Source organism: Clupea harengus, chromosome 17, assembly GCF_900700415.2.
Source record: "Clupea harengus chromosome 17, Ch_v2.0.2, whole genome shotgun sequence".
Lineage (NCBI taxonomy): Eukaryota > Metazoa > Chordata > Actinopteri > Clupeiformes > Clupeidae > Clupea > Clupea harengus.
In genome coordinates this window covers 25,295,042-25,439,220 of record NC_045168.1, presented here as the reverse complement: position 1 = coordinate 25,439,220, position 144,179 = coordinate 25,295,042, and the positions used below count along the sequence as shown (strand labels likewise).

Sequence of the window (144,179 nt, the reverse complement as noted above, 5' to 3'; positions counted from 1 at the left end):
AGGCATTACCTTTTATTGCTCTGCCAATGACACTCAACTTCACCTATCCATGAAACCTAACAAAATTGTACCTAATAATAAGTACATGTTAAAGCATGGATAACTAACATCTTCCTGCACCTTAATTCAGATTCAACTTGCTTCATGATTGCTTCATCCGTATTAACACTTTACTTTTTCTTTTCCTTCCCAGCTCACAGATTGTGTGTGCATGTTCCAGTCGGTTTACTGTTTAAGAACCCTTCATCTCACTCTCATCTCACCCTGCTGTAACAGTTTTATCCCTCCATAGCCATTTTCTACACTTTCCATTGCTATGTTTTTTCCTTACTTTGCTTTTATTTTAGTTCTTATTTTATTTAAGTCCCGTTTCTCTGGTTCTCTGGCTATCAAAATGTTTGGCCCTGGCACATCATGCCAAACTCCAATAAGACTTTTCTTAATTGAGAATAATTTATTTAGATTTTATATTCTGCCCGTTTCCCTCACCATACCACCTTTTCAGTCAGCCTTTGGAAATATATCCTTTCTCACAGGAGATGCCACATTCGTTCATTTATTCATTCAACCTTTATTTTATTTATTTTACCTACCAGCCTACTTACCTACCTTAGGTAACCAACTTTTCAATGATGCCAAGATTACAAATACATATATAAAACATAAACAAATAACACCTGAAAACATAGTAAACAAACATCACAATAAAACATAGTAAACAAACAACACAATGAAACATAGTAAACAAACAAAAATACCATCACAACAGATAACGTTTCCAGCAAAAATCTGTTAAAACTGTTACAAATTGAGGCGGGGAGGTTTCTGATCATATATTTGAATTGTTGCTTAGAAAGCAGGGAATTGTTTTTTTAAGAGTGTGTTGAAGATCATTTCAGGAAGTTGGGGTATTAAAACAAAAGGCTGACTTTCCCAGTTCAGAGCGTGCAGGAGGGACCCTAAGCATGAGCCAGTCATTTGAGCGGGTTTAATAGGGTCCAGAATTCCAGTCCTGCATCACTGAGATATAAGGTGGTTGCTTTCCGGCAATGGCCTTATAGATAAACAGAAACCAATGTTTAATTCGCCTCTCTGGCAGAGATTACCAACCCACTTCATCATAAAGGACACAATGGTGAGAATCACAGCTATCATAAGTAATACATCTGAGGGCATAATGATAGACCGTGTCCAGGAGTTTAAAGTAACACTATGCAACAATTTGACACTTTTTGAGATATGGTTTTATAGGCAAATAGTTTAGGTACCATCCTCAAATTAATTTTGATAACATATGGTTATGTAAAGGACAGATACACACATGAGTCTTCCCCACTAGCCATCCAGGATATGCCCTATGTAGTTCTGTGTTACGGGCTGGTACACCCTGCAAAAAGGAAGAAAAGCTTTCACACGCATGACAATTCCAGCTAAACTGCCAAAAGACACCAGTTAGTGTGTTGGCAAGCTTCCATCAGTGTCAGCTGGGCTGTTGGTGGTGTTTGCAAGGTTTTTGCATGCCTTTTGGGTAGTTAGCTTACTAGTTTTGAAACAGAACTCCGTATTGCTGCTTTAAGGGAGGAAAGAGTTTTCAAAACAGTTCTTCATTCCTGGTCCACCCCTCACCGGACGCCCTTGCCTGCTTCCTCCTGTACTCATTGGCTCGGATCCACTCACCTCATTTTAGACTGCTTCTCTGATGTTCAAGTTATTTTGGAGAATTGTCTCTTCTCTGTTTTGACAGATTTGTATCCCTGCAGTGGATTTGTTCCTGTTCTGCTCCCTTGAGCTCACAGTGCCTGTTCTTTTTGCACTCAACTTCTAGCTAGCTTCTACTTTAGTCCATCCCTCTCCTCTCTTAGCAGTGACCTTAACCTAAGTGGCTCATACGCGAGCAGTAACTCAGGCGTCCTCGACCCTAACGGTATGCTCTTCTTCTGCTTTGTGTTTGGCAGGGAACAGAGCATCCAACACCTTAGGCATGAGACATCGTTCCACCAAAGGCTCACTTATTCACTAAGTAACTCTTGTTCTTGAGAAACTTGACTTTGGGTTTACCCCTCTTAATCAGGCTCTCAGATACAGCCAACCACCCAATGTCGTGTTGCTGCCTTTTCCTTCCCTCCAATTTGGCATGGGTCGAGAATAGGCTTGGGTTGAAGACGGAATCCAGAAGTAGCTTTCCAACAAGGCTCAGGAAAAATGACGCGATAATCTGGCACTGAATGTCAGTCCTGGTGTGCTCTTAAAGCCGTGGCAAATGAGGAGAGTGGAGTCAGGTGTGGTGGAGCATGCACCAGTGATTGGGTGCCTTGCTTGTCAGTCAGGAGACAGGGCAGAGGGAAAACCTGGCACGGAGCATACAGAACTTCTGAGAGCAAATTGCCATTGCTCACAAGCTCACTTCTTTTCAATGGCAAGGGTAGACTCTATTTTCTTCACCACAGCCTTAACGTTTCTTTTCGATTTCTGAGTTTGTGTATGCATATTGCATCCCTGGTTTCCAGATCACCGTACCAGGCCGGGCTGTGACAGTAGCTAGCTTTCACCTAACAGTGGCTGCATATCCTGATATTTAGGTAGGCTGCCTGACGACTGAGTTTTTTTTCTTTTCACAAAATGATTAATTGAAATGTTTACCTGCCACTATGGCTGGTAGGATGATGAAATTCACCCGCCACTTCACAAATTCAACCGCATTTGGCCAGTGGGACATGCTTATTTCCAATTTTCCGCATTAGTTTTGCGTTTCCTCACAATAGTTTTGCAATCTCTCGCAATCGAATGCAGATGTTCCCACAGACCTCTTTGCTAACTTATTCTGAGACAGCAGCAACTGAGTTGGGTTACCAAATTACTAATTGATATGTTCAATTAAAAAATGCTTCGTCTCTGTGTCTTAGTCTCCCCCTGAAGAGGCTCAACAATTGTACAATTTTCTCACTTGGTGCCGCTCTATCAAGTCCCCAGGCGGCTGAAGAGCAAGTTTCCTCAGCCGAGTCTGCTGTGAGGACCAGTAAAGTGTCTGGTTAGTCTGGGGTGCCATGAACTGTCGTTGAATTCCATCTAACATCCATCTTACAGAAAACCACAGCACACAGCAAAGGATATTTATTTCACTTGCAAGAGAATATTTAGTTGACCCAACTCTACAGCTTTTATTCTATTCAGTGATTTTTCAGTGGCCAGTTGAAGGCTGTTTGTAATATAAAGTCCTGTGAAGCAAAGTTGGTCAAGGACATAAATGACGTAGTTCGTTTTCTAAACCCCAAATGGAGTAGGTTTTTGACACGGATGAGAGGAATTGGGAGTAAAATACCTAGGATTTAATGGTGAGAGTGCTGAATCCTAATCACCTTCTCATCTGCGGAATGTTTCAGTGTGGAAAAACACACTTTCTAACTTTAACTTTCCATCACAAAAGTATACTGTGATATATTAGATTGTCATATTTTTATACTGTGATATATTAGATTGTCATATTTTTTTTATCTTAAAAGTCCATAAACTTCTGAGAGCAAATTGCCATTGCTCACAAGCTCACCTCTTTTCTTCAATGGCAAGGGTAGACTCTATTTTCTTCACCACCGCCTTAACGTTTCTTTTCGATTTCTGAATTTGTGTATGCATATTGCATCCCTGGTTGCAAAATGGCTGATGCGGCCTATGCTGGCTACTTGGTAGTTCTGTATTTGATTGACATTAATTCCCCCACAAGAGGTACATGTAAAATGCAAAGTTTGACTGCTAGGCCGTACCTAACCCAGTATGCCACCCAGCTGCTGGTGCAAACCTTGGTGAGTTCCCGCCTTGACTACTGCAACGCCCTCCTAACGGGCCTGCCGGCTTGCGTGGTGAAACCACTACAGATGATCCAGAACGCGGCGGTGCGTCTGGTGTTCAACCAACCGAAAAGGGCACACGTCACCCCGCTACTCATTGAGCTCCACTGGCTGCCAGTAGCTGCTCGCATTAAGTTCAAGTCACTTATGCTTGCCTACAGAGTGCTTGCTGGTTCTGCTCCCACCTACCTAAATGCTCTTGTAAGGGCAAATGTTACACCCAGGACGCTGCGCTCGTCTAGTGAGCGTCGTTTGGCACTGCCGTCTGTGCAAGCACGGCAATCCAGACTATTCTCATTTGTAGTTCCACGTTGGTGGAACGAACTGCCTAGTACTACCAGAGCAGGGGCGTCCCTCTCTACCTTCAAGAAGCTTTTGAAGACCCAACTCTTCAGAGAGCACCTCCCCTCCTAACTGGCACCTGACTAGCGCTTAACTTGCACTTCAGCAGTTACATTCCTGCACTTCTTTTTCATTTTTTCTAGGTCGTTGTTTTCTAATTCTCATGTAAAGTAGTATTTATTGTTACACCATGCTTTTTATTGCTCTTAGCTTGACTGTTCTCTCCCTTGTACGTCACTTTGGACAAAAGCGTCTGCTAAATGACTAAATGTAAAATGTAAATGTAAATGTAAAATCCTTATTAGATATATTGTTCAAATGTGAACTCTTTCAAATAAATAATTTAACCAATTAAAATGGAAGACAAAAACCCGGTGTGGCCTACAAAATCCCATAGTGGGGTCAACGTTAGCATTCGCCCAAAGCTGGGCTAATAAGCAGAGTAAACCATAGCTAATGCTAATTTTCAACATCAGTTAGCGTTATGCTAGTGGCTTGGCAACTCTGTCACCTACTTTGTGACTGTTTATGGGCTGTCTGTTGATTCCCATTCAAAATGATAGTCACAGATATGTTTAAGTTCATAACTGACCTGTGTTGCTGTGTGTAATAGGCAGTGTATGAGCAGATATGTGGACACAAACATGACATTGTGTAGTGTTGCGTCTCCTGCTTAATTGATCATATTTAATTGGTTTGTTTGATCAGCAGTTGAGTCTATTGTTTACAATAAGACACTGAAATATGTTTTTTTTTTTTTGCTTTCAGGAAAAAATACACCATGGTCATAGAATTGAATGCACAACAATGTTGGGTTGGACGGTCATCAACATATAGCTAAAAGGGTGTTTTTGGTAGGATCATATTTAGGCGATTATTATGGCACTCTGAGATTCTTTTGAATGAAGAGTGCATTACAAATAAAATACATTTTTATTATTATTATTATATTCAAACTTTCCCTTCATATGTCCCTTCGGGACCTTTTGTCTTTCATTCAGAACATATTGAGGACACAATATCCGTTGGGTTTGGTTCAGGGACAGAACACAAGTGTGTGTAGAACCAACACACACACCACTGTTTGTTGTCATTGCACCCATCGGCAGGAAAGGCAAGCTCTTCCCCTGATAGGACATTTAAAAAAAAAAAAATGTAAGATTTGTTTTTGGGCTTTTGGCTTTTAATCGATAGGACAGTGAAGGTTTGGACAGGAAATTAAATGGAGAAAAGTGGGGAGTGGGATCGGGAAATGACAACGGGTCGGATTCGAACCTGTGTCCCCGTGGGCGTTCATGCCCGTATATGGTCGGGGGGCTACTGCTTGCGCCACAGTGCCCCCCTGATAGGAACATTTCTATAGCCATCCATAGAAACTTTAAATGGTCCGCTTTGAAAAATAAAGTGACAAACAGATATATTTTGCAGAGCTACCTGAGGTGTGTAAAACCAGCAACATGCACATTTTCGTATCCCCCGATGCACAAAACAGCCACACACCCAGAGACAGTTGAACAACATCACTATGGCTGGTTGTGAGTTCGCTAAGGATGAAAGTGATGTGAAACTGCCCAATGTGGATCACACACAAGACATTGGGCCGTTTTACAATGAACAAAAAGATGAACACTTTGGTTAAACCCTGATACAAATTCAGGAAACCTTTTCACTGAAGAGCGTGACTGTGGGCATCCCACACACAGAGCTCATGTTCCAATATATTTTTGGCAGCCCAAATAGGGCCTTTTTCCAAACCACTTTGGCTGCCTTCATGGGATCGAAGGTGTGTGGCTCTTGATGTTCCCGCAGTCAAACCCAGTTGGATCCAATTTGGTCCGATATTTCATTCCCTTGCCTGTATGGGACCCAATTTTGAGTTTCTGCTGGACCCATGCTGGGCCAGGGCAGGTGTGTTTGGACCCATGCTGGGCCAGGGCAGGTGTGTTTGCTTGGGAGTATTTCTGTTGGCAAATTCAAGATGACTCCCTGAGTTTTAATCCAGGTTAAAGCAATATTCTGACAAAACCTTCCTTAACTCAGGAAGGAAATACTATAGCTATCACTGATGTACAGTCAGTCAAATATAAAAAAAAAACTTAATTGAATCAGTCTCTACTAAATGGACACAAAGAGTATGAATTTTGACCATCCTGCCTGCCTTCTTGGTTTTTAAGTCTTTTGGATTTTTGTACTTTTAGATGATGTCATGCAAATGTTAATTATCAAATAAAGGCTTTTTCTGCAAAGCTTTATTATTTGTTATTAGTGTTTGTTATTATATTTTTAGATCACTACTGAAAGAGTTATTAGCTGCCTGGCGAAGGCCTGTATGCACTGGTCTCTAGTGGCCCTTCTCTGTTAGTTTTGCAAATTTAGGGCAGGTATTTTTAGAAACTGGTGCATCGCAGTCCTTTTAAAGATTTGCATGCCTTAAAGCATCTGAGGACGTCTGGTTACAGATCCTGACGCAAATGAATGAAGATGTTTCAACCCTGACACAAATGAATGAAGATGTTTCAACCCTGACGCAAATGAATGAGGATGTTTCAACCCTGACGCAAATGAATGAAGATGTTTCAACCCTGACGCAAATGAATGAAGATGTTTCAACCCTGACGCAAATGAATGAAGATGTTTCAACCCTGACGCAAATGAATGAAGATGTTTCAACCCTGACACAAGTGCTTGATCAGATAAGGAAAACTTCCTGCACTTTTTCACTGTAAAAACTGTGTAATTGAGACTGAAAGACAGAGAGAGAGAGCAAAAGCTGACACTTAACATACTGTGATGTCATTTTTGACAGGCATTTTATCAGTAAAAGCTAAGATCTAACAAATACATCCAATAAATAGAACATTGCCCATGACATTGCAAAGTACGGGTGTGATCAGTCCACCTCAAATTCCTTTCCTAACCAGTGCTTATTTGGTGCTTGCATCTCAATCCATTCATATTTTTTTAAAGCTTGTATGCACACTCTTGCGCAATCACAAAACAGAACATGCACACTCTTGCGCAATCACAAAACAGAACATGCACACTCTCACGCAATCACAAAACAGAACATGCACACTCTCACGCAATCACAAAACAGAACATGCACACTCTCACGCAATCACAAAACAGAACATGCACATCCAAACAGATTGACCAAGTTGTCCCCGTGTCTTAACTTGCATGTATTTTTTCCTCACAGTTTCCCCCTCTTTTAAATGATGCTGAATGAAAATGCCAGGATCTTGGGCCAGCGAGAGTAATTCAGCTTTCCACTGCAGTGTGAAGCACCATGCAGAGTATTAACTGTAGTGTGTTCAAGGCAATGAAGATTCAGAAGCCCCACATGATGCCTTTATCGACTTGAAGTGAGGTTATTGTTTCCATCAGTTAATATTCATTATTCTTGCCATTTAGGGGGTAACTAGTCACTTTGTATTATTAAACAAATAAGAACATTTAATTATCTGTAAATGTAAATGCTTTTTTTTATTATTTCATATCGAAAACTGAACACAACACCTTCAGCGACCATAAAAGTAACCAACCAAAACAATTCTAAATAAATATGGCAAATCATCCCGACAGTAGAAATAATCACGGCAGATTAAATATGACAGATCATCCCGACAGTAAAAATATTCACGGCAGATTAAATATGACAGATCATCCCGACACTATAAATAATCACGGCAGTCTAAATACGACACTATAAATAATCATGGCAGACTAAATCTAAGTCAAAGACCTGTGGTCTGCCAGTGTAATTGGGAGCCACACTTCTGGCACAACATAAATAGTCTCTCCTGGGGTGGCCTACATGCAGCACGGGCCATTTGCTGTGTCTCACACATTGAATCCAAGTCTTCTTTGGCTGGCTGTTTGTGTGTGTGTGTGTGTGTGTGTGTGTGTGTGTGTGTGTGTGTATATAGAGTTAGAGTTAGAGTGTGTGTGTGTGTGTGTGTGTGTGTGTGTGCGTGCGTGCGTGTGTGTGTGTGTGTGTATATAGAGTTAGAGTGTGTGTGTGTGTGTGTGTGTGTGTGTGTGTGTGTGTGTGTGTGTGTGTGTGTGTGTGTGTGCGTGCGCGTAACCAAGTCTTCTTTGGCTGGCTGTTTGAAAAGCAGTTCCACACACACAGACATGGCAGAAACACTGGTTCCCATCTGATGAGGAGTCCTTTGCCATGTAACGTTTCATGTAATACTCCATTCTTCTTTTGCTTTTCCAAACTCACCTTGGAGACTTTCTTCCCTTTCTGCACTGGCATTTCCTTCCTCTGCCCACATAGGAGGGATTTTTTTCAAACGCTGCACCACTTTGCAGTGAACCAAAGTAAATGTGTGTGCTGACCCAGTGATGTACCCTACCAGTTGCATCTCCGATTCAGGGGAGAAAACCTGCCAGGGCTTTGAATAGTCAGCAAAACACATGGGACAAATCTCTAGTTCAACCTAAGCCACACTACACTACCAACACCTCGAAATGTAAAAAAAAATATAAGTACCCATTGTCAAAAAGGTTTTATTACATGAAATGTTGTATGCCATAGTTTTACTTGAAGAACTGTGCTCCCTTCAGTTTAGGGTGACCTTGATTAAAGGTAAACAAGATATTGTGTGTCACACAGTATATCTACTTCAGTTTTGATATATACGTGGTGTCCCTAGTTGTCACACAGTATAGCTACTTCGGTTTTGATATACGTAGTGTCCCTAGTTTTTTGGGGGGGAAAAAGTTAATAACTTGGTAACACAATGGCAATGCAAAAGCGATTTCAGAACTATGGACAGCACAGCAGAAAAGGACAGTGGTGACATGCAAATGGCTCAGTGCTGAATGGAATGGCGGATGGGTAATAGCTGTGTTGCTAATGGAATGGTGGATGGGTAATAGCTGTGTTGCTAATGCAATGGCGGATGGGTAATAGCTGTGTTGCTAATAAAATGGCGGATGGGTAATAGCTGTGTTGCTAATGGAATGGCGGATGGGTAATAGCTGTGTTGCTAATGGTATGGCGGATGGGTAATAGCTGTGTTGCTAATAAAATGGCGGATGGGTAATAGCTGTGTTGCTAATAAAATGGCGGATGGGTAATAGCTGTGTTGCTAATGGAATGGCGGATGGGTAATAGCAGAAGGGGCGGGCCATTTGAAGCACGACTTTTGCCTTGACTGCCTGGCTGTTACCTGATTGGACTATGACATTCAAAGCCAGATCAGACGGTCTAGTGGTAGAATCCGAGAGAAAAAAAATATAACATTTTCATTTAGTCATTTAGCAGACACTTTTATCTAAAGCGACTTACAAGGAAATTGCATTTATACATCAGGATTTTTTTTTTTTTTTTCCCTTCCCTTTTCCCGTAGGCAGTGCGTCGCCCCAATCGCCCTTATGGACAAGCCGCACCTGCTCTTACTTGATGAGTCAAGGTTTTCCATCCCAGAGGGAACATGAAAACTGTGGATGGCAGGCATCACTGCGGCTAAACAATTAGGGGTCCAGAGATGGCTTCCACCCTATGATCTTTCAATGAAATGCTGGTTATAAACCGTATTTGACATTCTGCATTTAGAATCATCCTCAATGCAAAAGAACCATAATAAGTCGTTAAGAATGGATAAATGTAATTGATGAGGTAAAAGAGTAACTGTCCATATAGAGGTGTTTATTTGATTATTTAATTATCTATTATTATTGTCTATGTCTTATCATTGTCGATATATTTCTTAAAAATGTAGCTGATCGTCCATGTGTTGGTAAGGGTGGGATGGGCTGTGGTGGGGTAGAGGGGGTTTATGTAGGGAACCGTGATTGCTGTATTTCAGGAGTAATCTTGTGTATGTTTCCCTTTGTTTATATATATATAATAATAATAATAATAAAACTTTATTTATATAGCACCTTTCATGCAAAAGAATGCAGCTCAAAGTGCTTATATATATATATTCAATAAACATGACATTTACAAAAAGTAAAATGCAAAATGTTCAAATTGTATCTGGTATTTCTCGGGTGAGGTGAACATCTACCCATCAGTCTCTGACAATCATATCAGTGCAGATCACCTGCTTGCTTCTTCACCATAATGACCTTCCTCCACCCCACCGCTCCATGTGAAATGTGATGACGAGGCAGCTACTCTATTAAAAGGTGTACTTGTGACAATAATTTGATTGATATATTCAATTATTTTTCTGAAGGCAGAACTTAATAAAGTCATTAGCATACTCCCCAGGCAACGAGCTGTTAGTTGTGCTTTGGAGCTGAGAGAACTCTCCCTCTCTCTCTCTCTCTCCCTCTCTCTCCCTCTCTCTGTCTCTCCTTCTCTCTCTCTCCCTCTCTCCCTCTCTCTCTCTCTTTCTATGCACCAAAGTCAGGATGACAGGTAATTAATTGCAGTTATATCTTCTCTAATGTTTGTTTTCCAAGAAAGCTTGTAAGTTTACAAATACAACCTCCAACACATTTACCAAGGCTACTGTACATGCATAGTTCATTGGTGGAATGATTGATTAAAGAAAACAAATCTAATGTTTTTCACAGTCTGAAGAACTAAAAAAGCTGTTTATTTTAATTAATGTATTCCCCAGAGTGATGCAGCATCTGCTCAAAATGTCAATGTTGCTGTAACCACCAAAATGGGGTACATTTGATGTTGTTGAGTTTCCCTCTTGGTCTTTATTGCCTCACAAACTTTACACAGGCTTAATTCAAACTCAACACAGGCCCCATTCACACAGGCCCCATTCAAACTCAACACAGGCCCCATTCACACAGGCCCCATTCAAACTCAACACAGGCCCCATTCAAACTCAACACAGGCCCCATTCACACAGGCCCCATTCAAACTCAACACACGCCCCATTCAAACTCAACACAGGCCCCATTCACACTCAACACAGGCCCCATTCACACAGGCCCCATTCACACTCAACACAGGCCCCATTCAAACTCAACACAGGCCCCATTCAAACTCAACACAGGCCCCATTCACTTAACATAAGCCCCATTCTAACTCAACACAGGCCCCATTCAAACTCAACACAGGCCCCATTCAAACTCAAAACACGCCCCATTCAAACTCAACACAGGCCCCATTCAAACTCAACACAGGCCTCATTCAAACTTTACACACCCCCCATTCAAACTCAACACAGGCCCCATTCAAACTCAACACAGGCTTAATTCAAACTCAACACAGGCTCCATTCAAACTCAACACAGGCCCCATTCAAACTCAACACAGGCCCCATTCACACAGGCCCCATTCAAACTGTACACACGCCCCATTCAAACTCAACACAGGCCCCATTCAAACTCAACACAGGCCCCATTCAAACTCAACACAGGCCCCATTCTAACTCAACACAGGCCCCATTCAAACTCAACACACGCCCCATTCACACTCAACATAAGCCCCATTCAAACTCAACACAGGCCCCATTCAAACTCAACACAGGCTTAATTCAAACGTTACACAGGCCCCATTCAAACTCAACACCACCCTTGCCGAGTCCACTATTGAGTTAGTTGTCTTTGTAACAACAGCAGTTACTGTTGCTTCTGACAGCTATTCCTGTTCTCAAAGTACATCACCTCATTCCAATATGGACTAAATGATTCATTAATCTAATAAATCTACTTAAAACATCTCAATAGTCTATAGTACGATGCAATCTACAATTCAATCTAAAGTTTGTTGATATTTGTGCTCAACAGCCAATCAAATGACACCCCCTCCCCTTCCACATCCAACAATATGTCGCCAGTTTGTGGTTTCTCCCTCCTTGAACCACTGTCAGTAGGAACCGAAGGAACCGGCATTTGAGATTTATAGTTAATAAGGATATGCCATATTCAATCATTCAATGTATCTTATACCTAGTTGTAATTGTTACTTTTATTTGGACTTAAGTTAGAATGTAATCATTTCTGGTTAGAGAAGAGTTTATCCTGAGGAAGTGTATTGAAAGTGTCAGCAAATGGCTCAGAGACTTGTGTCTCCAAGACCTCATGAATACTGAGGGTGACGCCCCTGGTTCTCAGAGAGCATTTAATAAGCAAGCCTTCAATCAGATCAGATGAGTCTGAGGTGAAGCTATGAGTGGAACTTCAGGCTTTGTCTCCCTTGGAATGGCCACCATTGTACACGATTAAACCTGAATCCTGACTGATCAAATCTAAGACTGGATCTCCAATATATGGTATAAAATTAAATACTATTAGAACTCCCTACTGCTGTCTGGAAGCACCTCACAAGCCTTGCCATGTTTACAAACCAGTCACCTGGCTATAAAGATCTGGCCTTTGTCAAAATTGCTCAGGTCCTTTCCTTCCACATTCAGCTAAATTAAACGTAATTAATGTAAAGCAATATATCCCAGGCCTTGTCAAGCACTATTGTTTCGAGCTTATCAATGTTATTATTTCATCTGTGTTTTGGCTCGTCAGTATAGAGTGTTTCTATGCTCTAAGCTGTCAGCATATATGTGAGGCCCTGATCCAATGCAAAACTGTATTTCTTCAGAAAGATTCCTTAATTTAAATGACACATATATTTGGTAAAACACAGTTTTCAACCACGATGAGTGAGAAACCATCAAAGTCTAGCGAAAGTTGTGTCAGGGTCTAAAAATATGCAATAATTGGGGGGTAAAACCAAGATATGGTTGCATTACATAATGTGCATAGTTATTTCATTTAATCCGCAAGACTAGAATTTCAGTCCTACCAACCATGCACAGCAATAATCGATTCCTGAAACACCGACTCAATATTCAGCCTTGCACGTTGTGCTCTTACTGAGGGAACTGAAGTAATCATTTGGGAAACACTTGAGAAACACCTTCTCCAAATTAGATTTTAGCCTTTGTAGAATGCTCAGGTATGTCTGAACTTGGAAAAAATAACCTTGGATTTTGATGTAAGCGAGCATGTATTGACCCAGAATCAATTTATTCATGAACAGTTGCTGCTGACAAGGCAAAAGTGAAACATCCAGTGAAACATTTTCTGTGTGAATTCAGGCCAATGGGTTATATTCTTGCTGGTTTGTGTTTGTAGGCTTGTTTTCCTAATATACTAATTCCTAACATTTCATAATGTCATATGTTTCATAATCTGTTTAGGCCTAAATTTAGGCCTTTATTAATATTATTAATTTTCTGTGGGGTTGATACTAACTGTAACTTTCACTATTTTTATTATTTCAGAAGGGTTTTATTACTTTTATTCCTTTTATACCTTTTATCATGATTTTAGTAATTCAAGAAGCCTATCGGAACATCAGGTTCTGATACAATATTAATCATTATTTAACTCCATGTATTGCTCTTGCTGCTTGCTTTTATTGATTTTATGTAAAGCACTTTGAACTGCAATTCTTGTACGAAATGTGCTATATAAACAAAGTCTTACTTACTTACTTACATAGGAGCTCACCAGGGGCGTGACCTTGCTATATCATGGTGTGAAAGAAATAATTGTGAAACACTGTTACAATCACAGAACGTATTAATAAATGACTCTGTATTAATTAATACTTTGTACGAATGATATGCCTTTGTGTACTGGAACATGGCTGCTATGTTTCACGCGGTGTAGTAAGTTCCACTGATCCACTCAGTCAGCCCAGATAAGCGAGTCTGCTATGTTTCACGCGGTGTAGTAAGTTCTGCTGATACACTCAGTCAGCCCAGATAAGCGAATCTGCTATGTTTCACGCGGTGTAGTAAGTTCTGCTGATACACGTACCTTTACAGCCCTAGCACGAACCATCGTCCCAAAACCATACTTAAACCAAACGTTGTAAAGTTGTGTAGTTCAAACTACAGGCTAGTTCCGGATAGTTCATGTCTAAGACGTCATTGATGTCAGTTATCATTGTAAATGTATTCCCGTTTCTGGTTGATTGACGTTATTAACCGCCATTAAACAATAGATGATTGAAAGGCCCACTAACAAAACGTGAATCCGAGGTGAACTCACACACCTTGATGCTGCACCTCCTGCAGTAGATAATATGTAGCTTATTAATATTCTCATGTTGTAGGGGAAGGACTATGCTGTGTATTTTACATACGCCTATAGTAACAGAGGAATAGAATGATAAATATGCACACTAAAGAGTTCATTCAGCCTGGATTACCAAAGTGCAACCTCAAGGCATGAGACCGCATGCCCGGGTCACAACCTCTTCGAGGTCCCTCCCTCCGGCAGGAAGCTGCGGTCCATCAGGACCAAAACCTCACGCCACAAAACCAGCTTCTTCCCGGCTGCCGTTGGCCTTAGTAACAAGGCCACCTGACGTGGACTCTCATCCCGCCCCCACACCTCAAGCCTGTGTTATGTTAACACACACTACATTGCACACTGCACATTGCACATCCACTTTTGCACTCCTGCCCTGCTTTTTGTATTGAATTGTAGTACTTATTGTGTTTGTGTAGTACTTACTGTGTTTTTATGTTTTATGTTACGTGTAGTACTTACTGTGTTTGTATGTTTTTATGTTTACTGTATGCACCTATACATCAGAACAAATTCCAGGTAGGTGTAAACCTACTTGGCAATAAATACTATTCTGATTCTGATTCTGATCTCAGCCTAGAAAGCCACTGAGCTGATTAATTTCTTAATACCACAATAGATAACCCTTTAACCAGTAGCACAGCCAGAAATATTAATGTAGGTGGACCAGTGGGATCTAATGTGCGCAAGAACCAGAATAAAAGTGACCATAACAGGTTTTTACACTCATTAAATCATTATTCAGAGTATTTGCCTGCTATCAGTTTTCTACATTGTATCGATAGCAGGCTACTGGTTTTGTTCACTGTTGCTTAGCAACATGTGATAGTTTCCAGAAGTAAGGTGGCAGGGGTAAGCAGCGACATCATTTCTTAATTTAATGCTGCAAACCAGAAGTTGTGGCGACTGCAATGGTGTACTCACTGAACATCTGCAGCATTGAACATGCAACGACATCAAATCAGATTTTCTAAAAGCAAGGGTAACCACACAACTATAGGCCCTTTTTTTTAAGGCTAAGCCTATAAGCTATTTGCAAAATGCCACTATGTGGCAAAAACAAACTGACTGTGTTTCATTTACTGACATAAACTAAGTAAGCATCACGTAACCATCATTACACAATCCGTTAGCCAAGAACACAACAGGCTGCACCAGTAGGTCCCATTTTAAACATGACTGCTACCATCAAAAAGCACATTAGTATGACTTACATGTGTGTCAGCCAAATACTAAGGAGTAACGTAAGCTACATCCCACACTATCACAGGTTGCCCTGATCTGGCACTGACTCACCGAATAGCATGAAGGCAATGCCTGCACCAATACCACCCCACACTCGTTTCAACTTTGACCTTTCATCACAAGTGACAGGAGGTCTCTCTGTCCATTAATCTAGTTTTCCTTTTCATTTTAAAAGTCTTAAGAAATAATATTAAGATTTCTTTTAAATTTGCAGCTATGTCAAACACTTGTATGACCATGCTGGGTGTGCTCATCCGGGCACACCCATGGCATGTGTTAACGGCCTTTACAGGTTAATTGAATACGGACAGTCATTTTACAATGCAAGCCTATATAAACTAATGAATATGCTAGGACTTGGGGGAACTTGAGCGAGTTTGAATGTGCATGTATTTGTCTTTGTCTTTGTCTTGTGTCTTGAGGACCCCCTCGAAAACGAGATGCTGCATCTCAAGGGGTTATCCTCCAAACAATACATTTCAAACTTTGGGGGAAAGACATGATTCAGGGATGAAATTGGGGTATCCCAAGTCTCAGTGATCTGCCCCTCTTTAATACGGCTGGTGTGCCAGTCCATGTGCTTCAATACATCATTAACCGAGTTAAGAACTACCATGGTTCAAACTTACTTACTTACTAGCGCAATGGGGAAACTGTCACACTTCATATGGTAGTTCTAACATGAGACCTCAATTTCATCCATGAGTATTTTTCCCCAAAATTCCTAGGTCATCTAACATATTAATTTGTTCATATAGGCTTAGCTCGTAAAATTGCTGTCTGCATTCAAATAACGTTTATGGGCCTTCACGTACACTGAATAGCTAGCAGTTCTGTTCCTTAGTAGGATGACACGCATGCTGTCTCACACCTAGGAAGTTGCACCTTGGTAGTAATAGGTTCAAATCCTGCCTGAGGTAGACTAATTGTTTAGTGAGCATAATTATCATTCTAACACATACACAAGAATATAATAAGTAAGGGATCATGTATAGTTCGGCGGTCATTAAATAAATCCAGAAGGGATGAACAGGACCCCGACGCGCAGCGGATTATCCCGCTTATTATTCAGTTACTTGCCAAAACGATAGAAGACATTCCTCCAAAACACCTCTTTTTAATGATTTTGTTGCCGTTTTGTGATTTCCACTAAGAAAAAATTGTTCTTCACCCAAATAGAACTTTAAAGTTTCAGGTGTTGCATAGCAACCCATTACTTGCTGACTGCAAGTTACAATGACTTTCCGCTACGTTAAATGACTTGTCTACTTGCGGAATTATATGAAAGATGTGAATTAGAAGCACAAAACCCGTTGCCAATGACAGCGGTCATTATCTTTTCGCAGCGGTGAATATCAAGAAATTACAGACCTGAGAACGTTGGGGTGGCCCATTCAAATCAACTGAACTTTTTGGGACATTCTGAAGAGCCGTATAATAAGTAAGGGATAATGTATAGTCCGGCGGTCATTATCGAAAAATATATCCAGACGGGACGAACAGGGTGTTGTTTTGTCCTGAAGCGATGTATTTTACGATAATGACCGCCGGACTATATATTATCCCGCTTATTATACGGTTACTTGACAAGACAAAAGAAGACATTCCTCCAAAATACCTCGTTTTAATGTTTTTCTTGCCGTTTCGTGATTTCCAATAAGAAAAAATTGTTCTTAACGCAAATAGAACTTTAAAGTTTCAGGTGTTGCGTAGCAACCCATTACTTGCTGACTTCAAGTAACAATGATTTTCCGTTACGTTAAATGACCAGACTACTTGCGAAATGATATGAAAGATTGGAAGCAAAACACCCGTTGCCAATGACAGCAGTCATAAATTTTTCGCAGCGGTCAATAAAAAGAAATATCAGACTTACGAACGTTGGGGTGGCCTATTCAACATTCCGTGGAGCCGTATAATAAGTAAGGGATAATGTATAGTCCGGCGGTCATTATCGAAAAATGTCCCAATGGGACAGTCCTTTTTGGAACATTCCGAAGAGCTGTATAATAATAATCATTAATAGGCTACATATATTCAACTGTCTGCAGATGTGTGAATTCACCTCACACCCTCATTTCTGCAAGTGGGCCTTTCGCTTTGTGTATTTTTTGCTTAAGGCAATTATAAGTGGGGTCTTAGTAGGGTACAAGTAGGTTATAAGTAATGTCGAATATCAACCAAAAACGGGAAAACATTTATAATGATTCATTTGGACACCAATAACTGATCAGTGACGTCTTAGACAAGGTATCTGGAACTAATCTTCTTACCACAGGTCAAGAGCTGTAGTTCGAACTACACAACTTAACAATAGTGTTTGTAAACGCTCGGATGAACTATGGTTTTGGGGGGGAAAAATTCAGGCAACTCAGGTGTGAGATTGCAACTTTATTCACTGCAGCAGGGAAAGTTACAAGCAACACAAGGTTCAAGTAACAAATCCAAAGCTCTGTGGGGCTATGCCCCTTCTTATTACAAGCTCATCATCACGTATCACACAAACAGTCCCATTGTTTCCGTGAAATACACGTTGATACAGGCATATGACCGAAACCTAGTTTGGGCTGATTTCTATCAAGACTCGAAAAAAGTGGTGACTTAAGTGATGCTTCACAAAATAATAAAACCAAGCGCATCCTTCCGTCTTCCTGTTGTTGTCGTGTATCTCAAGCTACAATCTGTGGCGTCTTCCTGTTATTGTCCTGTGTCTCAAGCTACAATCTGTGGCGTCTTTTTGTTATTGTCCTGTATCTCATGCTACAATCTGTGGCGTCTTCCTGTTATTGTCCTGTATCTCATGCTACAATCTGTGGCGCCAATTATTTGTGCCAGCACCCAATCCTGCTCAGTCCTGATTATGTATTCCTCGTGTTACTTATTGGAAAGAGTCCTCATGATATATTCCTTGCATTCACAAGAACAACAAAAAAAGAAAATCTCAACAAAGCACCTTAAATTGAATTGTAAAACACAAAATGATCCCACACACCTGTGTCGCTTACTGGTGATCCGTACCGACATAGTCACCTTGATAGTTTGAACTATGGCTTTAGGAAACGTGAGCAGAAGAGAGAATGAAAAAAACTCTTACATCTTGTATATTTGAACATGTTAATTCTTACAATACTGGAACATTAGCCGCATTAGGAATGCATGCATACCAGGCAAGAAATGTCCAAGTTTAGCTATGGTTAGAAATCTAAATATCTTATAGGCTAGATTTAATGTGGCCTAGTCTATGGGACAAAAAAGCTGACGCTAACCAGCATTTAAGTTCATGTGCAATGAACACATTTTGATGAACTAAAAACACCCTAAACACCCAAAACAATTCCGCTTAGGGCACCCAAATGGCCAGCATTGGTTGAGATAAATAGTTCCAACCACCAACTTTGTGTCCATGTTTGCGATTGATCCGTTTTTACTACGGTTTCCAGAAACAACAAATCGTTGACCCACAGCAGCACACACTGACCATCATATAACCAGAGCCAAAATAAAATCCCATATCAACTGCTTATTAAAACAGTTTGCAGATCCTGTGACACCGAATGAATGAAATGAAGTCATTGTTTACCATTACTGACACATTACAAATTACCAAATTTTTTAAATTAAACAAAAAAAAATGAACAGTAGATTTACTAGTTATGATCATGTTGTGTTCAAAGCTATCGAATATTCCAAATATGAAATAAAATAAAATGTTGAAAATATTCAATACCATTCCTCACAAAATCACTTGCTATGTTTGCAGTATTACTGATTTACCACAGGGAGGTATCAAAAGGATAGCTGTTTTATAGGCTTTTTGTAGAATTTAGCAGAATTGCCATGTTTCAACAGGGGTGCGTCCTGGACTTGACACCCCATTGGTTCATTCAAATGGAAGTATTGTCCAGTGATCATCACTGTATTTGGCAAAAGCTGGCAAAGTTCCAGTCAGTTCCACTATGATATAGAATATATGTTCAATTGGAAACTCTACATTTGTTTTAAAGGGAAATCTGTCCCTCTTACTCTCTCATCTCTCAATTTGTCGAATCCCTTTCTCAATTTGTCGAATACTTTTCTCAATTTGTCGAATCCCTTTCTCTATTTGTAGTATCCCTTTCTTAATTTGTCATATCCCTTTCTGAATTTGTTGTATCCATGGTTTCATTGGCGCTAAATGTCTAAATAGTAATGGCTTGTCATAGAACATACCATGCACACAGCAAGCTAACCATGCTGCTAATTCACTGACAAAACAGGCACTGTTAGAAACTGGCGATAACACATTTGGTTATAGACAAAGTCTGACAACTACAAAATAACCTCCTGGGTTAAAGGCGCCTTGGTTTGGCTACAAATTCTCCAAGGGGTTTCAGGCAATGAGAGTAGTCACTTGGGTCATTTTTCTTTTTTTTTTTAAATTTTCATATGAAATCAAAACAATTTATCTCATTCATTGTGTCATTGTAACAGTGACCATATCAATGACAGGGATTCCACTCAGTATGCAGGAAATGAAATTGTGATTGTATAATTTTGCAGACCTGAAACATGAATTTGAATAACCTTCGGGTTATAATTACAAAAAGACTTCTCCTGTAGTTAATTTCAGTATTTAACACTCTGTGTTATATTTAAATATTATTTTCCAGTTTCGTAAAGAGTGTATGTGATGCAAGAAGAAAGGAGTCCGTCTTACCTGTAATTAATCTTTATTTATGACGTTATGGCCTAGTGAAATTGCTGACAAATTGTCTAATTCTGGTAGCTCAGATGTCCTCTTTCCGTACTTGAACAAGTTTCATCACTGAAATTCAAAAATACCTGTGACAAAATATTTGAAGCCCATATATTTGTACATGCTATTAAATCTAAACTATTTAATTACCCTATTGATAGCCTGCACCAAGTGACTGGAAGTAGCTAGGCTCGGAAACTGTTCAAAGAGGTTCTTGCGTGTTTAGTTCATTACCATGTTGAAATCTAGAAGGGAATAGGTCTATCTCTAATAGCCTGAAAACGTTCCTAAAGAGTCCGGTACAAGGAACTTGTCAACAGCTCCCTTGCTGTCTGTTGTCAAACGCAGCTCTCCAGTATGCAGCCTCTTCACAGTAAAAAAAACCTGTGAAGATCTGCCCCGTCGGAAGTTGTTTTTCCCCTTGATGAGTGAGCAATTTCCGTGATTAGGCTGCATCGAAGGAAACAAGTAGGCTAATACAAAATAAATATAATGGATTTCAATGTAGTCTACGGTGTTCATGTTAATGGTTTAAGATGGTGCGTCAGATTTTTCTCTATTAATCCTTTATGGATGTCGTATAGACGTCTTTTTTCAAAGATGTTAAATCCGGTTCCATCATGTCGGGGCTACTCAATACAGTAACCTGCGTCTGTTGGCCTTTTTAAACGAGCTCTCTGCTATCGCCTCCTCTCAGATTATGTGGTCGAATATTTACTGGAACTGGAAAGAAGGTCCAGTTTAAGGTTCTATTATAGCTCAACAACCTTTTTTGTTCAGTCGATCAATGTGAAACGACTGGAGGAGTAATAAAACAGTATCTCTTTCTAGGATTGTGCGTGCGCTCCTGTGTATGCGCACGCGCAATTGTGTGCTTATAGGCTTCTAACATTTTACATACTTGCTTATTAGCCGAGGCCTGCCAGCTAGCAAATGCAACATCTCTTGTTTTATAGTCATACAACATATTTCAAGCAGGTTACTTATCATACATGTTAAGTCGATCAGACGGCTTAAATGAATACATCACACCTCGTTTAAACAGTAATGGGTTTTATTTAATCTTGTTATTTTTAAGAATCTGATTTTATACCTGCGTATGTCTATTAGGCTAGCTAATGACTGTTTTAAAACCTTTTTAAATAATCTCTCTTAAATTCATTTCACATACATTGTCTCTTATTTACTTGTATTTTAACAAATGGACGGAACATACAAACAAAATACACATCTCTTCTGAAGGCAGTGAAACGGGATCTATGCCTTGGCAACATCAAATATATATCCAGCAAATTGTTACTTCTGTCAGCTAATGTGCGGAGATCTGAATACTGTCGTGCTACGGTACTTTTGGAAGTAGTTTAGTATTAGACTCATTTCAAATGAAGGTTACCCCTACTCAGTTTTCTCTGAAAAGTGGAATTGTGCTAGAACATAAATGGCAAACGAAATACCCCATCACAGCTGCCCAGGTCTGGCTTTAGGTCAATTTGAATGTAGTGTTGTATTAGTTAGGCCAACTGTTCTTCTTCCATAAATATAATTCCCAACCATTAAGTAGGCTATACCTTTATAGTGCCAATGAAAAGGGTGCTCTGTACCCTCATCATGGGAATGCTGTCCTTCCTGAGTTTCAGCTTTAATTTGGACAGATTTAGAAATGGGTATTTTCTTACAATCGTATTAACCTTATGAGCATAACATCAGCTACAGACGTCGTATCTTCAACACATCATGTCCATTTATACTTGGCTTGACAGAACCATACAAAATTTGAATATTTCATATTTGAAAAAACCCAAAGGAATTAATACGGAGGCCGACCGAAAGCAAAATGCTGATTCGAATTTTAGTACAGGTATGCGTGTAATTTGATGTGTTATTTCAAATGTGCTATTAGACCCTTGATGAAGCTGGCCATGGCTTACACGGGTAGTCTAATTGTAGACTTGATGTTGATTCCACGACGTGTGCGAGCGAAGGCCATCAAAATTCAATAATTTCAACTCAATACTCGGTGAATATTTAATAAGGCTGTGTGCCCATATCGATACGCTGTCCCTTTTCCTTTCCCCTCTGCAAATGATGCAAATATGCTGGAGTACTCAGTGAAGGCGGTAAGGCTGTTGTCACGCAAAATCCGGCCGTCACCTCTGCAAGACGTAGATATCCATTTGCGTGTAAGTTTGTCTTCTCATCAGCGTTTTTCCGAGATGGTTGTGTTAATCTTTTTTACTCTTTTTCTTTGTTGCATTTATTCTCTCGTGTTAATTCTGTTTTCTTTTTCCTTTTTTTTGTTTGGGGAGGGGGGGGGGAGGGGGTGCTAAAATGTAAGCCATGTCACCAGGGTAGAAAAGGCCGTTAGAAGTAGAGCAAGGCCGAAAGGTATGGTTGATGTGGACGCGCCATTCGCGCCACCGCAGAGTTCAAACAAACTCCCTCGGAACTCCAGATTTCTTGACTCCTTTTTAAGCTTCTCCCAGAGATCTGTCGCTCCCTCTTGGCAGTCTGCAAGCGCAGTTGTAGCACACGAATGGAAACCATCCCAGAATCTGTAAGCCAAATGTTAGGCAGTGATCACACACAGGCTAAACACCTCGGATTTCACGACTGATTATTATTCAAATAACAATAGCCAATTATCATTATTCCAAAGACCAGACTAGACCTACTTACTAGCAAGATATAATAGTATTTTTAAATAATAATTACAACAATAAGAAGAAGAAGAAGAAAGATAAGAAAAAGAATAAATGTCAAATAGGTCTATTTAATGAAATGCCGCATTAAACGGTTAACACGCATTAGGCATCTGACGCAATTTTAAGATCCGCAGGATTCAAACATTATGGGAAACGCACTTGATCTGTAGTCTATTTTATTTACATATTGCATTACAAGATGCCGTTATCTAAAACGAATTCTGTTCTTTACCGCCTCTATGCAGATTTTATAAACAGATGTATAGGCTATTGTGGATTCTAGATGATCATGTCACCAACTAATATCGCATATTGTCAACCAAAATATATTCAGCTACATTTAATTGTTTTGGCGGTCACATGTTGATGTAGAAATTTAGGCTCACTTCCCTTATTTTTTTTCACTGTCCTCTTGCGCAGGCAGAGGGTAGGGACACGGGAAACCCTTAACGGGTGTTCCTGAGAGATTCTCTCGCATCATGTGGCTTTTCCGCACTCTCACTCCGCCTCCTCTCCCTCATGCTACCCCCACCCCCACCCAACCCCGCCCCCAACACGCACCCCCGCACGCTCTCCCAATAGCCTGCATATCGCATTGCTGCTACGAATATCTCCGTAAGAGAAATACTGAAATGAATCCGTAATGTTTTACAACCCCCACACAAAAACTCATGGTGTTGTAATCCGATTGACGTTGACACCAAATCCGTCACACAACCTGCTTCCTTCGCTGTTAATTGGTAGGATCGCAGTAGCTGCGTACAAGCGCTGTCGAAATGAGCACTGTAGATTCCTGACGCCATCTGGCTACTCACGCTCTTGAGCCCCCGCCTACTTCATATCCAATTCGGCTGGGTTTATTTCAATATTCAACTCACCCGCAGATTTTCTGGATATTCTCCTTCTCGTCCAACTCCTGTGGATAGTTGGCCATGTGTTCTCCAAGTTCAAGAAGGCAGTTTGAGAAGCCTTTGAATACAGTTTCACATTTCCCTGCTGCCCTTACTGCCTGCAGTAGATATGCTGTGAAAAAAAAGATGTTGAGGAAGACGATGGAGGTGAAAAGGAGAAATGGGGATAGATTTAAACATTTTGTGCGTAGTACCTTGGATCATTTTGTGAAATCAAACACTATTTTATTCCATATATGTAATACAATATTTTATTTTACACAAATGTACCGGTTACCATATTGCCCAATAGCCAACATTAATAAATTGATATTTTTATTGTAATATATAGAAACGAAGTTCAATCCACACCAACAGTCCCAGCCACATGGACAATGAGGTAATACTCTGACCAGGGTGTTGTGTAAAAAGGGTGGGCTCGAGCCTCACGTGTGTATGCGTGTGTGCACACGCGCGCGCATAGTGCGTGCTTGAATGGGTGATACGATGTGCTATGCCCATCTACACCTCCAAAATAGGGACGGTTTCAGGCATGCTCATTTGCAAAAATAAAGACATTGAAGATGCTCTGTCTTTTTGAGGAGATGGGTGGGGTGGTTTCTGCTGTTCTGGCATGGTTCGTTAGGCAAAGGATTCCGTCAATTGGTCAGAGTGACCGTGCTGTCTACTTAAGTAACCTGCGAAGCATGAAGCTTGTACACAGCTGTTTAAACTCCTCCACTCGATAGCGCTGATAGGGGGGATGAATCATGCACTTGGTTTGACTGATCTAGGCCTATTTCTGCATGAGATCGTGTGAAACACAGAGAGAACAGGACATTTTGCATTTGAAAGGTAGGCTAATGAATGGAACGATAAAAAAAAACCTTACGACAATTAAGTTATATTGTCTGTGTTGAAGCATACACTCAGCGTACAGTGTTGAGATGTAACAGACACACTCTCTTTCTGTCTTTAACTGGCATCATTCATCTTTTCTATTGCATGATGTCACACTCGTAGCCTATGCAGACTATACGCTACGAGCACATATGCGGCATAGTTCTTATGTAACATAGAGCGAATACGTCGTGATCGTCCTGTCTCTGCTTTAGAATTTTGAACAGACTCATAACAGCGTTGAGAATTTCCAGGGGAAAATATTCCTGAAGATTTTTTTATGTTTATGTCAATTGATGAATATAACGAATTATGCCTTCACCTATGCAAGGATCTGGAAATAGTGTATTTTCTCCACATATATATTTAACACAATAGACCAATCGTTTTGAATTCGTGACCATATTTAGAGAAAGTATATTTAAAACAATGTAGCCTAATATTTCGATCGACTTAGTCATTGTTCTAGTCCGGTATTCTGACGGTTGCATAGCTGACAAACCACCCTACATCATACATATTTATGGCACACAAAAAATGCTTCGACACAAATACTTCCAACGGTATATCAGCGCAAAAAAATTAATTTAAAAAATCGATTTCAAAATTTCAATATCACTATCACCGCAGCTATTCAGCACATACACTCGCGACAGTTTTAAGGTCGTGGGAGAAGGCTATCTAGTGGATCTAAAGGGGAAAGGATTTGACATTGGAAAAAACATTGCAAGACGGGAACCGTTCGCCTCATATAGGCAACACAATTGTATCTAGGTGTGGTGTAGGCTCATATAGCTAGACATTTAAACGCTAGGTTGTCAAACATTTTTTTTTAATCCGACCATATCATATATGAGAAAATCACTGAATGAGACAAATTTAATATCTCGTACTATCCGTGATATACACTGTTAGTATTTCTGACATTACATTATTCATTCACAAATCATTTATTATTAGGGCAATGGAAGGTTCTTCTAATGGACGTTGTGGTTTGAATAATTGATGCCTCCCAAGCCACGTCCCTCGGATTATTGAGAGGGGAAGGCAATCCGTGCCAGCAGCAATAGGTCGTGCATTATTAGAAGGAGAGTCCCAGTTTTGTAAAGACTGACAGGACACCCAATCGGTCCTGGATATAGAATAATACAAGAAACAGATTTGAGCATGGTGCAGTCGTGCGAACATTCGAATTATCATCAAAAGGTATGAAGGAATTTGATAGAGCTTTCTGTGACAAACTAAAGCCTGTTCGATTTTCGCATAAAAAGCCCTCGTTGAACACCTATTCACTAGAGTAGATAATAACTTTACGTTATTTTACCGTAGGCCCATTTAAAACAAATTACAAACAATCACCATAGGCCTAAACACTGCGAATCATTTTGAGAAATGCCGATTCATTTATCTTTCACAGCAAAACAGTCTTCCACGTTTCTACAAAATAGCGTAGACTATAGTTGCCCACATTATCAGTGCAAAAAGAAATGGCAGCAACTCACCTATTTGGACAGCAAGAAACAACAAGATATATCTTCCCCTCAAAGTTAATCCCATCCTACGTGATGTAAAACCATTATACGGTATACCGATCTTAAATAGTTGGGAGGAAAAATTATCGCCAAGACCCAACATGGAACATTGCTGTGAACTTGGAGCAGTGATTCACGGAGTCTTCCCCTTCCTCTGTTCGCCTTTTTACACGTTGAGGCACAGAGGAGGGAAGTGGTGCACCCCGTAAAGCGAGGGCGGTGATGCCTCGCTTTTTTTACTCTCTCTGCTTCACGCCCACATCGCACGGTTGACGTAAAAGTGATTGTTGGACTCCCCTTTTCTCCATTTTCTCACTTGCTAGACAAGAGAACCCCCCCACAACCCGTTAAGCCCCCCCTCCCTCCCACACACACACACACACCGCGGTGATTAAAGAGACTGCGGGGCTACCCGCATCTAGGTCACAGGCATGCGTGAACATCGAAGACCTCACTGCAGTCTCTGCAGGTGCAAGCCTCGACTCTGCGGTGACCACAATCTATAATGCCACGCAGTGGCTCACTGTCAACTGTAGAGTTGTGTTCATTAAATTCCGACTGTCTTGCCCTTATGATTTTTTCACATGGTGGAGAACAAACGAAGTCCAATTCGACCTACTGTGTTCGCCTCTACTTCATCTAGTTTTCCTCCTATGGATAAACGCAATGGGTCTTTGCTTGCTGTCTTTGTGGTGTGATTTACATATTTCAGTCCAAATTTATTCTATGCCTATCATAGGCCTACACCAAGGACACAAATATGTGATCACGAAATATATCCTACTGTACTGGGGGCGCTTCAGGGTGAAGTCAGGACATAGTAGCCTACGAGGAACCTGCAGATAAGAGATTACATCAGCACAAGTCTAAAGCTGTTGGCACGATTCAACTGCGAAATGACAACGTCTTATACCCACACTCACCTCATCTTTCTCTATCTCTCTTTCTCTCTCTCTCTCTCTCACACACACACACACACACACAGAGCGTGTGTGTCTTCCTCTTTTGGGTGTTTCTTACTCATACTGTTTGAAAATCGTGACACTGAGGGATGGGGCTTTGCCTGTTTTCTCCCTGAAGATTGAAATCGCTCACATATAAGACTGATGACGATGTGTTTAAAATTCAGAGCTGGTGGAAAGTGCTAGGGGCGGGTGAGGGAGTATGATCAAATCTGTGATGAGCACTGAAATGGTCGTTATAATGAATGACGCTCTGCCACTGTATACAAAATATATATATATATATATTGTCCAGTTCCACGTTGACGTCAGCAGAATCTGTAGCGAGCCGATGACTTTAATGTCTGATGGCTCTTTCTTCTCAAGCCACTCCTGGCATAGTGAGCGGAATACTAAGAAGTTTCCTTGGGCTCTTGCTGAAGGCGAACCTGCGCTGTATACGTATTAATGGCTACTCAGAGATCTCTGAAGAGTTTCCCGGGCAATAGAAGGCTCTATCCAAAAACATTAATTATTAACGATTAGTTTCCAGAAAAAAAATCGACTGCTTCGACTTTAATCCATTTATCGGTGTGAATGTAGGTGTCAGTGTGTCCATTTCAGCCAAACAACGTTCCTGAAATCTTTGTAGCGATCGGATATTATGAGACATACCGCACAATATGACCACCACATAAAGGGAGAGAATGGAGAAACAGAATGAAGGGAAGCTAGTAAATAAAAACACCATTGAAAAATATATAAAATGACAGAATAATATATGTTTTATGTTGAAGTGTTTTAGAAACAAAAACAATTATTGTTCATTTGAATTTGGAACATTCTGGAATATTTCATATGGATTGGTTCTTTTGTTTTCAAACAGGAACCTTTTTATAACGTTTTTACTTCGCATTGTCATTTTTTCTTATTACAGTGCCCCCCTCCCCCCCAGTGGTCAGATGATGTATTTTTGCAAACATTTTGGGATCCTTGGACCAAGTTTTGTGCAACCAAGAGTTGCTGAGATATGATCTTTCTGCCAGCATCATGAATTGGCTTCATCATGTGGGTTGGTTCTATTTTTTTAATTTTTTTTAAAGGAACATTTTATAACTTTTTACTTTTGCTTAGGCCTATCACAAGTCTCCCTAGTGGTGAAATTAGATACTTTTTCCTGAGCTATGTCAGGAAGTTTCGTGTTATAAAAGAGTTGCTGAGATATTTGGAGAGTGGAGAATGGAGAGATTTACAGCTAAATTACCTTAAATACTTGCTGAATCATATTTCATACTTGATATATTTACCTTAAATACCTGCTTTTTCATATTTAACACATACATTTTATACACACAAGTTGCTTCTATAAAGTACATCTTTATATTCAAATAGTAACAATATAAATGTTATTCCTACAGTAACTTGTTCAAAATTGCCAAAGATTTTTCCTGCCAAATACTTGTGAGTTACTACATGAAGGCAGCCATTTTGGATATAGCGTTCAATGGCCCACTACTGCCTGCAGTGCACAGATAATCCACCAGAGGGCAGGAGACATGTGTGAGATTGCATAAAACAGGATTTTCAGGATTCAGCATAGGATTTCAGGACAAGTATTGATCGTGATGATGTAGACGTCTCAAAAACTGTTAAAGAAAGTATTAGTATATTTTATCATGAATGTTTTAGCTAAAAGGCTTGTTCAAAATGTTGTGTGTAAAGTGTGTGTAGGTTGGATTTTGGAAAACACCTAGTGAGCCGAGAATGTGAAACCAGATGCCTCACGTGATGTTTTTCTGACATAAGGAGAAAGCGGGTTGTAAAATGACTCGTTACTAGGCAGAAGTAAAATTCAGCTGAACAGCACTTATCCTAAGTGTATCCCAGCATCCTGACTGCCATCCTGTGTAAACATTGTGTTTGAATAAAATGACTTGTTTTTAGCATGGCACGTCAGACAGACTTAAGGTGTCTGTTCTCCGTCGGGGCCCTGTTCGTAAACAGTCCAGTTCACTTACATGCTGAGTGGTGTCTTTAATCTGCTAACTAACTGTTGAGGGTCTTTTCCCTGACAAAAACTCATGTAGCAAATCTGATACAACAGGTGTTATAGGGTTAGTTAAAACAAACATGCTATTCGTTGGGTAAACAGAAGAAGGTGCATCTACACTAATATTGGTAACCAAACCATTCGATCTGTAAAAGTAGTGAAGCTTTTATAAGTCAAGAAACAATGATTGGGTGTTTAAATACTTACCTATGAGGTTCACCTTGCCCATAGCTTGCCTCTTCTGCTACACTTAGTATAGTACTTGGTACTGTGGCGATCAGGAATCACACCCCGGCCAACTGCTAATAACCACTGACGCTAACCACTGTACCACCACGCCACGCCACAGCACTTCCATGCCACAGCATATATATTATAATAATGCCTGTTATATTGGTATATAAAGTACACTGATATATTTTCTGTATTATTGACTTACATCTAAAAACTACCTCAGACCTTGTCAATAAAGTGAGTACAGAGTAGAGTTGTCCTGTCAAGAAGAGACTCAATTGTTATTGGAAATTGAACTTGTATTTTCCGTGTCAGATGGCATGGACACTAAAGTGAGTAACTTTGACTTTGTGGTAAAATATAGCTAAAAAAGTTGTCCACCTTGGCAACAGCGACAGGTCTAATTAGCTAATTGTTAGCTAGTGAAGCTAACGTGATTTGTCAGCTAACAGCCTACTTCTCAGAAAGACAGAAGACAATGATCCTATCTGCTAAAATATCTCTATGATTGTGAAATAAATCTCTGGTTTCGTCCAATGCACTTGTAGGGGTGTTTATTGTAGGCAACAAGTGCTAACATAATATCTGCAGAAGGCAACAAGCTAACATAATATCTGCTAACATAATATCTGCAGAAGGCAACAAGCTAACATAATATCTGCAGAAGGCAACAAGCTAACATAGTATCTGCTAACATAATATCTTCTAACATAATATCTGCAGAAGGCAACAAGCTAACATAATATCTGCAGAAGGCAACAAGCTAACATAGTATCTGCTAACATAATATCTGCTAACATAATATCTGCAGAAGGCAACAAGCTAACATAATATCTGCTAACATAATATCTGCAGAAGGCAACAAGCTAACATAATTGTGAAAGAAATGTTTCTTTTTGTTTATTATCATGATATGTGTTTTAGTTTGATTTTAGTAGTGTTAAATATAAGACTAAGCTGTTTCCATTGTTCTGTGAGAGGAAGTATGAAACTGTGAAAAAAGGAGATTGGAATTCAGAGGTGTCATGAGATGTTTAGGTTAAGACTGATTTATTGTTGTAAGAGACAGAGTCAGGGTTTTTGGGGGTAGGTAAACATTCTTATCTCTGGATCCAAGGACGAGATGGTACAAGATGGGAGTGTTTTCCTGTATGAACTGTGAACATTTTCTTTCCATAAAGGCTGTTACATTTCACCAGAGAGTCAGTGATGGGTTGAACAGCGGTCTGAAACAATGCACTCCTCTTTGTAGGAGTGTATGTGGGAACAGCGGTCTGGAACCATGCACTCCTCTTTGCCAGAGTAAAAGTTTGTTATTTATTATATTCTTGGTTGTGTGAGTCTTAATTCTGAGGTTAATACAGTCCTGATAAAGGGTGAAGAAATTCCCTAACAATAATATCTGCTAACATAATATCTGCAGACAAAACAAAAGCAATTGGGTGCATTGTCTACAACAGCAAATTTGGTTGGTGATTAGGTGAATTGGTATTATTCCAATAATGATTATATGATATGATTGTTAATCATATTATGCATATAACGTAAAATGCTTAAAATAGGTCCATTATTTTAAAAAGAAAACAACGTGAAATCATTACCTATATGCACTATTGATGCAGTTCAATCACCTTCTTCAAAACATTGTCACCAAAGTGGCTTTGAGATACAAATGAACATTTAGCTCACTTTGTAGAATATGCCAATATATATATATATATATATATATATATATTGTGTATGGGTATTCAGCATGAAAATACGGAGATATGATTTTGGGTCCATATTGCCCATCCCCAACTCAAGGACTTTTGGCATAAGATATTGATAGCTATATGAATACTAGGGCTGTCAATCATTTAAAACAAATCTAATTAATTACATGATTTATTATTAATTCATTTTAAATGAATGAATTTGCCGTAAGAAGCATTTCAAATTCTGTTAGATTTGCCATTTGAATTGACAATGTAAACAAGCCTTGGCAGTGTGATGTTCTCCACACATTATTTGCAAACAACAGAAACCTCAATTAACTTTATTCAATGAAGAGCACATTTTCTTTATTCGTGATTAATCCATCTAATAGTTTATTGATGACCCGGACTTGGACAAAGGTAATAGGGATGGGTATCGTTTGGTTTTTATCCGATACCGGTACATAACCGATACTTTTAAAACGATACCGGTGCCTAAACGGTGCCTGAACCGATACCCTTATTTTTTAAAGCACAAAGCGACGATTGACGACATTACATTTTTTCTTCAAATTGAACAATATATGAACTGTTTAAAGTATATTATAAATATAAATACATACAAAACACTTGGCTTCCAACTACAGCTTCAAACATTTTAACTTCAAACTATGAACATTATATTAACTGTAAACAACAGTTTATAGTATACTTAAATAAATATAAATAAATACAAAAAACAGCTTCAAACTTCTTTTGCAAAACTATGAGCATATTTGCCTTTGGAGTCAAAAATGTATTATTTTGTTTGCATTTATTTCATGAAATTTCACCATTTTATGATTTGTTTATACCTATCTTTTCTATCTTGTTTATAGTTAATCTTGTTACTTGAACACACTGAGTACGAGAAAATGTGTACTGCCCCTTTAAGAGACTACCGTTGGTATTTTAGCTGTCATCTCCGTTTATTTTTCAGTCTTCGGTTGCTGATCTGCCGTTGACTCTTGCCTTCTCTCCCCTCTTTTCACGCAATTATTTTGTTGCATTTGCTTCACGTCGCGATGTTTGAATCTTTTTGTGCGAAATACAGCCACACTTTTGACCGTTTACCTTTCGGTTTTTTTCTCTGTTAAAAGGTTGATGGCTAGTTCTGTTTGTGCTTGCCTGCGCTTCACTGTCATAAGACTGTTCCTATGAAAACACCAATGAGCGTGAGCGACACAGGACAAAGTTTACATTGGGAGCTGGGGCAGTTTTACATGTGCCCCACGGAATCTGCCTTAGCGACCGTGTTCAATTGGCTCAGGCACCGAAATGAAGCACCGAAATCTGCGTTGCATTTCGGTCCGGGTAGGTACCGGTTGTATTGGAACCGGTTCCATATTGGTACCGGTTCTCGGTACCCAACCCTAAAAGGTAATGGAGACTGGACTGACTCTTCTTTGGTAACTCGGACACGTGGTTTAGTGACTCTCCCACAACACTGCTTCAGGTAGGCACATTTGTTAGAAATCTGGCACATCACCTCTGTATGCCATTATTAAAGAGCCTACCAAATTCCTTTAAGATTAGCCATTCACACAAGCATGTAGCTGAAATTGATTAGCCACCATTTTTGTTGAGAAAGCCAAATGGAATTTTAGGAGATGTGTACATCACAAGATATTGGTTAGAGAAATGGTTGATTTTTGTATTGACATTTTTTACATTTTAGTCATTTAGCAGACGCTTTTATCCAAAGCGACTTACAATCTATACACATTTTACATTTTACACTGATGGCACACTGCACATCAGGAGCAATTAGGGGTTCAGTGTCTTGCTCAAGGACGCTTCGACAGGGAATTGAACTAGCAACCTTCTGATTACTAAACGACTTCTCTACCTCCTGTACCACTGTCGCCCCCACTGTCGTATTGAATATTGTTCACTATGTGGCAGCACTCCACAAATGACTCGTAACCTCCTAGAGGCCAACCTGCCATATGAAGTAATTAGGACAATTAGTTTGAGTTATTGACAGATTGAGATGTGTCAGTTACAGTGTCCCCTATGAACAACATTTCACAAAATTAGGCGTGCATCCAAAGAAGGTGGTAGTGATTCAGCATGTCAAATTTTGTGAAATTTTAACCTTTTAAACGACAAAATATTGGCTAGTGAAGTGCTAGATTTTTGTATTGAACATGATTGAAATCATGATACAAACATTTTACAAATAACGACATAAAAACTACGATTTTGAAGTCATTGTGCTTCTAAAAGTAATTACAGGTTACTTAAAGCACCAGGAAGGAGTCCTGGTCTAGCAAGCTAACTACATAAAAGGCATTAAAAAACCTGACAAACACTAACAACAGCACAGCTGGCACTGATAAAAGCTTGCTAGCATGCTAAACTGGTGTCTTTTGGTGACATTTCATGCTGTGAACATTTTTCTTACATTTTCAGATTGTGGTCTGACCTACAGAACTAGGCCTACATAGTGCTTAGCCTGGGTGGTTAGCAGGAACGACAGGTGTGTTCATCTTTCCTTCACATGACCTTATACCATCAAAAACAACAAGATGCCTAAAGTCTGGCACTTTCCCAGAGAGTCCACGCACCTTGGGCCGGATATAATTTCATTTATTTTAATAATAATAAAAAAAGACTGAAACTTTTGCCTTCGACACGCAGCTAGATTTATTTTCTGATAATGGCCGCCGGACTATACATAATCCCGTTAATTATTCTGTTACTTGTCAAAACGATAGATGACATTCCTCCGAAAAAACCTATTTTAAATGATTTTGTTGCCATTCCGTGACTTCCGCTAAGAAAAAATAGTTCCTCACGCAGATAGATCTTTAAAGTTTCAGGTGTTGCGTAGCAACCCATTACTTGCTGACTTAAATTCAGTTTCCATTACGTTAAAAGACCGGACTACTTGGGGAATGATATGAAAGACGTGAATTAGAAGCACAAAATCTGTTGCCAATGGCAGTGGTAAACGTTAGGTTGGCCCATGGAACTTTTTGCAAAATTCTGAGGAGCCGGCGGGCCTGATCTGGCCCGCGGGCCGGTGTGTGAGACCCTTGCCCTAGGGGGTTCACATCTTTGCCACCTTTTTCACCCCTGATGAGTTTGCACCCCTAGTATTCCTATGAACTAAATTACTTAAATTAGCGACCTTGATGCACAGTAAATGTATGGGGCTTTGTTTGCCGTACAGTAGCCTGTGATTAGTCGCAAGGCACTCTCGAGTGGCCTGTAAGGTGAAGTTTTCCAGGACACCATGCATGCTGTGACATTTATTGTTAGGGGGGCTAAGCCATCACCAGCAGGATGAGCCTCAGAGTGTCTGGTCATCATCAGTTTTAGAGTAACAAACAGCACACACAACTGGTTAAACAAACAGCTAGCCTGGTTGCTGCCCATTGGATCTCATTAACATTAAGCATGGATCTAGTGACATGCTGTCTGCTACTACTGCTACTGCATCAGCAGGAATGCTGCAGTCTTTGTCTGTTTCTTTCTTTCTTTCTTTTTATTAATAGAATTATTTGTGTAACTAATTAGTAATTTATTTCATTATCAATCTTAAAAGATATCTTTATAGTTTCTGACCTGACGCTGTTGTCATGGTGACTATGACAAGTGTTTACTGTCTCCTCAGTTGATGTTTACGCTGAGAGAGGCAGGTACGTCGATGATTGTGCTCCAAGACAAGACAAACGTAATATTGTGTATGAAATGTAAATAATTTTTTTATTACATAATTTTTTTTTTGGTAATATATCATGAACATTATATATGTATGTTAAGTTAAATACATCGTTATTGTATAACACTGCACTAATATATATATGTATACAGACATCGCAAATCCAGTCATACAGCCTAAGTAGTGAAAATGCTGTTGTAACTTACATGAAATATGAAGAAGTTTTAAAGTAAGATAGAGATTTTGTGCCTGTTTAATTTGATTGACTACTTATATTGTATAACACCCAATTTGTATATATATAATGACTTTTATAATGACGAATTTGAAGATGCCATCAGTATTAACAGTGATTGATGGCACATTTCTAAGAATTTCGTCATTGTTAAACGTAAATTAATTGTAATTTCCTTTTCATTCCTTTTTCCTTGTACTGACTTGTCCTGCCAAGCAGTTTGTGTGGGGTGAACGGGGACTCATATATTGCTTTGCATATCCTTTAGCTGGCATATCTGATTGATGAAACCGTATCCACTTTTTCTGTATTCTGATTAAGCAGAACTGCCGACTGCAGATCTCCCGGAATAGAGAGGTGCAAAAACAACTGTGTGGAAACGTTCCTTTGGAGTGGAGCTAGAGGAAAAACACTACATAGGTTGGAGCTTTTCCCCCAAATGTCAGGACTGAGAATCTGTCAATAAACAGTCTGAGGTTAAAAGAACAGCCTGCGAACTCAAACACATTCCTGCCATTGTAAATGGGAAACAAACAAAGTGAGTCGGATTGAGCATACACTAGTCTAGTAAACCAAATCAGATTAGCCATCTAGAACGTTCAGTTCCCCCATACACCTTTATCACACATTCCAAGGCAGCTTCAGTGTCTCATGGCAGTTCACAGGTCACTGGACGTGCCTTGAAAACGTGAGCTCACAGCACACATGGTCTCCTGGGAAACGTATGCTAGGTCGTAGCCCAGTGTCTAATTACCAATTACGCCACAGTTGGCTTGATGGGCTTCAGTGGGGAGTTCGGTTGGGATAAATCCTTGCGCTCTATAAAGAGGGTAATCTCAGCTGACGAGTGGGGATGGAGGCATCGACAGGGGGATGAAACGCGGAAGTTGGACCAGGAGCTGGGATCTGCACAACCAACACTGGCGATTGCAACTCAACGCCCACCAAGTATTCCCAAAAGTGATATGTGTGTTCTTGATCTTGGCATACTGTGTTCTGATCGCTTCTGTGTTGCAGCTGGGTTGAAGACTGGCTGAGGAAGGCCACTGGATGCTGCTTTGGCCGTGATATGACAAACTATTGAGGAGTGCAGTGCATGGACTGGTTGCAGGTTTATCTATTCAATGCTCTCCTGCTGCCAGTCAAAGGGAGGTTCTTTATTTCATTATCCTGCTCCTTGAGTTGCCATTGGACCCCGCTGCTTAATGAAGACGTAAGCTAGTCTGAGTGGCTGTTTGTGTGTGTTGTGTTCCTCTGTGCTTGGGAGTGCCACTGAGTTTGTGTCTGAATCGTTCAAGTTCATTGTTTTATTAGAATTGCCTCAATCTTGGATTTTAAAATTGGTCGGGTGGGGACAGAGTGACAAGTACCTGTTTCTTTCTTGCTACAGGCTGTTGGGGAAGGGTTTGGAACTCTTTGGTGTGTAGGTTGGGTTGGGTTAGGGCTAAGGTTAACATCTACTGATATTTGGTGACTGTCTAGTTAGTGAGGGCTCCCCTCTTTCGTGTGTGGGTTGACGTGGTTGGTAGGGCTTGGATTTATGATTGCATACTGTTTAATTCCTGGGGGAAGACCTGTTCTCTTCTGCAATGTTCATATTCATGGGGGGCTATCATATTGGACATGGTTGGATGACTGCCCCCTAGTGGGCTTTTTTCTTTATGCAATCCTGTGTTCCTGGTTCTGTGTCATAGGGTTAGGTTGGACGGAGGTACACTTATGCTGCAATGTTCTATTGAGAACTGATCACAAATAGTGCAATATGAATATGCTTCACAAAAGAATATTTCCCAGAAAGACATTGGCTTACTCAGAGAGTTCACTTTCCCCATATTTTCAAGTCAGCTTCAGTGTCCCATGGCAGTCTACAGGCCATAGGCCAATGCTTTGCGGCAATTTACAAGGAACTGTACTACGAAATAAGTGCCCCTATTTTAGTGCATTACTCTATTAAGAGTAATCAATACAAACAATGTAGTTATGTAATGTAGTTTACGTACATTTTCCTCATTTATAAAATGTAAATTACCTGGTAATAACCACTTCTAAAGCCATACACTTTCCTTTTTTTTGTTGTCTTGCACCATACCTCACAGGTACTCATCCAGTAAGGCTTGAGCCCCACCTATGAGTGTGAAGAGTCTCACTGAATTTATATGCATGTGTTTTCTCCCTGGACCATCTCTGTATTATATGTTTGTGCAGAATTGGATACTCTTTTAGTGGCATGGTAACAGTGATTTGTTCACTTGATCTATGGTGGCATTATTTCAACTTGCATGTGGGTTTGGGTTGGCATTCTAGATTTATTACAATATTTAATGACTACCAGCACACCGCCCGATCTAGATGCATATCGTAGGTATGATAACAGAACTACATATTTATTTAGTTAGTTAGTTTAAGCCAACTCCAAGTCCTAATGTAATTTAAGTTAATGACAGGAAAAGAGCTAGCATTTGAGAAGAAAGAATCTTATTGTTAAGAAGGTCTAACCCACTACATGGTGTTTACCTTTTGGCATTGTTGTAGATCGTTAAGGATATCACATATATGGAGCGCTAGAGCGCTACCTACCTAAAAAGCATGTAAGACAATGAAGTTGAAGAATCTCCTTAGTATATCACCAATTTCCAAATGATTTGGAAACTCTTATTACCAGAGTTTGGAGGAGACAGACTGGGTTTGCTGGTTATGAATTTTATTGCGTATTTGCAAACAAACAGAGTGGCACAGGTTGATTAGCGTATGAGTTAAACGTATACAAGGGATCTTCTTTTGATTGCTGTTTCCAGGGCTGTTTTAAGGCTGGACATAGAAGTTTAGCAAGGCACAGGTTGATTAGAATATGAGTTAAACGTATACAAGGGATCTTCTTTTGATTGCTGCTTTCAGGGCTGTTTTAAGGCTGGGCATAGAAGTTTAGCATGGCACAGATTGATTAGAATATGAGTTAAACGTATACAAGGGATCTTCTTTTGATTGCTGTTTCCAGGGCTGTTTTAAGGCTGGGCATAGAAGTTTAGCATGGCACAGGTTGATTAGAATATGAGTTAAACGTATACAAGGGATCTTCTTTTGATTGCTGTTAGCAGGGCTGTTTTAAGGCTGGGCGTTGAAGTTTACCATGCCGCAGATCTGTGCGACCTGGAGGCAGTTCAAACAGCCTTCCACTCTCCCTTCTCCAGGCTCATCAGGGACAAACGACTCGGTCCATGTTAAAGAGGCACCAGGCCTGATTTCACTGCAGAGAGAGAGAGAGAGAAATAAATGTAATTTTCATTTCCTTACAGTTTGGTAAACAGAAACAAGTTTCTGTAGGGGTCCTTTCCATGTTGTCAGACACTTATAATAACATTATGAGCCAGTGGCGAAAGCAAGTGGTTTACTTCGACACAGATGCTTGCCCCATGGAATTACATTGTTTTGCGGTTGCCGGTTATAGTATTCTAACTCAATACTGGACCAATTTCGATAATTTTTGTCCCTAGTAAATATTTGGACCTAAAAAGATGGGAAAATAGGACCCAAGTCAAAAACTCCTGAATTGAAAGTTTCATTTATGTGCAATCTAGTGGTAAAATGCATGGTATTTGTGTAAATGTTAAATGTGTTTAGTTTTGTGCTTACTTGTGATCTTTGGTTTTAAATCCCAAATCACCAGGGCCCTCCAAGCGTAGCTTCACATTTTTAAGCGTCATGGGGAAGATGTTGGTGAACTCCAAGGTGACAGACATCTCCTCGCCCACCCTTACCTCATCATCAATCTATACGGCAGATACATTAACTTTAATAAATCTTTCTTCTTTACATTCAAATGCACATGAACAGAAACAGTACATTTCTGTTCACGCTTGGATGAAACACCATATACTCATGGGTTAGGAATATTTCATGAACAACTATTTGTGCAAACAAAATGTGGCTGAATACCCTAATGAGTAGATTGGTAGATGTGCAAACCTTTAAACTTAGAGATGGGACTTCAAGCCTGACCACTCTAGCTGCTGTCGCAACCTGGCTGTTTTCTTGGATTTTGCCCACACAGGTGAAGCTGATGCTGCCTTGGTCCACCATAAACTTCATATACTCAATTGCCAGGATCTCGATGGTCACCTGTTCAGCTGCAGAAGATTGGTGGCACAAGAGACAAAAATGCCTTCATGGTTATCATTAAATCTGCCTAATAGTTGACATCTATTGTCAGAACTAAAATATAAAGATATTACAATATGATAATTTGACTGTAAGATATTATATAAAGGTTTGGCTACTGGATTCTTAGAAAGGGAGCTTACTTTATAAAGATACATGTCTCCCATCTCATCACATCAAGTGATAGATAGCCATTACAACTTTTATAAACATATGTGTCTACCACATTCAATAAAAAACAAATGCCCTGCTCACTGCTTGATGGCCCTAGAGAGAGAGTCTGTCCGTCCTCCTTGAAGGTGCCACTTATGACACCGGTGTAGTAGGTGACACTGCAGGTTGTAGTCAGTTGAACAGTCTGCTTTTCCGTGCTTGTGTTCTTAACTTCAATGATCAGGTTGAAGTTTTGTGCCAGCTGCACAGCAGGTACCACCATCTCAATCGTCACATTAGTTTGCTGGAGGGTAGAACGGTATCCTACACAACCTAAGCTTTCTGCCCGTTCCATGGCTGCACGATCAGAGGCACTTCCTGTGTATTGTGGTAAAAAAGTGTTATTGGAAGGTACAGAATAGGATTCGTTTTTGGTAGAGATGTGCAGCTTTTATTTAACTCCCATCTAAACATTGGGATCTATATGTGGTTCCCATCTAAACATTGGGATCTATATGTGGTTCCCATCTAAACATTGGGATCTATATGTGGTTCCCATTTCATTCAATTGTTTGAGTTGGATGAACATGATAGACTTGGTGATGGTGTCAGCAGTTGCAAGATTACTGTCTGTCTGGAATCTATCTTTTGCTACTGTCCCACAGCAGAGGTGTGGTTCCGTGCCTGGCTTGTTCGGTGCCTGATTTGTGCCTTTTTTCTTTCCTTTTAAATCAGTCAGAGAAATAAAAGCAGAGAGCCCCACGACTGCTTGTGGCATCAGTCAATCATCATCAGCCAACATAACTAAACGTAACTCAAATCAAATTGGGCTACAGACAGTGCATGTTGTTCTGTGTTGGAGGGCCTGTACGGATCCCGGGTACAGCATGCGACACGTGTTGTGGCTGTTCCCAGCCAGTTGTGCACTGTGGCCATATTACCTCCTGTTAATTGTGACCTTTGCCCACTAATGCCGCTGATGGCTGTTAAAACATTGTTCCTCATCACCATAACCATACTGTATAAGTACTTATACACATATAAGGCAGCCCAGCTCTGCCCACTCACTTTGTCTCTTTTCTTCCCCTCCTAGTCTACTGTTTCTGCTTTGGGATGCTGCTGTAGTCTCTCCACCTGATCTACTTGAAGAAACCCTCGGCCCACATGTACCCATCCCCACCATACTGTCATGCATTAATTCTACCCCGCTCATGATACATACATACATGATACATACATACATGATACATACTCGGTTCTAGCCTATTTACCTGTAATGTAGATAAGTGCCACCATCAACATAGCCTTCTGTGTCATTACTTTACTTACACTTGGAATAGTAACCTTACGAGCATACTGTATACCCACTAAGCTATCTTATCTACTCTCAGTTTTGTATGTATCATGTATACCATCTTGTGTTTGTATGTGTCATGTTGTACATGTATCATGTATAAACCATCTTATGTTTGTATGTAACATGTACATTTGCCACATGTATGCTAGCATGCTTATCCTGATACGTGTATGAATTCATCTGCCATGTTTCTGATTCTCTCCCCTCCCTAACCCTAACCCTCCCTGCTTGTGAATTAATTCAAGCCTTTATTTTAGCTGATGCTATTCATGTGTCCATTGAAGGAGGTACATTTACCTACAGAACCTTAACAAAGCTCACCAGTGTCCCAGGATACTGATGGCCTTCTACCGTTGAGAGCATACTTGCAAACACACACACATACTCACAAACACACACACACACACACACACACACACACACACACACACACACACACACACACACACACACACGAACTGCATCTCTGTGTGTTATGGCAACTGCTCTGCATCAGACGTGAAAGCACTCCAGCGGGTTTCTTTCATCTATTTCAATTTAGTTTCATTCATTCTCCACCCCAAATAGTTCCAACCAGGGTTTTCAGTGTCATGCGTTGCCAAGCAACACATACTGTCACTTTGCAGCAAACTTGAGTCAGAAAAGCTATTTTTTTGCACTTTAATTTGTACACTCATCTATCGTCACAATACATGTTCATTTGTACATTCCCCCGACCCCATTTGCCCTCTTTCCTCTCTGGAAAACTGTCAAATGTAACCTTGTAAAGTCACTGCCTGCCATTCTGCTATCTCACTTTGAATCAACGGAATGTTGACATTGTTCAATTCAACGGTTAAAGAATATCAAATGTGGAGTGATTGGGCCTACTAAAGGTGAACAATCTGAGTGGGGTTGTGCCAGGATATCCCCATGTATGGAATACTGTTGTCCGATCAGAAATTAATACATTTTTCAACAAGATATAACTGTTGAATAATGTAACCCTGGCATTACTTTTTGATGTAGTACTTACTTTCTCTCCACTTACCTGTGAATAATACTGTATTTTTGCACTGGCTAGGTGCTGACTGCGTTTAATTGGCTTTGTACCCTTACTGTGCACAATGAAAACAAGTTGGATATAATCAAATCTAATGTGGTATAGTGTTAAAAGTATGCCTACTGCAGACTTAAAAGACAATACGATCTTTCACCTTGTAGAGGTGCTTGGCTTATTACAGCTCTCAAATGTGCATATCTTTAAAGCGCAAGGGTAAAATACACATCAATGGTGTTTACATAACATATATTTGTACTGCTCCTCCAAAAGTGCATAACTGCATTCATAGAATGCAAATCATAGACTTAAGTCAAGGGTAAATCGCTCCATGCTTTTTTTACTAAAGCAAATCGCATCCTATATGATTATATGCTATTATATTGGTCAACAGATGATGCTGGTCTGACAGAGACATTACATGACAAGCAGATTCTGATTGAGGCTACAAAAGGCCTTTCCCTTAGCAATATTAATCCCTCTATTGCAGGGGTTTTCAACCGGGGGTCCGTGGCCCCCTGGTGGTCCGCGACGGCATTGCAGGGGGTCCGCGACATGACCCTATGTTGATCAGTTCACCATTGAATTTTTTTATTTTTATAAATTCGTTTTGATATTTCAACACATTTCCAGATTACTCTTGAATATCGTGAAAATATCGTGTTACAGGCAGAATATCTGTGCAGGGGGAGGGGGCGTGGTGGCGGCTAGCGATGTACCCTGATAATTTCACATATTTAAGTGTTATAGGCAGAATATCTGTACAGGGGGAGGGGGCGTGGCGGCAGCGGTTACAAACACGCATGCGCGTGCAGGCACATCAGTGGGCCGCGAATTACTTTCTGGTCAGAATGGTGGTCCCTGGGACAAAACCAGTTGAAAACCCCTGCTCTATTGGATGGTATAATAAGATCCCATTCATGGAAGAGAGCTCTGGCACCTCCCTGCCCCCCGCCTGTAGCATGAAACTTTGTTTGAGGACCTTGATGTCTTTTGCTATTCACTTTCAGGCCACTAAAAACATTTTTTTTGCAGGTGTTTCACTAGCCCAACACGAACACTGGGTCTCATTCATCTATGTGTTTACATTTCACAGCTAATTCAACATAACATATGAACACAGGGTGCATTTTTTTGAAAATTAGACAAATCTAAGGCAAAACACAAAATTAGATACAATTAGACAAAAACTAAAAGTATTACTACTGAACTGTTTCCCCTTGGATGAGTGCTCTTGGCTGTATTTAATAATATATACAATATTTCATATACTAACCTATATTTAGATTTCTGCATTTAATATAAATAGTAAATAGGCTAATACAAATCATCTTTACATCTATATGTATCCTGTACATTTGCAATATTTTTGGTCACTGGAGTATAACATTGTTTGAACTCACCCTCTTGATTTTTGTAGGTAAGTGTGAGGTCTTGAACCCCATTTGAACCTACTGCTTTTGTATAGATCTTCGTCCCTACATAGGTTGTGTCCACTCGTACTATCTCCGACTGTCCTAACCGGTTGGTGCTGTGATATACTACATTACTGTTCACCTGATGAGGAAAGAAGTGTTTTAGATAAAAGGAGAGATCTCTGAAAGGAGGGATTAGCAATTCTAAAGTAGAATACATTTTTTACCTCTGCAAAGACAAACGGGCCATCAAAAGGCAAACACAGTTCTGCCGCTTTGATGGCTTTAACAGAGGTTGGGCCACATCGAAATTGTCCTGAAGGAGAGTGAAAAAAATAAAATATTTTCATTATATATTACATTTTTTACTTGCCTTAGTCAGTATTTAGAGTGTACATTTCTCATAACGGTATTCTAAAATACTGGTGAATTGACAAAAAAATGAATACACACCGTCACTGGTTTCTTGAGGTGTGGAATCCACCACCTGCCAGCCCGCAGCATTCCAGCGTCCAGGCAAGTCCCTCCTTGTCGTCCAGATCTCATTCCAGCAGTGGTAATTCCTTTAGATACAGATACATTTCTAAAATGAGCTCTGTGTACACAGTAGATACATAGCATCGAAGGACATGCTGCCTTAGAAGCATAGCATAGGTAAAATCAGGATTTAAGGGCTTGAGAGGACCATCTTTTGGAATATGGAGTGGGGTTTCCCTCTTCCTTATTCATGTGGAATGGTGCAGAAGGACGAGGAGAGAAATAGTGCGTGAGTCTAATGATTTCGATTTTACTTGGCCATTTTACTCACATTAGCATTAGGTTTTATTAAGCCAATTTATATACAGTATTACCTGTTACATGTCATATTATATTTATGGATATTATTTTGCGTGGGTGTCCGTAATTGCCTCCTTTGTGAACTCAGATAAGTCCTTGAATTACATTGTTTAATTATCATTTTGGTCATGACAAGCCATGAGCATATCAGTGATGGTTATTAATAACAAAATTGGAGTCAAATTGCTCAAGAGATAGTTTTGGCCATTAAGCGGTTTGATCAGGGTGCCAGAGAAGACAAATCATCCATTGACCTTCGGCCGCTGGACGGGTAGCTGTTAGCAGTGGCCAGCAGTGGTTCTTAGAAAATCAACCTACTGTGTTTGCTTGTTCCAGGGGAGAACCTCTGTTATAGACTAAAAAGCCTTTATGTGAGAAAGGTTTAAAGGGGGACTCTCTCTCCCCCCCCCCCCCCAAACCCTTTCCTTACCCTAACCAGGGTCTGTATCCAAGTCCTACTCTTACGCTCAGGTTCTACGGTCAGGGTCACTCCACCCTAACCCCCCCACCCCTTACTCCTTAGCCTGTGGTATGCCATAGTATAACAAAAGTGATGTTTAGATAACTAGGCAGTGTAACGTAAAATGTATTTTTGTGTCTATCCTGTTTATTAACCAGTTCTCTCCCATATAAAAAGTATTTTTGTGTATATCCTGTTTATTAACCAGTTCTCTCCCATATAAAAAGTATTTTTGTGTATATCCTGTTTATTAACCAGTTCTCTCCCATATAAAAAGTATTTTTGTGTCTATCCTGTTTATTAACCAGTTCTCTCCCATATAAAAAGTATTTTTGTGTATATCCTGTTTATTAACCAGTTCTCTCCCATATAAAAAGTATTTTTGTGTATCCTGTTTATTAACCAGTTCTCTCCCATATAAAATATCTTTTTGTGTATATCCTGTTTATTAACCTGTTCTTTTTCTTTGCTACCATCGCCTTACGGTATGAACACTAACAATGTACATCCTTCCTGAGCTGATCTACTTGCTCTTTGTCCTTAAGGGAGGCATCATACCATCGGCCAAGGCTCTTCACAGGCTTCTCAGAGACAGTTGGAATAGGCTCATCGCCAATGAGAAAGCGTTGGTCTGACAGCTTCCCCTTGACGATGGAGATGCTTCTGGACTTGCTCGGCTTGATCTTCATCCGAGCCAGCTCGATGTTATCTTGCAGCTTTTTCAGTAGCCGTACAGTGCAAGCCTTGGTCGTGGTGAGGGTGGTAAGGTCGTCCATGTAAGCTCTCACAGGCGGCAGCCTCAGGCCAGGTCTTATAAGCTGTCCTCCAACCACCCACCATGTACAATGTACAATACAATGTACAATGTAACAATACGCTTCCATCGCTTTCAGTGGGTGTGGCGTAGCGTGTGGAAATAGCATAACAGACTGGACTAGTGAGCTAGTTAGCAGGCTATCTAGTCACTTGTCTTTATATCAAAACTGTCATTCTGTTAAAGTAAGCCAAGGATTAAATATCTAACATACCAGGTAAGCCCTTACAAAGCCATCCAAGCCTTTCTTTTTAGCAAATGAAATGACCGAACGACGCCATAGTCCTGCAATTTTCACACCGTCAGAGACAACACCAAACACTCTGATTGGCCGCTGCCAAGGAAAAACGCTCCTCATTTGCATAGGATTAAACTTTCCCCAACTTTTTTTGCTCGCTTAGCCCCAAGTCGCTCTTCTACAAGAAATGAATGGGATTTAGAATTTCGCTTCTGTCGTGTTGCTGGCATGTGTTCGTGCCGTTAGTGTTTGCTGTAGCGGGGTTCAGGCTCTGGGTTCTGTAAAGTGCCTTGAGACAATTTCAATTGTTATTGGTGCTATATTAATAAAACTGAAGTGAATTCAATGTAATATTTTTAAGGTTGAGCAAGCCATTCCACTGTTCTGCATCAATCTGTAATCTTTGCAAACAACTGGTCTAATTGGATACAATGAAACACAGCATTGGCCATGTGTCAGCATACTCATTCTATGTAATGTTCTCACCAAATTGAGTCTCGAGTACGGCGCCTGTCCATATTCCCATTTTCATTCACATAGATATCAGTCTTTATATTTCCATCGTTGTCATGGGCAGAGTTGAAGTTGGTGATCACCCTGGATGGGATCCCCAGACACCGAAACACTGAGGAGGAGAAGTAGCACATAGAAAAGAGCTGCTGAGGTATTTGGATCTTATGAAATTATATGTAGCCTTTTCCAAATATAACCTCACTCCTTATTACTCGAGGAGGTATATTACTGACAGACTCCAGGACCCATGGATTTAAGCGTCCTTGCTCCCATGCCCAAGTTCTATTCCCATGGATTTTAGCATCTTTTTGTTTAAAACCAGAGAGCTAAGTTCCAGACACCTCAACGACTTGCCCTGCAGACACCTGCAACAATACAGTTGATACTGCTAAAAGCTAGCTGATGTACTTCATCTAATATAAAATATTTGGCATTATTGTACTGTAAAAGCTTTTCTTACATAGTTATGGGGTTTCTACCCTGAAACACAAAACTACTCAGTGAATGGCCCGTGTGGCAAGTAGGAAGGAGAGGTGTGCTCGTGTCCCTTTCCCTTAACCATATAGCCTCCTTTTAAAGGGAGAGGGAGAGTAAATACATGATGATTAAATAAATAGGCGCTTTGCATGCTGACTCTAGATTTGGTATTCAATATATTCAATCAATATATTCAATCAATACATTCAGATATTGCTTATCTGGTATCATAGGTCTATGTGCTTAGAAGAAAACTAAAGCTAATTAAAGCTACATGTAGGAATAAATTATGTAATCCTGAAATACTATAGTAATCTAGAAAATGCATGCCGGTTCCTGGATGTGTGTTTTGTTTTTTTGGTTGTCCGTGTTGAATTTCGTTTTATAAATTGTGTAAAGTTTCACAACAGAAACAAGAGATGGAGTCAGTTCTCAAACTCACAGGTATTCAACACGCCAGCATACACCCAACACTGTGCAAAAGACACAGGAACGCCATTCTGGTGGTGGTACTGCAGAAGGATCTCTGCGCTGCCAGTCCAGGAGGTGGGCGCTGTGCCGCCGCTATAGTTATTACTCCAGTTACCCACCAACACCCCGTTATCATCCTGAGAGTTGATCTGTACAAGTATATTATGTCATCATATTTAAAACATGTTAACAAACAATCATAATTGAATGGTGACTAATTCAAATAATTGATCATTTACATTATTATGTACCCTTTCATATCATATGACAGAAACAGCAACAACATTCAGTATGTAGAAGCGGAAGAGTGCACTTAAATGTTCATTGTGCTGTGAAATGATGGCGCTATTGTATTTGTGTCTGTCAGCTTTAGTGGCGAAAGGAATAAAACATAAAAAGGATGTACAGAAAGAAACAATCCCAGATGGTTTCCTCATCAGGCAGTGATGATACAGTAAGTTCAATAAAAAGACCTTGCCTGACTCACCACTGGTAACCCAAAGTGAATGTATGCTTTTTCTATGTCCCATTTCATGACATTTGTAAGAAAGGTATAAGAACTATATAGTTTCATCATTTTTCCCTGGCAGAATTGCCTTCACCCACCTTCTAACCCTGAATGTCTAACTTCACATCTGACAGCTTCTCCCTATGTGATTACTGTAATTGCAGAGTCTTTCTGTATTAATTACTGTTTTGTTTGTAAGTGGGTTCTTCAATAACCAAACTAACTTGAAGAGAATGTACTTTATATATCACGTCCAGTATGCAACAGGCTTACAACATGAAACATGCGACTTCATCAGTTAACATCTAGTATAGCTCTGCGCATGCGCCATCTAGCTGATGGTCATAGGCTTAACTGAACATAGCCAAATCATTATATGTTCATATCATTACAATTACAAGCAACAATATCAATTAAAAAGCATGTCTTCAGTTTTGTGCCATACAACCATAAGCCTGATAGGTCTATACGGTGTTCTTAGTGGTTTCGCGTAGCTGACTCTACCACACAAAATGTATTCCACAGCCTTACAAAGGTTTTGCACTGAAAGAGTGATTCTATATTGAAGTTGATCACAATGAAAGACTATTGTGTAATGATGAATGATGAGTCAAAGGTGATGTGCGTTAGGAGTATTAATAAAGGGTGGTTATCTATCTATCTATTAAGGTCAGGTTTCATTGTTGAAGGACTTTTTTAAGATCTTTTTTTTCATACAAAATACAGCCTAAAGCTAGAAATATTACGTAAACAGCCAACTCTGAAAGCACATATAAATCCTGACATTATTATACATCTGAGAAATCCAGGTCATACTTACAATTGCAGATCCCCTCCGGGCTACATTAGCAGCATATCTTCTGTTATCCAGCGGCATGTTAGTTGAGTTCAGGACAAAGAAACAGGCTTCCAGAACACCACGTTTGTGCTGCTCAGGAGAATCACTTGCTTTAGAGATGCAGACTACATTCAAATATCGTGTAGGGCATGATCAATACAAAACCTACAATCCATTTCTTAAATATAAATGAAAGTGAAAATTGTGGTGAAATGCATTTAAATTTTTCACCCAATTCCATTACAGTTAAGCTCCAGTCATCCGCAGTAAATTAAAATCAATTTGATTCAGCTCCATTGACCCTTAAAAGTGGTACCGAACTGAATACTGATACTGAACATCAAAACAAATGATAATAACATTGTGTCATGGTTCTCTGATTTTCACCTGTCCATAGTTCCATGGCCTCTGGTACACATTGTGAGTTTCTCCATTGTGGATTACTCCATGTTCATTGAGAACGTACTCTCTCCTCTGACTCTCGTTATTTAAGAAGACGCCATCCTCTATAACAAAAGACAAACAGTGTATGAATATACAGTAGCATAGCGGAAAACTTAGAGTATTGAAGTGCTCATTGCTTTTTTCATTTCTTTTATGATCTGGTGTGTCATTAAACTACCACGGTCACAATTGTGATGAATATTTTAGCTGTACTTAAAACTGTAATGTAATGTAATGATACATTATAGCTTAATATTGACATGCTGTCATTGAATCTTACCCGGGCACCATGCATTGAACAGGATGTAAAAGTCTGTGTTGGGGTCTCTCTTTGTCCGAAATTTTCCCAAAGGCGTCACCACGATCACATGCAGGGAATACTTTCCCACAATGCAGTCTGCTAAAGGTGTTATTTTCACAGTTACTGCGTTACGGTTCACAGTGTTCCTGGTTTGCCACTTATTCCCAGTACTGGCTCCTAGATTCAGCGCGATGTAAGTCTCCTTGTCAGAGAGGAAGTTATGACCTGTGGAATGATAAGGCTAGGCATTACAATTCATTTGCATTCTATCAAAGGGATTTAAACCAACTCTTAGGTTAGCCTGACAGGGTGAAATTGTGCATTATTCATCTATCCTTTTTCTGTTTCTCCCTCTCTTCTCAATCATACCTGTCTTTAGAGACCCATGAATATGCCGAATAGCAAACTATCCATGCATGCATCTCTAACCTTAATAACATGATGTACTGCCCCTACAGCAGATTCAACAACTTGAAAGTGGAAGTAGGCCTACTTATCATTGTTTTCTGGTCATGTTTCTAACTAGATTTAGGGAGCTCTAAGGAGGATGTCTTCATATGTATGACTGCATTAGCATGTGCCAATCATATTGGGCCCTACTCATCATTCTATCTAAACAGAACTATCCTAGTTCATCATAAAATGTTCATGAAACAGGCACTGCTGTCTCACCCTGTGAACTCTATTCCAGTGTAGCCTACTCAAGATCCCAACCCTGTGAACTCTATTCCAGTGTAGCCTACTCAAGATCCCAACCCTGTGAACTTCATTCCAGTGTAGCCTACTCAAGATCCCAACCCTGTGAACTTTATTCCAGTGTAGCTTACTCAGCATCCCAACCCTGTGAACTCTATTCCAGTGTAGCCTACTCAACATCCCAACACTGTGAACTCTATTCCAGTGTAGCCTACTCAAGATCCCAACCCTGTGAACTCTATTCCAGTGTAGCCTACTCAAGATCCCAACCCTGTGAACTCTATTCCAGTGTAGCCTACTCAAGATCCCAACCCTGTGAACTTTATTCCAGTGTAGCCTACTCAAGATCCCAACCCTGTGAACTCTATTCCAGTGTAGCCTACTCAAGATCCCAACCCTGTGAAATTTATTCCAGTGTAGCCTACTCAACATCCCAACCTAAAGTGAACTCTATTCCAGTGTAGCCTACTCAACATCCCAACCTAAAGTGAACTCTATTTCAGTGTAGCCTACTCAAGATCCCAACCCTGTGAACTCTATTCCAGTGTAGCCTACTCAAGATCCCAACCCTGTGAACTCTATTCCAGTGTAGCCTACTCAACATCCCAACCTAAAGTGAACTCTATTTCAGTGTAGCCTACTCAACATCCCAACCTAAAGTGAACTCTATTCCAGTGTAGCCTACTCAACATCCCAACCTAAAGTTGTCCTTTTCGGTTCATCAGACAAATGCTCATCATAAAATTCAAATATAAATTTAAATATAAAATATACGTTTAATTATTTCTAAATTTTTAGAAGTCTTTAGTCAAAATGTGTTTAATAACTGTATGCTAAGCAGTCAAGCACTGTCAGAAATCTCCCTTTGTGCTGCTTTTCACAAGATGCTGCAAAACAACAAAACTTACCAATTGTAAACTCCAAGATGACCTTATCTGTTGGAGTGTACGCACGGTCAAAGGTGACAGTCAGGGTGAACTCCTGACCCCGCCGTATGATGAGGCCCTCATGTTTAAAGGAGTTGGTCCGATGTGCTGCTTTGTTCTTGTCCTTGTGCAATTCCACACTCTGCACCACCAATTTATCTGGAGATGAAGAATAGACAGACTTACACACAAAACTCTCATTGAATTAATGAATAACACATGTATTGTCGTAGCCTATGTTTAGCACCGTATTACCATATGCTGGTACATTATTGGAGAAAGTGAGAAGGTGGGCATCCCCTGTTGAATTTATCACACATCGCTACTGCTAAGAAATGATCAATGGATAAGATATTCTCTTTAAAAGCATCCCATAGACCAATTGAAACAGGCAATTCCTTATTCTATCAAATATGACTAAATGCAAACTAATTTCAAATACCAGGGCACTGGTTCTTAAATTGAACGCGCGTTTCTTTGACACCTGAATTTGCATTCATAAACGCCCCGCCAGCTCCTTATAAGGCGTGTGCAGAATCCACAGAATCCACAGGCAACGCGAAAGCAACTTGAGACTTCCATATAGTGCATTTTAAAATACTACTCTCACACAGTCAGCGTGGGTTTTGCTTGAACTTTACTGGAGCGACTTTCAACATGTAACCATCACGTCTACAGCCTGTATGCCTAGTGCATTCTGGGTAATGCAGTTCACTTAATCTGCGCAAAACAACACACAGTCCAGTAAACGCAGACCTAACTTCACCGGTGCAGAAGTGGAGGTACTGTTGCAGAATGTAGGTGTGTCCATTCTATTCCACTATGGCTATATCCACGCAATTGAGTTTAGTGCTTATTTTTTATTCACTGCCATTTGCAGTAGTATTATGTTGGTCATATAACAGGAACATGTTGAAAACGAGATTACATTTTAAATGGATTTATCTCCTTATTAAAGTAGGTCCTGGTTTGTAAATACCTAAAGAAATCGAGTTTTTCTAAACCATACTTCTCTGAAATTTTCTGAAAACTATCCAGTTCTCTCTTTGATCAAATTGAACAGTAAGAAGTGATGCCAATTCTATGCCAATATGTAAACCTCCCATCAATCCTTGCCGGTCTAAAGTCCGGGTCAAAAGCGACCCATCTCAACAGTCTAGATCGTCTTTCAAGTAGTGGTGATTTACATTCCTTAAACCAGATTCTAAGAGGAACTTCAGTCCATTGATTTAAACTTTTATCATGCTGCCCATACAAGATTTTGCTACCTAATATGGATTTCAGCAGTATATCTAGCTGTGAAGTTTCCAAATCTTTCCATTTTGCTATATACACTGGATTACAGCAACATGCTAGTGGTCTTAATTGTGCCGCCTTGTAGTAGTCTGTTAAACATGGTAAAGATCTATCCCCTTTTTCTTTAGAAAGTTGCAGTGTTTTGAATTAAATTATTGGTCTTCTACCCCCCCCCCCCCCCCTTATGAATCTTGATATCCACTTATCCCATTCATTAAATTGTTGCAGTGGTACTATAACTGGTAGGGATTGAAAATAAATACAAAAGTCGGGGGAGTACATTCATTTTTATCGTTTCTATTCTATTATGCATATCTAAAGGCAATTGGGACCACCTGTCAATATCTGCCTTGATGTTTTTACTTATGGGGCCATAATTGCTATCATATATTTTGGAAATGTCTTTTGGTATTTTAATTCCCAGATACTTAATGTCTGATGAGGTCCATTTGAAATTAAATCTATTTAGCATGTCTTTCTGAAGGGAGTAGTTATAACTTAGAGTTTGTGTTTTTTGCACGTTTAATTTATACCCAGAGTAAGTTCCAAAATCTTTTAGCAAGGACATCAGTATAGGAATGCTGACCTCTGGTGTCGTAATAAAGAGCAAAACATCATCTGCATATAGACAAATCTTCTGCTCTAAACCTCTAACTATGACTCCTTTTATCACTTCATCATCCCTGATTAACTGTGCCAGGGGCTCTATAAATAAAGCAAAGAGGGCGGGGCTGAGGGGGCAGCCTCGGCGACAGCTTCTCTCCAAGTTGACAACCTGAGAGAGGTGTTCATTAATCTTTATTCTGGCGTTTGGTGAGGAGTATAGAGTTCTTATGCAGTTAATAAAATCATCCATAAAGCCAAATCTTCTCAACGTCAAGTACAGATATTTCCAGCGAACCGAATCGAACACCTTTTCCGCATCTAAACTAATCACTGTGGCTCCAATATTCCCCTTAGATCGATAACGTGTAGCACCTGTCTAATATTATCTTGTGTCTGTCTTTCACGCACAAAGCCAGTTTGATCTGGATCCACTAGTTCTACTATTATAAGCTCTAACATTTTTACTAATATTGATGCATACAATTTGTAGTCTATATTGAGTACAGAAATTGGCCTATATGTGCTACATTCTTTTCTGTCCTTCCCCTCTTTAGGAATAACCAAAATGATTGCCTCCCTCCATGTACTTGGTGGTTCACCTTTTTTAAGTGTATAGTTGAAGCAATCAAAAAGCATAGGCACTATTTCATCCTTAAAGGCCTTGTACCACTCCGCCGGGAAGCCGTCCGTTCCCGGAGCTTTATTAGCTTTTAATCTAGAAATTGCTTTCCCTATTTCCTCCATTGTAATCTCTGCCATCAGGGCTTTATTCTGTTCTTCACCTATAGAGGGTAGATCTAATGACTCCAGAAATGAATTTATTTGCTGAGGGCTAGTCGTATTTGGTTCCTTATATAAGTCTCTATAGTAATTTTCAAAAAAAAGTTCAATATCCTTCAATTTATGGCATCATTTTTTTGTTCCAGGGTCCCTAATTTCATATATGGAGCTGTCTGCTTGTTGTTTCCTTAACCTCCATCCCAGAAGCTCCAGGGCCCTTGGTCCATTCTCATAATATCTCTGCTTTGCAAATTTGGCTTTTTTTTCTCTAATTCTTCCTCACATAGTTTGTTTATTTCTTTTCTGACATTTCTTATTTGGTTTATAATACAAGGTTCCTTACTTTCGATGTGTTCCCTCTCTAAAACTTTAGGATTCTCTTCTAAATCAGACAGCTTTTTATATCTTTCCTTTTTTCTGTGTGAGGTCAATGCTATACATTTTCCTCTGATCACTGCTTTTGCAGCGTCCCACAGAACACTTGGCGATACTTCTCCATTATTGTTATTGTCCATATAATCTTTAAATTCTTTCTGCACATGTTCCTTGCATGTCCTGTCATTCAAGATGCTTGTATTAAGTCGCCAAAGCATGTTTTTCTTTTTATTATCCAGGTGCACAGTTAAATAAACAGCTGAGTGGTCAGATATGTCTCTGACTCCTATCCTACAATCTTTAAGTCTGTGTCTGTCTGAGTTGTAAGTAAAAAAGTAGTCAATTCTTGAGTATACACCTTTACTTGCTGAATAGAATGTGAATTGTTTTTCTTTTGGGGGGATCCCTCCATACATCGATCAGTCCTAGCTCCATAAATAATTTTTTTGTTATCCTGGCATTAGGAGTTATCCTCTTAAATGTATTGGAGGAGTCATGTTTAGGTTGTAACTGAATGTTCCAATCTCCTCCACATATTAAAACACCAGAGGCCTCAGAAGCTATCAAATCAAAAATTTCCCTGATACAAGAATGGTCCTGCCCTGGTGGATTATACACATTGACTAATGTTACTTCTTTCTGGTCAAGATATCCTTTAACAAAGACATATCGACCCTCACTGTCACAAAATGTAGAGACCAGTTGGAAATTCACTCTGTTAGAAATTAGTATCGCTACTCCTCTCCTTTTCCCTCCTTTTATTTGATCTTATATTCAGTCTATGAAAAAATATATAATTATATTAATAATTCCTCTTAGTAGGTTGAAATCGAAGCAACAGATAGTTTTAACGCTAACATAACAAGGGCATACAGTTGCATCCCTTAAAGCAAATTACGTTAATAAATGTCCTTGACTGGGCAGTAATCTTGCTTACCCGATTCTTTGCCGTTTAATATGAGTAATCATGTGTCAGTCTGTTACCTCCAGATCCCCCTCTATCTTGGCCGGTGAAAACCTTGCAGCTTCTCCTTAATCCACTCTTGGCGGGTCTGTCGGCTGGGTGCAGCTCCCGCTCGCCGCCAGGTCCTCCTCATCCTCTCCGGGAACGCAATCTCATCAGCCGACTTCTCCAACTCGACAGAGATTCCCCTGGTCTTTAAGTCCCGTGCCGCTTCTGCTGCGCTCTCATAGGTTATCGGCCCACCGTCGAAGAAGACTCGTAGCTTGGCTGGCGGTGGTGTTTGGAATCGTATTCCTTTTTCCCGAAAAATTCTCCTTATTTGAGCATACTGCTTCCTCTTTGCCAAGGTTTCAGCGGGCTAGTCGTGGTCAAAGTAGATCCTCCTGTCGCTGTGGTAGATCTCCTTCTTCTTCCATGCAGTGTAACACCAGTTCTTTAGTTTTAAACTCCTGGAAGTATGCAATCACTGACCTGGGCTGCGCATCACTGGGTGGCCGGGGGCCGAGCGCTCTATGGCATCGCTGTATGCCAAGTTCAGCTTCGGCGAGGGGCTCCAACTCTTTTTTAATGAAATGATCAATAAACTGCTGAATATTGTTTCCCTGAGTCCCCTCTGGGATGCCATAAATGCGAAGATTTTTTGCCTCGAGCGTGCTTCCATGTCTGTAAGCTTCATCTGTAAACGTTCCTGAGTTTGTAGGGAGCTACCCAGCATCTCCTTGAAGTCAGCGTTCCACTCTTCTAGGTCGGCTATGCCTCACCCACCCTGTCAGTTGTAGCTTTGAGGTCGGTTACCACTTCGCCCAGCTTCTGTTTAATTTCCTCTCGTATGCCCAATTCGGACTTCATCTCCCTGGCCATATTTCTTATGTCTTCTCGTATGGCGGCGATGTTACCTTCCATGTCCACCGTAGCGGTATTTTGGCTGCGACCACCAGGACATTCTCGACGTTCGTCCATGATGGCCCCTTCAGTCGCTGTTTTATCAGTTTTGTCCCCTTTCCCTTGTGGCTTTCCCTTGCTCTTCTTGTGTTTCTCCCCTTCAATCATTATTGAGCACACATTTTAAGTCAAACGTATTTAAATTGGGGAATGAACTCCGACCGACCGCGAGGTTTTGTTTAAGCGACCGTTCGCTTCAGTCTCATCGCTGGAGTGTTCCAGCATTTTATTAGTCTTGTTACCATAACAATTGCTATTACTGTTTGTCCTTCAAATTAATTTGGATGGCAGATGAATAAGTGTCATGTGAAGGGCAGATGAACACACGTCATGCCCATTAGCCCTCCAGGATATACACTATGTACCTCTCTGCATGACATCAGCATGACATTGCCAAATATATAGCCAAAAGACAACAGTTACCATGTTAGAAAGCTTTTATCATCTGGGCTGTTTGTGGTGTTTTCAAAAGTTTTTGAACTACCTTTTAGGTAGTTTGTTTGCTAGTTTCAGACCACATTATCTTACTGCTCCTTAAAGCAATTTGTGGGCTATTATGAGTTGTTTCCATGGTTTTAAATATTACTACTTACTTTGTACCGATTAGTTGTTGCCATGATACTAGCCACTTAGTGCTGTAAAGTGCTACCATATCTTTTATTCCTTTTCTCAGACAATTTTTTTTCCACACAGAAACATATACATGCTCTATAAAGTATGGCATACCGTCCTGATCCAGTGGTCCACGAGGAAGAAGAGCCCCTTCAAAGGGTTCAAATTCAGGCAGATCATCCAGGGCAACATCATCAGTGGTCCCCCTGGGGACATTCTTTCTCCCTTGGTAGGACTTGATGGGTTCAGGAATCACGAGTTCAGGAGGGTCGGAATATAAATATGACATGGTGGACACGGGAGCAGTTGTGCAGGATAAGATCTAGGATAGAGTCAACACCAAGTAAGATGATATTTGGCCATGACAAAAGTGTGATGAGATACAATTCGCTTGCAGTGAGCAAATTCATTTACAGTTTGAGATGAGAATCTTGAGATGAAACTCTCTCTGCCTACATACCTACAACATCTACAGCAGGTATTGATAATACAGTAAAAGTGTATCTATAGGGGTTTATAAGGGCCAGTACAAACCAAAGTACTTGGTGGACTGATTAGCAAATAACCAAACAATGCCCTGCATCTGATCAAGGACAACGAGAGTATAGGAAAGAGTGTTTTGGACTATCTAAACCTAACTCTATTATGTGCAGATGTTTTGGACTATTTTAACCTAAAGATCTAAACCTTCCTGCATTCTGTGCAGATGTGCATAATCATTCTAAAAACACAAACATTGTTCAAATCATTATAGCCACAAACCAAAACAAGCACAGTGCACTGTGTGCATCTCTTACCTGAAGATACTGAGATTCTGGGTTCAGTCAGAAGAAGTTTAAAGTCAAACATACAAACTATCCATATTTATAGACCAGAAATCCCCATGTCCCCACCCACATCACCCACAGTGACCTGACCCAACAACAGGGTCACTATGATTTGACTTTCAGGAAAATGAAGGAAACTGCTTAACAAGCATTACACAAGTGAGCAAACAAGAGAGATGGATGAATTGGCAAAATATTCAAAAAAAAAAAAATTTCAGATCATATTCATGAAGATATTTCATTCAATGTATATGAATGAATGGATATCAACAGAATTAAATGATTAGTGTATATGAAATATAATAATAGTCCGTAATAATGCTGATTATAGATAGTTGATACTGCTAACACTAAGAGTTTTGGACTGACTCATTATTTTCATATTAATGTCCCTTTAATTGGAAAAGCTATTTATTGACAGATCACTATGGAACTTCCTTAATACTACTGAGTTGTCATGACATTTGCTTAGTAAAATGAACTGTTTCTCTCTCTATCAATGTCCATGATATGTTTATCAAACTGCTTATGTTAGTGTTGACAACTTTTTACTTGAGTTAGCATTGCCTACCTAACATCCATGACTCTGTTGCATGAAGCAGCTAAATTACCTTTCCTTGGGCTAAAAGACATTTAAACTCCAAAAGATTATTGGTTCAAATATAGCCAAACAAACTGGTCTTTTCAGTGAACTCATTTTGTGAAATGAATGTTGCTGAAATGAAGAATCTGAAGAATTCTTAGAAAAGGATTCACTTCTGTCGAGAAGAGGGCAAACTCCTTGCAGTTCCCTCCGGGCCAACGACCAAAAGCTTTTGGCCCTCTGATCAAAGGTGGGGTTAGCTGTGTCGGGTCAGAGATGGTCAGTGGCAAGAAGCTAACTAGCCCATCAACTAACCCAAAATCAAGGCCCTGCAAGACAAAACACAGCTAGCTGAAATGAGCATTATCTGTAATTAACATTATATGTAATTCCAGTACAGAATTTATGTGATACAGGAGTATGAGGAGTCTGTTTATCTTCTATACTGTACACACACACTTTATCTGATACTCCAAACATCTTACCATTTGCTACCATTTTGTCACTGCTTTGTAAGCAGTTTGCCCAGGGTTTGGTTGCTGATCACTGCAGGTTGTCTGTAAGTCGCTTTGGATAAAAGATTCTGCTAAATACCTTTCCTTTACCTTTATGGTATGTAACTGAGTCATTCTGTTTGGTTTTACATACATTTGAACTCATGAAGGCAGATAAGATCTCTGTAATCAGGTGAAAATCACCGTGCTTGTTTAACTCTTGGGCTTTGGCAGTGAAAATCACTGTGCTTGTTTACCTCTAGGGCCTTGGCAGTGAAAATCCCTGTGCTTGTTTACCTCTTAGGCCTTGGCAGGGGAAATCACTACCTCTAAATACTTTTTGGTCATCACCTAATTCACTTCAGAACTACCAGCTGCACTGGCCTCAGCTCTTACTCCAGGCACTGAAGATGGCACAAGCACATCCACACCTCATATCGACCTACTAACTGATTGTGTGACAAGTGTGCTTCCTTCAACCCTTGACACCGTTGCACCACTGAAAAAGAGAAATGACTCACCTCATGGTACACTGACCAGACTCGTGCACTACTCAAAAACTACAAAGAATATGGTACTCCACCAAACTCCACCGTACTCCAGGTGTAAGCTATAAAAAGAGATGTTTTGATGCAAAATCAATTAATTACTCTTCATTGATTTAAAACAATAAAAACAGACTAACAAAAGACTAACAAAATTCACAATGTAATCAAACTTTCTGTTCCTATAACAGTTTTATGACCTTTTTCAATAATACAATTTTAACAATAAGAGAAAGCATTCAGTCTCCTCCCCCTCCATGATGTGGTAGCCCTTTCAGGATGCACTATGACTACCTCTGTAGATTCTGATTCTGATGTGCTTTTAATGAAACCCAAGCTGGAGGGTAGTTTCTCTCAAAGTAAAACATTCCTGCTCTGATTTGAGCTGCCCAGTAAAACCACTCAAGATTTGGTAGTTGTAAACCACCTCTATCATAGAAGAAATTCATTTTAGTATATCCCTGGAAGTTGAACAACATTCTACATTATGTTATCCTTATTTTATCATAATTCTATCCTTATATAACTACAATTCCATGCACCATGTCAGCCAACATAACTAAACATAATTCATCAAAACGAATCATATATAAAATTCCCAACATAAATAAAATGGGGCTACAGAGAGCATGTGCTGTGCTGTACTGTGCTGTGTAGGGGGGCCTTTACGTATCCCGGATACAGCATGCAGTCAGTGTGGTGGCTGTTGCCAGCCAGTTGTGCACTGTTGTTGTATCCTGCCACCCTTGCTATCCTTGTATAACTAAAATTTGCGTGCACCATGTCCGCCAACCATAACTAAACAAAACTCAACAAAACTAAATACAAACTAAATTATCGCATCTCCTTCTTCATCTCCTTTTATATCATATTATGCTTTGGCATTAACACTGATAAAGTGGCCATATTACCTACTGTTAATTGTTTACCTACATTTTTCTCTTTATCTGTTTATTAAATTGATGATTACTAACCAGGGTTTCTCTCTCTTATCGTGTGACCATTGTTTCTCATCACCATAACCATTAAGTACATACACACAGGTACACACAGCTGAGCTCTGCCCACTTGTCCAGACTGTCTCCGTTGTGGGATTCTGCTGTAGTCTCTCCACTTGATCTATTCTACCCTGCTACGTATTCTGTACTAGCCTATTTACCCGTAATGTAAATGTAAATAATTGCCACCATCGACATAGTTCCTTCATGTTATCAGGGAGTTTTTCCTCGCCCCTGTCCCATATGTGCTTGCTCTAAGGTGGGTTCAGGTCCAGGGCTCTGTAAAGCGCCTTGAGACAATTTAACTGTTTTGGCGCTATATTAATAAAATGTAATTTAATTTACATTACTACCTAATAATATTAATTGTTGTGTTTTGTTATTCTAATTCCTGCATGTGTAAGATATATGCAAAAGCCCATGCTTCTTATGGGCTATGAACAGAAGTAGTAGCTTCAGCAGTTGGTGTTTGGCATTGTAGTGGCACTTGGCTTACTTCAGGCCTCTGAAAAGTCAAGGGCAGAGTTCGCGTAAATGGTGTTTACATAAGAAAACAGAGAGATTTTAGGTTTGCTTAGAAACGTAAGCACATGGGAGAATCTGCCCTAAGTCTCTCCCTCTCTCTCTCCCCCTCTCCCTCTCACCCACTCACTGACACACACAAAGTACTTATATTCGAAATTATTACTTATACTTGAATTAAAATACTCGAAATTTGAAACTTTTTAATGATCATCAGAAGAAAACTTGTATGGTAATTGCAATGTATGTCCAATAGGTGGCACTGCAGTGTTTTACGGTGAATGGCATTTTCATGATCATTTGATTTATTTTATAAGACATTTACTATAAAGATCTATGAGGACCAATATTGGACAAATGTGAGTTCTACCTTGAATTATGTGAAATGTTACATGTAATATACATTAATAGGGTTACATTTGAGCAACAAAGTGTACTGGATTATAATCAAGGACCTACCTTTAATGTTAGGACTGCCTAGACACTTTTACATCCAGGTTTAATACACGTTTCTTTTCCTTAGCTTATCATGTGTCTTAGAAAATGTAAATTGTTTTCTGTTGTGTGTTTGATTGTTCTATTGTTTGAAAATCAGCCTCAAATATTACATCAAGTTGAACCATGAAAAGTACTAATGTTGGATTCCTCATATTTAATGTACCAGCTTAAACGAATGTGGTTTGTGTGACTGTCAAAGTGAAACTGTTAATAAATCAATATTCACGATGGTGCTTGGCAAACTAATCCTTGTGAAAAATTGAAAAAATACACTATTTGGATTCAGCATGTCTTTCTTTGTGAGAAGAGAAACCAGTCTACAATTATGGTTATATGTACATTATTTTATTATAGGCATATGGCCTACAGTGATAGCCATATATAGCATTTAATTCAGACAGTCAGAGTAGTCTTAAGTGATGACATAGGCCTGCATATATAGGCTACTTGCCAACAACCTGTGTAGTGGATGTTATATCGCACTATTTCTGGAAATGAATCGATCTAATCTGATCACACACTAGATCTAGACTTCTTTTACACACACAACATATGTTCATGAAAGATGATAGAAATTCCAAAACTTTGGCAAGAGTTCTCTTGTCTGAACAATACTGCTGTATTCTATGATAAAATGTACGAAAAGTTACAAAGTAAGATATTTCAACCAAATCTCATTTCTCACATTTATCATGATGTCTGTGCTCTCCAAATTCAGCACAAGAATATTAACCCTTATTAAGGGATATATTTGCACATGCAATCTGGTGGCCATCTTGGTTCACACGCCGAATCTCTGCATTGAATTGACCCTAGAAAAAGAAGAGATTTAGTAATGTGTTATTGTTGGTTTGCATTAGACAAATATAAATCTAGATATAGCTGCTAACAGCAATTCACAGGATGCAAGAGGAATGCAAAAAAAAACAAATGGAAAAATTCTGAATCATTAGATTCAGCAGGTGGAAGACGATTAGAATTTTGAAATTGAAATGTTGGCAAATGTGGCCAGTAAAATCATAGCTACCTAGTTTGAACTTTGTAGGTTTAGCAGTTCTACTGATGCAATTGCACAAAATATGTCATGAGTCCACAGAATGTCCTGATAATTAAGTGAATCAAATTTCACCATGTTTTGACTTTTACATCACACAATACTGGCCATAGAGTCAATATAGATCACATCCTTAAATTTAAGCAAGAATCCGACTCCCTGCAATATCAAGATAGATGATGCGTTATGTGGATGGTAAAGCCTAATGGTGCATATAGAAAGGAAGACAATGACATTTAGTAGCCTGTGTAACAAAACTGTTAAATATAAAATTGCCTACTTACTTAAACATTTTGTTTTGATTAGGCTACATGTCAGTATATTAATGAATAAGAAACTAGATGATCATTGTTGGTGGGGTAGTGGAATCATACTCCTACTATATCCGCATTCAAGACGGTCAAGGAGGCATCCAACTTAGCATATAGTGAAGACATCTGTTATCAAGCAGTGGTTCCTCTAGGACTTCTGTTTTCAGCAGCAGTGCTACAGGGCAGCCATAAGCCCATAACGCTTCTTAGGATGTTTTTTTAATAGAATCACAAATCATTAATTGTCTAATCGGTATTTGATATATTTACCCATATTGTCTTATTTACTTAATAGAAACTGTGAAATAGTGAATACATACACCCGAGTGATATTTAAAATCATCCAAATTTGTGTACTATATACTTTACACTGAGTGTTTTTTTATATTCAGTTTAAAACAAATGTACTTGATGTGGGACAGTGATGACCACTAACTTAAATCTCCTTCATTCTGTAGTTCCTTCTGCTGGCTTTACTCTTGAAGTGACCTTATTATATAGGTGCTTTTTACACACTTGGCAACATGTCATACTAAACCCATTGATGGATGACCGATCAGATGAGATATACACTTGGCAACATGTCATACTAAACCCATTGATGGATGACCGTCCAGATGAGATATTAACACAAAGTCTGAAGCAGGAAGGATTAACTTTTAGGTTATAGCCTTTAAACTCAGCCCTCACTGCCTAAATGACCTTAGTTATTTTCCCCGTAGGTTAGTCTTATACTAATAAACTATAAGGTATTTGCTTGTGCGTGATATGTTATGTTATGTTATGTTTCGTCATGAATAATAAACCAGGCTGTAATGTGACATGTTAAAGTGAGGGAGCACTGTATGGGAGACTGAGGCAAGTTATCACATGGGTAAATTGTCACACTCTTAATTCCTCCAAAACCAGGGGTACTATCTTAAAACTGAAGTTACATTGTGACACACACCACTAAGTCAACATCTTGTTTACCTTTAATCAAAGTCACCCTAAACGGATGTGAGCACAATATTCTAGCACCACCTTTCCCCTAACAAAGTAAAAATATGACATATAACATCGACAATGGGTATTAACATTTTTTACTTTTCTATGGTTAGAAGTGATAGTAGTGTGTGATTTGATTCTTAAAGTATAGTTTTAGCTTGAACCACCCTGGAGATTTAGCCAGTATTTGCAGCATGTTAGCCTGTGAGTTTGGGGAAAGTTGTCACAGTAAGCAGGAGGCAAGTTGTCACATGTGTTGTGTTAATATGGAGACGCAACTTGTAGGGTATATCACTTTGTTTACTTTGGTTCACTGCAATGTGGCACAACATTTGAAAATCCCTATTATGTGGGCAGGGAAAGAAAAGGCAAGTGCAGAAAGGGAAGAAATTGTCGAATATGGGAAGGAAAAAGAGGGCAACAAAACAGTACATTGCAAAGGCTCATCATCAGATGAGAACAAGTGTTTCTACCCTGTCTGTGTGGAACTGGGTGTCATTTTAAAACAGACAGCCAAAGGAGACTTGGGTTCAATGTGTGGGATTCAGCAAATGGTACATACTTTATGTAGGCTACCTCAGGAGAATTATGACTTTGAATGACAGACCATAGGTATTGATCTTACAATTGAGCCTGCCACCATTGTTCTGACTGATAGGCATGGTTTGCCATGTTTTAGAAATGGCTGGTTACTTGTATGTTCCCTTAAGGTATTGACTTAAGTTTTGAATACGAAATATAAAAAATATGTGACACCAAATTTGGAATCAGAACTCTTTTCATATAGTTGGTAAGCGGAAGCTCGCCCCTGTTGAATATTCTCTTCATAATTCCCAACACTGGTTTCATAGTGATGTGTAGGGTAACCCTAAACCAAAGAGTGGACAGCTGATAATAGACAGACAACATAAATCTTTTTTTTATATCTCTGTTCAGAACAATGTATTGCACTGGATAGATTGCATAAGTCTCTAGCACATAGCCTACATTTTACTCTTGTTCAGTCTTATAAGATGATAGAAGCTCTGAAATCATAACAAACTAAAAATGTAGATTTTTGCTGACCACAGCTGACATAGGATAGTTGAAAATGAGGGGAAATACAGAGCACATGTTCAGGCCAGCGTACCTGCTCAGCTGTGGCCTTAAAGAGAAACACAGCCTGAGACATAAATAACAGCGCCATAGTTTCCAGCCTAGTGCCTTCTCTGTGTACCTGAGTGGATTAAGCGCTAGACTAAAACTACTTGATGCTCCTGTTAACTACAAGACAACCTCGAGATTATTCTAGAATGGCGTTATGGGAACTTCCTCAAAAGGCTGTGCACTGAAAACTGAAAACAATAGCATGCCATGAAGAGTGACATAGCAGTTGGTTTTCTGTTCCCTCATCATCCCGGTCACCAGTCACCATTGCCAAAAGGACAACTTGACCGTTCCTTCCTCTGTATGAAAACATGAAGCTCCATTTAACAACAAGTTCTGTAAAAACAGGGGGAATATGAGTCATGGGTTAACTGACAAAATGACATTTTCAGTGATTTTGAAGGCTGATATTTCCTTTGTGTGTCATCTGAATCTGGAATACCTGGGGTGGCCAAGTATAGAACTGACTATGGTTCAGCCACTTATTATAAATAGGGGGCAGTTAATCAGTTTACATTTTTTCCTAAGACACACACACACATAGTGACACAAAAGCATGTAAGAAAAGGGAAAAAGGAAGAAGAAAAAACACAGGAATACCTACTCCTTTGAAGCATTTTCCCACGACTTACATGAGGATATAAACTTTCTTAGCATCTTTAATAATTTCAGATTATTTGCATGTGGTATGTTGTAGATACTATGTAGTTAAAATATAAATGATAAAAGATCAATGTGAGTTACAGCATATGTACTATACTACCTTAATCATGTTATTTCGCTCTATTGGATATGTTAAGGTAGCACAAGCAGTAAAGGATTCTGATCAGAAAATGATCAAGGGATTGGCATGAATAAACTGTATAATGGAGCCTGTCCTCAAGCACAATGATGGTCCACAACTGGCATAATATGGCATGTTATTGCAAGTTACGACGGGCAAAAAAAGATTTCAGTTCCTTATTTCACAGTTGTACTGTTCCTCTTGCACAGTAACAGTTATACTTTTCTCATGTAGATTGTCAGTATATCCTAAAGTTTTTTGCCTCTGTTATCGATGAAGACTGTATCCTGGGATGTGATGCACTTGCAGCAGCTGGGGTGTCAATTGATCCAGCAAAGAGGGAAGCTTTCATCGGCACCAAGCAACTAACTGGGCCTCCCTGACAGCCAGAGCTGATTGTGGGAGGTACCCTGTGCTAAGCAGCAAGAACAGCTGACACAACGCTATCACTTACAACGCTATCACTAACACCATCTCCATTACCTGAATCTATGGCCACCTTAGACCAGCTCTTCAGGTGCAGCAGTGAGGGCCTTGAGAAGAGAGAGTGTGAACAGCTACATGCATGCATTAGACCAGCTCTTCAGGTGCAGCAGTGAGGGCCTTGAGAAGAGAGAGTGTGAACAGCTACATGCATGCATGAGCTCCAGCACCTTTCTGCAGCATGGGACAGTGAGTGCACCGGCACACCGCTGCTGGAACATGACCGTGATGAGTAAAACTCAGACTGATCGCTTTCGCTCATTTTGAAAATGTCGTCAGAGGGCAATACGGATCCGTATTGACCAGTGAGGACATAGACATGTATATATGTCTATGGGTGAGGAGGGAAATACGCGGCTGGCTTGACTACCCATTAGCCAATCAGAATGCTCATACTGTCGTTGCCATATAATAATAATTAGTAATGTCTATGGAAGTTCATTAACATGCATAATCAGTAATGTCTATGGAAGTTCATTAACATGCATAATCAGTAATGTCTATAGAAGTTTGAGAAGTTGCTTTTGCTATTTTTTTAGGTCTCGAAAAGAGGACATGTCCGGGTAGAATTGTATTTACAATTACTGTTGGGGGGACAACTTTATGGTAGGGGGGTCCCCCATCCCCCCCGGGATCTCCGCTTATGGGGGTTACAGAGGTAGTCATAGTGCATCCTGAAAGGGCTACCACATCATGGAGGGGGAGGAGACTGAATGTTTTCTCTTATTGTTAAAATTGTATTATTGAAAAAGGTCATAAAACTGTTACAGGTTATAGGAACAGAAAGTTTGATTACATTGTGAATTTTGTTAGTCTAGAAATTATGCTAAAGAGAAACCTTGGCTTGTTTTTATTGTTTTAAATCAATGAAGAGTAATTCATTGATTTTGCATCAAAACATGCCTTTTTATAGCTTACGCGTGGAGTACGGTGGAGTTTGGTGGAGTACCATTTTCTTTGTAGTTTTTGAGTAGTGCACGAGTCTGGTCAGTGTACCATGAGGTGAGTCATTTCTCTTTTTCAGTGGTGCAACGGTGTCAAGGGTTGAGGGAAGCACACTTGTCACACCATCAGTTAATAGGTCGATATGAGGTGTGGATGTGCTTGTGCCATCTTCAGTGCCTGGAGTAAGAGCTGAGGCAAGTGCAGCTGGTAGTTCTGAAGTGAATTAGGTGATGACCAAAAAGTATTTAGAGGTAGTGATTTCCCCTGCCAGGGCCCAAGAGGTAAACAAGCACAGGGATTTTCACTGCCAAGGCCCTAGAGGTAAACAAGCACAGTGATTTTCACTGCCAAGGCCCTAGAGGTAAACAAGCACAGTGATTTTCACCTGATTACAGAGCCCTTTGATCAGAGGGCCAAAAGCTTTTGGTCGTTGGCCCGCAGGGAACTGCAAGGAGTTTGCCCTCTTCTCGACAGAAGGGAATCCTTTTCTAAGAATTCTTCAGATTCTTCATTTCAGCAACCTTCATTTCACAAAATGAGTTCACTGAAAAGGCCAGTTTGTTTGGCTATATTTGAACCAATAATCTTTTGGAGTTTCAAAGTCTTTCAGCCCAAGGAAAGGCAGTTTAGCTGCTTTATGCAACAGAGTCATGGATGTTAGGTAGGCTATGCTAACTCAAGTAAAAAGGTGTCAACACTAATATTAGCAGTTTGATAAACATATCATGGACATTGATAGAGAGAGAAACGGTTCATTTTACTAAGCAAATGTCATGACAACTCAGTAGTATTAAGGAAGTCCCATAGTGATCTGTCAATAAATAGCTTTTCCAATTAAAGGGACATTAATATGAAAATAATGAGTCAGTCAAAAACTCTTAGTGTTAGCAGTATCAACTATCTAAAATCAGCATTATTATGGACTATTATTATATTTCATATACACTAATCATTTAATTCTGTTGATATCCATTCATTCATATACATTGAATGAAATATCTTCATGAATATAATCTGGAAAAAAAATATTTTTAATATTTTGCCAGTTCATCCATCTCTCTTGTTTGCTCACTTGTGTAATGCTTGTTAAGCAGTTTCCTTCATTTTCCTGAAAGTCAAATCATAGTGACCCTGTTGTTGGGTCAGGTCACTGTGGGTGATGTGGGTGGGGACATGGGGATTTCTGAGGTCTATAAATATGGATAGTTTGTATGTTTGACTTTAAACTTCTTCTGACTGAACCCAGAATCTCAGTATCTTCAGGTAAGAGATGCACACAGTGCACTGTGCTTGTTTTGGTTTGTGGCTATAATGATTTGAACAATGTTTGTGTTTTTAGAATGATTATGCACATCTGCACATAGTGGAGGAAGGTTTAGATCTTTAGGTTAAGGTAGTCCAAAACATCTGCACATAATAGAGTTAGGTTTAGATAGTCCAAAACACGTTGTCCTTGATCAGATGCAGGGCATTGTTTGGTTATTTGCTAATCAGTCCATCGAGTACTTTGGTTTGTACAGGCCCTTATACACCCCTATAAATGCTCTTTTACTGTATTATCAATACCTGCTGTAGATGTCGTAGGTATGTAGGCAGAGAGAGTTTCATCTCAAGATTCTCATCTCAAACTGTAAATGAATTTGCTCACTGCAAGCAAATTGTATCTCGTCATCACACTTTTGTCATGGCCAAATATCATCTTACTTGGTGTTGACTCTATCCTAGATCCTATCCTGCACAACTGCTCCCGTGTCCACCATGTCATATTTATATTCCGACCCTCCTGAATTCCTCCCGATTCCTGAACCCAGCAAGCCCTACCAAGGGAGAAAGAATTGCCCCTGGGGGACCACAGATGATGTTGCCCTGGATGATCTGCCTGAATTTGAACCTTTTGAAGGGGCTCTTCTTCCTCGTGGAACACCACTGGATAAGGACGGTATGCCATACTTTATAGAGCATGTATATGTTTCTGTGTGGAAAAAAAAGTTCTCTGAGAAAAGGAATAAAATATATGGTAGCACTTTACAGCACTAAGTGGCTAGTATCATGGCAACAACTAATCGGTACAAAGTAAGTAGTAATATTTAAAACCATGGAAACAACTCATAATAGCCCACAAATTGCTTTCAGGAGCAGGAAGTTAATGTGGTCTGAAACTAGCAAACTAACTACCTAAAAGGTAGATCAAAAGCCTTTGAAAAGACCACAAACAGCCCAGATGATAAAAGCTTTCTAACATGGTAACTGTTGTCTTTTGGCTATATATTTGGCAATGTCATGCTGATGTCATGCAGAGAGGTACATAGTGTATATCCTGGAGGGCAAATGGGCATGACGCGTGTTCATCTGCCCTTCACATGACACTTATTCATCTGCCATCCAAATGAATTTGAAGGACAAACAGTAATAGCAATTGTTATGGTAACAAGACTAATAAAATGCTAATATCTTGCAGGGGATATATAAATATTTAACAACTGCACATTTACTTCATTGCTTAATGTCAAGGAATATGTCAGTAATTGCAGCAATATTATGCAGTCCATGAAAGAGTAAGAATAGGGTCATTTTTAAATGTAGCCTACAAAACAGTTCAGTCAAAGAGTGTCAATGTTGTATTGAAATTCAGGATTTTCCTTGTCATTATCCAGAAACAAATTAACTACGTTTGAGGATATAACATGGTATCAGGGTTGTAAAATACTGAATTTCTTGTTTAAATTTAATTTCACTAATGTCTATATGAAGTTTGAAGAGACAGTGCCTTCAAATCAAATGGAATTACAGCTGTGAAATGCAAACCTTTTTCCATGTTATTTCTCTGTTATTGTATCGAACATTGGATTTACGACCTCAATACGCGTTCAATTTAAGAACCAGTGCCCTGGTATTTGAAATGAGTTTGCATTTCGTCATATTTGATAGAATAAGGAATTGCCTGTTTCAATTGGTCTATGGGATGCTTTTAAAGAGAATATCTTATCCATTGATCATTTCTTGGCAGTAGCGATGTGTGATAAATTCAACAGGGGATGCCCACCTTCTCACTTTCTCCAATAATGTACCAGCATATGGTAATACGGTGCTAAACATAGGCTACGACAATACATGTGTATGTCTAATCACTTCACAACACGATTATTAGATGTTCAATATAATACTGTCAGTTTCATTGTCCAAATCAATTAATAACTTACTATAAAACATAATAAACAGTACTGCCATATCAATTATTCATTAATTTAATGAGAGTTTGGTGTGTAAGTCTGTTCTATTCTTCATCTCCAGATAAATTGGTAGTGAAGAGTGTGGAATTGCACAAGGACAAGAACAAAGCAGCACATCGGACCAACTCCTTTAAACATGAGAGCCTCATCATACGGCGGGGTCAGGAGTTCACCCTGACTGTCACCTTTGACCGTGCGTACACTCCAACAGATAAGGTCATCTTGGAGTTTACAATTGGTAAGTTTTGTTGTTTTGCAGCATCTTGTGAAAATCAGCACAAAGGGAGATTTCTGACAGTGCTTGACTGCTTAGCATACAGTTATTAAACACATTTTGACTAAAGACTATTTTAAAAATGTAAAAAATAATTCAACGTATATTTTATATTTAAATTCATGTTTTTTTCATTTGTCTGATGAACCGAAAAGGACGACTTTAGGTTGGGATCTTGAGTAGGCTACACTGGAATAGAGTTCACTTTAGGTTGGGATGTTGAGTAGGCTACACTGGAATAAAGTTCACAGGGTTGGGATCTTGAGTAGGCTACACTGGAATAGAGTTCACTTTAGGTTGGGATGTTGAGTAGGCTACACTGGAATAGAGATTCACAGGGTTAGGATGTTGAGTAGGCTACACTGGAATAGAGTTCACAGGGTTGGGATCTTGAGTAGGCTACACTGGAATAGAGTTTCACAGGGTTGGGATCTTGAGTAAGCTACACTGGAATAGAGTTCACTTTAGGTTGGGATGTTGAGTAGGCTACACTGGAATAGAGATTCACAGGGTTAGGATGTTGAGTAGGCTACACTGGAATAGAGTTCACAGGGTTGGGATCTTGAGTAGGCTACACTGGAATAGAGTTTCACAGGGTTGGGATGTTGAGTAGGCTACACTGAAATAGAGATTCACAGGGTTGGGATCTTGAGTAGGCTACACTGGAATAGAGTTCACAGGGTCAGACAGCAGGGCCTGTTTCATGAACATTTGTATGATGAACTAGGATAGTTCTGTTTAGATAGAATGATGTCTAGGCCCAATATGATTGGCACATGCTAATGCAGTCATACATATGAAGACATCCTCCTTAGAGCTCCCTAAATCTAGTTAGAAACATGACCAGAAAACAATGATAAGTAGGCCTACTTCCACTTTCAAGTTGTTGAATCTGCTGTAGGGGCAGTACATCATGTTATTAAGGTTAGAGATGCATGCATGGATAGTTTGCTATTCGGCATCTTCATGGGTCTCTAAAGACAGGTATGATTGAGAAGAGAGGGAGAAACAGAAAAATACTAGATGAATTATGCACGATTTCACCCTCTCCGGCTAACCCTCATTAACCCTCATAAAAATTAAAATAGCTTGGTAGAATTGTGGGTAGACATTTGTGATTCAGCTGCTGTATCAAATATCTAATGCTCATTTTAGGCTGTCCTTTACTTTTAGTTACCGTCACAGATTTTTACGATCACTACATTAAGAAATCATTAATTGCATGCAAATTAATTGTAATGCCTAGCCTTATCAATCCACAGGTGATAACTTCCTCTCTGACAAGGAGACTTACATCGCGCTGGATCTAGGAGCCAGTACTGGGAATAAGTGGGAAACCAAGAACACTGTGAAGGGTAACGCAGTAACTGTGGACATAAAACCTTTAGCAGACTGCATTGTGGGAAAGTATGTGATGAATGTGATCGTGGTGACGCCTTTGGGAAAATTTCGGACAAAGAGAAACCGCAACACAGACTTTTACATCCTGTTCAATGCATGGTGCCCGGGTAAGATTCAATGACAGCATGTCAATATTAAGCTATAATGTATCATTACATTACATTACACAGTTTTAAGTACAGCTAAAATATTCATCACAATTTAATGACACACCAGATCATAAAAGAAATGAAAAAAGCAATGAGCACTTCAATACTCTTAGTATTCCGCTATGCTATATTCATACACTGTTTGTCTTTTGTTATAGAGGATGGCGTCTTCTTAAATAACGAGAGTCAGAGGAGAGAGTACGTTCTCAATGAACAGGGAGTAATCTACAATGGAGAAACTGACAATGTGTCCCAGAGGCCATGGAACTATGGACAGGTGAAAATCAGAGCACCATGACACAATGTTATTATCATTTGTTTTGATGTTCAGTATCAGTATTCAGTTCGGTACCACTTTTAAGGGTCAATGGAGCTGAATCAAATTGATTTTAATTTACTGCGGATGACTGGAGCTTAACTGTAATGGAATTGGGTGAAGAATTAAAATGCATTTCACCACAATTTTCACTTTCATTTATATTTAAGAAATGGATTGTAGGTTTTGTATTGATCATGTCCTACACAATCTTTGAATGTAGTCTGCATCTCTAAAGCAAGTGATTCTCCTGAGCAGCACAAACGTGGTGTTCTGGAGGCCTGTTTCTTTGTCCTGAACTCAACTAACATGCCGCTGGATAACAGAAGATATGCTGCTAATGTAGCCCGGAGGGGATCTGCAATTGTAAGTATGACCTGTATGTGCTTTCAGAGTTGGCTGTTTACGTAATATTTCTAGATTTAGGCTGTATTTTGTATGAAAAAAAAGATCTAAAAAAGTCCTTCAACAATGAACCCTGACCTTAATAGATAGATAGATAACCACCCTTTATAAATACTCCTAACTCCTAAATCACCTTTGACTCATTATTCATTATTACACAATAGTCTTTCATTGTGATCAATATAGAATCACTCTTTCAGTGCAAAACCTTTGTAGGGCTGTGGAATACCCTTTGTGTGGTAGAGTCAGCTACGCAAAACCACTTAGAACACCGTATAGACCTATCAGGCTTATGGTTGTATGGCACAAAACTGAAGACATGGTTTTCAATTGACATTGTTGCTTGTCATTAATACAGAAAGACTATGCAATTACAGTAATCACATAGGGAGAAGCTGTCAGATGTGAAGTTAGACATTCAGGGTTAGAAGGTGGGTGAAGGCAATTCTGCCAGGCAAAAATGATGAAACTATACAGTTCTTATACCTTTCTTACCAATTACATGAAATGGGACATAGAAAAAGCATACATTCACTTTGGGTTACCAGTGGTGAGGTCAGGCAAGGTATTTTTATTGAACTTACTGTATCATCACTGCCTGATGAGGAAACCACCTGGGATTGTTCCTTTCTGTACATCCTTTTTTATGTTTTATTCCTTTTGCCACTAAAGCTGACAGACACAAATACAATAGGGCCATCGTTTCACAGCACAATGAACATTTAAGTGCACTCTTCCTCTTCTACATACTGAATGTTGTTGCTGTTTCTGTCATATGATATGAAAGGGTACATAATAATGTAAATGATCAATTATTTGAATTAGTCACCATTCAATTATGATTGTTTGTTAACATGTTTTAAATCTGATGACATAATATACTTGCACAGATCAACTCTCAGGATGATAACGGGGTGTTGGTGGGTAACTGGAGTAATGACTATGGCATGGGCACAGCACCCACCTCCTGGACTGGCAGCGCAGAGATCCTTCTGCAGTACCACCAAAAGAGCGGCGTTCCTGTGTCTTTTGCACAGTGTTGGGTGTTCGCTGGCGTGTTGAATACCTGTGAGTTTGAGAACTGACTCCATCTCTTGTTTCTGTTGTGGAAACTTTACACAATTTATAAAACGAAATTCAACACGGACAACCAAAAAAACAAAACACACATCCAGGAACCGGCATGCATTTTCTAGATTACTATAGTATTTCAGGATTACATAATTCATTCCTCATGTACTGACAGCGACCCAGTTTTTGGGGATTTAAAAAGAACTAAGAGAAACAGGTTCTCTAAATGAATGAATAAAAATGCAGAACACCTAGCTTTAATATAGGAATGTATGTGGGAGCCCCCTTGGATAATATTTTCGCCCCCTCAGGTTTAATTGTAATCTTAGCCTACTATGGAATTAGCCTACATATTACATGCATGCCTGTGTGGCACCATGGTCAGAACACTGCCTGCTTACACAAATGTCAGTCAACCAGCCTGTAGCATAAACATTCAGGGAGTGGATTTGATATATCGTTGAACTTAAAGTACATGTTCAGTGCCTATGCCCAGTTGGAAAACGTTGCTTAGTTATTTAGATAATCCTAAATAACTTAGTTATTTAGATAATCCTTAGATAATCCCCTATTTAATTAGATGAAACACATCTAATTAAATAATTATTTGCAGACTTATTTAGGCCTATTTATTTAATCATCATGTATTTACTCTCCCTCTTCCTTTGAAGGGAGGCTATATGGTTAAGGGAAAGGGACACAAGCACCCCTCTCCTTCCTACTTGCCACACAGGCCATTCACTGAGTAGTTTTGTGTTTCAGGGTAGAAACCCCATAACTATATAAGAAAAGCTTTTACAGTACAATAATGCCAAATATTTTATATTAGATGAAGTACATCAGCCAAATATTTTATATTAGATGAAGTACATCAGCTAGCTTTTAGCAGTATCAACTGTATTGTTGCAGGTGTCTGCAGGGCAAGTCGTTGAGGTGTCTGGAACTTAGCTCTCTGGTTTTAAACAAAAAAGCTAAAGATGCTTAAATCCATGGGAATAGAACTTGGGCATGGGAGCAAGGACGCTTAAATCCATGGGTCCTGGAGTCTGTCAGTAATATACCTCCTCGAGTAATAAGGAGTGAGGTTATATTTGGCAAAGGCTACATATAATTTCAAAAGGTCAAAATATCTCAGCAGCAGTACACTCTGGGTTCTCTTCAGATCGTATAAATCTTTCGCCTTTTACTAAAGATTTCCGTGGAGAGGACCATTATGAGTTTTAACTAATTTTTTGATGCCCTGCTCACGCGGGGCTTAACAAAAAAACAAACAAAAAAAAAAAATCTCAGCAGCTCTTTTCTATGTGCTACTTCTCCTCCTCAGTTTTTCGGTGTCTGGGGATCCCATCCAGGGTGATCACCAACTTCAACTCTGCCCATGACAACGATGGAAATTTAAAGACTGATATCTATGTGAAGAAAAATGGGAAGATGGACAGGCGCCGTACTCGAGACTCAGTGTGGTGAGAACATTACATAGAATCGAAATCATTAGACTCACGCACTATTTCTTTCCTCGTCCTTCTGCACCATTCCACATGAACAAGGAAGAGGGAAACCCCACTCCATATTCCAAAAGATGGTCCTCTCAAGCCCTGAAATCCTGATTTTACATATGCTATGCTTCTAAGCCAGCATGTCCTTCAATGCTATTTATCTACTGTGTACACAGAGTTCATTTTAGAACTGTATCTGTATCTAAAGGAATTACCACTGCTGGAATGAGGTCTGGACCACAAGGAAGGACTTGCCTGAAAGTTGGAATGCTGCGGGCTGGCAGGTGGTGGATGCCACACCTCAAGAAACCAGTGACGGTGTGTATTCATTTTTTGGACAATTCACCAGTATTTTAGAATACCGTTATCAGAAATGTACACTCTAAATACTGACTAAGGCAAGTAATACATTTAATATATAATGAAAATATTATTTTTCTTTTACTCTCCTTCAGGACAATTTCGATGTGGCCCAACCTCTGTTAAAGCCATCAAAGAGGGAGAAGTGTGTTTGCCTTTTGATGGCCCGTTTGTCTATGCAGAGGTAAAAAATGTATTCTACTTTAGAATTGCTAATCCTTCCTTTCAGAGATCTCTCCTTTTATCTAAAACGCTTCTTTCCTCATCAGGTGAACAGTAATGTAGTATTCCACAGCACCAACAAGTTAGGACAGTCGGAGATAGAACGAGTGAACACGACCTATGTAGGGACGAAGATCTATACAAAAGCAGTAGGTTCAAATGGGGTTGAAGACATCACACTTACCTACAAAAATCAAGAGGGTGAGTTCAAACAATGTTATACCCCAGCGACAAAAAATATTGCAAATGTACAGGATACATATAGATGTAAAGACGATTTGTATTAGCCTATTTACTATTTATGTTAAATGCAGAAATCTAAATATAGGTTAGTATATGAAATATTGTATATATTATTAAATACAGCCAAGAGCACTCATCCAAGGGGAAACAGTGCAGTAGTAATACTTTTAGTAATACTTTATTGTCTAATTTTCATAAAAATGCACCCTGTGTTCATATTGTCCCTATGTTGAATTAGCTGTGAAATGTAAACACATAGATGAATGAGACCCAGTGTTCGTGTTGGGCTAGTGAAACACCTGCAAAAAAAAATGTTTTTAGTGGCCTGAAAGTGAATAGCAAAAGACAACAAGGTCCTCAAACAAAGTTTCATGCTACAGGCGGGGGGCAGGGAGGCACCAGAGCTCTCTTCCATGAATGGGATCTTATTATACCATCCAATAGAGGCATTAATATTGCTAAGGGAAAGGCCTTTTGTAGCCTCAATCAGAATCTGCTTGTCATGTAATGTCTCTGTCAGACCAGCATCATCTGTTGACCAATATAATAGCATATAATCATATAGGATGCGATTTGCATTAGTAAAAAAAGCATGGAGCGATTTACCCTTGACTTAAGTCTATGATTTGCATTCTATGAATGCAGTTATGCATGTTTGAAGGAGCAGTACAAATATATGTTATGTAAACACCATTGATGTGTATTTTACCCTTGCGCTTTAAAGATATGCACATTTGAGAGCTGTAAAAAGCCAAGCACCTCTACAAGGTTAAAGATCGTGTTGTCTTTTAAGTCTGCAGTAGGCATACTTTTAACACTATACCAATTAAACGCAGTCAACACCTAGCCAGTGCAAAAATACAGTATTATTCACAGGTAAGTGGAGAGAAAGTATGTACTACATCAAAAAGTAATGCCAGGGTTACATTATTCAACAGTTATGTCTGGTTGAAAAATGTATTCATTTCTGATCGGACAACAGTATTCCATACATGGGGATATCCTGGCACAACCCCACTCAGATTGTTCACCTTTAGTAGGCCCAATCACTCCACATTTGATATTCTTTAACCGTTGAATTGTACAATGTCAACATTCCGTTGATTCAAAGTGAGAGAGCAGAATGGCAGGCAGTGACTTTACAAGGTTACATTTGACAGTTTTCCAGAGAGGAAAGAGGGCAAATGGGGTCGGGGGAATGTACAAATGAACATGTATTGTGACGATAGATGAGTGTACAAATTAAAGTGCACAAATAGCTTTTCTGAATCAAGTTTGCTGCAAAATGACAGTATGTGTTGCTTGGCAACGCTTGACACTGAAAACCCTGGTTGGAACTATTTGGGGTGGAGAATGAATGAAACTAAATTGAAATAGATGAAAGAAACCAGCTGGAGTGCTTTCACGTCTGATGCAGAGCAGTTGCCATAACATACAGAGATGCAGTTTGTGAGTTTGTGTGTGTATGTTTGTCAGTATGCGTGTGTGTTTGTAAGTATGCTCTCAACTGTAGAAGGCCATCAGTATCCTGGGACACTGGTGAGCTTTGTTAAGGTTCTGTGGGTAAATGTACCTTGTTCAATGGACACAAGAAAAGCATCAGCTGAAATAAAGGCTTGAATTAATTCACAAGCAGGGAGGGTTAGGGTTAGGGAGGGGAGAGAATCAGAAACATAGCAGATGAATTCATACACGTATCAGGATAAGCATGCTAGCATACATGTGGCAAATGTACATGTTACATACAAACATAAGATGGTTTATACATGATACATGTACAACATGACACATACAAACATAAGATGGTTTATACATGATACATACAAAACTGATAGTAGATAAGATAGCTTAGTGGGTATACAGTATGCTCTTAAGGTTACTATTCCAAGTGTAAGTAAAGTAATGACACAGAAGGCTATGTTGATGGTGGCACTTATCTACATTACGGGTAAATAGGCTAGAACCGAGTATGTATCATGTATGTATGTATGTATCATGAGCGGGTTAGAATTAATGCATGACAGTATGGTGGGGATGGGTACATGTGGGCCGAGGGTTTCTTCAAGTAGATCAGGTGGAGAGACTACAGCAGCATCCCAAAGCAGAAACAGTTAGACTAGGAGGGGAAGAAAAGAGACAAAGTGAGCGGGCAGAGCTGGGCTGCCTTATATGTGTATAAGTACTTATACAGTATGGTTATGGTGATGAGGAACAATGTTTTAACAGCCATCAGCGGCATTAGTGGGCAAAGGTCACAATTAACAGGAGGTAATATGGCCACAGTGCACAACTGGCTGGGAACAGCCACAACACGTGTCGCATGCTGTACCCGGGATCCGTACAGGCCCTCCAACACAGAACAACATGCACTGTCTGTAGCCCAATTTGATTTGAGTTACGTTTAGTTATGTTGGCTGATGATGATTGACTGATGCCACAAGCAGTCGTGGGGCTCTCTGCTTTTATTTCTCTGACTGATTTAAAAGGAAAGAAAAAAAGCACAAATCAGGCACCGAACAAGCCAGGCACGGAACCACACCTCTGCTGTGGGACAGTAGCAAAAGATAGATTCCAGACAGACAGTAATCTTGCAACTGCTGACACCATCACCAAGTCTATCATGTTCATCCAACTCAAACAATTGAATGAAATGGGAACCACATATAGATCCCAATGTTTAGATGGGAACCACATATAGATCCCAATGTTTAGATGGGAGTTAAATAAAAGCTGCACATCTCTACCAAAAACGAATCCTATTCTGTACCTTCCAATAACACTTTTTTACCACAATACACAGGAAGTGCCTCTGATCTTGCAGCCATGGAACGGGCAGAAAGCTTAGGTTGTGTAGGATCCCGTTCTACCCTCAAGCCATCTAATGTGACGATTGAGATGGTGGTACCTACTGTGAAGCTGGAACAAAACTTCAACCTGATCCTTAAAGTTAAGAACACAAGCACGGAAAAGCAGACTGTTCAACTGACTACAACCTGCAGTGTCACCTACTACACCGGTGTCATAAGTGGCACCTTCAAGGAGGACGGACAGACTCTCTCTCTAGAGCCATCAAGCAGTGAGCAGGGCATTTGTTTCTTATTGAATGTGGTAGACACGTATGTTTATAAAAGTTGTAATGGCTATCTATCACTTGATGTGATGAGATGGGAGAAATGTATCTTTATAAAGTAAGCTCCCTTTCTAAGAATCCAGTAGCCAAACCTTTATATAATATTTTACAGCCAAATTATCATAGTGTAATATCTTTATATTTTAGTTCTGACAACTATTAGGCAGATTTAAGGATAACCATGAAGGCATTTTTGTCTCTTGTGCCACCAATCTTCTGCAGCTGAACAGGTGACCATCGAGATCCTGGCAAAGGAGTATATGGAGTTTATGGTGGACCAAGGCAGCATCAGCTTCACCTGTGTGGGCAAAATCCAAGAAAACAGCCAGGTTGCGACAGCAGCTAGATTGGTCAGGCTGGAAGTCCCATCTCTAAGTTTAAAGGTTTGCACATCTACCAATCTACTCATTCGGGTATTCAGCCACATCTTGTTTGCACAAATAGTTGTTTATGAAATATTCCTAACCCATGAGTATATGGTGTTTCATCCAAGCCGTGAACAGAAATGTACTGTTTCTATTCATGTGCATTTGAATGTAAAGAAGAAAGATTTATTAAAGTTAATGTATCTACCGTATAGATTGATGGTAAGGTAAGGGTGGGCCAGGAGATGTCTGTCACCTTGGAATTCACCAACACCTTCGACATGACGCTTAAAAGAGTGAAGATACGCTTGGAGGGCCCTGGTGATAAGGGACTTAAAACCCAATTTTACAGGTAAGCACCAAACTAAACACATTTAACATTTACACAAATACCATGCATTTTACCACTAGATTGCACATAAATGAAACTTTCAATTCAGGATTTTTTGACTTGGGTCCTATTTTCCAATCTTTTTAGGTCCAAAAAGTATCGAAATTGGTCCAGTATTGATTAGAATACTATAACTGGCAACCGCAAAACAATGTAATTCCATGGGGCAAGCATCTGTGTCGAAGTAAACCACTTGCTTTCGCCACTGGCTCATAATGTTATTATAAGTGTCTGACAACATGGAAAGGACCCCTACAGAGACTTGTTTCTGTTTACCAAACTGTAAGGAAATGAAAATGACATTTATTTCTCTCCCTCTCTCTCTGCAGGAAAATCAAGCCTGGTGCCTCTATAAAATGGACCGAGTCGTTTGTCCCTGATGAGCCTGGAGAAGGGAGAGTGGAAGGCTGTTTGACCTGCCGCCAGCTCTCACAGATCTGCGGCATGGTAAACTTCAACGCCAAGCCTTAAAACAGCCCTGCAAACAGCAATCAAAAGAAGATCCCTTGTATACGTTTAACTCATATTCTAATCAACCTGTGCCTTGCTAAATTTCTATGTCCAGCCTTAAAACAGCCCTGCAAACAGCAATCAAAAGAAGATCCCTTGTATATGTTTAACTCATATTCTAATCAACCTGTGCCTTGCTAAATTTCTATGTCCAGCCTTAAAACAGCCCTGCAAACAGCAATCAAAAGAAGATCCCTTGTATACGTTTAACTCATATTCTAATCAACCTGTGCCATGCTAAACTTCTATGCCCAGCCTTTAAACAGCCCTGAAAGCAGCAATCAAAAGAAGATCCCTTGTATACGTTTAACTCATATGCTAATCAACCTGTGCCACTCTGTTTGTTTGCAAATACGCAATAAAATTCATAACCAGCAAACCCAGTCTGTCTCCTCCAAACTATGTCAATAAGAGTTTCCAAATCATTTGGAAATTGGTGATATACTAAGGAGATTCTTCAACTTCATTGTCTTACATGCTTTTTAGGTAAATGGTTGTTGGTATACTAAAGAGATTCTTTCTTCTCAAATGCTAGCTCTTTTCCTGTCATTAGCTTAACTTACATTAGGACTTGGAGTTGGCTTAAACTAACTAACTAAAAAAATATATAGTTCTGTTATCATACCTACGATATGCATCTAGATTGGGCAGTGTGCTGGTAGTCATTACATATTGTAATAAATCTAGAATGCCAACCCAAACCCACATGTTGAAATAATGCCACCATAGATCAAGTGAACAAATCACTGTTACCATGCCACTAAAAGAGTATCCAATTCTGCACAAACATATAATACAGATATGGTCCAGGGAGAAAACACATGCATATAAATTCAGTGAGACTCTTCACACTCATAGGGCTCAAGCCTTACTGGATGAGTACCTGTGAGGTATGGTGCAAGACAAAAAAAAAAGGAAAGTGTATGGCTTTAGAAGTGGTTATTAGCAGGTAACTTACATTTTATAAATGAGGAAAATGTACGTAAATTACATTACATAACTACATTGTTTGTATTGATTACTCTTAATAGAGTAATGCACTAAAAAGGGGGCACTTATTTCGTAGTACAGTTCCCTGTAAATTGCCGCAAAGCACTGGCCTATGGCCTGTAGACTGCCATGGGACACTGAAGCTGACTTGAAAATATGGGGAAAGTGAACTCTCTGAGTAAGCCAATGTCTTTCTGGGAAATATTCTTTTGGGAAGCATATTGAACTATTTGTGATCAGTTCTCAATCGAACATTGCAGCATAAGTGTACCTCCGTCCAACCCAACCCTATGACACAGAACCAGATCCTCCCAGGCCGCAGACAACACGCATGTTTTATCAGTTTTTAATTTACCCAAGGAACACAGGATTATAGGCACAGAGCCATTACATAAACAAAAAAGCCCACTAGGGGGCAGTCATGAAACCCTCTAACATCCAACCATGTCCAATATGATAGCCCCCCATGAATATGAACATTGCAGAAGAGAACAGGTCTTCCCCCAGGAATTAAACAGTATGCAATCATAAATCCAAGCCCTACCAATCACGACAACCCACACACGAAAGAGGGGAGCCCTCACTAACTAGACAGTCACCAAATATCAGTAGATGTTAACCTTAACCCTAACCCAACCCAACCTACACACCAAAGAGTTCCAAACCCTTCCCCAACAGCCTGTAGCAAGAAAGAAACAGGTGTCACTCTGTCCCCAGCCGACCATTTCTAAAATCCAAGATTGAGGCAATTCTAATAAAACAATGAACTTGAACGATTCAGACACAAACTCAGTGGCACTCCCAAGCACAGAGGAACACAACACACACAAACAGCCACTCAGACTAGCTTACGTCTTCATTAAGCGGCGGGGTCCAATGGCAACTCAAGGAGCAGGATAATGAAATAAAGAACCTCCTTTTGACTGGCAGCAGGAGAGCATTGAATAGATAAACCTGCAACCAGTCCATGCACTGCACTCCTCAATAGTTTGTCATATCACGGCCAAAGCAGCATCCAGTGGCCTTCCTCAGCCAGTCTTCAACCCAGCTGCAACACAGAAGCGATCAGAACACAGTATGCCAAGATCAAGAACACACATATCCATTTTGGGAATACTTGGTGGGCGTTGAGTTGCAATCGCCAGTGTTGGTTGTGCAGATCCCAGCTCCTGGTCCAACTTCCGCGTTTCATCCCCCAGTCGATGCCTCCATCCCCACTCGTCAGCTGAGATTACCCTCTTCATAGAGCGCAGGGATTTATCCCAACCGAACTCCCCACTGAAGCCCATCAAGCCAACTGTGGCGTACTTGGTAATTAGACACGGGGCTACGACCTAGCATACGTTTCCCAGGAGACCATGTGTGCTGTGAGCTCACGTTTTCAAGGCACGTCCAGTGACCTGTGAACTGCCATGAGACACTGAAGCTGCCTTGGAATGTGTGATAAAGGTGTATGGGGGAACTGAACGTTCTAGATGGCTGTCATGTGATGTCATGCGTGATATTGTTACGTTCACTATATAAACCATATGCGCATGTACGCGCCGACCCATTTTGATTGCACTTAAGAGATGCTACACATGTTCTGAATAAATAGTAATTCATTGTTAAAACACAGTGACTATTGAGTCTTGTTATTCGTCTAGGCGACGAACGCCACTGATTTGGTTTACTAGACTTGTTTATGCTCAATCCGAGTCACTTTGTTTGTTTCCCATTTACAATGGCAGGAATGTGTTTGAGTTCGCAGGCTGTTCTTTTAACCTCAGACTGTTTATTTACAGATTCTCAGTCCTGACATTTGGGGGAAAAGCTCCAACCTATGTAGTGTTTTTCCTCTAGCTCCACTCCAAAGGAACGTTTCCACACAGTTGTTTTTGCAACTCTTTATTCCGGGAGATCTGCAGTCGGCAGTCCTGCTTAATCAGAATACAGAAAAAGTGGATACGATTTCATCAATCAGATATGCCAGCTAAAGGATATGCAAAGCAATATATGAGTCCCCGTTCACCCCACACAAACTGCTTGGCAGGACAAGTCAGTACAAGGAAAAAGGAATGAAAAGGAAATTACAATTAATTTACGTTTAACAATGACGAAATTCTTAGAAATGTGCCATCAATAACTGTTAATACTGATGGCATCTTCAAATTCGTCATTATAAAAGTCATTATATATATACAAATTGGGTGTTATACAATATAAGTAGTCAATCAAATTAAACAGGCACAAAATCTCTATCTTACTTTAAAACTTCTTCATATTTCATGTAAGTTACTATTACAACAGCATTTTCACTACTTAGGCTGTATGACTGGATTTGCGATGTCTGTATACATATATGTATTAGTGCAGTGTTATACAATAACAATGTATTTAACTTAACGTACGTATATAATGTTCATGATATATAAAAAAAAAATGTAAATGTAATAAAAAAAGTATTAACATTTCATACACAATATTACGTTTGTCTTGTTGGAGCACAATCTCTCTCTCAGTACCTGCCTCTCTCAGCGTAAACATCAACTGAGGACACAGTAAACACTTGCCATAGTCACCATGACAACAGCGTCAGGTCAGAAACTATAAAGATATCTTTTAAGATTGATAATGAAATAAATGACTAATTAGCTACACAAATAATTCTATTAATAAAAAGAAAGAAAGAAACAGACAAAGAAAAGACATTTGGTTTACTGCAGCATTCCTGCAGATGCAGTAGCAGTAGTAGCAGACAGCATGTCACTAGATCCATGCTTAATGTTAATGAGATCCAATGGGCAGCAACAAGGCTAGCTGTTTGTTTAACCAGTTGTGTGTGCTGTTTGTTACTCTTAAACTGATGATGACCAGACACTCTGAGGCTCATCCCGCTGGTGATGGCTTAGCCCCCCTAACAATAAATGTCCAGTGATGTCCCTGTTCATAACAGCATATTTCATTGAAGCACAGTAAGTAAGACTTCCTTCATTGGCAGCTTCTTGCACAGTTCTTAGGCCACAGGACCGTGCCTTGCAAACGTAAGATCACAGCATGCATGGTGTCCTGGAAAAACTTCACCTTACAGGCCACAGGAGAGTGCCTTGCGACTAATCACAGGCTACTGTACGGCAAACAAAGCCCCATACATTTACTGTGCATCAAGGTCGCTAATTTAAGTAATTTAGTTCATAGGAATACTAGGGGTGCAAACTCATCAGGGGTGAAAAAGGTGGAAAGATGTGAACCCCCTAGGGCAAGGGTCTCACACTCCGGCCCGAGGGCCAGATCCTGCCCACCGGCTCCTCAGAATTTTGCAAAAAGTTCCATTGATTTGAATGGGCCACCCCAACGTTTACCACTGCCATTGGCAACGGATTTTGTGCTTCTAATTGTGCGTCTTTCATATCATTCCCCAAGTAGTCCGGTCATTTAACGTAATGGAAACTGAATTTAAGTCAGCAAGTAATGGGTTGCTACGCAACACCAAGAACTTTAAAGATCTATCTGCATGAGGAACAATTTTTTCTTAGCGGAAGTCACGGAATGGCAACAAAATCATTTAAAATAGGTTTTTTGGAGGAATGTCTTCTATCGTTTTGACAAGTAACCGAATAATAAACGGGATTATGTATAGTCTGACGGCCATTATTAGAAAATAAATATAACTGCGTGTCAAAGGCAAAAGTTTTAGTGCGTATTCTGTGGTTCTGGACGAGAGTACTGACATAAATCGTACTGACCGGAATCCCCGGTGGGCCGACGGGGTTGGGATGGTCCAAAATACCAGCCACACCCATCCCTCTGTCATCAATTATATTCTATGCTTTACAGAACACGTATAATTTACTTGAATATCTCTAGTATTTAAAAATCCCTGACTGATATTTATACTACTGCTCGTGTCTTCTGAAATGTGTTCTTAATTCTGGTCTAAATTTAGAACGAATCCCAGATGATAAAACTTTCATGAATGCCCTAAAACATCTTTAGTGCAGTTCAGAAGAAATTCCTTCTTTAATTCTTCTGAACTGCGTTCGAGAATGAGGCCCATGGTTTCCATCTGTTTTACTCATCTAATCTCTTCCGTTGCATAAATAAATAAATAAACTTGCCTTGCCTTGCTTACTCAACACTTGCGTCACTCGCTGGCAGACAAAGTCGTCTTTGAGAGTGAGAGCAGGTCATCGGCACCAAAACGTAAAGGTGGAGCTTCTCAGGAAGAAAAAGAAAAGATGTCTGGAGGAAGGTACATCAAAATATTTAAAAATCTCTGATTTACATTTACATTTAGTCATTTAGTAGACGCTTTTGTCCAAAGCGACGTACAAGGGAGAGAATAGTCAAGCTACGAGCAATAGAACCTGGTGTAACAATAAATAAATACTACTTTACATAAGAAATGTAACAAAATGAAATAAAAAAAGAAAAAGAAGTGCAGAAATGTAACTGCTGTAATTGCAAGTTACGCACTAGTCGAAGTGCCAGTTAGGACGGGAAGTGCTCTCTGAAAGGTAGAGAGGGACGCCCCTGCTCTGGTAGTGCTGGGTAGTTCATTCCACCAACGTGGAACTACAAATGAGAATAGTCTGGACTGCCGTACTTGCACAGACGGCAGTGCCAAACGACGCTCACTAGAAGAGCGCAGCATCCTGGGTGTAACATTTGCCCTTACAAGAGCATTTAGGTAGGTGGGAGCAGAACCATCAAGCACTTACCATCAAGCATAAGTGACTTGAACTTAATGCGAGCAGCAACAGGCAGCCAGTGGAGGTCAATGAGTAATTTAGCAAGCTGATTTATTTGGGAAACCACCGACTGGTGACAGTGATACGAAGGTAAGTTGTGGTGTTGACTTGGCCAATGTTAGCTTGCTTTTCACAGATGAGGTAACGTTCCCTACAAGCTAGCCTAGCTAACGTTAGGTAGATAAATGTCCATGTGGCCGTTATGATCTGGTAAAATAAGCAAACTGGCGCTGTTGTCATCATCGAGATTATCTAATTTAACATGTTAGTCGTAGTCACTTGCAGTGGCGGCTCCTGAAAAAATTCTCTTGTCCACTATTGGCAGCAGACAACAGTAATATGTCCCCTCTTGCTACATAGCTAGAGTAGCAAGTTACAGGTGGAAAGCTATGGAAGAAAGTTGCATCCAGGAGCCTTCATAAGCAAACATGATGTGGCTCCACATTAAATTATCCCACTTTTTCATTATCCACGTGTCTCAAATGTTGTATGATGTAACATAGCTTAACAGGACACGTGATATGTCCAGTAACCACATAAAGAAGGGGTAACATAAGTCAAAACCAACTATATTTATTGACTGATCTTGAAAGCATTGGCTTACAAAAGCAAAATAAGTCATCACATAAAAAAATTATTCAGTGTTAGTGCAAGAAGCAAACTGTGAAACACACTGTGAAACCTATGAAAAGTGACAGTGGTATATAGAAATACAGACCGCGTTAGCCACTTCACGACCGCAGATTTGCCAACTCAAAAGTGGTATCTACAGTATTGTGATAGGCAAGCCAACAGATCAAAAAAATCTGGCCCCCCAATGACTAGACTGGACGCTCATCGGCCCCCGAGTAATTTGAGACTCCTGCCCTAGGGGGATCCGGGGCCATACACCCACCCACCACGAGGAGAATGTTTTAAATGGGATGGATAGAATCAGGGATGAGGCGTGAGATTGGTTAGAGTCAGGGTAGGAATATCAGGGAAAGCCAGTCAGAAGCAGGGTAGGGTTGACGCAGGGCTGGACTTGGACAAAATAAATTGGCCCTGAATTTTTTGGCCAAGATGCCCAGCAGTGTGAAACTAGCCTAAATAGTGCATGCAATGTCTCACAATGAAATAAAAAAACATAGCCTGCCTACCTACCTTCTTACCGCACTTATGTCACTACGCCGTGAAGTAAAAATAAATAACTATGACAACTTTAAGAAGGCTTGTTTCCCTTAGTGAAGATCTATCCATTTTTCAAATATTTGCAGTGCCTACAATATTTGCGTGACGCACAACTCACATCTCCAAAAAGTTGTCCAAGTTGTGATGTAAACAAAAAAAAAGAAATAAAGATAAAAACATTTCATTACGTTTGTCAATCATGTGCACACTTCTGCGAGACTACGCCTTCGCCAACCTAAAGGTGTGGTGTCAAGGTCTTTTGAATTGATTAGGGTTACTAAAGGCTTGTGGTCTGTAAGCAACTTGTATTTCTCGAGGCCGCACAGGTACTGATAGAAACGTTCTGATGCCCACACTCCTGCGAGGCACTCCTTTTCGATCTGAGCGTACCTCTTTTCAGCGTCAGTCAGGGTGCGTGAACAGAAGGCCACTGGCTTCAGTCTTCCATCATGGCTCTGCATGAGGACTCCACCGAGCCCATAGCTGCTGGCATCAGCACTGACGACCGTTGGCTTTGCTGGGTCAAAGAACTCTAGGACCGGAGCTGACGAGATTAACAGCTTCACTTCTGTGAATGCTTGTTTTTGTTGTGGTCCCCAGCACCAGTCACGCTCAGACTTAAGCAGCTCGTGTGGTTGGAGTACGGTGGACAGGTTCGACAAACATCGTCCGATGTAGTTCACTATCCCCAGCAGCCGTCTCAATTCACTGATGTTTTGGGGTGGATCCATTGCCACAATGGCCTTGACCCTCTCTGGGCTTGGGGCAATGCCATCTTTGGTCACCACTTGCCCTAGGAAGTCCAATTCTGGCTTGTTGAACCGACATTTCTCCTTATTTAACCTTAGACCTGAGGCCTGTATGGTCTCCATGACCCGCTTGAGTCTCTGGTCGTGAATTTCTTGTGTTTCACCAAACACCAAAATGTCGTCCATGTAGACAACTGTCCCATCGTGCCCCTGCAGTAGCTCAGACATCTTTCGTTGGAAGATTTTGGGCACTGACGTGATGCCAAAGGGTAACCTTTTGAAGCAGTATCTGCCCAGCGGTGTGATGAAGGTGGTCAGACGTGCACTGTCTTCTTTTAGAGGGATTTGCCAAAATCCACTCTCGGCATCCAGGCTGGAGAACACTGTACTCTTGGCTAACTTGGGAAGTATATCGTCCAACGTAGGTAAGATGAACTTCTCTCGTTTCACATTCTCATTAAGTATTTTTAAGTCCACACAGATTCTTATTTTTCCATTCTTTTTAATCACTGGCACCATAGGAGCACACCATTCAGTTGGTTCGGTTATTTTCTCTATTATGCCCATTGACTCCATTATTTTCAGTTCCTCCTCTACTTTGGAGAGTAAGGGAATAGGAACCCGTCTTGGTACGGCTACACTGTACGGCTGTGCATCATCTTTTAAGGTGATTTTCACTAGATCCCCTTTGAGTGTGCCCACACCACTGAATGAGCTGACTTCATCCAAGCGCTTAATTAAGCCTAGCTTAGTAGCCGCAGTTCGGCTAAGGAGGTTTTCTCCACTGGTTTTCACAACCACTACACGGAAACAGCAGTTTCGTAGCTGTCCATTGACATGGGCTTTAATTTTGGCTAAAAACTGCCCCCTTGTGGCCACAACGCCACCTGGACTTTGCAGTGTGTTTTTCACCTCTACGAGTTTGGGCTTTTCCTTTAATGTTTCATATGTGGTTTCAGACATCACTGATGCATCCGTGCCGGAGCCAATCTTGAACGATAGCTGGGGCGTTAATAGGCGCCTTTACGATAGAGTATCTAAGATCACCATTCAATTGGCAGCTTTCACATTGACTACTAGTTGTTTTTCATATCAGCATTCTTTACACACACATAGGTAAGGTGCATAGAGTAGGCAGCTGCTAGCTTGTGATGAACTCATGTGTAAATATTATGCACTCATGAATATGAACTCCTGAATATGAACTCTTTCTTACGAAGTTGCACAAGCACCCTGAGAGTTTCTACCTTTTCCCATTATAATTTTAAGAGTTAAATCGAGGAGACTATAACATCAGCTAGATAACCAGCTATCATTTCATGCAAATTGAACTCTTCCGATTAACTCGTAAGGTTATTAAGTGTCCTTAGCCAGCTAATTAGCTAACGTAGCAACAGGATAACCATTGCAACCAGGAAACACAACTTACCTACAATTTAAGTTTAATTTCTCAAAATCAGCTCACCAATAAAAAGCAGTCTTGGGTTCCAAGTGATCACAACCACTTGAGTGATGTTAAATGGCTTCACATAGACAAAAAACAATCCCAAGAGAAATAATGGGAAATCAACGGAGCTGCCGCTGTAAGTTCAAAACCAAATGTATTCTTGAGGTTCCAAACATGTTCAAAGCAATTTGGCTTTGAATGTGAGAAGTCGATCGAGTTATCTTCTGTCCCGTCGCTTGAAGCATACCTTTTAACTCCCGCTTTGGTCTCCCATTATTAATCATTTCACGTTTGGACTGAAAGTCCAGTTTTGAGAACTGCTTCAGCTTAGCAATAAAATCTTCCATTTTCGCCGTCAAGTAGAAGTGTAGAAGAAGAGCAACCTTCCCCAGCATAACCCCGACAGGTGCGCTCTCGCACGCCCCCTTCATTGAGGCAGAGGTACTGTGTGCCTCACCTACATGATTTTTCAATGCGTTTTGAGCTCAGCTCAAAGGTTCTACGCATGCGCACGCATGCGCAAAACCCAGTTTGGAGCGATTGCGCAATCCTAGGTGAGGCACTGCCTCACTAGCTCCCATAGACAATACATGGTGCCTAACCTGACCGCACGTCCCTTGTTTTCTCCCGTCTATTTGAATAGGACATGAGCAAATTCAGCAAATTCAGCGATTTTGATTATAAAAATGCTCGAAATGATTGGAATCATGCAGAAATTACACCTATACCACAGATTAGTAGAGAAATATCTATATTTATTTTATAATTATTTTTTTTTTTTTTACTTTTCAAGCCTCATAGGACCGCACGTCCCTGAACTGGGCACGTTTATAGATAACGTTGCGCTTCGGGATAAAATGTTCATCAAACTTGGCCATTACTACGTTGTATTTGTCGCTATCACCTACTGCTGTGAACGTGAACGACTTGAATATGTGCTCAGCCTCTGCTCCCATTGAATATATCAAGGCATTTACCTGTACCACTTCGTTATCCTCCATGAGCAATGATGCAACTCGGTATCTGGCAAACCTTTGCTTCAAGTCCGGCCACGCTTCGGGATTGTGAAAGTCGAACTGCTCAGGCGGGGAAAACTTGGCCAAAGCCATGGCGATGCACACTTCAGTACTAACAAAATCACGTCTTCACACACTTTTCTTCTGACACCACGTGGCGTTCGTCGCCTAGACGAATAACAGGACTCAATAGTCACTGTGTTTCAACAATGAATGGCTATTTATTCAGAACATGTGTAGCATCTCTTAAGTGCAATCAAAATGGGTCGGCGCGTACATGCGCATATGGTTTATATAGTGAACGTAACAATATCACGCATGACATCACATGACAGGCATCTAGAACGTTCAGTTCCCCATACACCTTTATCACACATTCCAAGGCAGCTTCAGTGTCTCATGGCAGTTCACAGGTCACTGGACGTGCCTTGAAAACGTGAGCTCACAGCACACATGGTCTCCTGGGAAACGTATGCTAGGTCGTAGCCCAGTGTCTAATTACCAATTACGCCACAGTTGGCTTAATGGGCTTCAGTGGGGAGTTCGGTTGGGATAAATCCCTGCGCTCTATAAAGAGGGTAATCTCAGCTGACGAGTGGGGATGGAGGCATCGACTGGGGGATGAAACCTTAGGTTGACGCGCTTCAAGCACTCTTCGATAGGTTGATGGGTTTTGGTTGACAGTTGATTTATTGCAGAAAAGATGAACAAGAATTATGTACCTGATTGAGATGTTCGATTAACCTGGAGGTGCGAAACAGCAGAGGTTCAACAATTTCCATAGTTCCAATGTAGCGCTTGCTACAGTCAAAAAACCTTTTGGCTGCATATCTGCCAACGTGTCTCCTGAGTGACGCGTCCAGACTGCTTTAATTATCTCTACTAGGTCAGGTGCTGCAGTCACCTGCCAAAGTGGGCCGTGGCCAACGCAATTTCGCACCTCCACATTGCCAGACAGTACACAAAGCAAATCCAAATACCAACTAAATATTATTCAATTAAATTATGATAAATGCAAAACACTTAATTTCATTTTATCCTAATATTTCATGACTATAAATAATAACAATAAACATAACCCATTCTGGCTCCAACAGCGGAAGTTGGACCAGGAGCTGGGATCTGCACAACCGACACTGGGGATTACAACTCTACGGCCACCAAGTATTCCCAAAAGGGATATGTGTGTTCTTGATTTTGGCATACTGTGTTCTGATCGCTTCTGTGTTGCAGCTGGGTTGAAGACTGGTTGAGGAAGGCCACTGGATGCTGCTTTGGCCGTGATATGACAAACTATTGAGGAGTGCAGTGCATGGACTGGTTGCAGGTTTATCTATTCAATGCTCTCCTGCTTCCAGTCAAAGGGAGGTTCTTTATTTCATTATCCTGCTCCTTGAGTTGCCATTGGACCCCGCCGCTTAATGAAGACGTAAGCTAGTCTGAGTGGCTGTTTGTGTGTGTTGTGTTCCTCTGTGCTTGGGAGTGCCACTGAGTTTGTGTCTGAATCGTTCAAGTTCATTGTTTTATTAGAATTGCCTCAACCTTGGATTTTAGAAATGGTCGGGTGGGGACAGAGTGACAAGTACCTGTTTCTTTCTTGCTACAGGCTGTTGGGGAAGGGTTTGGAACTCTTTGGTGTGTAGGTTGGGTTGGGTTAGGGTTAAGGTTAACATCTACTGATATTTGGTTTTATGACTGCCTCCTAGTGGGCTTTTTTCTTTATGCAATGGCTCTGTGACTGAACTGATAAAACATGCGTGTTGTCTGCGGCCTGGGAGGATCTGGTTCTGTGTCATAGGGTTGGGTTGGACGGAGGTACACTTATGCTGCAATGTTCGATTGAGAACTGATTAAAAATAGTTCAATATGAATATGCTTCCTAAAAGAATATTTCCCAGAAAGACATTGGCTTACTCAGAGAGTTCACTTTCCCCATATTTTCAAGGCAGCTTCAGTGTCCCATGGCAGTCTACAGGCCATAGGCCAATGCTTTGCGGCAATTTACAGGGAACTGTACTACGAAATAAGTGCCCCTATTTTAGTGCATTACTCCATTAAGAGTAATCAATACAAACAATGTAGTTATGTAATGTAATTTACGTACATTTTCCTAATTTATAAAATGTAAATTACCTGGTAATAACCACTTCTAAAGCCATACACTTTCCTTTTTTTTTTGTCTTGCACCATACCTCACAGGTACTCATCCAGTAAGGCTTGAGCCCCACCTATGAGTGTGTAGAGTCTCACTGAATTTATATGCATGTGTTTTCTCCCTGGACCATCTCTGTATTATATGTTTGTGCAGAATTGGATACTCTTTTAGTGGCATGGTAACAGTGATTTGTTCACTTGATCTATGGTGGCATTATTTCAACATGTGGGTTTGGGTTGGCATTCTAGATTTATTACAATATTTAATGACTACCAGCACACCACCCGATCTAGATGCATATCGTAGGTATGATAACAGAACTACATATTTATTTAGTTAGTTAGTTTAAGCCAACTCCAAGTCCTAATGTAATTTAAGTTAATGACAGGAAAAGAGCTAGCATTTGAGAAGAAAGAATCTTATTGTTAAGAAGGTATATGGAGCGCTAGAGCGCTACCTACCTAAAAAGCATGTAAGACAATGAAGTTGAAGAATCTCCTTAGTACATCACCAATTTCCAAATGATTTGGAAACTCTTATTAACAGAGTTTGGAGGAGACAGACTGGGTTTGCTGGTTATGAATTTTATTGCATATTTGCAAACAAACAGAGTGGCACAGGATGATTAGCATATGAGTTAAACGTATACAAGGGATCTTCTTTTGATTGCTGCTTTCAGGGCTGTTTTAAGGCTGGGCATAGAAGTTTAGCATGGCACAGGTTGATTAGAATATGAGTTAAACGTATACAAGGGATCTTCTTTTCATTGCTGTTTGCAGGGCTGTTTTAAGGCTTGGCGTTGAAGTTTACCATGCCGCAGACTTGTGAGAGCTGGCGGCAGGTCAAACAGCCTTCCACTCTCCCTTCTCCAGGCTCATCAGGGACAAACAACTCGGTCCATGTTAAAGAGGCACCAGGCTTGATTTTCCTGCAGAGAGAGAGGGAGAGAAATAAATGTAATTTTCATTTCCTTACAGTTTGGTAAACAGAAACAAGTCTCTGTAGGGGTCCTTTCCATGTTGTCAGACACTTATAATAACATTATGAGCCAGTGGCGAAAGCAAGGGGTTTACTTCGACACAGATGCTTGCCCCATGGAATTACATTGTTTTGCGGTTGCCAGTTATAGTATTCTAACTCAATACTGGACCAATTTCGATAATTTTTGTCCCTAGTAAATATTTGGACCTAAAAAGATTGGAAAATAGGACCCAAGTCAAAAAATCCTGAATTGAAAGTTTCATTTATGTGCAATCTAGTGGTAAAATGCATGGTATTTGTGTAAATGTTAAATGTGTTTAGTTTTGTGCTTACCTGTAAAATTTGTTTTTAAATCCCATATCACCAGGGCCCTCCATGCGTAGTTTCACTCCTTTAAGCGTCATGTTGAAGGTGTTGGTGAACTCCAAGGTGACAGACATCTCCTGGCCCACCTTTACCTTACCATCAATCTATACGGCAGATACATTAACTTTAATAAATCTTTCTTCTTTACATTCAAATGCACATGAATAGAAACAGTACATTTCTGTTCACGCTTGGATGAAACACCATATACTCATGGGTTAGGAATATTTCATAAACAACTATTTGTGCAAACAAAATGTGGCTGAATACCCTAATGAGTAGATTGGTAGATGTGCAAACCTTTAATCTTAGAGCTGGGACTTCCAGCCTGACCACTCTAGCTGCTGTCACAGCCTGGCTGTTTTCTTGGATTTTGCCCACACAGGTGAAGCTGATGCTGCCTTGGTCCACCATAAACTCCATATACTCCTTTGCCAGGATCTCGATGGTCACCTGTTCAGCTGCAGAAGATTGGTGGCACAAGAGACAAAAATGCCTTCATGGTTATCCTTAAATCTGCCTAATAGTTGACATCTATTGTCAGAACTAAAATATAAAGATTTTACACAATGATAATTTGGCTGTAAGATATTATATAAAGGTTTGGCTACTGGATTCTTAGAAAGGGAGCTTACTTTATAAAGATACATTTCTCCCATCTCGTCACATCAAGTGATAGATATCCATTACAACTTTTATAAACATACGTGTCTACCACATTCAATAAGAAACAAATGCCCTGCTCACTGCTTGATGGCTCTAGAGAGAGAGTCTGTCCGTCCTCCTTGAAGATGCCACTTCTGACCCCGGTGTAGTAGGTGACACTGCAGGTTGTAGTCAGTTGAACAGTCTGCTTTTCCGTGCTTGTGTTCTTAACTTTAAGGAGCAGGTTGAAGTCTTGTTCCAGCTGCACAGTAGGTACCACCATCTCAATCGTCACATTAGATGGCTTGAGGGTAGAACGGGATCCTACACAACCTAAGCTTTCTGCCCGTTCCATGGCTGCACGATCAGAGGCACTTCCTGTGTGTTGTGGTAAAAAAGTGTTATGCGAAGGTACAGAATAGGATTCGTTTTTGGTAGAGATGTGCAGCTTTTATTTAACTCCCATCTAAACATTGGGATCTATATGTGGTTCCCAATGGTTCCTATAGTTCTTTGTGGTTCTTTGAATCAACGGAATGTTGACATTGTACAATTCAACGGTTAAATAATATCAAATGTGGAGTGATTGGGCCTACTAAAGGTGAACAATCTGAGTGGGGTTGTGCCAGGATATCCCCATGTATGGAATACTGTTGTCCAATCAGAAATGAATACATTTTTCAACCAGACATAACTGTTGAATAATGTAACCATGGCATTACTTTTTGATGTAGTACTTACTTTCTCTCCACTTACCTGTGAATAATACTGTATTTTTGCACTGGCTAGGTGCTGACTGCGTTTAATTGGCTTTGTACCCTTACTGTGCACAATGAAAACAAGTTGAATATAATCAAATCTAATGTGGTATAGTGTAAAAAGTATGCCTACTGCAGACTTAGAAGACAATACGATCTTTCACCTTGTAGAGGTGCTTGGCTTATTACAGCTCTCAAATGTGCATATCTTTAAAGCGCAAGGGTAGAATACAATATCAATGGTGTTTACATAACATATATTTGTACTGCTCCTTCAAACATGCATAACTGCATTCATAGAATGCAAATCATAGACTTAAGTCAAGGGTAAATCGCTCCATGCTTTTTTTTTTTACTAATGCAAATCACATCCTATATGATTATATGCTATTATATTGGTCAACAGATGATGCTGGTCTGACAGAGACATTACATGACAAGCAGATTCTGATTGAGGCTACAAAAGGCCTTTCCCTTAGCAATATTAATGCCTCTATTGGATGGTATAATAAGATCCCATTCATGGAAGAGAGCTCTGGTGCCTCCCTGCCCCCCGCCTGTAGCATGAAACTTGGTTTGAGGACCTTGATGTCTTTTGCTATTCACTTTCAGGCCACTAAAAACATTTTTTTTGCAGGTGTTTAACTAGCCCAACACGAACACTGGGTCTCATTCATCTATGTGTTTACATTTCACAGCTAATTCAACATAGGGACAATATGAACACAGGGTGCATTTTTATGAAAATTAGACAAATCTAAGGCAAAACACAAAATTAGATACAATTAGACAAAAACTAAACGTATTACTACTGCACTGTTTCCCCTTGGATGAGTGCTCTTGGCTGTATTTAATAATATACACAATATTTCATATACTAACCTATATTTAGATTTCTGCATTTAACATAAATAGTAAATAGGCTAATACAAATTATCTTTACATCTATATGTATCCTGTACATTTGCAATATTTTTTGTCGCTGGGGTATAACATTGTTTGAACTCACCCTCTTGATTTTTGTAGGTAAGTGTGATGTCTTCAGCCCCATTTGAACCTACTTCTTTTGTAAAAATCTTCGTCCCTACATAGGTCGTGTCCATTCGTATTATCTCCGACTGTCCTAACTTGTTGGTGCTGTGGAATACTACATTACTGTTCACCTGATGAGGAAATAAGCGTTTTAGATAAAAGGAGAGATCTCTGAAAGGAAGGATTAGCAATTCTAAAGTAGAATACATTGTTTACCTCTGCAAATACAAACGAGCCATCAAAAGGCAAACACACTTCTCCCTCTTTGATGGCTTTAACAGAGGTTGGGCCACATCGAAATTGTCCTGAAGGAGAGTAAAAGAAAAATAATATTTTCATTATATATTACATTTCTTACTTGCCTTAGTCAGTATTTAGAGTGTACATTTCTGATAACGGTATTCTAAAATACTGGTGAATTGTCCAAAAAATGAATACACACCGTCACTGGTTTCTTGAGGTGTGGCATCCACCACCTGCCAGCCCGCAGCATTCCAACTTTCAGGCAAGTCCCTCCTTGTGGTCCAGACCTCATTCCAGCAGTGGTAATTCCTTTAGATACAGATACAGTTCTAAAATGAGCTCTGTGTACACAGTAGATACATAGCATTGAAGGACATGCTGGCTTAGAAGCATAGCATGTGTAAAATCAGGATTTCAGGGCTTGAGAGGACCATCTTTTGGAATATGAAGTGGGGTTTCCCTCTTCCTTATTCATGTGGAATGGTGCAGAAGGACGAGGAAAGAAATAGTGCGTGAGTCTAATGATTTCGATTCTATGTAATGTTCTCACCACACTGAGTCTCGAGTACGGCGCCTGTCCAGCTTCCCATTTTTCTTCACATAGATATCAGTCTTTAAATTTCCATCGTTGTCATGGGCAGAGTTGAAGTTGGTGATCACCCTGGATGGGATCCCCAGACACCGAAAAACTGAGGAGTAGAAGTAGCACATAGAAAAGAGATGCTGAGATATTTGGATCTTTTGAAATTATATGTAGCCTTTTCCAAATATAACCTCACTCCTTATTACTCGAGGAGGTATATTACTGACAGACTCCAGGACCTATGGATTTAAGCGTCCTTGCTCCCATGCCCAAGTTCTATTCCCATGGATTTTAGCATCTTTAGCTTTTTTGTTTAAAACCAGAGAGCTAAGTTCCAGACACCTCACAACGACTTGCCCTGCAGACACCTGCAACAATACAGTTGATACTGCTAAAAGCTAGCTGATGTACTTCATCTAAATATTTGGCATTATTGTACTGTAAAAGCTTTTCTTACATGGGGTTTCTACCCTGAAACACAAAACTACTCAGTGAATGGCCCGTTTGGCAAGTAGGAAGGAGAGGTGTGCTCGTGTCCCTTTCCCTAATCCTGAAATACTATAGCAATCTAGAAAATGCATGCAAAAATCCTGAATGTGTGTTTTGTTTGTTTGGTTGTCCGTGTTGAATTTCGTTTTATAAATTGTGTAAAGTTTCACAACAGAAACAAGAGATGGAGTCAGTTCTCAAACTCACAGGTATTCAACACACCAGCGAACACCCAACACTGTGCAAATTTCACAGGAACGCCATTCTGGTGGTGGTACTGCAGAAGGATCTCTGCGCTGCCAGTCCAGGAAGTGGGCGATGTGCCCTTGTCATAGTCATTACTCCAGTTACCCACCAACACCCCGTCTTCATCCTGAGAGTTGATCTGTGCAAGTATATTATGTCATCAGATTTAAAACATGTTAGCAAACATTCATAATTGAAGGGTGACTAATTCAAATAATTGATCATTTACATTAATATGTACCCTTTCATATCATATGACAGAAACAGCAACAACATTCAGTATGTAGAAGAGGAAGAGTGCACTTAAATGTTCATTGTGCTGTGAAACGATGGCCCTATTGTATTTGTGTCTGTCAGCTTTAGTGGCAAAAGGAATAAAACATAAAAAAGGATGTACAGAAAGGAACAATCCCAGGTGGTTTCCTCATCAGGCAGTGATGATACAGTAAGTTCAATAAAAAGACCTTGCCTGACCTCACCACTGGTAACCCAAAGTGAATGTATGCTTTTTCTATGTCACATTTCATGACATTGGTAAGAAAGGCATAAGAACTAAATAGTTTCATAATTTTTGCCTGGCAGAATTGCCTTCACCCACCTTCTAACCCTGAATGTCTAACTTCACATCTGCCAGCTTCTCCCTATGTGATTACTGTAATTGCATAGTCTTTCTGTATTAATTACAAGCAACAATGTCAATTCAAAACCATGTCTTCAGTTTTGTGCCATACAACCATAAGCCTGATAGGTCTATACGGTGTTCTAAGTGGTTTTGCGTAGCTGACTCTACCACACAAAATGTATTCCACAGCCTTACAAAGGTTTTGCACTGAAAGAGTGATTCTATATTGAAGTTGATCACAATGGTGATGTGCGTTAGGAGTATTAATAAAGGGTGGTTATCTATCTATCTATTAAGGTCAGGTTTCATTGTTGAAGGACTTTTTTAAGATCTTTTTTTTTCATACAAAATACAGCCTAAATCTAGAAATATTACGTAAACAGCCAACTCTGAAAGCACAACAGGTCATACTTACAATTGCAGATCCCCTCCGGGCTACATTAGCAGCATATCTTCTGTTATCCAGCGGCATGTCAGTTGAGTTCAGGACAAAGAAACAGGCCTCCAGAACACCACGTTTGTGCTGCTCAGGAGAATCACTTGCTTTAGAGATGTAGACTACATTCAAAGATTGTGTAGGGCATGATCAATACAAAACCTACAATCCATTTCTTAAATATAAATTAAAGTGAAAATTGTGGTGAAATGCATTTTAATTCTTCACCCAATTCCATTACAGTTAAGCTCCAGTCATCCGCAGTAAATTAAAATCAATTTGATTCAGCTCCATTGACTCTTAAAAGTGGTACCGAACTGAATACTGATACTGAACATCAAAACAAATGATAATAACATTGTGTCATGGTTCTCTGATTTTCACCTGTCCATAGTTCCATGGCCTCTGGGCCACATTCTGAGTTTCTCCATTGTAGATTACTCCCTGTTCATTGAGAACGTACTCTTTCCTCTGACTCTCGTTATTTAAGAAGACGTCATCCTCTATAACAAAAGACAAACAGTGTATGAATATAGCATAGCGGAATACTAAGAGTATTGAAGTGCTCATTGCTTTTTTCATTTCTTTTATGATCTGGTGTGTCATTAAATTGTGATGAATATTTAATATTTTAGCTGTACTTAAAACTCTGTAATGTAATGTAATGATAGATTATAGCTTAATATTGACATGCTGTCATTGAATCTTACCCGGGCACCATGCATTGAACAGGATGTAAAAGTCTGTCTTGCGGTTTCTCTTTGTCCGAAATTTTCCCAAAGGCGTCACCACGATCACATTCATCACATACTTTCCCACAATGCAGTCTGCTATAGGTTTTATGTCCACAGTTACTGCGTTACCCTTCACAGTGTTCTTGGTTTCCCACTTATTCCCAGTACTGGCTCCTAGATCCAGCGCGATGTAAGTCTCCTTGTCAGAGAGGAAGTTATCACCTGTGGATTGATAAGGCTAGGCATTCAAATTAATTTGCATGCAATTAATGATTTCTTAATGTAGTGATCGTAAAAATCTGTGACGGTAACTAAAAGTAAAGGACAGCCTAAAATGAGCATTAGATATTTGATACAGCAGATGAATCACAAATGTCTACCCACAATTCTACCAAGCTATTTTAATTTTTATGAGGGTTAATGAGGGTTAGCCGGAGAGGGTGAAATCGTGCATTATTCATCTAGTATTTTTCTGTTTCTCCCTCTCTTCTCAATCATACCTGTCTTTAGAGACCCATGAACATGCCGAATAGCAAACTATCCATGCATGCATCTCTAACCTTAATAACATGATGTACTGCCCCTACAGCAGATTCAACAACTTGAAAGTGGAAGTAGGCCTACTTATCATTGTTTTCTGGTCATGTTTCTAACTAAATTTAGGGAGCTCTAAAGAGGATTTCTTCATATGTATGACTGCATTAGCATGTGCTAATCATATTGGGCCTAGACATCATTCTATCTAAACAGAACTATCCTAGTTCATCATACAAATGTTCATGAAACAGGCACTGCTGTCTGACCCTGTGAACTCTATTCCAGAGTAGCCTACTCAAGATCCCAACCCTGTGAACTTTATTCCAGTGTAGCCTACTCAAGATCCCAACCCTGTGAACTTTATTCCAGTGTAGCCTACTCAAGATCCCAACCTAAAGTGAACTCTATTCCAGTGTAGCTTACTCAAGATCCCAACCTAATAATAATAATAATAATAATAATAATAAAACTTTATTTATATAGCACCTTTCATGCAAAAGAATGCAGCTCAAAGTGCTTTACAGCAAATACATAATATGCACAAAGAAATTACATGCACATAAAAATAGACATCAAAGAAACATAACTCAGATATAGTGCAAAAAAATGAAAAATTATAATTATAATTATAGAGATATATTTAATCTAACCCCTTAATATCACCAGTAGAGATTTAAATTAAATTAAAAGTATTTATATATATATAGTGCGAAGTGGTAGCCAGTTAAACCTAAAGTGAACTATATTCCAGCGTAGCCTACTCAAGATCCCAACCTAAAGTGAACTCTATTCCAGTGTAGCCTACTCAACATCCCAACCTAAAGTTGTCCTTTTCGGTTCATCAGACAAATGCTCATCATAAAATTCAAATATAAATTTAAATATAAAATATACGTTTAATTATTTCTAAATTTTTAATAGTCTTTAGTCAAAATGTGTTTAATAACTGTATGCTAAGCAGTCAAGCACTGTCAGAAATCTCCCTTTGTGCTGATTTTCACAAGATGCTGCAAAACAACAAAACTTACCAATTGTAAACTCCAAGATGACCTTATCTGTTGGAGTGTACGCACGGTCGAAGGTGACAGTCAGGGTGAACTCCTGACCCCGCCGTATGATGAGGGCCTTATGTTTAAAGGAGTTGGTCCGATGTGCTGCTTTGTTCTTGTCCTTGTGCAATTCCACACTCTTCACTACCAATTTATCTGGAGATGAAGAATAGAACATACACACCAAACTTACACACCAAACTCTCATTAAACTAAGGAAAAATTGATATGGCAGTACTGTTTATTATGTTTTATAGTAAGTTATTAATTGATTTGGACAATGAAACTGACAGTATTATATTGAACATCTAATAATCGTGTTGTGAAGTGATTAGACATACACATGTATTGTCGTAGCCTATGTTTAGCACCGTATTACCATATGCTGGTACATTATTGGAGAAAGTGAGAAGGTGGGCATCCCCTGTTGAATTTATCACACATCGCTACTGCCAAGAAATGATCAATGGATAAGATATTCTCTTTAAAAGCATCCCATAGACCAATTGAAACAGGCTATTCCTTATTCTATCAAATATGACTAAATGCAAACTCATTTCAAATACCAGAGCACTGGTTCTTAAATTGAACGCGCGTTGCTTTTGACACCTGAATTTGCATACATAAATGCCCCGCCAGCTCCTTATAAGCCGTGTGTAGAATCCACAGGCAACGCAAAAGCAACTTGAGACTGATCAAAATCATGTCTAGCGGAAAGTGAACCCTGCTATGCCATATAGTGCATTTAAAAATACTACTCTCACACGGTCAGCGTGGGTTTTACTCGAACTTTACTGGAGCGACTTTCGCCTAGTGCATTCTGGGTAATGCAGTTCACTTAATCTGCACATAACAACACACGGTCCAGTAAACGCAGACCTAACTTCACCGGTGCAGAGGTGGAGGTACTGTTGCAGAATGTAGATGTGTCCATTCTATTCCACTATGGTTATATCCACGCAATTTAGTTTAGTGCTTATTTATGTATTCACTGCCATTTGCAGTAGTAGTATGTTGGTCATATAACAGGAACATGTTGAAAACGAGATTACATTTTAAATGTTACAAAATAATATTTGTATCATTACCCAGAAACAAAATAACTACTTTTGTGGAAATGACATGGTATTGAGGTCGTAAATCCAATGTTTGATACAATAACGGAGAAATAACATGGAAAAAGGTTTGCATTTCACAGCTGTAATTCCATTTAATTTGAAGGCACTGTCTCTTCAAACTTCATATAGACATTAGTGAAATTAAATATAAACAAGAAATTCAGTATTTTACAACCCTGATACCATGTTATATCCTCAAACGTAGTTCATTTGTTTCTGGATAATGACAAGGAAAATCCTGAATTTCAATACAACATTGACACTCTTTGACTGAACTGTTTTGTAGGCTACATTTAAAAATGACCCTATTCTTACTCTTTCATGGACTGCATAATATTGCTGCAATTACTGACATATTCCTTGACATTAAGCAATGAAGTAAATGTGCAGTTGTTAAATATTTATATATCCCCTGCAAGATATTAGCATTTTATTAGTCTTGTTACCATAACAATTGCTGTTACTGTTTGTCCTTCAAATTCATTTGGATGGCAGATGAATAAGTGTCATGTGAAGGGCAGATGAACACACGTCATGCCCATTAGCCCTCCAGGATATACACTATGTACCTCTCTGCATGACATCAGCATGACATTGCCAAATATATAGCCAAAAGACAACAGTTACCATGTTAGAAAGCTTTTATCATCTGGGCTGTTTGTGGTCTTTTCAAAGGTTTTTGATCTACCTTTTAGGTAGTTAGTTTGCTAGTTTCAGACCACATTAACTTACTGCTCCTTAAAGCAATTTGTGGGCTATTATGAGTTGTTTCCATGGTTTTAAATATTACTACTTACTTTGTACCGATTAGTTGTTGCCATGATACTAGCCACTTAGTGCTGTAAAGTGCTTTTATTCCTTTTCTCAGAGAACTTTTTTTTCCACACATAAACATATACATGCTCTATAAAATATGGCATACCGTCCTTATCCAGTGGTCCACGAGGAAGAAGAGCCCTTTCAAAAGGTTCAAATTCAGGCAGATCAACCGGGTCATCATCTGTGGTCCCCCAGGGGACATTCTTTCTCCCTTGGTAGGGCTTGCTGGGTTCAGGAATCGGGAGGAATTCAGGAGGGTCGGAATATAAATATGACATGGTGGACACGGGAGCAGTTGTGCAGGATAGGATCTAGGATAGAGTCAACACCAAGTAAGATGATATTTGGCCATGACAAAAGTGTGATGACGAGATACAATTTGCTTGCAGTGAGCAAATTCATTTACAGTTTGAGATGAGAATCTTGAGATGAAACTCTCTCTGCCTACATACCTACGACATCTACAGCAGGTATTGATAATACAGTAAAAGAGCATTTATAGGGGTGTATAAGGGCCTGTACAAACCAAAGTACTTGATGGACTGATTAGCAAATAACCAAACAATTCCCTGCATCTGATCAAGGACAACGTGTTTTGGACTATCTAAACCTAACTCTATTATGTGCAGATGTTTTGGACTATCTTAACCTAAAGATCTAAACCTTCCTCCATTCTGTGCAGATGTGCATAATCATTCTAAAAACACAAACATTGTTCAAATCATTATAGCCACAAACCAAAACAAGCACAGTGCACTGTGTGCATCTCTTACCTGAAGATACTGAGATTCTGGGTTCAGTCAGAAGAAGTTTAAAGTCAAACATACAAACTATCCATATTTATAGACCAGAAATCCCCATGTCCCCACCCACATCACCCACAGTGACCTGACCCAACAACAGGGTCACTATGATTTGACTTTCAGGAAAATGAAGGAAACTGCTTAACAAGCATTACACAAGTGAGTAAACAAGAAAGATGGATGAATTGGCAAAATATTCTAAATATTTTTTTTTCCAGATTATATTCATGAAGATATTTCATTCAATGTATATGAATGAATGGATATCAACAGAATTAAATGATTAGTGTATATGAAATATAATAATAGTCCGTAATAATGCTGATTATAGATAGTTGATACTGCTAACACTAAGAGTTTTAGAGTGACTCATTATTTTCATATTAATGTCCCTTTAATTGGAAAAGCTATTTATTGACAGATCACTATGGGACTTCCTTAATACTACTGAGTTGTCATGACATTTGCTTAGTAAAATGAACCGTTTCTCTCTCTATCAATGTCCATGATGTGTTTATCAAACTGCTTATGTTAGTGTTGACACCTTTTTACTTGAGTTAGCATAGCCTACCTAACATCCATGACTCTGTTGCATAAAGCAGCTAAACTGCCTCTCCTTGGGCTAAAAGACATTGAAACTCCAAAAGATTATTGGTTCAAATATAGCCAAACAAACTGGCCTTTTCAGTGAACTCATTTTGTGAAATGAATGTTGCTGAAATGAAGAATCTGAAGAATTCCTAGAAAAGGATTCACTTCTGTCGAGAAGAGGGCAAACTCCTTGCAGTTCCCTCCGGGCCAACGACCAAAAGCTTTTGGCCCTCTGATCAAAGGTGGGGTTCGCTGTGTCGGGTCAGAGATGGTCGGTGGCAACAACCCAAGGCTTTTGACACACTGATTAAAGGTGGGGTTAGCTGTGTCGGGTCAGAGATGGTCAGTGGCAAGAAGCTAACTAGCCCATTAACTGACCCAAAATCAAGGCCCTGCTAAAAATATGGACTGATAAAAATGCAATGATTGTAAGAACACTTTATCATGGATCAAAATATTTCAAGACAAAACACAGCTAGCTGAAATGAGCATTATCTGTAATTAACATTATTATGTAATTCCAGTACAGAATTTATGTGATACAGGAGTATGAGGAGTCTGTTTATGTTCTATACTGTACACACACACTTTATCTGATACTCCAAACATCTTACCATTTGCTACCATTTTGTCACTGCTTTGTAAGCAGTTTGCCCAGGGTTTGGTTGCTGATCACTGCAGGTTGTCTGTAAGTCGCTTTGGATAAAAGATTCTGCTAAATACCTTTCCTTTACCTTTATGGTATGTAACTGAGTCATTCTGTTTGGTTTTACATACATTTGAACTCATGAAGGCAGATAGGCAGATCTCTGTAATCAGGTGAAAATCACCGTGCTTGTTTACCTCTTGGGCCTTGGCAGGGGAAATCACTACCTCTAAATGCTTTTTGGTCATCACCTAATTACATTCAACATGCAAGTAGAAGGCAACATCAGAATGAACCCAATTCTACAGCTGTTGTTTATGTGACAATACTACAACAGAATTCACATCAGAACTACCAGCTGCACTGGCCTCAGCTCTTACTCCAGGCACTGAAGATGGCACAAGCACATCCACACCTCATATCGACCTATTAACTGATGGTGTGACAAGTGTGCTTCCCTCAACCCTTGACACCGTTGCACCGCTGAAAAAGAGAAATGACTCGCCTCATGGTACACTGACCAGACTCGTGCACTACTCAAAAACTACAAAGAAAATGGTACTCCACCAAACTCCACCGTACTCCACGCGTAAGCTATAAAAAGGCATGTTTTGATGCAAAATCAATGAATTACTCTTCATTGATTTAAAACAATAAAAACAAGCCAAAGTTTCTCTTTAACATAATTTCTAGACTAACAAAATTCACAATGTAATCAAACTTTCTGTTCCTATAACCTGTAACAGTTTTATGACCTTTTTCAATAATACAATTTTAACAATAAGAGAAAACATTCAGTCTCCTCCCCCTCCATGATGTGGTAGCCCTTTCAGGATGCACTATGACTACCTCTGTAACCCCCATAGGCGGAGATCCCGGGGGGACAGGGGGGACGTGTCCCCCCCTACCATAAAGTTTTCTCCCCCAACAGTCATTGTAAATACAATTCTACCCGGACATGTCCTCTTTTCGAGACCTAAAAAAATTCGGTAGCCATGCGGTAGAAAAGGAAGACCAGAAGAAGATGACTGAAGTCAGCAGAGCGAGCTGTGTGGCCAGTGTACAGTTGAATCGTTCAACAAGGCCGCCAGTCTGGGGCTGGAGTGACGTTGTTCTTGTCTTCTCAATCGCCAGGGACAAGTCTAGAAAATGTCTGATTTTCAGACTGGGGCACAGACTCAGAAAAGGGTGGCATTTTTAAATAACGTCAAAAGTGAAACAGCAATAATGACACCCCTCTATTCTAGGTAATACTAAACTGTACATTATTAATAACCAAACAGTTTCTTTTGTGTAAAAGGGAATAAGCTTGACACGTGAAGTAGTAATAACACATAACTTACATTTGTAAATGCATAGCATATGGTAGATGCAATGCAACAAGCAAGAAAGTTTTTTTAAAGTAAAGCCTATTAGAATGAAGTTTTCCACCCAATATAGTTGTGCATAGGGTAGAACAACTTCATTACAACGGTAGATTGTCTCTTGAGCCCAGTGACTGACACAGTGTGAATGCCAACAGGAATTGGCAGACAATTTTGGCAAATTTTACTTGGCCACTACCCACATAATCAGCTGTGCTGCTCATCCCACAAATGCATGATGCTTACAAGTTGAACATCATTGTAAAGGTAAATAAACAGGCTTTCCAATGATATAAAATACATTAGCATTGTAACAACAGAGAAATAATCGACCAAACACAAATTTCAAAACTTTTTTACGAGTTTATATATATCTATATGTGTGTTTTCTTACAAACTTTTGTGGTGTGTATAAAAATATATATATATAGAAAACAGTTCAATCATAGAATGCCCCTCAAAAGCGAGTAAGATGTCAATGAAACCTAGCCTGACGATGTCATACTCATAATTCTAGTCAGAATATGAGTCTGATATCGCTCCATTGGGCTGTGATTATGGGGCGTGTTTCAACCGAACCAGGAGAAAAAATGCCTCTTCGCTCAATTGGTTACCTACAACCAATCAGAACAACCTAGTATGTGACCAGGGGCAGCTGATACATTACACTTTTACCGGATCCCGTAGGAAGGAAGGCAAAAACATCTTTTCGATTGGCAAATGCCTTAATCGCGTTTCTCTGTTCCTCTTTCAAAATAAATGCACTGTCAATGTCTAAATGGACTCGAATCTATATATTTTAGCTCTCCAGCGGCAGCCATGTTTGTTGAAAACGAATTCAACTCGTGTGTTGGTGACGTGATTGGTTACGTTACTGTTGATCATCTGTCCATCATCGTATAAAGCCCGCCTTGACAATTTGATTGGTCAGACCATTTCTGTTCGCAGATAATTTCTCCCTAATGGAGCGACACCAGACCGAACTTCCCAACCAAAAAATGTGTGGGCGGGGCTAAGTTCGGTCTGGTATCCAGGCTAAATGAAACCTAGCCTGGATACCAGACCGAATTTATACTGATCAACAGTAACGTAATCAATCGCGTCACCAACACACGGGTTGAATTCGTTTTCAACAAACATGGCTGCCGCTGGAGAGCTGAAATGTATAGATTCGAGTCTATTTGGACATTGACAGTGCGTTCATTTTGAAAGAGGAACAGAGAAACGCGATCAAGGCATTTGTCAATCGAAAATATGTTTTTGCCTTCCTTCCTACGGGATCCGGTAAAAGTTTAATTTATCAGCTGGCCCTGGTCACATACTACGTTGTTCTGATTGGTTGTAGGTAACCAATTGAGCGAAGAGGCATTTTTTCTCCTGGTTCGGTTGAAACACGCCCCATAATCACAGCCCATTGGAGCGGTAGCAGACTCATATTCTGACTAGAATTATGAGTATGACATCGTCAGGCTAAATGAAACCTGTACCTGGATAAAATGCTCCTGTTTTAATGTTCTTTATGTTCAAACTATATGACATCTGCAGTACATCAGAAAAGATGGTCATGATTTCTGTACACAGACTAATACGCACCATTGTCTGACTGTTGATATGTAAGCCTCTTTGAAAAACCTTTCATCTTGTCCATGAACTCTGTGGTCTGTGAGTGACCTCCCAACCAAGCTAGGAAACCATACCTGTGTGTCTATTTCTTCTCTAATGCCTGCAACCACTTTCTGTGAGCAGGGGAACTTCAAATCCCCTCTGTTAACACAGCCTCAGAAACATTAAATTCAACAGTTTAATTCACGGTAAGGCTATTTAGCACTCAGTTTTAGCAAAAGCAACTTCCCAAACTTCCATAGACATTAGGCTATTAGGAGGTCACGGGGCGACAGTGGTACAGTAGGTAGAGAAGTCGTTTAGTAATCAGAAGGTTGCTAGTTCGATTCCCTGTCGAAGCGTCCTTGAGCAAGACACTGAACCCCTAATTGCTCCTGATGTGCAGTGTGCCATCAGTGTAAATGTAAAATGTGTATACATTGTAAGTCGCACATATGTAAGTCGCTTTGGATAAAAGCGTTGGCTAAATGACTAAATGTAAATGTAAATGGCTACTGATTATGCATGTTAATGAACTTCCATAGACATTACTAATTATGCATGTTAATGAACTTCCATAGACATTACTAATTATTATTATATGGCAACGACAGTACGAGCATTCTGATTGGCTAATGGGTAGTAAAGCCAGCCGCGTATTGCCCTCCTCACCCATAGACATATATACATGTTTATGTCCTCACTGGTCAATACGGATCCGTATTGCCCTCTGACGACATTTTCAAAATGAGCGAAAGCGATCAGTCTGAGTTTTACTCATCACGGTCATGTTCCAGCAGCGGTGTGCCGGTGCACTCACTGTCCCATGCTGCAGAAAGGTGCTGGAGCTCATGCATGCATGTAGCTGTTCACACTCTCTCTTCTCAAGGCCCTCACTGCTGCACCTGAAGAGCTGGTCTAAGGTGGCCATAGATTCAGGTAATGGAGATGGTGTTAGTGATAGCGTTGTAAGTGATAGCGTTGTGTCAGCTGTTCTTGCTGCTTAGCACCGGGTACCTCCCACAATCAGCTCTGGCTGTCAGGGAGGCCCAGTTAGTTGCTTGGTGCCGATGAAAGCTTCCCTCTTTGCTGGATCAATTGACACCACAGCTGCTGCAAGTGCATCACATCCCAGGATACAGTCTTCATCGATAACAGAGGCAAAAAACTTTAGGATATACTGACAATCTACATGAGAAAAGTATAACTGTTACTGTGCAAGAGGAACAGTACAACTGTGAAATAAGGAACTGAAATCTTTTTTTGCCCGTCGTAACTTGCAATAACATGCCATATTATGCCAGTTGTGGACCATCATTGTGCTTGAGGACAGGCTCCATTATACAGTTTATTCATGCCAATCCCTTGATCATTTTCTGATCAGAATCCTTTACTGCTTGTGCTACCTTAACATATCCAATAGAGCGAAATAACATGATTAAGGTAGTATAGTACATATGCCGTCACTCACATTGATCTTTTTCATTTATATTTTAACTATATAGTATCTACAACATACCACATGCAAATAATCTTGGTAAAGATGCTAAGAAAGTTTATATCCTCATGTAGGTCGGTGGGAAAATGCTTCAAAGGAGTAGGTATTCCTGTGTTTTTTCTTCTTCCTTTTTCCCTTTTCTTACACGCTTTTGTGTCACTATGTGTGTGTGTGTGTCTTAGGAAAAGATGAAAACTGATTAACTGCCCCCTATTTATAATAAGTGGCTGAACCATAGTCAGTCCTATACTTGGCCACCCCAGGTATTCCAGATTGAGATGACACACAAAGGAAATATCAGCCTTCAAAACCACTGAAACATTTTCCAATGCTTCTCTAAAGCCTTTAAGAATAATTTGAAACCAGATCCATTGGTTGCGATCTTAGGAGGGACAGGGGCTCTACTTTTGGCTAATACATATGAAGCTCAACCTGTTTCTTTAGGTATGGTAACTTGTGGCGGAAAAAATGATTCTGCTTATGTGGAAAAGCGACTCAGCACCAAGTTATTAAATGTGGCTAAGAGAAATGGAGATCAGATATCACAACAATGATACATTGAAATACTATAATAAGATCTGGGACCCTCTACTGTTGTACATAAAGGGCCATGACTGACTCCTAATACTGTAAACCCGATCAATGTTTTCTTTTGGATGTTTCTTTTTTATTTTATATACTCTGTATTGAACTACATTATATTCATGACCGTGATTGACTGTTTTGTCAATATGTGCTATGTTCAGTCCATAACAAGAACGAAAATAAAATAAATATATAAAAAAAACACTGATAATGTCATTTCGTCCATCAACCCATGACTCAGCCTCCCCCTGTTTTTACAGAGCTTGTGGTTAAATGGAGCTTTATGTTTTCATACAGAGGAAGGAACGGTCAAGTTGTCCTTTTGGCAATGGTGACTGGTGACCGGGATCATGAGGGAACTGAAACCAACTGCTATGTCACTCTTCATGTCATGCTATTGTTTTCAGTTTTCAGTGCACAGCCTTTTGAGGAAGTTCCCTTAACGCCATTCTAGAATAATCTTGAGGTTGTCTTGTAGTTAACAGGAGCATCAAGTAGTTTTAGTCTAGCGCTTAATCCACTCAGGTACACAGAGAAGGCACTAGGCTGGAAACTATGGCGCTGTTATTTATGTCTCAGGCTGTGCTTCTCTTTAAGGCCACAGCTGAGCAGGTACGCTGGCCTGAACATGTGCTCTGTAATTCTCCTAATTTTCAACTATCCTATGTCAGCTGTGGTGAGCAAAAATCTTCATTTCTAGTTTGTTGTGACTTCAGAGCTACTAGATCATCTTATAAGACTGAACACTTTACCAGAGTAAAATATAGGCTATGTGCTAGACACTTATGCAATCTATCCAGTGCAATACGTTGTTCTGAACAGAGATATAAAAAAGATGTATGTTGTCTGTCTATTGTCAGCTGTCCACGCTTTGGTTTAGGGTTACCCTACACATCACTATGAAACTAGTGTTGGGAATTATCAAGAGAATATTCAACAGGGGCGAGCTTCCGCTTACCAACAATATGAAAAGAGATCTAGGGAGTCTGATTCCAAATTTGGTGTCACTAAATAGTCTGTAAGGGTATATTTTCGTGGATAATAGATATGAACATGTCATAGACACCCTAAAGTTCATCAAAGGGAGCTTTATTAAATATGCATTGGGCTGTTATCATGTGCTTTGTTAGAAAATTAATTTGAATTGCCTTTTTTCAGATCCTTTCCAAGATGTTGGATTGACTTTAAACCCTTGCCCTGACCTTCACAGTGTCCAGGTCAACAGCAGTCTCTCTCTTGTGCTTAGTAAGTGTTGAAGCAGCGCTAAGGAGTAAGAGCTTTGGTCTAAAACTAGCCAACTAACTCCCCTAAAAGTTATGCAAAAACCTTAAATAAACATCAGTTAAGTTAAGCACAGTTAGCACTGGTGAGCTTTCTTTTAACATTTCACTTTTTTAACATTTAATATCTAATATTAACTTTTATCTGACATCTTACATGACCATACCATCAAAGTAGATTAACTACGTGGTAAATTCCTGCATACTGTTGCCTTAAGTGAATTACTCATTCTGTCAGATATACATATTCAGCCACAACAAAAAAATATGTAATGCCTTGTCCTGTGGTCATTTGCAGCTGTTTTTTTTACCTCATACACAGACATGTGAGTCTTATGAAAGAATTGATGAAGTGGTGAGAATTGTATCTGACAGGAGAGAGCAAACACTGTAAAACACTGCCTCAAACCAGCAGGTAGTTTGAAGTCACCAGCCTACAGCACATTGACCTGCTACAACAGCAGGTAGTTTGAAGTTATCAGTCTACAGCACAGTGACAGGCTACACCAGCAGGTAGTTTGAAGTCACCAGCCTACAGCACAGTGACAGGCTTCACCAGCAGGTCGTTTGCACAAATTGCAGGCCTACCATTATAACAAATTGGCTTCTTTCAAGAAACTCCAACTGTTAACGATTTGTCCGAAACACTGTAGAGGTGCAAATTTGTTCAATAAATAACTCGAATCAGTTCTTTGTGACAACCAGGAACAGGTCCACTATTGTTTCATTCAAAGCTGTGTCACCATCACCCAGTTACATTAGACTAGGGGCCCTAATTTCATTGATACACAAAGTCCCTTGTATGTGTAAGGTCCGCCTGTAAGGAGCTGGTAATCCTTACTGTTAGGTGAAAATTCACCCTAGTTACCTCAGGACTCCGGAGCTGCATATAAGTATATTTATTAGACAAACACAATTGCAATCGGGCTCACCCCCAGCACAAGGCTGAAAGTGAAGCAATGATAAACACATCGCACAAGGTTTATATAGACAGAAGATTAGCGTTCAGCAGGTATAACCACGTGGTGGATTTCTGACGTCCGAGGCAAGGATGGAAGTTTTGCAAGGTCGGAAGAAGCACAGTTCGTCCCTTATTATCACTTCTGTCTAAACATGCTCTTGTACATATCCAGACTAAGTGGCACCTAATATTCTAAGTTACACACACGCAGAAACACAGAAAAGCCATGTTCCTGCTTACGTAAGTACTTGATTCAGGTAATGAATAATACAAAGCACTTGATTATTATATTCTTAAGTCATTAACAGTGTTTGGAAATTATCTGCCTTACGATTTCCAACTGATGTTAGCAAAGTGTGTTTGGTAAATGTGTGAAATACCTAATTGAGCACTCAGTTATTGAACTGGCAGCTCAACCGATATTTTACTGATATTTCTGTTGGAGTTCATGTATGCAATTTAGCACAATTTAGCACACCTATGCCTCCTTATCAAATAATCAATCATCAAAACCTCAAAATGTTTGTGCAGCACACCAAAAACAAAAGTAAGATTTTGATTTGTATTTTATTGCATTGCCACTCATTTCAGGTGAACATGCTAAAATAGTGCACTACAGTAGCTGTGTTGTGTAGTGCTTATTATATGTCAATGTCAGGCACACGTACATTAACGATGGCACAGAACATATAGAAAGAAGCTATCATCTTTTTTGGAGACAATCTTGATGGACTTAGGGAACACAAAATGAGTCTGTTGTATCACTGTGTTCTTTAGATCACTCTATTGAGGAGTTGTACCTGTCATTGGATTTAATTCATGGTGACCAAAAACCTATCCACTATGACGATTCTCTGTGTCTGAGCCACCTCCCACGCTTTACCTTCTGTGGCCGAAGGAAAGGAGGTAAGACTGTGGAAAGGGTGTGACAAGGGTGTGGAATGGGTGACTGTGAAAAGGGTGTGATAAACAGCTATATCATGTGTCAAAAGTATAGTGGTGAACAGCTATATCATGTGTCAAGAGTATAGTGGTAAACAGCTATATCATGTGCCAAGAGTGTTGTGTCCTTTACTTTTAATGTAACACAGGAAGTACCTATACAGGTTGTATACATGTGAAGAAGTGGCACTTCCTGATGAGATACTCCGTCATTTCTTATACATTAGAATATTACAAAGAGTACAACCTATTTCAAATCTGATGAAGGCACTAAGTGTGCAGGGCTTGCTGAAAGCCCACTCGTTCTCTAAGTTCTTGTCTTTGTTTTGCTGTCACACTTTTTATACAACGGGAAATATGTTGAATTCCTTGTGCTAATGGTTAGGAACTTCCCACAGCAGCCAATCCTCTCACTATCACATGCAGGTACCCATAGCAACTAGCAACATAACCAATATGACAACTGCTTGGCTTGTCGCCAGCTGCATGATGCCCACCATTTTGTGTGCCGGGTTCTCCTTCCACTGTAGCAAGGGTACTCATATCCTTCCACTGTAGCAGGGGTAGCCTACTCATCCTGTGGTCTTTGGTGCTCAACCCCTCACCACTGGACAATCAAATGAAATTCAATGCTGTTGAATTTGGACCAGTGAAGTCCAAATCAGCAGCATCAAATTCAATACTGTTTGCATGAATAGAAGAGTTTAGTGTTCCTGCACAGGAATCTCAAAAAATCTTTATTTTGTGCACCTAATCCAAAAATGTTATTTGACTGATTCACCATTAAAATGAAAAAGTTGTCAGGGTTTCCAATCCTTGACTTGTCCTTGGCAGACACCATGTGGTATTGTATAGCATCAAGAAAACACAATAAGAAATAGCTTCTAGGTGTGGTTTTGCCATGAATTTAAGATTCTATTAACTAGCTGCAACTAGTTTTATTTTGTTTTATTTCACAGAGCTGGTTAATCATGACTGGCCATTAAAGATCAAGGCGATACGTTATATTAAGGTGAGTTTGCAGGTGTATTTGCACTTATATTGTATTTACTGATTATATTTATTAGGGGTCCAAGTAGCAAGGCTGCTGAGCCCCTCATTTCTGTTCTGATTGTTCCGGGGCCGGTGAGGCACAGAAACCGGAAGTGATTACGTCATTCCGGTCTCTAGTTGTTTAAAACATAGACATATATACATACAAGTTATTGTCTAATACCAGGACTTTTAAACGGTAGTTATACGGCTCAATACTCAACTGACTTGTTAACCGAAATTTTACAGTCATACGACTAAACTCACAAGTGACTTGTTAACCTAAGCTATACGGCTAAACACACAACCGGAGACGGTTGTGACGGTGGTCAAACAGGGGACTGACGAACACTGCGATTGCTTTGTTCTTTAATTCCTGTATCATACACAAACAACAGTTGGCATAGGCAGCATTGCTGACAGGCAAACTTCTTCGGTCTCATTTTATACAACACATTAATCAAATAAAAGTAAACCAGTGCACAAACAATTCGAACAACCATGCACATATTACACACACATTTCGCTATTTGAGCAACATACCTGTATCATACACAAACAACAGTTGGCATACGCAGCATCTGCACAAGTAAAATAAAATGATAAAATACATCAGGTTCAGTATGGCAGCACGGTTAGCTAGCTAACGCTAGCCAACGGAACGTGAGGAATGGGAAGTTCCCAGCGAACTATAGCTAATCACAGTCAGTGTGTTTACATGATGGTATAATTCGAATCTTTGCTTAGTCGGACTATGCTTTCTTTCGAGGGTAGGTGCTATTATCCCAATGTACATGGCAGTGAATAAATCGAATCATTGGCCGAAAGCATGTCATATCCGATACGATAGGTGGCGCTGTTTTTATTACAACTAGTGGTGATACAGCCCTTTCCGCTTGACCTCTTCACCACTACCAATAACAACAACAGTTGATTGAGCATGAATCGCGTCTGTTCATCGGTCCAGAAATGCGTGTTGCCTCTTGGGTTGTTTGTTTGTTTGTTTGTTTGTTTGTTTCTGCCAGGCCGATGTGTTTATAAGTTACATTATTCAAAGGTGAAAGATAAAAGGCGAGAGAAACGCATGCACATTCACACACACACACGCGCGCAAATAATGGGTTACAGCCAAAACGCATTGCCCTTCTGACAGTTGCATCAAATTGTTTAAGTACTTCTTCGCTGTCGATTTCCAAATCTGTGTGAATATTCATAAGAGCAAGTCCAGTCAGTCTTTTGTCAGTCATCGTACTTCGTAAGATATGTCTTAAGACGCCCCATTGTACTGAATGACCGCTCAGCAGACGCTGTGGAAACGGGCAAATGTGCCGAACTTTCCAGGGCTTGATAAAGCTCACTGCATTTGGGCTGTAGGTCATTTAGCTGTTTCCAGCTCTATATCTGCATCGTCAACGCTGGGCATTAGTTGTCCGTACTCCGATTTTATAGTTTCCCCATCGTAATAAATATGCATTCATGATATTTTTCTATGACCGAGTTTGACAGGTATTGGTCAGGTAATAGTCGAGTGACAGCTGATTTCACAAGCATTAACTTTAAACCAGAATATTATAACGTGTCGGAATAGTCGCCCCGTAATGCCGTGCAGCGGGCGCATACTGTTATACTTTATGTTATGCATGACGTTCCCTAGGCTATATGTTCCTTACCGTTCTAATTACACGTCGTTGTTCTGTGTTGGGACAGAGCTTATACAGGTGGGTGACGGTAGCACAGTCTGTTCGTGGGCATAAAGCCCGTGCCATTGTGACAGTGTGTTGTGTTTAATAAAAAGCCATAACAAATATACCACGCTTCCGTGATTTGTTACAATATAATGGTCTTGCTTCTATAATGTATAAACACGTAGGTTACAGGGTGGGTGTGGCAGAGAGAGAGAGGGAGAGCGATGATGCACACGGATATATCAGATTTAGCGACCGGAGCAAAGTTATGTTGCTGTAACGTTGAACTCTTTGCAATCAATAAATACAGTACTTAATAGGCTAATTGATACAATATCTCCTCGTTTGAGTGTGGTTGTTTGAGTGCAATGGGAGTGTATGATCGTTATTGTCTATAAAGCAGTGTTTCTCAAACTTTTTCAGACCAAGGACCACTTAGCCAATAAAAATTCGCGGACCATTTAACTAAATATCCCCGGAACAACATGCCTCCTACCCAAGACCTGGCGCCAGACAATTGTTAGCGCACACATGATTTTCGCGGGCTCTCCTTTTGTACGTACCAGTAGGCTAGTTATAGATATGACAATGCGCAAGGCAAAGCATCTGGAACCCTGCTCCATGTCGCAATAATGTCGTAGAAATGTCGCAATAATTTACTTGTGTCCGTCGCGGACCACACTTCATCATATTTGATAGAATGAAGAACAAATTAGTTGTGAATACTATCACCGAGTTTGAAAGGTATTTGGTCAGGTAACAGCCCTTTAACAGCTGATTTGCTTTCTGATTTGACAGTACTGCTGTGTGTTTTAAGCAAATAAAATGTGGACTGTTTACAAGCGGGCACCTGCTATCGTTGATTATACAGTAAATACGTTGTGAAATGAAACAAAAACACATCACAGTTAAAGATGTATTAGTATTGATTGATTCACATCGATATGAATGGATGACATGACTAACATAACAAGTGGTGGGAAATTAATATGAAAGTATTTGTTCGGTGAATTAGCGCGCTCTGTCCAAACAGTCGCAGTCAACGTTTTTGTCAACACTGGCACCACATAAGTATCGTAATTTGAACGTCCTTATACGTTTTTAAGGAGGGGTTGTAAAGGTACTCATATCTTCGGACCTCTTCTGTTATGTTTGTTCATAGTCAACAAGAATAAGCTTGTGAGACAGTCTGCAGGATATTCATAAATAAACGTGTCATTAGTATGAACAGCTGAGACAACGTATCGTCTCTTTCGTCTTCCGGGTCACGACCTGGCAGGGAGGGAGGGAGGATGGCGGCGGGATCTCAAGCATGCGCAAAGACGCAAAGTCCAGTTCCTTATCCAATTCACCGTTACATGCCGCAATAGTCGAACTATCAACTGGATCGGATCGAGTTATCCAGGGGTGTTAGTCCGACTATGTGCGGTCCGACTACGATCCGACTAAGGTGCTTACATGAAACGGATAATGCGATTTCAGTCCGACTAAGGCAGTTATTCGAATCCATGTAACCACGGTCAGTGTGTATATATAATGAACCTCGTAGTCAAGTGAAAAATACAATCAACTTTCTGCTGATTGACAAAACTGCTTTACAACCAACACAATACATAGTAATCATAGAAAATACACATTACATGTCGAAGTTGTCGACATTCACTGCATCTATCTATCTCAAAGTTTACAAATTGTGATGGTAATTTTGCATAGTGGACCTACTGCTGACAGGCAAACTTCTTTGGTCTCATTTACATTCCAGACATTGTCACACGTTGAGAAGAGATGACAGGGAAAGCAGTAAGCTCTAGCATTGGTCTCCCATCATTGAACATTTCACGTTTGGACTGAAAGTCCAGTTTTGAGAACTGCTTCAGCTTAGCAATAAAATCTTCCATTTTCGCCGTCAAGTAGAAGTGTAGAAGAAGAGCAACGTTCCCCAGCATAACCCCGACAGGCGCGCCCTCGCACGCCCCCTTCATTGAGGCAGAGGTACTGTGTGCCTCACCTACATGATTTTTCAATGCGTTTTGAGCTCAGCTCAAAGGTTCTACGCATGCGCACGCATGCGCAAAACCCAGTTTGGAGCGATTGCGCAATCCTAGGTGAGGCACTGCCTCACTATCTCCCATAGACAATACATGGTGCCTCACCTGACTGCACGTCCCTTGTTTTCTCCCGTCAATTTGAATAGGACATGCGCAAATTCAGCGAATTCAGCGATTTTGATTATAAAAATGCTCGAAATGATTGGAATCATGCAGAAATTACACCTATACCAGATTAGTAGAGAAATATGAATCTTTATTTTATTTTATAATTTTTTTTTTTGTACTTTTCGAGATGACAGGCTCTGCCTCACCTGCCTCCCTGATTGTTTCACTCATGAGTTTTCACCTGACATCAATAAAGGAGCAAGACGCTCGCTGCTGGCTCGTGAAATCAAGTTTAGCTGACTGTTGAACTGACTTTCAACATACTGAACATGTAAAACACGTAGCGAGAACAGTACACAGCCCTAACTAAACTAAAGGTTTTTTTTTAATTGTCCCGCTGAAATTAATACGCCGACGTCAATCAAAATCTATTGTCTATAAAGGAAAGCATTGCCATAGATCAGTGGTAAAAAAAAAAAAAATCTCCCGTTCATCGTGTCCATTCGTGCCCCACCTGTCACATCTCTGCGCCCCACACTTTTAGAAACGTTGTCCTAGAGGAACCACTGCATGATAACACATGTCTCCACTATAATCTAAGTTGGATGCCTCCTTGACCTTCTTAAATGTGGATATAGGGGAGTGTAAAAAAAATGTTTAGGTAGGTAGTCAATTTTATAGTTGGCAATTTTATATTTAACAGTTTTGTTACACAGGCTACTAAATGTCATTGTCTTCCTTTCTATATGCACCATTAGGCTTTACCATCCACATAACGCATCATCTATCTTGATATTGCAGGGAGTCGGATTGTAGCTTAAATTTAAGGATGTGATCTATATTGACTCTATGGCCAGTAGGCCTATTGTGTGATGTAAAAGTCAAAACATGGTGAAATTTGATTCACTTAATTATCAGGACATTCTGTGGACTCATGACATATTTTAGAACTGCTAAACCTACAAAGTTCAAACTAGGTAGCTATGATTTTACTGGCCACATTTGCCAACATTTCAATTTCAAAATTCTAATCGTCTTCCACCTGCTGAATCTAATGATTCAGAATTTGTCCATTTGATTTTTTTTTTTAAATTCCTCTTGCATGTGAATTGCTGTTAGCAGCTATATCTAGATTTATATTTGTCTATTGCAAACCAAAAATAACACCTTACTAAATCTCTTCTCTTTTTCTAGGGCCAATTCAATGCAGAGATTCGGCTTGTGAACCAAGATGGCCACCAGATTGCATGTGCAAATGTATCCCTTAATAAGGGGTAATATTCTTGTGCTGAATTTGGAGAGCACAGACATCATGATAAATGTGAGAAATGAGATTTGGTTGAAATATCTTACTTTGTAACTTTTCGTACATTTTATCATAGGATACAACAGTATTGTTCAGACAAGAGAACTCTTGCCTGGAATTTCTATCATCTTTCATGAACATACTGTATGTTGTGTGTGTAAAATAAGTCTAGATCGATTCATTTCCAGAAAATAGTGCGATATAACATCCACTACACAGGTTGTTGGCAAGTAGCCTATATATGTACTTCCCCATGCAGGCCTATGTCATCACTTAAGACTACTCTGACTGTCTGAATGAAATGCTATATAGGGCTATCACTGTAGGCCATGTGCCTATAATAAAATAATGTACATATAACCATAATTGTAGACTGGTTTCTCTTCTCACAAAGAAAGACATGCTGAATCCTAATAGTGTATTTTTTCAATTTTCCACAAGGATTAGTTTGCCAAGCACCATCGTGAATATTGATTTATTAACAGTTTGACTTTGACAGTCACACAAAGCACATTCGTTTAAGCTGGTACATTACATTTGAGGAATCCAACATTAGTACTTTTCATGGTTCAACTTGATGCAATATTTGAGGCTGATTTTCAAACAATATAACAATCAAACACACAACACAAAACAATTTACATTTTCTAAGACACATGATAAGCTAAGGAATAGAAACGTGTTTTAAACCTGGATGTAAAAGTGTCTAGGAAGGGGGCAGTCCTAACATTAAAGGTAGGTCCTTGATTAAAATCCAGTACACTTTGTTGCTCAAATTGAACCCTATTAATGTATATTAAATGCAATATTTCACATAATTCAAGGTGGAACTCTGAAAATCTCACATTTTGTCCACTATTGGTCCCCATAGATCTTTATAGTAAATGTCTTATAAAATAAATCAATATAAAAGCATTTAAATGATGAAAACAATCATGAAATGCCATTCACCGTAAAACACTGCAGTGCCACCTATTGGACATACATTGCAATTACCATACAAGTTTTCTTCTGATGATCATTAAAAAAGTTTCCAATTTCGAGTATTTTAATTTAAGTCATTTTTTCAAATATGAGTACTTTGTGTGTGTGAGTGAGTGGGTGAGTGGGAGAGAGAGGGAGAGAGAGAGAGAGAGAGAGAGAGAGAGAGAGAGAGAGAGAGAGAGAGAGAGAGAGAGAGAGAGAGAGACTTAGGGCACGATTCTCCCATGTGCTTAAGTCTTTAAGCAAACCTAAAATCTCTCTGTAAACACCATTTACGAGAACTCTGCCCTTGACTTTTCAGAGGCCTGGGTAAGCCAAGTGCCACTACAAGGCCAAACACCAACTGCTGAAGCTACTACTTCTGTTTATAGCCCACAAGAAGCATGGGCTTTTGCATACATCTTACACATGCAGGAATTAGAATAACAAACAGAACACAACAATTAATATTAGGTAGTAATGTAAATTAAATTACATTTTATTTATATAGCGCCAAAACAGTTAAATTGTCTCAAGGCGCTTAACAGAGCACTGGACCTGAACCCCCCTTAGAGCAAGCACATATGGGACAGGGGCGAGGAAAAACTCCCTGATAACATGAAGGAACTATGTCAATGGTGGCAATTATTTACATTTACATTACGGGTAAATAGGCTAGTACAGAATACGTAGCAGGGTAGAATAGATCAAGTGGAGAGACTACAGCAGAATCCCACAACAGAGACAGTCTGGACAAGTGGGCAGAGCTCAGCTGTGTGTACCTGTGTGTATGTACTTAATGGTTATGGTGATGAGAAACAATGGTCACACGATAAGAGAGAGAAACCCTGGTTAGTAATCATCAATTTAATAAACAGATAAAGAGAAAAATGTAGGTAAACAATTAACAGTAGGTAATATGGCCACTTTATCAGTGTTAATGCCAAAGCATAATATGATATAAAAGGAGATGAAGAAGGAGATGCGATAATTTAGTTTGTATTTAGTTTTGTTGAGTTTTGTTTAGTTATGGTTGGCGGACATGGTGCACGCAAATTTTAGTTATACAAGGATAGCAAGGGTGGCAGGATACAACAACAGTGCACAACTGGCTGGCAACAGCCACCACACTGACTGCATGCTGTATCCGGGATACGTAAAGGCCCCCCTACACAGCACACCACAGCACAGCACAGCACATGCTCTCTGTAGCCCCATTTTATTTATGTTGGGAATTTTATATATGTTTAGTTTTGATGAATTATTAATTTGGGCAGCTCAAATCAGAGCAGGAATGTTTTACTTTGAGAGAAACCACCCTCCAGCTTGGGTTTCAATAAAAGCACATCAGAATCAGAATCATTTGTATAGGCCAAGTACATTTTCACATACAAAGAATTTGACTCCGGGTTTAGTAAGCACATTTAATCAACATTCCTTTAAACTTGTACATCTCTACCGACAAACAGAAACTACTCAAACAAACTTAAAATCCTTTTCTCAAAAATACATTCATGGTTTGGCACAACATTCTTGCGAACATCAATCAATACTTTTTTGGCCATCTGTAATGTCACACCTAATTGGCTTTTCGTAGAAATCGTGGAAGTGATGTTTTTAAAGACGTCAGCGGTCACTGTTTAGTAAGGTGCTATTTGTTATTTGCTGTGGGGCCAGCATGATTGGCCGTGATTCTACTATCTGGCCAGTGCGAGCTAGGGTTATCTTCGGGCCAACCAGGGCTAATACAGTGGGAGTTATTGTGTCATGCAGCGGATAAGCATTGTTGCACGTTCCGGTTTTTTAATGAACATCCCTATGAGAGAATGAATGGGGTTTTGGAAAACCGCTAAGCTGACACCCATGGCAGTTAAATAACTGCTTGAGAGACCCAGCATTCGATTATGTTCACTAAAATGCACGTGTATATCATCTCGTTATAGTCCGTAGACCCATTGTATCTAAAAAAAAAAGGTTTGTTGCTATCCCTCTGCACCAGCGAAGGATAACAGGCAAGTTACATACATGGCAAGTCACTTGGCTTAATGCGTCAATGTCATATGGTGAGCAGAAGCTAACACATAGATTTAAGTAAACACATCGATTACCTAAGGATTTGAAAGCCATAATCTGGTGAATAAATTAAATCAGAAGTTTTAGACGCTAGAGCTGTAACATTACGTTTTATAGGAAACCGTGGGTTCTAGAGTTGTCTGTAACCATGGATACCACTCTGGCCCCACCTGCCCCTATTGTAGAGACACGCCTGTCTGCCGTAGCTGAGGAAGTATGGTCTGTCACAGGAGCTGTTGAGCCAGTTTTACACCGCAGTCATTGAATCCGTCCTGTTCTCATCCATCAAGGTCTGGTTCGGAGCAGCCACAGGATAGGAACAGATAGGAACAGATTGCAGTTAACAGTAAGAACAGCAGTAAAAATCATTGGTAGGCTACTCCCATGCCGCCACCCCCCCCCCCCCCCCCAGGACTTGTATTCTTCAATAACAAAGGATTGAAGTCAGCTTCACAACCTGGAAAACTTATTTTAAACTCCTCCCATCTGCCTCAGAGCCTTGTGTAGACAAGCACAGCACTGAACTCCAACTCGCAACCTAGCAAGGAGGTTAAAACCCATGGGTCCTAGTGTCTGTCGTTAGCACGTCTCTTAAGGTGTTGGAGGGTGAGGCTTACTCACTGCACAGCCCTTTACCTGTTGCCTACTGTTTCCAAGTCTGGTTTATGTTTTGGATAATGGATTTTAATGACATCCACAGATTTGAATGATATTCACAAGGTTAAGGTCCGGATGGTGTTGGGAAGTGGCCAAATCCTGTAGATTGTAGAGAGAGCCAATGGCCATCTTCTGATTTGGTGCTTTGATGTGTATGTACCAACCAAGACCTTGTCTTTTAATTAGTTATAAAATAACACTGCTTCAGTCTTCTTTTCCAGCTATGCTTCTCCACATACCTCTGACGGTGCGAAGTGTTCAACCCAGTTATGGCACACTCTTAGGCACACACACACACACATCTTTACTGAGAAGGAGTGTCAGGTCTGTGTTGTATACAGATAGTGCCAACAAATAGTACTACAGAGTTACTCAATGTATTTGTAGAGTATTTGCACACTGGAAGGAAATATTTGATTTGGACAATTGTAAGATTTCAATGTGCCATTCACTGTTCAGTGATTGAGTTTAGTGATAGTTTATGTACATGTTGCCTATAGGCGTGGTGTACAAAAGAGGGATGGGATAAGGCAATGAATCACAGTAAGGATGTTAGCATAGGAAGATGGAGAGATGTGGACATATATAAGCCTCTACCTTGAAATATGTATTTAAATGGGTAAATGTGTGTCTTTGAGTCAGAATCATTTTCGACCCATTATGACCATGTATTGGGCATACCCATGATGACGTCAAACTACCATGGCGACAATGCCCCTGCTTGCCCCCCACATTGCTGCTTTCAGCTATGTCTATCATTTTTATTATTGTCATTAATGTTACTATTAATGCTGTTGTTGTTTTAATAATGAATTGATTTTTACTATAATCTCACATTTTGTTGAATTATACTAAAATGTTATGCAAGTCGCTTTGGACAAAACCATCTGTCGCATGAACAACTCACAGCTGTAAGCATATCGAGTGCTTACTTTACTTTGCCTTGGAAATGTACATAAGACAGGTGACTTCTAAACCCAGAACACAACTGGACAACCAATTAACAGGTCAACAAGCAGACTGGCAACAGCCAGTTTGGGTACTCCCTACCCCGTCATGCGGATCAACGCCCCTCCGTGCATCATGCAAATTTAAAGGAAGAATATGTAACCCTGACAACAAGCGTTTAAAATGGGTACTGCAGTCTAATTTTTTTTATAACTCCATCATGTTAGCTGGATGCATGCTGGCTATAGTAGCCTAAGCTAGCCCGTTATCCCGAAAACAAAAGCCCACTGCTCTGAAAATACCCACTCTGGAGTTGGAGTTACTACTTTCCAGGCCTGATAACGTATAGCTCAATTGAACAGATAACGAATAAATCATTTCACATTTATTACGGAGTAGTAGCCTACTGCTATTTCTTGTTGCAGCCCAATGCAGATCTCAGTTATGAAATGTGCTCACCAGTGTCAAGTGAAGACAGTGAGAGCTAGTCAGGTGCCAGTGATACCAGAAGCAGAGGGCGGAGAGGACGAGCTAGAAGAGTGGCAGAGAGGAGGAGGAGGAGGAGGAGGAGGAGGAGGATGATTTAGAACTTGCTCTGCGTGCCTAGAAGTCACCGCGCACCACTGCTATGATCCCAGTACCACATGTGAATTCATTCTGAAACCCTTCAAGCAATACACACTAATTATTCAAAATGCACTGCACTGCAAACTTCTGTCACTCTGGGGAACACAGCACAATCGCCACCGACTATGAATTAGTTACCCAAACCCCCTTGGCTCGACCAACACCTAAGCTGAAGTAAAAAAAAAAGAAGGAAATAATGAACAGAAAAAACCCTAGGAGAGCCCTCTAACCAGTGTCACATACATACACCATACAGCCATAACTCACTGTCACACCATACAGCCAATGGGATAGTGGATTTAAAGAGTTAAATACTATATTTAAAATGTAGAGCAGCTTTCCAAGTAAGATATAAACATTCATAATAGTTGTGGTTGAGAAACAACAATTAACAACAAAGCACAGGCTGTAAACGTCAAATTGCAAAAGCAATATGCAGATGATGCTGTAAGGTCTCAGAATCCCAGCACCAATAACGAGGTGACTGCTACAAAATGTTTCTGGTGAAGTGCAGAGATCATTGTTTGTCCACCATGCCCTTCTGGTCAACATCACGGACGCCTTTGCCACCACCAAAAAGAAAACATAAAGGCAGGTAGCACATTTTAACTGGGAGGATCCTTAAAAAGTATGGTTTACAAAAATAAGTTCACAGAGCATTACACCTCTTCAGAAAGAGGAATAAGAATCCTGCTTAAGGCAATATGAAGCCCTGAAGCCCAGCCAGTGGACAGCAGGCAACGCACAGGTGACAAGATAAAGAAGCGTTTTTTAAATGATACCCAGAGAAACCTCCACAGGAAACGTCTCACTTGACATCCTATTGATATAAACTAAAAAACTTCTTCCAACCCTTAACCAGTTACTGAATGTTTAATTTGCACTGTGTGAAAACCTGTTCCTCATATGTATTTGTGGTCTTTTGTTAATATGTATTTGAAATGTATTGAGTATTTTGTATGATTTTAGTGTTTCATCACTGAATTTTGTGTGTGTGAAACTAGACGCACCGCGTTGCAGTGTGTAATATGACCGAGAGAATGTGTGAGAATGAGCAAGGATTAAGTGAACAAGATGTTATGCATGCCAAGCTAATGTATTGTGAATGGTTTTGTTTGTGGAAACAATACAAAAGTTAGTTTGTTCTGTTCTGATTAAAAACTATAGTTGGCGGCTGTGAACGGACAGGGCGGGAAGTATAGAGGGCAAGTGTTATACTGTGATCAGGGAATGTGATTATGTACTGGCATATGTAGGTTAATCAAATGTGTTGGGAAGTGTCAGTCCAGAGCAATATGTTGTCGGATATGGGTCGGAGGGACGGAGTACCAAGTTTCGTGTCATCAAAGACTTGCTGATGTGATCTTTTTATCAGCATCATGAATTGCAATACAAAAATAGAAGTTATAAATAAATTCTCATAAATACTTGCTGTATCATATTTCATACTTGATATATTTACCTTAAATACTTGCTGTGTTACTGTATATTTGATGAGAAGAATTTACTATAAAATAAAGTATGAAATATTAAGTAATTATAAGTTGCTTCAATACAGAAAATGATTATGCTGAAATATTATTAGAAACAATATAAATGTTATTTTTACAAATAACTTTTTCAAAATTGACAAAGATTTCCCTGCCAAATACCTGTGGGTTACTATATGAAGGCAACCATTTTGGAAATACAATTCAAATGCTGATTACAGTGCACGGACAATCCACCAGAGGGCAGAAGACGTGTCAGATTGCATTAAACAAGTTTTTCAGGAAAGTATTGGTCTTGATGACACAGACGTCTCAAAAACGCAAATATGCGTGTAGCAAATATATAGGCGTTAAAGGGTTAAGTGAACAAACATGCAGAGGCCAAAAGTGTCCGCTGTACTGGCAAAAATGATAAAGCATACGGCCTCTAGTCCCATGAATTGAAAAATACTCAAACCTTAACATGTAATGGTTAAGCCGTATTTCATTGTTCTGTGAAGACATAGAATCATGTATGTATCATGTAGATATGTCGCATGTGTGCTAATATGTTCTATCCTCTGATACGTGTATGAATCCATCTCCTTGCTCCTGATTCTCTCTTCTCCTTCTCTCCTCCCTTCCCTCTCCTCCCCCCGTTTTCTATCTCTATCGCGCTATCCGCCCGGCCCCAAGCAGACACGTCCCCCCTTTGAGCTGAGGTTCCGCTGAAGGTTTCTTTCTGTTAAGAGGCCCCGGTCGCCTTAGTGCTTGCTCTAGGGGGCTTTAAAGCACCTGAGACAGTTTCAATTGTTATTGGCGCTATATAGATACAACTGGATTCAATTGAAGACACAGTGAAGAGTAATTTTAAAGAAAAATAGAGTAACATTTCCCACAGACCTTACCAGTCTTTTGAATCAATAAACCAAGGTTATTTACTGAAAAAGCACTAAATAGGAAAGATCCCTAGGTTTTTGACTGTGCCGGCTGTACACTTCAAGGGTGTGAAGCAGTACCACTATATGACTGCCTGTGCACACGCAGGACAGGGGTATATATTATCATAAATAACACACACAGGACAGGGGTAAACATTATCATAAATGAAATAGCTGCAAGCAGTAATCATCGTGCTACAAGCACAATGTGCAAACTGCCCCAAGTAGCAAAAGATTGAATGATTTTGTAAATGTTCGGTAAGGATTCTGTAAGTCAAAATGAATTTCAAATACAGACCAAACCATGTCAGAGGAACAGAGGAAAGCATGATGTAACTTGTTGTAGCTTTGTCGATTTGTTTGAAATTGGGTAAATAGTATAACCAATTCTATTTTCATCAAAAGAAGAACTTAACATAACATAACAGAAACACATTTCGTAAAACAATACAGTATAGATGGTGTCAGTGTCGTTTGACATTCAGTGTGTGTTATTTAAGAAATGAAAATGATCAGTATTTCTCAACATAAAGTCCTCATGTGATATTAATAGTCCCAATGTGAACGTGAACCCAGAGTCCCGACAGGCCACAGTGTCGGCCTGCTTCCTCGATTTCCTTGTAGCGTACCTATTTAAAGAAACAGCACCCCATTGTGTAGGCCTAGGTGATTGCTACTTTTCTGGCCCTTTACTATTCTATTCAGTAGGATACGTACTCAGCCAGTAGGCTGGCTTTCTGGAGAGGGCGTAGGTGATTTGGTTATGGGCCTTTCCAGTGGTCCTTTCAGGCTCCTTCCAAATGCCAGTTGAGCTGGTGTTGTCCTGGTGGTGTCATGCAAGGCCGTGTTTATTGTAAACCTAAGTTCGGGCAACCAGCGATCCCAGTCCCTGTGATGACTGCCAACATATGAGACAATCATTGTCTTAAGGGTTCTATTTCCCTGCTCTGTTAAATTTGTTTAAGGATGGTAGCTAATGGTCAATTTCTGGGTGACACCCCAATTCTTACACAGATCTGTCAGAAGTTTGCGTGTGAACTTGGGTACCCCCCGAGAAACACTTCATCTTTGAGGATCCTACATGGCTTGGTTGTTGTACTGTCTCTCAAAGAAAACAATTCCACCCACTTGGTATAATAATCTACTATTACTAATAGGAAGGTGTTACGCTGCTTTGTCTTTGGCAAAGGTCCCATCTAATCAATTCCCAGCATGTAATTCGGCTCTTCTACATCTGGTGTTTGAAGTAGAACTGCTGACTTTTGGTTGGACGGTTTATATTGCTGAGAGGTTTGGCAACTCCGAATGTATGACCATACATCCTTTCGGATTGAGGGCCACCAAGCAACATCCACAATCTTTAGCAATGTCTTTATACGGCCTAAATGCCCTCCTAAGGGATTATCATGATAATACCTGAGGATGTCATTCACCATAGATTAAGGCACAACTAATTAGTATTTGGCCCCACCCTCAGTACTAGGGAGTCAACGATAACCTGGTGTTCTTCAAAACCGATCCAATCAATTCGGCCATCGGAGTCCGCCATATTCCTGAGCCCAGTGAGGTCATCATCCTTGGCTTGGGCTTGGAAAATCTCCCCCATCGAGCTTGGGATGTCAGCCCAGATCTTGGACCTGTAGACTGACACACAGGGTGCCATTAAGCCTGGAGGAGGTGTAATAGCCCGGGACAAGGCATCTGGGACCTTGTTCAAACATCACTTTCTGTAAAAGACGGTGAAGTTAAACTGCTGCAAACACAATGTCCATTGTGTGAGCCGAGAAGTGGTTTTAGGACAATTGAACGGCCCAGAAGAGGGCAGCATGGTCTGCACCTGAAAGGTTAGACTGTGGTCAGGCTGCGCTACTACAGGAGGGTTCCTCAAAGAATTCTTCAGTGATTCCATGGCCTTTTCACATTCAGGCGTCCATTTCCACCCCACACCTTTCCTTTTCAAGTGATTTAATGGAGCTGCAAAGTCGGGAATAAATGTATGGTACCAGCCTGCGAGGCCAAGGAATCTCTGCAAGGACTTTAGATCAGTTGGAGTAGGGTACTCGGTCACAGGCGATGTCTTCGCTGGATCAATCTCCACTCCTTTTGATGAGATCACATGGCCCAAGAAGGTGATCTGTTTCTCAAAGAAATTACACTTGGCTATGTTCAAGGAGAGGTTGGCAGCAGGGGCGTCGTTAGGCCTATTTTAGGGGGGCTGAAGCCCCCCTAAAATGTTCTTCAGCCCCCCCAAATTATTTGGCATTATTGGCTTTTAAAAAAAAAAATGTCATGGTGATGTCATTAAATTAAACTATTGTTTCTCACACGGACAAGTTATTTATAACTCTAACATGCTACATATGTGCGTGCGTTCTGGTTTGTATGTTTTCTCCCCCTTCAAATTACATACTTAACGATATAAACCCCGGGGATCTTGCGGAGACTGCTGTGCTGGCTTTCTCACTCTGCCAAGTAACGTCTCTTCAACGACAGCCAGGATTATAACCAAGGAGTTTAGCTCAAAGTAAATGATGCAAGGAGTGAAATTGTAAGTACGGGTAGTTACATAATTTGGCTATCTGTAGTTGTTAACGATTAATACCTGCTTAAATGTAGGTTTACTTGAGGTAAATGAAGGGAATATTTTAGTGGGCTATGTTAACACTAAGCTAGCTAGCTAGCTAATTTGTTAGAAACTGTCTCCAGTGAGCAAGAGTGTGAACGTGCAAATTTGAAATACAAGAAATAACTAACCGACATCTGTCTATTCTTTGCATTAATATATCTCTCTAGCATTTCGAAACAATAATATCAGTCCCTATGGAATGTTGTTGTTTATAATCAATTAATGCTAGTGAATTCTAGTTTGACTTGATTTTAGTGAATGCATTGGGTGCCTTCCATTTCAGCCCATCATACAATATTTATCATTTGATAATTAAGATGTAGGCTACTTGAAATGTGTTTTTTAATTTTTGTTATTCATGGTTTTTTTTTCCCATTAAATGGTATATTTGACACTGAACTAGTTCATCTTTATCTCAGTGATAGTGTCCAAATGAGCATAAAATATCACTGGTATGTAAAAACTACAGGGACAACAAAATCGTATTCCCTTCTGCTCATAATAAAACAAGTAAACAACTCAAGAATTAGTATTTGGGAGCGGATAGGAAAGCTAGTTTATCTGTCTTTCCTTTACAAGGACAATTATTTCTCTCTTTATTTGAGAAAAGTTCACATTTGTGTTGTCAAATTTCACTATGACCCTGAAATTCTCTTGTGTTATTATATACTGAATGCAAACAAAACAAAAGAGCAAAATCACACTCTTTCTGATTGAACCAATCTATGAACTGTCTGAAACAATGGATATCCGCGGCCCCAAATGGGCTCCCAAAAAAATTGCTGCGCGCTCTGCGCACAAACAAGCCACTCCCCTTGGGGCTAAGCCCCCCCTTTCTTTTAATCCTAGAAACGCCCCTGGTTGGCAGCATGGAGCTTTGTAAAGACCGCCTCAAGGTCCCTCAGATGTTGTTCAGGGCTTGGAGAGAACACAATTATGTCATCAATGTATACAAAACTATTTGAACCTCTCAAGTTGCCTAATACACGTTCCATCAAACGCTGGAAAGTGGCACCAGCATTCCGCAAGCCGAAAGGCATAGATCGGAACTGGAACAGCCCAAAAGGGGTGATGACAGCGGTTATAGCCTTGTCTTCCTTTGTCATTGCCACTTAGCAGTATCCAGATTGTAAGTCCAGTGTGCTAGAACAGGTGGCGCCATGCAAGGACTCAATGATCTCCTGAATAAGTGGCATTGGATAGGCATCTTGCAGAGTCTTGGCATTCAGACGACGATAATCCACACAGAACCTATATTCCCCTGATGGTTTAGCTACTAAAACAACAGGTGATGCCCAGGCTGATAAGGATGGCTCAATAATGTTGTATTTAAAAAAAAAATCAATATGCTCTTGAATTATGGCTTTATTGAAGGGAGACTTGACTCCACACTGGCATTTGGTCTGTGGTAGGAATTCGGTGCTCTTCCAGGGTAGTTCTTCCCAGCTGGCTGGAACACACCGTTGACCACTTCCTGACTAGAGGAAGCATCTCAGGTGGTAGATTTATCCGGTCAAGTTCATGGGAAGATTTTTGAGACTCCTGTTTTACTGAACAAGGTTGTTGGAGTAGCACAGCCATGTATAAACCAAGATGGGCATTTTTCCAGGTAATGGTTTCTTTAGTGCAGGGTAGGAAGGGGTGGTATTGATGCCTGTTGTGAGCAGTGTCATGCACTCCGTACTCGTTTTCTCCCAAATGAACGCATGTGTGGGTTTTAGTGAGGAAGTCAAGCCCCAAAATCAAAGGAAAAGCAAGATGCTGGTCATCCATGACAAAAGTCTCATCTGACCAGTAAGTGTCATACCAAACATATGTCAATTTGTAAATTTAGCCTTTCCCAGTGGAGCATGTACCTGTCCATCTGTCCAAAGGACTGATGACATGGCTCAAGCATCTCTCTTGCATCACATTAGCTTTTATGTCATTATCAAAGAGCCTATAAAACGATTGGACACGATTCACAGAAGCATTTATTAGCTGCTGAATTTTGATTGGCCATAGGTGACTATTTTGTTGTGCAAGCCCAATGGAACTTCATTACATGTGAGCAATTGTAGCCAACTATAAGCATATCAAATTTCCAAAATTTGGAAATTTGTTCCGGTGATATCCTGATACCCAGCAATTCATTTTGGACCCTGTTGTGGACATTGTGTTTTGGCTTGTATCTCTCATACTATGCACGTCACTATGTTAAGTCATATTGTTGCCTAAAGAGGACGACTGGGGCTTTGAAATGGCATCACATGTGAGGGTGTGTGGCCTTGTCAACTTCCTTTTCCTGTCTTTTCAAAATGGCTGCCATCGCAATGAGCACATTTTATGAAAAAAAGGAAGGTAAGCACGATATAATAAATAGTTAATTAAAAGTAATTTTGTAATAATTAAAAGTATTTTTGAATGTTGTATTTTGATTGTTTCTAGTAAGTCATCAATATTTGAGTGAGTTTTCAGATTTATTTTCATTAGACACAGCTTGAGAGCTTCACAAAGGCATTTTTTTCAAAAGGACATTCTCTGCAGCCTGTCAGTTGTCTCTGACAATTGCAGCCAATCACATGAATGTAAATTTGAAGGCATGATTGAATGTGACCACACACACTGTGTTACATCTGCACAGTGTCCATGTCAGTGACTTCAGGCGACACACAGAGTTTATTGGAAGCAGCCAGAGAATAGTTACAGGGGCAGAAACTAAGGTAACACAAAAACTGGAAAAGGCTGACGATCACAATAAATACAAGGGATAACGCTAAGAAGATAGATGCTCAAAACACAACGCTCAGAAGTTAAACTAGCAAACAGAAACAGTCCAGGAGAGAACGTGAATTGAGGATTAATCACTGGAACATGTAAATGGGGATTGACTATAACAGACTTCTGCATATAACTGATTACACAAGAAGGAATCCATGTTTCCATGGCATCTGATAACTGCACACCAAGTAGGAATATAACAAGTTATTCTTGGTAAACCCTTGTCATAAGTGATTAAACATGCTTAAAGTATGAATATTTGAAAGAATGGCAAATCATCTGACCTGCCATCTCAAATAGGTCCAACAATGCTGGGTTAACCGAATCCAGACAGATGGATTTATTTCACCCAGTAACTTCAAACCATATCCTAGTTCATGTTAAAACGCAATACTTTGTTTTCGTTAGGTTGAAAGTCACATCTTCTCTTACCAGCTCAATTCATTAGGCCAATATTAAATTATAGGTAGCCTATACAGTCAAATACAAAAAGTTTCACAGAAAGACTTTTACAACATAACAGGCCTGGTTTTAAAAAGCAGGTGTTACACTCCATCATGAGGGGGAATTCCACTGTTCCATCTGTTTGCAGTGTAACTAGACCACCTGTAAATTAAACACAAAATAGACGGCCATCAGTCACTATAGCGAAGGGAGAGTGTAGTCACCCAACCTGGACTTGAACCCGGGTCTACAGGGTGCCAAACACGCACTCTGACCACAATGGCAAAGAGCCAGACTCGTTGGTATGGCAGTCAGAGCACAAACTCGTGTGTAGTGACGGCACATCGTCACACTGCCCTCACCTTCGGGAAGCGCACCCTATTACTTCACGCACACAGGCATTCCTCGCGCATCCACCAACCGTACTTCTCCCATCCAGAGCGGCCCTCACACAAGTGCTTCACCCGTCTATGGGGTCCCTCACAAGGGAGCGTGCCTATGTTCCCCCAGCCCTATGTTCCCACAGCCCTATGTTCCCCCAGCCCTATAGTCCCACAGCCCAATGTTCCCACAGCCCTATAGTCCCACAGCCCAATGTTCCCCCAGCCCAATGTTCCCACAGCCCAATGTTCCCACAGCCCTATATTCCCACAGCCCTATGTTCCCACAGCCCTATGTTCCCACAGCCCAATGTTCCCACATTTCTAAGAGCTTTTTAAAAATGAGGTCTTAGCCTATGTTCCCACATTTCTAATATTCATTACAAAATAAGGGCCTATGTTCCTACAGTTCATCTAACCCTAACCCTAACCCTAACCCTAACCTATAACCCTAACCCGCGGGCGGGTCTGCGATTTTTTTTGCAACATGAACATGCAAATCGACTGTATAATTGTGGAGGAATTGATCATTTACTTTAGGCATGCATTTGTAGGTGTTTTTGTCCCAAAAACAGCCGGGGCTTAACAGGAAATGTGGGACCATAGGGTTTAATTTTCAGAAAAATCTAGAAATGTGGGAACATAGGGCTGTGGGAACAACGGGACTAATTTTTCGAAATAAATCTGGGAACATAGGGCTGTGGGAACATAGGGCCTAATTTTCAAAATTGTCAGTGAAAAAAAAATCCGTAGAAATGTGGGAACATAGGGCTGTGGTAACATAGGGCTGACCCCCCTCACACAAGTGCTTCACCCGTCTATGGGGTCCCTCACACCGGAGTCAACCTACCTGGGGGTCCCTCAAACAGTTTTACTGGCACGCCTCCGATCACCTCATGGCAAGCCATCCCACCGCTGCCACCAAATGTCAAAGGGTATCCGTGTCGAGAACCTTTTGTGCCTTCTCTAAAAGGCTCTCGACACGGATACCCTTTGACAGTCACTATTTACATTCGCCAGAAATGACTAGAGGAGCTCTTGTACCACAGCGAGAGGTAATGTCCATCTTTGGGAATCTCAGCGATTGAGTTGGATTGACACTTTGAAAATAGGCTTTACATCAGGATAACATAGGCATTTAACTCGTTTTTTATTTCACTCCTAACTCCATAGTACTTATGGTTGCTTCACAATGTTTTTAGTAGACCGTTATACGAGGGTAGAATCATTGAGGGCGATTCAGATACTGTATATCAGACCTGGAGTCCAGGAAGAGAGGATGACACCGAGCACAGGAGGAGCCAGATGAGGTGGACTAACACATTTACTTTTTTGAACACATTGATTAGCAGGATGGCAGATGAAACTAAGTCCAAAAGTGTTCACAGGTAAACTCTTTAACATTTTATAACATGTTACCTGTGCTTTATTAAGTGTGCTTTATTTAGTGTGCTTTGTCTTTCTCCTAAGGTTCATGCCTGTGTTGGAAGAGTGTGGAATTATGTCAGATGATTCAGCCCTGAGTCATAGAGACTGGAGCCCGCTGTAATACTTCTAGTACATTGACATGCAGCAAATTCAGGATCTATCTATCTTCACCAACCAGCGCATGGTACAGAATTCATGCTGCTTGAACACAACACCGGAAGAGATCAAGACCTTTTTAGGAATCTCAGTGTCAATGCCATGTCTTGGATATCCAATCATTCAAATGTTTTGGGCTGCCAAAACAGGAGTCCCGATTATAGTTCAGATAGTGGTCAATGATCTGGATGTGACAGAAGGTCTGAAGAAAAAGGATCTGCTTTGGAGAGTAAGACCATTCCTGAAGAAAATGCTCCAAGGTTGCTCCAGTCTACCCAGGCCAGATAAAGTCTGTATTGACGAACCAAATGATTTCCTTCACAGGCCGGTGTTCAGTTCATCAACATTGTGACGACCCCGCCTCTATGGTTGCTGGGAGAGCTACTTGTCTTTGTCTTTGTCAGTGTCGTTGTATTACAGATGCCCCGCAGGTGTGGCCAGCTCATTCGTTATTGGGAACACCTGGGTCTGCTACTATAAGAGCACCGCCCACGGATTTCATGGGAGATTCGGAGAGAGAGAGATCGCGTGGAAACCTTGCTCCCTACTGCTCGTCGCTCCGTACCTGCTGAGATACAACATTCCATCTACTGCCCTAGCATGCACACATACACTACAACCTTACTGACTCACTGACTGCCCCATCTCACCGTAGTCTGGCCTGGTACTATACCCTAGTCGCTAAATAAAAGCATACTGTTTGGCGTTAAATCCTGTGTGACTCTCTTTTATTTGGCATGCCTGTGAGCCGGGCATGACAACATGTTCCTGGCAAACCAAATCCAACTTCGAGACCTGCCAGGGACTTCGAGACCTGCCAGGGTAAGGACACCTTCAAATGGGTGCAAGTGCAAATGGAGTGACGGTTCCCAGAGGAACACTGGTGTACTCTTACCGGTATTTCATCAGCATCAAGCTTCTAGAAAGAGGCCTGCCTGCTACAGGAACAATTCAGGAGAATCCAATTCCAAAAGAATGCCATTTCACTGCTGACAAGGTCCTGAGTAAAAGAAGGAGGAGGGTCATCACCCTAACACTTCATTCATATCAGTTAAAAAAAATGTCCTGGGTGTCTGTTGCTGCTGTTGACAAAATGTAGCAAAATGTGGCGTGCATACAAAAAATGTGGTAGCGATGCAGCATGTCAAATTTGGTTAAGTTTGCACCTTTAAATCAAAAGATATCGGCTAGTGAAGTGGTAGATGTTTGCACTGAACAGTCTTCACTAGGTGGCGCTACTCCACAAATTAAATGAATGGTAATGAGCTAGGGTAATTCACTTCCTAGAGGCCAACCTGCCATAAAAAGTTTTGTAATTTTGGGAGAAACAGTTTTCAAGTTCTTGACATATGTCATTTGCAGCGCCCCCTATGAGCACAGATAATACGTAATGAGCTAGGGCCATGTGCCAACTTCCCATAAAACGAAATGGTTGTCGAGCTATTGCCCAAAAAGTGCTTTGAGCCTGCCCCACTTCAGGGGGCCCCAAATCAAATCATTACTCAAATCGCCTACTATTGGCATGGAGAAATTATTCTGGACTGATGATATATAAACTATGGTACGGAATCTAATTCCGTACCAATAGTGCACAACAGTTGCGGTTCCAGAGCCGTAGCCTTATGTTTTTTCTACGTTTACTGAAAGGCACTGACTACAGCTATAGAATCGGAACTAAGCCTATAGTTATCGGTCTGATCTACTGTTGCCACGGACGAATTCTCAGTAGGTTTGTATGGTTTATTCCCATACCATAGCATTAGGGAACATGGTGTTTGTCAGGGGAGAGGGTCAAAAGAACTGTTGCCTCCCCTGCTGTGGTGAATCCTAGTGCAGTGCTGAGTCGACGTGGGGTCAATAGGTCACATTATGGCAGGCCAAACTTATCAAAATGTGTCACATGCGGAACACGTTGTCAATAAAGTGGCGTAAAACACATCGTCCAAAGAGCACAAAGCACAAAGCTTTTTACGCTGCAGTAACATATGATCTAAAATGCAGAGTAAAATGCACAAAGCTACGCTGTTTTTTCTGTAATCATGAAGTTTTTTAAGAGTGGTGAGAAACACATTGCTCTCTAGGCCTTTGGAGCGCGGTATTTTAAGCTGCCTTGTGTCACTTATGATGGCGTGACTGGGTGATAACAGTTCAAATTCAGTGGCTGTGAGAACCTTGGGCAGGGATCATAATAATTTAAGAAAACGCTGCATTTTATGGTGACACAAGGCAACGTAAATAACACCGCTCCAAAGGCTAGTGTTTTTTTCGTCGCTCTCAAAAAACTTGTTTTGTGCATTTTACGCTATGTTTTACACCGTTTTGATTACACAACTTGTTTGAAAAGTAATGTTTATTGATCCGTTTGGTCTGCAATAGCACTGTACGGCATGGGCACCTCCGATCACTATGGCACTCCCTCCGCGGCGCACTTCACAGGGACTAATGAACCCCTGACGGTGCGACTCCAAGATGTTTAGTAGGTAACTTTGTGACAACATAAATTGAGTAAAGGTAAAAGTAAAGAATTCAGCACATTTTTGTCCGAAGCGACGAGCACAAACAGAAATGAGTGGGGTCAATGTTTGTCAGGCAACAATGCTATTCACTGTACAGACTTGGGAATTACACTTCACTACACTATAAATGAACTCTTGACACGGATAAGTAGGCTACCAATAGAGCCAATCTTATCGCCAGTCACGATTGTTATGGAAAATGTACTGCCAGATTGTGCGTGGCACACTCTATGGTGGCACAACTTTCTTGAGTGTGCATACCACGAATGAGAATCCAGCGGGCGTCTCTGAACCCGTAGCCTATTAAAACAAAAACAAAAACAAAGCAATTTGTTTGAATCATAATTAAGTAAAAGCAGTGACCCCAAGTGATGATATTCGACTGTCCGATGAACTTTTTAAACGCCCCCTCAACGCCTGTGAGATGCTAATATGCCACAAGTCTAGCTGCAGCAGCTTCAGTACGTCCCCTTGGAGACTAGCAGGAGCAACACGTGATGTGGCCACTTACTTATCAGGTTTAGGGGCAGAGAACGGCGCTTTGAGGACGGGCGAGGAAAGTGTCTTCCTCTCTTGCGTCGATTTATTTCATGGTCTTCGGCTAACGATATCTGGAAGACAGAGGAACATTTCAAAGTTGACTAACTTTGTACATTTTTAGTATCGCCATTTTGATTCCTTTCCGGAACAAGTTTGCCTATTCTTTTTCCCCCTCAGCCCATCATCTCTATTCACCATCATCAGTATGTCTCGGCGTAAGCAGCCCAACCCCAACAAAGTCAGACGTAAGTCGCTCTCGGATTACTCTTTTAAATCGCTTATTTGGTTATCTGCCGAAATTGAACATGTATTTTGTTGTACTAATAATGGGGCAATGAAGTGATGACAGAGTTTTGACTGAGGTACAAGCGAAGTGATGGTAGGGAGTTTTCTCAACTCCTGTTTGCTTGCTTCCTAGTTTTTTTTTTTTTTCTGAGGACGATGCTCACTGGTCAAAGAAGAGAAGAAGACAAGCACAGGAATTTGTCACGATGTTTTCTCACACGGATATTGCCGTTTCTTATGTTATTTTATCGAGTTGGTTGGTCGGAGTTGTAAACGCCGATTTAAACTGTTGCGCTTCCTGTAAGTTTGTGATGGGAGCTGCAACTGAGGGTTCAAAGTCTATCGCTAGCTAACTAGCTGCTAGTGCTGCACGGAGCATCCATATCTTCGTGCACTTTGATCGAAGCAACAACTTAGCTGGCTAGTTGACATGCGTAGAGTTTCTACATTTTGACCTTGACCAGACATTTCTTTTTTTAAAGCAAAATCTCTGGGGTGGATAGTTGTTATTTGGATGCATTCTGTTTGTACAGCATAGTTTAACTTGTTTTGTCAACCTAACGTCCTTCTCGCCCCCTTAAAGCCGCATCATCTTATGTTAACATGGTGTCAATACTTTGGCATCCGTGTTACATTGCATTTATGTTGTCTATAGGAAAAGTATATGCCATATGGTTAAATTGATAATTGTAAATCGGACGGACATCACACTACAACTTGTTTTATAAACTTCTATGAGGACACGTTCCGCATCACCATCTTATAGCCTAATTTGAACAGTTGACGTTTAAATACGACGCGTAGGCAATTTCCTGTGTTTTACACATTTTTTGTAACTAATAAGGAGGTATAAGTAGCGCAGTGGACTGGAGGAATGGATGGCTTTTTGGTCTCTGGGGTAACGTTAACAGCCACATAGCTCGAGCTATTAGATAATGGTTGCTAGGCATTTTTTTTTTCCTCTCGCCCTTTTGCGGCGCCTCTCGCGTTGCCGGTGAGGCGCTTAATTTGCGCACGAGCAGTGCACTGCAACACCCTTCTTTAGGTAAACGTGGCGAGGCCAACTCGCTTCGTGTGTTGCATAACGTATGCTGAATATCGAGTAAGGGGTGATTTTGTTTATTGTCTACACTCATTTCCATTGCGGGGCGTTAGGTTTTCCTTTAGACATCAAACTTTTAAAAGTACCAGATAAGTAGTGGGGGCAGCAAATGCAGGGATGTTCTGTTTAGGAGGACAGGAAGGAGAACAGATCCAGATGAGCACCTCGCATTCCATTACGAAATTCTACACTGTGGACCAGTAGGCCTACATCAACAGCGCTGCGTTGTGTGTCATTAAAGACTGATGGGAGTTCTCCGAGTAAGCCTATTGGTTATCGGATGTCTCTCCATTGATAAGTCGACAATATGCAGTAGCCCAGTGGAGAATTTAGACTTTACTTTTAGGCAGCAGTAGAAGCCTGGCCTAACTTTTATTTTCTGAAATCAACACCTGTCGTTCCCACCAGACCTGACTGACTTTTGTGATCCAGGTCTAAAACCCAGAGAAAATGTCAGAGACACTTCAACAGTAGGATATATAAGCAAAATACATCAGTAAGCAAGCTATCTAGCTTTTATGAGTGCCAACCGTGCTGTTGGTTGGTGTTTTGCGAGGCATGTCTGTAGCCTTTTAGCTAGTTTGCTAGCTGGCTTTCAGTGGAAACTCCCAAATGTTGCCAGTAAAAGCAGTCAAGTTTTCTTTTATTCTCTTCTATATACCCCTAGTATATTTCTTGCAGGGCGGTGGAAGCAATGTGGTGTGGTGATGTATAGCCTACCAGCTTAAAATCAGATGATGTGTTTTTACTGAGGCATTTTATGAGCAAATATTAAGCTACTTGTTGATGCCACCAAGTTAATAATCTGGACTGTTTTTCTCCCATGAGTGTTTAAACGAAACCTCGGCTATGCTTATTTAGAACCTATTCCTGAGAGAATGTAACCTTAGTTGGCGATCCCACATTGACAAATGTAAATGCAAGTATTCCACTATGGAGCCGTAGTAGAACTTTTGATTTACATTGGAACTTCAGCTGAAAATTCCCTTTATTCTCTTGTATTGAAACTTTGATGAAAGTAAGTCCACTTTAATAAATACCAACCGGTCTGACACCACTAGTGTGCATCTTTATGTGAAAATATAGCCAGTCAGTCAGTGTGAGGTTTCAATCCAGGGGGTTCAGGCCCTGTGCTCTGTAAAGTGCCTAGAGCTCATTTTATTGTTTTGGTGCTATAAAAAAATGAAATGAATTGAATTGGATTTATATGAAAGTCAGTAATTACAGATGCAACAGGTGAAGTAGCCGAATAAAGTGCGTCCCGGCCAGACTCTCACATATATTTCTATTCATCATCTGCAAGAAGCAGCACGATTTCCTCAATGCTCTTGTTTTTTCTTTCAACAGTCTTTTCCTTGACTGCTGCAGTTCCTGTCCTGTATCTTTCTGTCATTTGAGTCATCATAGCCTATCTAGCAAGAGGTACATCCAACCTTAGAGCTCCTTCATTGTTTGTAAGCGTGTCACTTGAGATATTGTAACCAAACCCAAATCTGCCGTCGACCCCGCCTACCTTCATGGGTACTAGTTGAGGTGACAGGTACTCCTCCAGAGTGTACTGTTCTGCATTGTATTGTATTGTGCTGTACAACAACAGTCAATGGAAAAGCAGTATTAATTGATTATAGCTTGGTCACAACTTAAAGCTCAAGCTGAGTGACACATCCCACAGAGAAAAACAATGTAGTCTATACATGGCATGTTCCATAGACCTGATGTAGACCTGATCACTGAATGTGGTCTATACATGGCCTGTTCCATAGACCTGAAGTAGTCTACACATGGCATGTTCCATGGACCTGATGTAGACCTGTAGTTTATACAATGTCACTGAACTGACATTTTTTACTTAGATCGTGGCGTTTTTTGAAGTTACGACTACTTGAATATGCAGTCTTCTTTCTTTTAGTGAAAATGTGACATGTGAGGGATTGCAGTCTAGAGACTTTTATTTGTGTTTCAAAACACACGAGATCTTTCTGAGGTGTGGTTCAGCTGAGTCAAGAGGGCCCCATACCTCCAGATGGAGAGTCTTTTAAGGTCCCCTCTGAGGGGAGGAGGCAATGGTCTCCCTTGGACTGGAGGGTTTTATTAAAAAAAAAAAAAAAAATGTAAAGTTAAGATTATATTCCCAACTGATTGTGATGACAAGAATGGATACACTACAGGAGGGTGCAGGACACAAGAGGAAAAGAGTTAGGAGTTTCGTTTCAAAATGTCTGCCAAACCGTTGCAACGGTGACAACAGACCAAACAAACAGACTTTGTAAAGTAACCTTGAACTCAACAAAAACAACAAACTTCATAACTTTCAACAAACTGCATGTGATGAAGAGGTGAAGAGATTATCTTTTTTTTTGTCTGAATGTTCTTTATGTTCTCTTTGGTTATGTTTTTGGCCATCCCTATTTTAGATAAAAGGCAAGTAAGTAGCCTAATTTCAGTAGTCTAAACACACCAGTAGGAGAACACACAAAGTTCTTTTCAGGCTTATCTTTTTAGACTATAATGGAGAGCCATTAAATCTTGGATATATTCGAAACAACATTCAATAAACAGCGACAATAACATTCATAAGAATCCAGAGTACAAGAGAGTCTGAGAATAAGGTTAGGGGTTTCTAGTAGCTCACCTTCCATACATCTAAATCAGCTCCTAGTTTTCACTTCCCAGGTCTTGAGCAACACTTCCTGCATGAGAATCATGGGGAAACAAACTAAAAACACGGCATTGTTTTGTTTGATCAAATGTACTGTAATTTGGTGCAAGAAAAGTAGCTATATATTGCTGCCTTCATGTGGCCCTCTTTGTCCTCTGTAGAGTACGTTTATTTGGGACAGTTGGCTGCATTGATACAGTTCTTGGCAATGTCTCTGACTTTCCCAACCTTAACATTATCTTAACATCATTTACACTTTAGTAGAACACTTAACATTGACACCTATTTTATTATGGCCATGAACACTGTGGTGTTGTTTGACACATTTGCGTCTTATTCATATTTGTATTAGGTCACTTCATGTCTTGATTTAAAAGATTGTATGTCCCAAAGCTTTCAGCAGCTGAACTCTGATAAGATGGACGTCCTTCCAATTGGCCCTAAACATAGCATTGATCAAGTTAAACCTTTCGTTGGCTTTTTCAATCTTTCCATAAAAGTCACAGCAAAGAGTCTTAACACCTGAAACAAAACAAAAAGTCATCCCTATCCAACATAAAATCTGAACCTGCCATCTCTTGTTTTAAGATGTATTACCTATTTGTGTGATGTTGACCTGATATTTACGAGTGTCTCTTGTTAGTTTTATTTTTGTTTATTTATTGACTGATTAATTCATTTTTTAGTTATTATTATTTTTTTCTTCATATAACTTGAGACACAGACCCAGTAGCAGTGTTTGTTGCCATGGAAGAAAAAGAAATGTTCCACAGTATTCAGTACTCTGATCTGCAGGCAGGAGTGCTCCGCTTACTGCTTCCTGTTCTGGCCAAACTACTCTGCACATTTCTGTAGTCTACTACTTATGTATCTTATATTGAGTGCCAGCCTATTTGTCTGTAACTATAGTAATGAAATTACATTATTGGCATGATTCCCTGGTCCATAGCTCTACTTAAAAACCTAACCTTACCTGTCACATATACATTTGTCTACTTGCTTCTGCCTCTCTGCTTCTCCCCCCTGTACTGCATGTATTCTATCCGTGAAACATTTCAACTGATGAAAATAAAACAAAACTAAGAATCAATAATCTGTAGTGTGCTCAAGAAAACTGGGAAACATTTATTTCATTTTTCACTGTTCTTCCAGAATGACATTTTTATATATACATATTTATCTAGAATATACATTTTTTTTATTGAAAGCTACACATTGTGCCTTTTGAGTTCAAACGTGTTTGTTTCTGAGAGCGTTGCAGGAAATGGTATCCTTTGTTCTGTGAGGAATGAAAGAGTTGTGCCGCTGGTTGTGATGGGTGTTGGGGGAATGTTCTGGAGCCTGTGGTTGACACCTCAGAGTGCCAACTTGCTCACTAGAGCAAAGGCAAGGTGCTAAGCCTCCACTCATTCTTTCCTTCTTGCCTGCCCCTTCTAACCCCCTTCCCTGTGACAACCTACAAATAAAATGGGCATTTTACTGCGGGTTCAAAGTCTAAATTGACTGCTATCTCCCACGTGAAAGAATGCTGGTTGAAGTGGTAAAGGACAGAGAGAAAAGAGGTGGGAGAGATCAGAGAACAGAGGGAGAAAATGGAGAACCTAGCAATCTTACCTTGAGAAGAGAAAGGGGGCTGGAGTGTGCAAGAGTTAAACCAAGTGAGAAATGCAGAAGTTAATAAGTAAGGACAAAGGAGGGTACAAGGAAAGAAAGGAAATGTGTTCCTCAGTAGAGCCCACCGAACTGGACATATGTGTTCCTCAGTAGAGCCCACAGAACAGGGCGACATGACTAGAAAAGAAACGAAGGGGACAGGAGCACATGGTGTCAGGAAACTGAGCTGAAGGAGGAAGAGACAGAGGATGTGTAGAAACAATAGCCCTAAAATCACCTTCATCTGTGCCTCAGTTTGTTCACCAAAGAAAATGTCTCCTTTCAGTGTATGTGGAGAAGGCTGCTTAGCCTTTTTAGAGTTACATTTATTATTTTTCTTTCAGGAAAGTGTTTGTGAGAATGCACAGCTGTTTCTTTTGGCACCGTGACAGCTTTTTCTACTGGTTTTCTCGTATGTTATTCTGCGAATAGGTTGGTTTATCTCATTGAGTATGCCAAGTTTATCGCTAGCTGGGTCAGACAGGGTTAACTTGATGCTCTGAGAGATGGATAGGGAGAGAGAAGAGGAAAAGTGGCAGACTGGGCTGAG

The 144,179-nt window shown here is 40.1% G+C and overlaps 7 protein-coding genes and 1 non-coding gene across 8 annotated transcripts in view; 4 read left to right on the top strand and 4 right to left on the bottom strand.

Moving 5' to 3' along the window:
- Positions 1–21,225: 21,225 nt before the first annotated feature.
- nrn1a (neuritin 1a) lies at positions 21,226–27,043 on the bottom strand. Its single transcript, XM_012816917.3, has 3 exons — positions 26,184–27,043; positions 23,770–23,914; positions 21,226–22,741 (listed from the first exon to the last, which is right to left on the bottom strand). Exons 1-3 carry the CDS (start codon positions 26,314–26,316, stop codon positions 22,513–22,515), a joined length of 507 nt encoding a protein of 168 aa, XP_012672371.1. The 5' UTR covers positions 26,317–27,043; the 3' UTR covers positions 21,226–22,512.
- Positions 27,044–43,100: 16,057 nt separating this feature from the next.
- LOC116224361 (coagulation factor XIII A chain-like) lies at positions 43,101–56,585 on the bottom strand. The gene is made up of 13 exons (XM_031583723.1): positions 56,411–56,585; positions 55,508–55,782; positions 55,214–55,301; positions 54,797–55,036; positions 50,704–50,880; positions 49,079–49,324; positions 48,742–48,860; positions 48,337–48,444; positions 46,980–47,157; positions 46,034–46,172; positions 43,652–43,761; positions 43,426–43,514; positions 43,101–43,340 (listed from the first exon to the last, which is right to left on the bottom strand). The coding sequence occupies exons 1-13, from the start codon at positions 56,583–56,585 to the stop codon at positions 43,101–43,103; spliced, it is 2,184 nt and encodes a 727-aa protein (XP_031439583.1).
- An 11,646-nt stretch (positions 56,586–68,231) lies between these two features.
- On the top strand, positions 68,232–75,759 carry LOC116224360 (coagulation factor XIII A chain-like). Its single transcript, XM_031583721.1, has 10 exons — positions 68,232–68,412; positions 69,765–69,941; positions 71,240–71,485; positions 71,686–71,804; positions 72,102–72,209; positions 73,139–73,316; positions 74,644–74,782; positions 75,024–75,133; positions 75,271–75,359; positions 75,445–75,759. Exons 1-10 carry the CDS (start codon positions 68,232–68,234, stop codon positions 75,682–75,684), a joined length of 1,587 nt encoding a protein of 528 aa, XP_031439581.1. The 3' UTR covers positions 75,685–75,759.
- Positions 74,462–74,575, top strand: LOC116224494. Its single transcript, XR_004165611.1, has one exon. It is a non-coding gene; the product is annotated as a U5 spliceosomal RNA (small nuclear RNA).
- A 17,168-nt stretch (positions 75,760–92,927) lies between the features above and the next one.
- On the bottom strand, positions 92,928–93,810 carry LOC116224359 (coagulation factor XIII A chain-like). The gene is made up of 2 exons (XM_031583720.2): positions 93,608–93,810; positions 92,928–93,221 (listed from the first exon to the last, which is right to left on the bottom strand). The coding sequence occupies exons 1-2, from the start codon at positions 93,712–93,714 to the stop codon at positions 93,080–93,082; spliced, it is 249 nt and encodes an 82-aa protein (XP_031439580.2). The 5' UTR covers positions 93,715–93,810; the 3' UTR covers positions 92,928–93,079.
- Positions 93,811–93,858: 48 nt separating this feature from the next.
- Positions 93,859–103,229, bottom strand: LOC105901345 (coagulation factor XIII A chain-like). Its single transcript, XM_042710231.1, has 13 exons — positions 103,055–103,229; positions 100,994–101,170; positions 99,405–99,650; positions 99,079–99,197; positions 98,674–98,781; positions 97,598–97,775; positions 96,869–97,007; positions 96,518–96,627; positions 96,292–96,380; positions 96,053–96,206; positions 94,388–94,663; positions 93,974–94,101; positions 93,859–93,879 (listed from the first exon to the last, which is right to left on the bottom strand). The coding sequence occupies exons 1-13, from the start codon at positions 103,227–103,229 to the stop codon at positions 93,859–93,861; spliced, it is 1,920 nt and encodes a 639-aa protein (XP_042566165.1).
- Positions 103,230–110,464: 7,235 nt separating this feature from the next.
- On the top strand, positions 110,465–119,748 carry ly86 (lymphocyte antigen 86). Its single transcript, XM_031584087.2, has 5 exons — positions 110,465–110,716; positions 111,199–111,285; positions 113,059–113,187; positions 114,183–114,235; positions 119,291–119,748. Exons 1-5 carry the CDS (start codon positions 110,596–110,598, stop codon positions 119,372–119,374), a joined length of 474 nt encoding a protein of 157 aa, XP_031439947.1. The 5' UTR covers positions 110,465–110,595; the 3' UTR covers positions 119,375–119,748.
- Positions 119,749–137,723: 17,975 nt separating this feature from the next.
- The window catches only part of rreb1a (ras responsive element binding protein 1a), a 51,608-nt gene continuing 45,152 nt past the window's right edge, over positions 137,724–144,179 (top strand). The window contains exon 1 of the mRNA XM_031583718.2: positions 137,724–138,175. Coding sequence (XP_031439578.1) covers positions 138,136–138,175 — 40 coding nt within the window. The 5' untranslated portion in view covers positions 137,724–138,135. The remainder of the gene's footprint in view (positions 138,176–144,179) is intronic.

Coding starts and splice junctions, on each gene's coding strand:
- nrn1a (XM_012816917.3), bottom strand. CDS start 26,316: ATGTTGGGTCTTGGCGATAATTTTTCCTCCCAACTATTTAAGATCGGT. Junction 23,915..26,183: donor GTTTCTTGCTGTCCAAATAG/GTGAGTTGCTGC, acceptor TTTTTTTCACAG/CATATCTACTGCAGGCAGTA. Junction 22,742..23,769: donor AATATCCAGAAAATCTGCGG/GTGAGTTGAATA, acceptor TTTGGCTTACAG/ATTCTGGGATGGTTTCCATT.
- LOC116224361 (XM_031583723.1), bottom strand. CDS start 56,585: ATGTCATATTTATATTCCGACCCTCCTGAACTCGTGATTCCTGAACCC. Junction 48,861..49,078: donor GTTCAATGCATGGTGCCCGG/GTAAGATTCAAT, acceptor CTTTTGTTATAG/AGGATGGCGTCTTCTTAAAT. Junction 43,762..46,033: donor CGTACTCGAGACTCAATTTG/GTGAGAACATTA, acceptor CTGTATCTAAAG/GAATTACCACTGCTGGAATG.
- LOC116224360 (XM_031583721.1), top strand. CDS start 68,232: ATGTCATATTTATATTCCGACCCTCCTGAATTCCTCCCGATTCCTGAA. Junction 71,486..71,685: donor GTTCAATGCATGGTGCCCGG/GTAAGATTCAAT, acceptor CTTTTGTTATAG/AGGATGGCGTCTTCTTAAAT. Junction 74,783..75,023: donor CGTACTCGAGACTCAGTGTG/GTGAGAACATTA, acceptor CTGTATCTAAAG/GAATTACCACTGCTGGAATG.
- LOC116224359 (XM_031583720.2), bottom strand. CDS start 93,714: ATGTCTGTCACCTTGGAGTTCACCAACACCTTCAACATGACGCTTAAA. Junction 93,222..93,607: donor TTTAAAAACAAATTTTACAG/GTAAGCACAAAA, acceptor CTCTCTCTGCAG/GAAAATCAAGCCTGGTGCCT.
- LOC105901345 (XM_042710231.1), bottom strand. CDS start 103,229: ATGTCATATTTATATTCCGACCCTCCTGAATTCCTCCCGATTCCTGAA. Junction 97,008..97,597: donor CGCTGGTGTGTTGAATACCT/GTGAGTTTGAGA, acceptor TCTACTCCTCAG/TTTTTCGGTGTCTGGGGATC. Junction 93,880..93,973: donor CTGTGACAGCAGCTAGAGTG/GTCAGGCTGGAA, acceptor TTGCACAAATAG/TTGTTTATGAAATATTCCTA.
- ly86 (XM_031584087.2), top strand. CDS start 110,596: ATGGCGCTGTTATTTATGTCTCAGGCTGTGCTTCTCTTTAAGGCCACA. Junction 110,717..111,198: donor ACTATCCTATGTCAGCTGTG/GTGAGCAAAAAT, acceptor GCCTTTTTTCAG/ATCCTTTCCAAGATGTTGGA. Junction 114,236..119,290: donor AGGCGATACGTTATATTAAG/GTGAGTTTGCAG, acceptor CTCTTTTTCTAG/GGCCAATTCAATGCAGAGAT.